The 118,629-nt window shown below is 58.4% G+C and overlaps 10 protein-coding genes and 1 non-coding gene across 27 annotated transcripts in view; 3 read left to right on the top strand and 8 right to left on the bottom strand.

The window, feature by feature from the left end:
• Positions 1-3,616: 3,616 nt before the first annotated feature.
• Positions 3,617-5,755, top strand: LAGE3 (L antigen family member 3). The gene is made up of 3 exons (XM_059158278.1): positions 3,617-3,870; positions 4,992-5,120; positions 5,409-5,755. Exons 1-3 carry the CDS (start codon positions 3,632-3,634, stop codon positions 5,521-5,523), a joined length of 483 nt encoding a protein of 160 aa, XP_059014261.1. The 5' UTR covers positions 3,617-3,631; the 3' UTR covers positions 5,524-5,755.
• Positions 5,756-10,926: 5,171 nt separating this feature from the next.
• On the bottom strand, positions 10,927-26,395 carry PLXNA3 (plexin A3). 4 transcript variants are annotated; one of them, XM_059157662.1, is made up of 33 exons: positions 26,033-26,395; positions 23,895-24,518; positions 23,057-23,596; positions 22,675-22,857; positions 21,620-21,748; positions 21,448-21,548; positions 20,983-21,154; positions 20,739-20,895; positions 20,560-20,659; positions 20,271-20,385; positions 19,913-20,113; positions 19,683-19,779; positions 19,335-19,525; positions 19,108-19,253; positions 18,909-19,029; positions 18,692-18,828; positions 18,413-18,583; positions 18,020-18,113; positions 17,673-17,912; positions 17,437-17,580; positions 17,123-17,357; positions 16,877-17,019; positions 16,536-16,792; positions 16,360-16,426; positions 16,101-16,247; positions 15,854-16,013; positions 15,594-15,697; positions 15,261-15,357; positions 14,804-14,994; positions 14,354-14,523; positions 13,564-13,776; positions 13,188-13,338; positions 10,927-12,067 (listed from the first exon to the last, which is right to left on the bottom strand). In XM_059157662.1, exons 2-33 carry the CDS (start codon positions 24,489-24,491, stop codon positions 11,972-11,974), a joined length of 5,667 nt encoding a protein of 1,888 aa, XP_059013645.1. In that variant the 5' UTR covers positions 24,492-24,518; positions 26,033-26,395; the 3' UTR covers positions 10,927-11,971. The 4 variants fall into 4 exon arrangements, with proteins under 4 accessions (XP_059013645.1, XP_059013649.1, XP_059013648.1 ...); XM_059157666.1 differs by having other exon boundaries at positions 21,031-21,154; XM_059157665.1 differs by having other exon boundaries at positions 20,983-21,106.
• Positions 26,396-37,204: 10,809 nt separating this feature from the next.
• On the bottom strand, positions 37,205-43,447 carry FAM50A (family with sequence similarity 50 member A). 2 transcript variants are annotated; one of them, XM_059156881.1, is made up of 13 exons: positions 43,205-43,440; positions 42,002-42,086; positions 41,802-41,901; positions 41,411-41,550; positions 39,434-39,510; positions 39,292-39,358; positions 39,110-39,171; positions 38,744-38,820; positions 38,424-38,478; positions 38,173-38,221; positions 38,002-38,072; positions 37,765-37,875; positions 37,205-37,673 (listed from the first exon to the last, which is right to left on the bottom strand). In XM_059156881.1, exons 1-13 carry the CDS (start codon positions 43,313-43,315, stop codon positions 37,665-37,667), a joined length of 1,014 nt encoding a protein of 337 aa, XP_059012864.1. In that variant the 5' UTR covers positions 43,316-43,440; the 3' UTR covers positions 37,205-37,664. The 2 variants fall into 2 exon arrangements, with proteins under 2 accessions (XP_059012864.1, XP_059012865.1); XM_059156882.1 differs by lacking the exons at positions 37,205-37,673; positions 37,765-37,875; positions 38,002-38,072 and having other exon boundaries at positions 38,184-38,296; positions 43,205-43,447.
• A 670-nt stretch (positions 43,448-44,117) lies between these two features.
• GDI1 (GDP dissociation inhibitor 1) lies at positions 44,118-50,195 on the bottom strand. The gene is made up of 11 exons (XM_059156880.1): positions 50,056-50,195; positions 48,698-48,805; positions 48,439-48,538; positions 48,166-48,300; positions 47,486-47,684; positions 47,083-47,214; positions 46,394-46,493; positions 45,803-45,974; positions 45,369-45,513; positions 45,187-45,241; positions 44,118-45,097 (listed from the first exon to the last, which is right to left on the bottom strand). The coding sequence occupies exons 1-11, from the start codon at positions 50,098-50,100 to the stop codon at positions 44,945-44,947; spliced, it is 1,344 nt and encodes a 447-aa protein (XP_059012863.1). The 5' UTR covers positions 50,101-50,195; the 3' UTR covers positions 44,118-44,944.
• Positions 50,196-50,778: 583 nt separating this feature from the next.
• Positions 50,779-58,559, bottom strand: ATP6AP1 (ATPase H+ transporting accessory protein 1). Its single transcript, XM_059156879.1, has 10 exons — positions 58,357-58,559; positions 57,972-58,098; positions 55,427-55,501; positions 54,949-55,142; positions 54,395-54,435; positions 53,514-53,599; positions 52,839-53,077; positions 52,185-52,232; positions 51,866-52,097; positions 50,779-51,639 (listed from the first exon to the last, which is right to left on the bottom strand). The coding sequence occupies exons 1-10, from the start codon at positions 58,497-58,499 to the stop codon at positions 51,430-51,432; spliced, it is 1,395 nt and encodes a 464-aa protein (XP_059012862.1). The 5' UTR covers positions 58,500-58,559; the 3' UTR covers positions 50,779-51,429.
• An 8,218-nt stretch (positions 58,560-66,777) lies between these two features.
• Positions 66,778-78,191, bottom strand: TAFAZZIN (tafazzin, phospholipid-lysophospholipid transacylase). 8 transcript variants are annotated; one of them, XM_059157611.1, is made up of 11 exons: positions 77,703-78,190; positions 77,406-77,534; positions 77,215-77,236; positions 75,994-76,079; positions 69,026-69,106; positions 68,914-68,955; positions 68,653-68,715; positions 68,433-68,485; positions 67,773-67,850; positions 67,527-67,624; positions 66,778-67,175 (listed from the first exon to the last, which is right to left on the bottom strand). In XM_059157611.1, exons 1-11 carry the CDS (start codon positions 77,809-77,811, stop codon positions 66,932-66,934), a joined length of 1,005 nt encoding a protein of 334 aa, XP_059013594.1. In that variant the 5' UTR covers positions 77,812-78,190; the 3' UTR covers positions 66,778-66,931. The 8 variants fall into 8 exon arrangements, with proteins under 8 accessions (XP_059013594.1, XP_059013592.1, XP_059013595.1 ...); XM_059157609.1 differs by lacking the exon at positions 77,215-77,236 and adding an exon at positions 76,325-76,370; XM_059157612.1 differs by lacking the exons at positions 67,773-67,850; positions 77,215-77,236 and adding an exon at positions 76,325-76,370.
• Positions 78,192-79,320: 1,129 nt separating this feature from the next.
• DNASE1L1 (deoxyribonuclease 1 like 1) lies at positions 79,321-85,686 on the top strand. 2 transcript variants are annotated; one of them, XM_059157294.1, is made up of 8 exons: positions 79,321-79,479; positions 82,695-82,907; positions 83,244-83,332; positions 83,416-83,502; positions 84,162-84,262; positions 84,407-84,519; positions 84,601-84,849; positions 84,932-85,686. In XM_059157294.1, exons 2-8 carry the CDS (start codon positions 82,776-82,778, stop codon positions 85,064-85,066), a joined length of 906 nt encoding a protein of 301 aa, XP_059013277.1. In that variant the 5' UTR covers positions 79,321-79,479; positions 82,695-82,775; the 3' UTR covers positions 85,067-85,686. The 2 variants fall into 2 exon arrangements, with proteins under 2 accessions (XP_059013277.1, XP_059013275.1); XM_059157292.1 differs by having other exon boundaries at positions 79,321-79,483.
• Positions 85,687-86,848: 1,162 nt separating this feature from the next.
• On the bottom strand, positions 86,849-89,629 carry RPL10 (ribosomal protein L10). 2 transcript variants are annotated; one of them, XM_059157295.1, is made up of 7 exons: positions 89,554-89,629; positions 89,404-89,449; positions 88,459-88,517; positions 88,254-88,361; positions 87,916-88,054; positions 87,151-87,313; positions 86,849-87,066 (listed from the first exon to the last, which is right to left on the bottom strand). In XM_059157295.1, the coding sequence occupies exons 2-7, from the start codon at positions 89,424-89,426 to the stop codon at positions 86,914-86,916; spliced, it is 645 nt and encodes a 214-aa protein (XP_059013278.1). In that variant the 5' UTR covers positions 89,427-89,449; positions 89,554-89,629; the 3' UTR covers positions 86,849-86,913. The 2 variants fall into 2 exon arrangements, with proteins under 2 accessions (XP_059013278.1, XP_059013279.1); XM_059157296.1 differs by lacking the exons at positions 86,849-87,066; positions 89,554-89,629 and having other exon boundaries at positions 87,194-87,302; positions 89,404-89,547.
• Positions 87,361-87,494, bottom strand: LOC131822391 (small nucleolar RNA SNORA70). Its single transcript, XR_009350252.1, has one exon. It is a non-coding gene; the product is annotated as a small nucleolar RNA SNORA70 (small nucleolar RNA).
• Positions 89,630-105,108: 15,479 nt separating the features above from the next.
• EMD (emerin) lies at positions 105,109-107,421 on the bottom strand. The gene is made up of 6 exons (XM_059157993.1): positions 107,213-107,421; positions 107,016-107,123; positions 106,774-106,851; positions 106,431-106,564; positions 105,925-105,971; positions 105,109-105,842 (listed from the first exon to the last, which is right to left on the bottom strand). Exons 1-6 carry the CDS (start codon positions 107,292-107,294, stop codon positions 105,509-105,511), a joined length of 783 nt encoding a protein of 260 aa, XP_059013976.1. The 5' UTR covers positions 107,295-107,421; the 3' UTR covers positions 105,109-105,508.
• Positions 107,422-113,295: 5,874 nt separating this feature from the next.
• Positions 113,296-118,629, top strand: part of FLNA (filamin A) — a 24,728-nt gene continuing 19,394 nt past the window's right edge. For 2 of the 4 annotated variants that reach the window (XM_059156523.1, XM_059156522.1), the window contains exons 1-3: positions 113,300-113,436; positions 115,907-116,037; positions 116,248-116,735. In XM_059156523.1, the coding sequence (XP_059012506.1) occupies positions 116,363-116,735 (373 nt within the window). In that variant the 5' untranslated portion in view covers positions 113,300-113,436; positions 115,907-116,037; positions 116,248-116,362. Of the gene's footprint in view, positions 113,437-115,906; positions 116,038-116,247; positions 116,736-118,629 lie in introns of all 4 variants that reach the window. The other 2 variants (XM_059156520.1, XM_059156521.1) reach the window with 2 other exon arrangements.

Raw genomic sequence — 118,629 nt, 5'->3', positions numbered from 1 at the left:
AAAGCCCGAAGGAGAAACAGCCACCCTTGCCCACCTCCAGGGCTCCTGGGGAACCACCCTGTCTGCGTGTCCCTCAGGGTGTTCACTCCTTCTCTCGCTCCATTGCTGGTTCTTTCCCCCCACACACCTTACCTCTTAATATGAGGAGCTCCAGGGCCCTGTACCCAGACCCCACTCCCCACCATCACTTCCCAAGGGAGTCTGTCCACCTTCATTCCCGTCTCTGTACTTCCCTCTTGGCCCTTTTTCCTGAGCTCCAGGCCACATCTCTAAGTGACTGAGACAGCTCCTGGCCCTCCTGTAGATGCCTCCTTCATTCCTTCCAGACACACTCCCAAAGCGCCCGCCATGTCCCAAAGGCTGGCAACGCTGGCACCAAAAGACACAGCTCCCTCCCTTGTGGCATTTACATCAGCCACTGAGCAAGCACATTTCTCCACAGCCTGCCTCAATGAATGCCAACAGCTCTCAGCCACACTTTTAACAACAGGAAGCAGGAGGACACCCGTGTCTCTCAAAACTCTCCCTTTTCGGAGTGCCTGGGTGGCTCAGGCGTTAAGTCTCTGCCTTTGGCTCAGGTCATGATCCCAGAGTCCTGGGATCCAGCCATGCATCAGGCTCCCTGCTCTGATGGAAGGCTTCTTCTCCCTCTCCCACTCCCCCTGCTTGTGTTACCTCTCGTGTGTCTCTTTCTCTGTCAAATAAATAAATAAATAAAACCTCTCCCTTTTCCATAGGGAATCAGGCAACAATATATATTTTAATTTCTTTACTTGTCAGAGAGAGAGGGTGAGAGGGAGCACAAGCAGGGGGAGCAGCAGGCAGAGAAGCAGACTCCCTGCCAAGCAAGGAGCCCGATGTGGGGCTCCATCCCAGGACCCTGGGATCATGACCAGAGCCAAAACAGAGGCTTAAGCCACTGAGCCACCCAGGCATCCCAAGCAACAATATTTTTGAAAGAATCCAGAGCACTTGCCTCGTAGAATGTTCCAGAATCTAGGTTCTCCCGATTGCTTCCTCATTAGATTCAGCAGGGAGTCTGCTTCTCTCTCTCTCCCTCTGCGCCTCGCCCTGCTCGTGCTTTCTCTAAAATAAATAAATAAATCTTTAAAAAGAAACTGAACAGAACAACAACAACAAAAACTTACCAGAGAGCTATATGAATGATATAAAAGTAAAGAAAACAAGATTATAATTTCAGATTATGATCAATGCAATGCAATTGACTGAAATAGACATATGTGAAGAATGTTGCCTGGGGGCAGTATGTTAGTTTGGTGACACAAAAGGCCTTTCCAAGGCGACATGGGAACCAAGATCCTCATGACAAGGAGCAGCCAACCATGGGAAGATTTGTACAGAGTCTTCCAAACATAAGAATAAATGCAAGAGCTAGGGTTAGGCCACCCCTGGTCAGGAGCAAAGAGAAGGCCCCAGGCTGCACAGAATGCAGGAGCCAACAGATGAGGACACAGAAGGACAAGCTGGGAGCTCAGGTCAGACAGAGTTGGGGTATTTTTGAAGATTTCTTTATTCATTTTTGAGAGGAGGGAGGGAGAGAGGGAGAGAATCAGAGAATCTCAAGCAAACTTCTTGCGGATCATGGAGCCCAGCACTGGGCTGGAACTCACAACCCTGAGGTCATGACCTGAGCTGAAACCAAGAGCTGGCCGCTCAACCGACTGAGCCCCCCAGGCGCCCCACACGTAGGAGCTTTTATTAGCTACATCAGGAGTTCAGATATAATTGCAAGGGCAATGGAAAATCATTTTATGATTCTAAACAGGGATGCGACATAATGTAACATATTAAGAATTAAGAGGTGATTCTGTTGCATGAACAAGCTGTAAAGGCACAAGTATAGTAGCAAACCAGTCAGGAAGCTATTGAACGAATTGGATGGATGGTGGTTCCCACTTGGCATTAGCAATGAAGAGGGAGTGAAGTGGTCTGATGTAGGGTCTGTTTTGAGAGGAGATGGAGCAGGATTTGATGCTCTAGTTCAGTTTTATGTCCTTCCTTATGATTACCAAGGACAGACACAGAAAACTAATACAGCATCCCAGGATGGATATCTCTTGTCTGATTAAAAAACTGCTTTTTGATTATGGGGGTGCCCGCAGGCTGGTTCGGTGGGTACAGCATGCGACTCTTGGTCTGGGGCACGTGAGTTTTTGGCCCAGGCTGGGTGTAGAGACGACGTACAAGAAAAAAAAATGAAAGAAACATGACGTAAGGTCTCCGCGGGCCTTTTGGGGGAAGAAGCCCCCCCAAGGAAGTCAGCCCCCCAAAGCCACCACCCAGAGATCATGGGTGTCTACACTTGGGGGTGTTGTGCAGGCTTCCTGGCATCTAGACCGGGCCGTGGGGACTTTTGCCGTTCTGCCTTCTGGTTGTTCGTCTAGGACACGAGCCCGGTTTTCCGCGGCCACTGCTTGAGTTCCGGGGCCCACCCCGTCGCTCCTCGTCCCTCTGGCAGGCTTGCCCTCGCACGGGGGCCACCGGGCCATCTTCCTGAAAATCGCATCTGATGCGCTCATCCCAGGGGCCGCCCCCTCGAAGGCCACTTCGGGTTGTCCACCTGTACCGGCGATGGGGCCGGGGCGCGGCTCAGGATCCGTCGTGGGCTCTGTCCCACCTCCCTTCCACGAATGGCTGCAAGGACGTCGAGCCGCACGTCCCCCCTGGGGACCCGAACCCCGGGAAGAGGCAGGGCGGGCAACAGGCCTCGAGTCCCGTGGCTTCACACGAGGTCTCGGGCAGGGGTGGGGGCTGCGATGGGGGTCGAGCTGAGGCACGACGGGACTGCGGAGGTGCGACGGGGTCACGTGTCACCCTAGGGGGCAGCGTTCCGTGAGGGAGTGCTCGCTGGCCACGCAGCCGGGAAGGCGGTCCCGGAAGCCACGGGCCGCGGGGTCGGCTTGGCGGGAAGCCAGCACGCTGCCGGCCGCCGCCCGAGGGAAGGGTCGTGTATGCGCAGGCGCGCCTGGCTCCCACGGAGCCCTGAGGGGCGGGGCTTCGCGAGAGAGCGCTCATTGGCCAGGCAGCCGTGGGGCGGGGTCTCCGGCAGCTCCCGGGGCAGCTGACCGGGACTGTGGGAGGCGAGTCTAGGGCCCAGCAGGCTCCGCGGGGCCGGGGCGGGTCGGTGGGGTTGGCCGGGGTGGGGGGCGATGGAGGCTGTTGGCGCAGGCGCTCCGGGCAGCCCGAGTCGCGTCGCCTACAAAGGCGCTGAGCTTTGCGAGGAAGCGCTCGCCGGCTCGGCAGCCATGGGTCCTCCCAGGGCCCGAGGGTGCAAGGGCCCACTGGGCGGGCAGCGACCACAGGCCCGGCGGCCTCCCTAGGAGCCCGTTGGCGCAGGTGCCCTGGGGACGCGTCGGGCTCTGAGACGCAGGGCTTGTGGAGAGAGCCGCGCTTTCCTGGCGGGCCCCCGCCGGGTCGGTTTGGCGGGAAGCGGCCACGCGCCCGGCACCCTTTTCCCCCCACGCCGCCCCGCCCCGCCCCGCCTCTCCCCGTCCCTCCCCTCCCCTCCCCGCCCTGAGACAGTGGCGTGCGCGCGGCGCGGAGGCGGGGCCTCGCGAGGGGCGGGGCGGCGGGAGCGGCGCCCGGAAGGCGGGGGCGGGGCGCGGCGGCCATGCAGGCGGCAGGCGCAGACGCAGGCGCGGGCGGCGGGGCGGGCGCTGCGGACCACGGCCCGGACGGCCAGGACCGTCGCGGTGGCCGGGGCGGCCCCGGCTTTCCCGGCGGCGCGGGCGAGGCCGCTGCTACCGCCGCCGGCAGGGCTCGGCCCGTCTCGCGCGCACGGCACGTCCCGGAGCCGGGCGGAGACGCCGCTGCCACGACTGGACGGCGGGAGACCCGAAGACACGGATTGTATCCTGCCCGAGCGGACGGCGGGGCCTGGGCCGGGGACTGGCTGTGGGCGCCAGGGCCCCTGAGGGACCGAAGGGTCGGGGCGGCCTGCGGGCGGACAGGGAGAGGGGCGGTGTTCACAGGGGGCTGGGGACGGCTAGGGCGGTCCGGCCAGGGCTGGTGGGACAGTGGTCACCGGGGGAGCGGCTGGAGGGTCTGGCCGAGGCTGGTGGGACAGTGGTGTGGGGGGGGGGTGGAGACTGTGGGAGTCCAGCCCGATTGCTGGTGTGGTAGTAGTCACCGGAGGAGCGGCTGCAGAGGTCTGGCCCAGGGCTGGTGGGACAGTAGTCACTGGGGGAGGCTGGGGGTTCAGGCCCGGGGCTGGTGGGACAGTAGTCAGCGGGGGCGCGGCTGGGGGTTCCGGCCCAGGGCTGGTGGGGCGGTGGTCCCCAGGGGAGCAGATGCGGGGGACCGGCCCAGGGCTGGTGGGACAGTGGTCCCTGGGGCAGGCTGGGTGGTCCGGCCCGGGGCTGGTGGGACAGTAGTCACAGGAGGTGGAGAGGCTGTGGGGGTCCAGCCTGATTGCTGGTGGGACAGGAGTCAGTGGGGAGCGGCTGCAGAGGGCTGGTGGGGCCGTGGCCACCGGGGGAGCGGCTGGGAGGGTCCAGCCCGGGCCGGTGGGACGGTGGTCACCCGGGGAGTGGCTGGGGGGGGGGCTGGGTCCCGCCCAGGGCTGCGGGGACACTGGTCACAGGAGATGTTGGGGAGGCTGGAGGAGTCCAGCCCGGGGTTGGTGGGTCAGTGGTCACCGAGGGGGTGGAGGAAGCTGGGGGGTTCTGGCCCGTGGCTGGGGGAGTGGGGGGCGGCAGAGAGATGCCAGCAGGGTGCCAATGGCCTGGCTTTAGAGGGACGGGTCGGGGAAGGAAGGAGGGAGAGCCGGGGATGGCCCGGTTGCGGGGGAGCGGGGGTGGGGGGCTATGGGCCTGGCTTGGCGTCTGGGGCCCGGGTGGCTGGGCGTGATTAGGTCGGGGAAGGAGGTGGGAGCTGTCTGGAAGGGGACTGGGCTCGTCAGGGGGGCCTGAGAAGGGCGGGGGGGCAGGCACAAAATCCTTTGGATGGTGCCTTAAGCTGGTCTCCTCCAGTGCCCTCTGCGTCCCTTTTCCATCCTGCTTGGAGGCGGAGATCGCCTGTGGGTCCCTGGCCCCAGATGCCGAGCCCCACAGAAAGGCTGTCGAGAAGCAGCTCACCGTGAGCGGCAGCGTCCTGGCCGTGTAAGTTCTGGAAGGGGGCCCGGTGGGAGCGGTAGCCGATAGCAGGCCCGGTCTCCACGGAAGGGGCACTCAGCTGGACACACAGAGACCCTCCATGAACGGTTACTTCCAGGGACAGGGGTGGCGGAGGCTGTCTCGGCCTGCACCTGCAGCCTGGCCTGGGGTACAGGGAAGTGCCTTCATTGGGATGTCGGGGTTGGTGGGCTGGATTTGGGGCGGGGGGCGGCAGAGCAAGGAAGGGGAGAAGCTTCCACCTCCAACTCGGTTGTCTTTTCTGCTCCCTTTCAGCCGCTGGAGAGCTGAGGATCCTCGCCTCCTGCGAATTTCCGTCCTCAACTTCCTGGACCACCTTTCCCTGGTGATGCGGACCATGCGGCGCTTTGGGCCCCCCATTTCCCGCTAAGCCTGGGCTGGGGAGAGGGGCTGAAGTCTATCGTGTCCCTCCCCGGGGACTGCGTCCTTCCCGGGACAGGGACTCCTGTCGTACCTGCTGCCCCTGTGTTAGGAGGGCCTAATCCTCTGAGGCTAACGGCCCCAGGGCACTCAGGGCCCCTTTGTTTTGTTTTGTTTTGTTTTGTTTTGTTTGCCGCTTAAACGGTCAGTCACTGCAGACCATTAAAGGGAGCTGAGCTGTGCGATTCTGTCTGGGTTTCTTTTCCGCCATGGCACCGCCTTCAGAGGGTCTTCCCTTTGTCCTCGGGGAAGCGGAGGGGAGGTTCTGGGATGGAGATAGGGAGGCGCGAGAGCGGACTGAAGACAGTGGAGGAAACGGGAGCACGCGGCTTCTGTCCTTCTCTGTCCTTCCCTGTCCTTTGCTGTCAGCGGCTCTCTCCGCTCGGTGGAATGTGTCCTTCGTTTTCTCCTTGTGTTTAGATGCTAAACGGAGAATAATGAAGAAGGGGTAATATTTTGCACGTTTCACATGTCCCCGCATGTTTTCCCCACCGAATGTGAACTTTTCCTCTCTGAAAACGCTGAGTGCATTCTCGAATGCATGCATGAAAGATGTGTTCTCATGTCATTACTGAACTTTTAAATTCTCTTCAGCTTTGCCAATGAGAGATGGTGAGTCAGTGGGACTCTGGCGTAAAATCTTTGTATGATGCTTCCTTAAGATACGTTAATAGAGGCAGAATTACTTGGTTAAATGTTTATTATTTTTTTCTATGTTTTTTAAGATTTTATTCGTCAGAGAGCACAAGCAGAGGGAGAATCAGGCTTCCCACTGAGCAAGGCAGCCCAATGCCGCGCTCCAGCCCAGAATCCTGGGATCATAACCTGAGCCACCCAGGCATGCATATTTACTGTTTTAAGATTTTATTTATTTATTTCGGAGTACAAGTGAGGGAGACAGACCAGGGGAGAGGGAAAGTGCCTAAATATTACTATTTTTCTAAAGATTCTTTTTTTTTTAATTAAAATAGAAAATTACTATTTTTATTAGTGAGAGAGAGGGGTTGGAGGAGGAGAGAGACAGAATCTCAAGCAGATTGCTGCTGAGTGTGGAGCCCAAATGCGCGGCTCAACCCCACAACCTTGAGACCATGACCTGAGCCAGAATCAAGAGTCAGACACTCAACTGACAGAGCCACCCAGGCGCCCTGCTATCCTGCTATTCTTTTTTATTTTTATTTTATTTTTTTTTTTTTAAAGATTTTATTTATTTATTTGACAGAGAGAAATCACAAGTAGATGGAGAGGCAGGCAGAGAGAGAGAGGGAAGCAGACTCCCTGCTGAGCAGAGAGCCCGATGCGGGCCTCGATCTCAGGACCCTGAGATCATGACCTGAGCCGAAGGCAGCGGCTTAACCCACTGAGCCACCCAGGCGCCCTCTTTTTTATTTTTTTAAAGATTTTATTTATTTATTTGACAGAGATCACAAGCAGGCAGAGAGAGAGTGGGAGGCAGGCTCCCTGTTGAGCAGAGAGCCTGATGCGGGGCTCGATCCCAGGATCCTGGGATCATGACCTGAGCCTAAGGCAGAGGCTTTAACCCACTGAGCCACCCAGGTGCCCCGCCCGGCTATTCTTTTTTTATTTATTTATTTATTTATTTATTTATTTGACAGACAGAGATTACAAGTAGGCAGAGAGGCAGGCAGAGAGAGGAAGGGAAGCAGGTTCTCTGCTGAGCAGAGAGCCCAATGCGGGGCTCGATCCCAGGACCCTGAAATTATGACCTGAGCCGTAGGCTGCGGCCCAACCCACTGAGCCACCCAGGCGCCCCCAGCTATTCTTTTGAAACTCTGACTCAAGACGGCAAAATTAGGGGCACCTGGGTGGCTCAGTTGGTTGAGCATCTGCATTTGGCTTAAGTCATGCTCCCCAAGTCCTGGGGTGGAGCCCTGCATAAGACTCCCTGCTCAGCGGGGAGCCTGCCTCTCCCTCTGCCCACTGCTCCCTCTGCTTTGTGCATACTCTCTGACAAATAAATGAAATCTTTAAAAAAAAAAAAAAAGTGTAAAATTCCTCTCCAGAAAATGCACCCTCCTGCCAGAATACAGGTTTTCCACCTTATCACCACTGGCTCTCTGGCCAAGTTTTTTAAAAATTACTCTGGGGACGCCTGTGTGGCTCAGTCAGTTAAACATCTGCCTTCCACTCAGGTCATGATCCTGAGGTTGTGGGATCGAGCCCTGCATCGGGACCCTGCTCAGCGGGGGTCTGCTTCTCTCTTTGCGTCTGCCCCTCCATCCTACCCCCTGCTCGTGCTCTCTCTCTCGCTCTTTCTCAAATAAATAAAATTTGTAAGAAAAAAATAGTTTGCATGAGAAGAGCAAGGAACCCAGAAACACTAGAATCAGAGCTTTGTGGCTGACAGGACTTAGCTCAGCGACGACAAGTGCTGGGACAATTGAGCTTTTCGGCCGAAGGAGTGCACTTTCTAGAAAACACCGCGTCCTGTACGCTTGCCCAGCCCAGGGGTTCCAGCAATCCTTTGGTGGATGTCGTGGGACTTTCTCCATAGGTGATCAGGTTTCCTCAGGATAAAGACAGTTTTACTTCTTCCTTTCCAATATAGATACCTTTTTGTGAAGAATTTCTCTCCTAGTTGTAGGTTGGACTTTCCCTGCTTCTCTGCGTGCCTGGTAGTTTTAGATTGGATGCCAGATATGATCTTCCTTGGGTGCTGTATATCTTTGTATTGCTGGACAGATCTGTGAGCTTTAGTCTGAGATGCTATTATGTGACCATGAACAGTTTTATCCTTTTCAGCTTACTTTGAAGATTTGTTCTATGCACCAGAACAACTCAATGTAGCGGTCAATTTTCCCCCATCACTACTGAGGCAAGACCCTCTGGGTGGCCAGTCTGATGCCTCCTGAATTGTGAGCTTTGCCTTCTTGGCTGGTAGGGACAGCTGTGACGTCCTGTCGTGCTCAAGCGCCAGACAAACTACCTTCCGTTCTTCAAATGGTCGTTACCCCAGCCTCGGGCAGTTCCCTCATGCACTGGCGATGGTCAGTGGTCTGCGGCTTACTCCAGCGGGACCCTCTGAGGATGTGCAGGCTTTCCTCCACCCACTGCTCCCCACATCCTTGGCCCTGCCAACTTGGGGTCCCCGGGCTTTCAGTCCCGCTTCCTAAACTAGGAGTATCCATTGGGCTTCACCAGGAACTTCCTCTGCCAACGATCACAGGGCGCATCTCTGACTTCTCCCCGCCCAGAGATCGCTGTTCTTCCTGCACCATACCTGCGTTCTTTATGGTGTGTGTTTCATCGAGTCTGTGTGGTTTGTGGGGCTCCTTCAATTAAAGCCCCCCAAATTGGGTTGTAACTCCGTCCTCCGTTAGTCCAGATGCAAGAACAGAAAATCTGCCATTGTGGCACATGGAGACTGCCTGTGCTGCGCGTGGGGGAAAGAGTGACGCTGCTTGGGTTGGGGGCGGGGGGTGGCGGTGGCAGGGGGACTGTAGTTGTGATGATGATGACAACGAGGACTTGCCTGACAGCAGGCGACAGCAGGGGTCGGTCTCTTGTCTTCCTTTTTAAAAATCTTTTAAAAAAATTTTTTTTAATTAAAAAAATTTTTTTTTAAGATTTTTTAATTTATTTATTTGACAGAGAGAAATCACAAGTAGATGGAGAGGCAGGCAGAGAGAGAGAGAGGGAAGCAGGCTCCTTGCATTATGGGATGCCTGGGTGGCTTAGTCAGTTGGGCAGCTGCCTTCCACTCAGGTCATGATCTCAGGGTCCGGGGATCAAGTCCCCGCATCGGGCTCTCTGCTCAGCAGGAGGCCTGCTTCTCTCTCCGCCTCTGTCTGCCGCTCTGCCTGCTTGTGTGCTCTATTGCTCTCTGACCAATAAATACATATCTTTTAAAAAAAGATTATATTTATTTTAGAGAAAGGGAATGTGCACACCAGCAGGGTGGAGGGAACAGAGACGGAGTGTCAAGCAGACTCAGCACTGAGCACAGAGCCCGACATGGGCTTCACCTCGGGACCCTGAGATCACAACCTAAGTTGAAACCAAGCATCAGACGCTCCCCGGACTGAGCCACCCAGGCGCCCCTTCAAAATCAGTTTTAAGACTTTATTGTTTGATACATGAGAAATTCGCTCTTACACCGCTGTCCACTCTGCATCCCCTATTCATTCTCCCAGAATGGTTCTATTCTAGTCACTCGTGGTTTCTTTCCCCAAAGGTTAAAAATTGACGCATTTAGTCTTGCATTGGCTTAGTTCCCATAACCTCACAGCGGTCATGTTCGAAAACCATCTTCCTTGGCCTCTCTCTTCCACCCGCCTGCACAGCAGACATCCAAGCACTTCCTTTCGTCTGGGCTTGAAGCCTTGTCCCAGATCAAGCAGCTTTCTCTTTACCCTTTACCTCCCCTTTTTGTTTGCTATGTTTGCAGTCAGGTTTAGTGAGGTCTAATTTCCATCCTGTAACCTCCTCCTCTTCAGGCGTACAGGTCTAGGAGTTTTAACAAATGCAGTTTTGTAACCACCACAGTCCACTGCATTGGCCCCACAGACGGACTGCTGAAGCTGCTGGGTGGCGCTGACACCCAAGGCAGATCACACAACTCTATCACCAACCCTCCCTGGGCTCCCCTCTGACTCAGAGACAAAGAGCCCTTTACAGTGGCCGACAGAGGGGGATGGGACCCAGGCCCCCCCATCTTCTCTGGCCTCTTCCGCTCCCCCCTCCACCTTGCTCCCTCTGGTCCAACCACACCGGCCTCCTCTCCTTTCTCAAACAGGCCAGGCCCACCCCTGCCTCAGGGCCCTTGCACAGGCTCTTTCAGGTCTGGAAATCTCTTCCCCTGGTGTTCCTGCCGGCTCACTCAAACTTCATTCCCTTCATCCCACTTCCTCGCCTCCTGCATGACTTTAACATGTGAGGGGGGGGCAGGCGGAGAAGAAGCAAGCAGGTGCTTCGGGCTGGAGGCAGTGGGGCAGTAAAGCACTGTCCGATATGGAGGAGTCTGGGGAGTTCTGCACAGAGGGGGACAAGAGCTACTGCTGGTTTCTCGGGTTCCCAGAGCCTGCTGCACTAAGACTAGAATGAGGGCAGGCAAGTGGGACAGAAGTGGGGACCCTGGGCATCCAGGCAGGAGCCCAGGGTAGCTGGGACTTGACTGGGGGCATGGAGGTGGGGAGAAGGGAACAGATTCAGACTGGACCTTGAAGGGAGAGCCACCAGGGCTGGCTGAGGATGGACATGGCCCTCGCCCTCCTCAGAGCCTCAGGACGCCGGCTCGAGTTAGCCCTCCCACCACCCACAGGCCGACAGCCTCCCCACCTGCTTCTTTGTGCACCGACCACCCACTTGCCCCCAGGACAAAGCCACACGAGACTCCATTTTCCCAACACTTAATTAGGAAAAGAATTCCATGAACAGCGACGACAGAAAGCTCATGCCCGAAAAGAGGAGAGAAGTGGGTTTGGGGGCCCAGGAGACGGGGCCAGAGCCCTCACCTCAGAGAAAGAAGAACCAAGGAGTAAGGCACGGCCGCCGTGACCAGGCCACGCCGGGCAGGCGCAGGACAGGGTGGCTGAGGGCAAGGGGTCTGGGGCAAGTGCGTACAGCACGGAGGACATGTGGCAGTAGTGCCGGGAGAAGGAGAGTTCCAGAGCCCCCAGGCCCGCCTCCAGCCTGGGCCCAGGCCCGCTTCTAGTTGTCCTGGTGCTGCCAGCGAGGCCAGGAGAAGGTCCCATCTGACTCTGGAGCTGCGTGGGAGGGGGATCTGTGGCTCAGCTGCAGGGAGAACCCTAGGCCCACCCCGTCACAGTCCATGGGTGGCGCTGGTGGGGGCGTCCCCTCCCTCTATCCCCGGCTGGCCCCCAAGTGCTGCTGGTGCTGAGATCCCCCCTCCCCCGCTTGGAATGGGCGGGGCCAGCCACAGCGCAGGGGGGAAGGTGCCCGAGGACAGGCCAGGGCTGCTGCTGTCACAGAGGAGCCAGGACGACTCAAGGACAGAAGGGGTGTGTGGGTGACAGCATCCCGGAGAAGGGACACATGGTTACAGATGGGGGTGGCGAGAGGGAGATAAATTAAATAAATAGGCTGTTAGGGGTATAAATAGCGAGGACGGCACGGACTGCCACAGCACAGGGGCAGGAGGGCTGGGGAGAGCGGGGCGGGGGGGGGGTGGACAAGAGGGTAGGGGGGTAGGGGGCGGGGGTATTGCTGCTGCCGGGGTCGGGGGCTTGGTCCTGTCACCCCTGCCCCCCCACAGGGCCCAGAGGAAGGCACTAATGAAGGGGGCACCCAGGTGTGCTGGGGGCATATTGGACCGGGGACCCCCCTCGCCCTGCCCCCATGCCCCCCCGGATCCAGGGCTCAGCCAGGAGGACAGCTCAGGACCGAGTCGCCCCGCCCCGCAACCGGTTCCGCCACCCTCAGCTGTTGCTGGACACGAGGCTGATGATCTGTTCCAGTTTTTGTCGTAACTTGTGCTTCCGACAGGAGGCATCTCGGTCCAGAGCGGTGAGAACCTGGGGGAGGGGGGTGTCCCCCCGGAGCGGGGCTGGCGAGGAGGGGCCAGTGCCCTCCGGCCAAAGCCCTCCTCCCCAGCTGGAGCTCTTCCCTCCCCGGCGCCTGGGCGCGCCCCGTCCTCTCTGGGGGACCCCCGGGCACGGGGAAGGAGGCACAACCCCTCCCCCGGCAACTCGGTGGGCAGCTTCTCCTGCGCCCCAGAGCCCCTCCTGCTGCAGAACCGGGCTCCCTGCTCTCGGGGGGGCCAGAGGGCAGCCCCTCCCGAGAGCGGCCCGGATGGCTGACCCCGAGCTCCCCAGCCCCTCGGCACACGCAACTCCCACGCCCACCCGAACCTCTCTCGGGCGGGTTTCCAGAAGGCGTCCTGTCCCTTGACCGGCCGCAGCCCCCGCGGAGCCCCTCGCTCCCTCCTCCCTGACCTCCCCCCTGCCCCGGTGCGCGCCTACGTGCGACCCTTCCCGAGCCGGGAGGTCACCCTGCACCTGCCCTCTCGGGGTCCCTCCCGGCCCTCTGGCCGCCCCCGCTGCAGTCTCCGTGGCTGCTCCCTCTCTCCTCCACCACCTCCGAGTGTCCCAGGGCCCCAGGGCTCGCTGCGCAGGCCGCTTCTCCCTCTACACGGGCTCTGGGCCGCCCTGGTGAGCTCGTGCAGGCTCCGGGCTTTCAGGGCCCGGTCCTGGCTGGAAGGTTCTCATTTCCAGTAATAATACATCCTCAGTCTCACATCTCTAATGTTTCCAGCCTCCTGAGGCTGCAGTCACAAAAACCATGGGCCCTATAAGGCTCTAGCCCTGCTCACCTTCTGGCCTCACCCCTCTGGGCACCCCCACATCCACCCATCCCTTCCCTGGACCTTTACTTTTGCCCAACCAGAACTTGACTCTCTGGCCGGTGGCTTCTCTCCTAGGTCCCTCAAACCCCAGCATCTGCGGAAAGCATCCCAGGTGCTGGCCTGGAGGCTGGCTAGGCGGGGCACTGTGAGCAATCTCAGGGGTGGCCTCTAGGCCCTCTCTGTCCCCTCCCACGCCCTGGAGCTCCCTTACCCTTACTGAGCCCCCCACTTTTGCCACCAAATGCATGTTCGGGGCCTAACAACTGGGCGCCTGTGGAACTGGCACACACCTCCTGGCGGTACTTGGTGACGTAGAAGTAGAGTTCGCTGAGCGCGCTCAAGATGTTGAAGTCACTGGCATGGAGACGCGACTGCTCCACCAAGTAGGCGTCCATGTCCTGGTCGCTAATGGACGCCATCTTCGCGATGTCCCGGTAGTACCTGTCGGAACCCTGAGTAGGTCACAGAAGCAGGTGCCGCCAAAACCCCTGACCTGGCTCTCAGGCCATTCTCCGGGCCTTCTTCCTAAAGCCGACAGGGCTGGGGAGAGGGTGGGGTGGCAAGCGGGCTCTCTGGGCTGCCCAGTCAAGCTCCCCTCCCACACAGCACACCCTCCCTCTCCCCAACCCGCCCCAGGCCCACCCAGCAGGGGGCTGCAGGGCCCACCTCTCCACCCAGCTTTTGTAGTTGGGGATGTCCTTGGCATAGAGCAGCTTGTTGGACGGGGAGTCCTTGCCCAGCCGGTGCTCGGACGTGGAGCACGAGTCCATAAAGGTCTGGGCCACCACGGATAGGCAGGCGTCCGTGATGCTGCTCTTGTGGATGTCGAACACGAACTGGGGGTTCTTGATTACGTTCACCCAGAAGCGCAGGGGCAGGCTAGGGAGAGGAGCAAGCGCCTGAGGCCCCCTCCCGCCAATGCTCCCCGGCCAGCCTGGGCATGGCCAGGGTGACATAGTGAGGTTGGCCGTCCCTTAACTCCCTGCCAGCCTTCTTGCAGAGAAAAACACAAGCCCATGGCCTTCCATCCTAACCCCATGGCCGGCATCCCCACCTCCCCTGCTGCCGCTGACAGCACCGTGGCCCCCCATCCTGCACCACCCCGTCTTGCCACCCCCCGTCTTTTAACAGCCTCCCTGCACAGCCCCCTGTCCAGCGGCAGTCCCCTGTCCTATGGCCCCCCATCCAGCACCCCCCAACACAACCCTCCGTCCTGCGGCCCCCCATTTGGTACCCTCCCCACACGGCCCCCCCATCCTGCGCCCCCACCCCATCCAGTGTCCTCCTCGCACTGCCCCCTGTCCTGCAGCCTCCCGTCCAGTGGCCCCCCTGTCTGGTGCCCTCCCCGTGCAGACCTCCATCTGGCAACCCCCCATCTGGCACCCTCCCGGCTCGGACCCCCGTCCTGCGACCCCCTGTCCGGCTCCTCCATGCGTGGCCCCCCATCTGGCGGTACCAGTTGCTCTTCCAGGTATGGCGCACGTCAGGGTCACTGATCTGGCGCTGGTCAGCCTGCTCGTCCAGGAAGTCGAACATGTACTTGATGGCCAGGGGCAGGGCCGATCCCCGGTGGGCCGTGCTGAATACCGTCTCAAAGAGGTCGTCCACAAACTTCTGCAGCGTGCCCTGCAGGGGCTCGGCAAGAGCACAGGCCATGACGGGGCCAGGCCGGGACAGCCCCGCTGTAGAACCAGGGCAGGGGACAGGGGCCTCACCCAAGACAGGCCCAGCCTCAACCTCTGGCTGGAAGTTCCTGAAGCAAAAGCCTGAGAAAGGCCCGCCGGATGCGACCAATCCCATGGCCTCCCCCCACCCCGCCCCAGGGCAGGCCAGGCCCACCACAGGGCCAAGGCCAGGCTACAAGTTGTCTGGGCTCAGGCCATGGTGGCTCCCAGCAGGCCTGCACCTTGGTGGCCAGCAGTCGCGTCAGGTAGATCTCCGAGACCATCTTGCTGCCGCGGTCCCCCTCCCGGTGGTCAGCGTGGTCATGGTTCTTCACCAGGTGCCACAGCTTGGTGCCAGTCTCCTGGTCGGGCGTGATCATGGGTGCCCGAGAACGGAGGCTGTCGGGGCTACTGGCCGTGCGCAGCAAGCTCTCTGGGGCCAAGGACAGGCATGCCCCTTAGGCCAGCGGTTCTTGCCCCGCTCTGTCCTGGGAGCCCAGCAAGTGAAGGGGCGGCCTGCCTGCTCCCACTGGCCCAGGCCCACGTCTAGGCTCCACGAAACTCAAGGCCTCCCAAGGTCAAGGCCTGGGGAGGCCACCAGAAGCAAGCCGGCCCTGCAGCGAGGGGGCCCCCCATGATGGCTGACATGGCGTCGAAGGGCACAGAGCCAGCAAAGGCTGCCACGCAGAAGGCACCTACCGTAGCGGCTGAGGGAGCGAGTAAAGGTGAAGGAGTTGGCCATGTTGTAGGCGGATACTTGTTTGGGCACCAGTGCCACCAAGGAACCATCTGTCACCTGGAAAGCCCGGAGACAGAGGCAGGTGGTACAGGAGGCTGAGGGGCCAAGGCCTCAGCCGCCACCCAACCTGACCCTGCAGGGCGCACGGGCAGAGGCACCTGAGCCTCCCTGCGCAGGGACCATGACCACAGGGGCAGGAGAAGGGAGGAGCCGGTGCCCTAGCTTCTGTGTCGTCAGGACGGGGCCATGGCTCCCAGGTGGCCCTGGGGATGAGCAGGCCCCCTGCCCCTCACCTGGTAGTGGGCCAGCGAGTTGACCCTCTTCCAGTCACACTCGATCTTGGTGGTGACATCTTCATCCTGGAGGATGATGCGGGCCATGCGGCCCTGACGCCATTCTGCAGGCCACAGACAGCCCTTGAGGTCCTGCCTGGGGTCCCCCCGGCCCTGCACCCACTCCCCTCCAAAGACAGAGCCCAAATGGGGGTGTGAATGCCAGCCGGTGTGACGCGGCCACAGGGTGGGGGCCAGGAAGAAAGGAAAGGGCCGCTTACCTAGGTCCATGTCCTCAGCTCTGGGGCGCTGGGAGTACGGGATGCCCTTGTACACGGTGTCTAGCAGCTTATCTTTGGCTTGGGTGATGCTGTCACAGTTGAGAACCTTCACTGGGACCTGAGTGCTGCCCTCGCTCTCCGGGAACAAGCAGTGCAGGGTCTGAGAGTGGGGGGCACCACGGGGTGGGTCCTGGGTGAGGCTCCTTCCCCTGTGCCTGGATCCCAGCCCACCTGGACCCCAGCTCACCAGCGTCTTGTAGTCAATCTGCTGCCGGATGAGCTTGTCCTCGCTCAGAGAGTAGCGGGCCTCGCCCGTGATGGCATCAATGGGGCCCTTCTCCATCTGCTGCTTGATGGCGCAGTAGAGCAGGAAAAGCGGCTCCCCGGCACACTCCTGCAGCCAGGGTCGGGCACCCGGCTCGCCACCTGCCTGCCAGCTAGTCGCCTCCCCCGTCCCTGCACCCCATCACCTCTGCCCGCCCCTGGCCCCATCCCCACAAGTGCACCTTCAGAAACTTGTGCAACAGGAACGTGAACCAGTTGGTAAGCATCTTCTCGGCCACCGACTCGGTCCTAGGGCATAAGGGGCACTGGGCCAGCAGGCAGAGAGCAGCCTGGACGGGGCCTGCTCTAGCAGGGGTGGGGGGCAGGCCGGGGGCGGGGCTGCCTCCCCTCCCAGTACCTGCGCAGCAGCAGCTTCGGGTGGTTCCTGCTCTCCAGGTTCTTCTCGATGAGGTCAGCCAGCAGCTGCTTGAGCAGCCCCGTGGCGTAATCCAGGCGGCTCTGCAGGACCACCATGGTGAGCGAGGCCACGGTGCCACGGTCGCGCATGGAGAAGCTACTCTGGGCCTCCAGCGTGTGAATGAAGGTGAGGACGAAGGCGCGGCTGTGCAGTAGCTGCCCGAAGAGGCGCAGGGCCTTCTCGACGTGCGGGGGTGTCTGAGAGGGACGGGGAGTCTCAGAGAGTGTGTGGGGGGGGTCCACTGAGGGGACAAGGAGTGGGCAGGCAGGGCGGGGACTCACATCCAGCTCCTTGAGCACTGGATGGGCCTCAATGCCCGGAAAGAGCACGCGCACGGCGTACGTCCGGTAGTCCAGGAACGGGATCTGCACGCCATCCATGTGGCTGGTCAGCTCGTTGATATCCGTCTGCAGCTCCGCGAAGGCTGGGAGGGGCAGGGAAGTGGAGTGAGCAAAGCAGGGGAGGGGCCCCCCTCCTCCCCGCCCCCCTCCCAGGCCCCCCCCCGCCACGCCCCCCGGCCCAGGCACCTTCCTTGCACTCCAGAGCCACGCGGGACTCCAGGTTGTCCATCTGCAGCTGAAGCCGCTTGAGCGTGCGGTCTGCGTCCTGGGTCTTGCGCTTGTAGGCCACCAGCACGGCAGTGATGGCCAGCAGCAAGAGCCCGCCGCCCGCCGCCAGGCCCACCATGGCCGGCAGGGTGAGCGCCCGCTCGGCCGTGATGTGCAGGGTACCCAGCCAGAACTCCAGGCCGCCCACCAGGACCTGCAGGGACCAGCGCGCCGTGAGCGCACCCCCACGCCCACCCCACGCGCCCCTGGAGGCCTCCCCTGTCCCCACCCACCATGACAGGTTGCCGGCCTGTCTGGCGCGGAGAGTCACATAGGAGCTGCGTGTCGGAGACAGTGAGCGCGCACGGCTGGCCCCCGATCAGCACCGTGTAGTTGAGGCGAGAGGTGCCCGCCGCTGCAGGGATCAGATTCTTGCCCTGTCGGCGTGGGGGGGGGGGGGTGACACGACAGGGTCGTGGCTGTGGTTCCCCACCTCCCCGCCTCTCCTGACCCTGTGCCCCACTCATACCTTCAACACTACGTGGGAGCCGGGTTTGACATCCAGGACGCCAGAGGGCCCGAGGGGCTCAAAGCTGGGGTCCGGGTAGTAAGTGAAGGAGGACCGATTGAGGGAGCGAGCCGTCTGCACATGGTCCAGCAAAAAGCCGAACTCATCGGGATGTTCTCCCTGGACCTGGGGTTGCGGCCGTCCCAAGAAGATGCCGGGGGCCTTACACAGCATGGCAGTGTCGTTGATCACCTGGCAAGTCTGTGGGGACAAGGGAGGGCAGCCCAGTGGCTAAGGCCACAGGGGGCAGGGGCGGGCGGGGTGGAGGCGGGGCGGGGCGGGGCGGGGCCACAGCGGCCGGCACTCACATTGGTGGTCTCGATGCCTCGGTACTTAGCCCGGACCCGGGGCTCCTGGACTGTCAGTAGGTGGGTCCCACTCACAGTGATGGCAGTGCTTCCACTGGGAGCGGTGGGGGGGGAGGGGCCTCAAGGTTAGGGTTAGGGTCCTCCCTCCCCCCACTACCCCCAGCCTGGCCCAGGACAGCTACCAAGGCTGCGGGGGAGCCGAGGGCCTCCTCTACCCAGGGCGCTGGGTGGATGGCAAGGAAAGGACTGGGCCCCCTCTGCCGGTGAGGGCTTGGGCTCCCAGGAGGTGTAACCTGATGCCCGAGACTCCGGCCACCAGGTAAGGCCCCAGAACAGCTCAGGGACACAATTCCTGACTGCCATCAATGCTCCTCATTTTTCCTAGGGTCTTACTTGATTATGCTCCAGGTGGGCTCAAGGCGAGTGACAGTGGGGTCCTGGGTGTAGGTGTAGAGGACTCCAGGGCTGGAGATGTTAGCACGGTCGATGGCCAGGGTGATGGGGGCCTGGCTGGGGCCCAGAGTGGACACGGGGGAGATGCACACGATGGCCTCGGCATCCCTCCTACATTGGCAAGCAGGGCGCTTAGGGCAGGTAGCTCAGGGCCAGGACCCACCCTGCCTTGTGTCCCCTACAAAATGCCCAGGCTGAAGCTGACAGGGCCCTGCCCACCTCACAAACTGGCACTCGCCATCTCTCACGGTCACAGTGACCCTGCTGCCGGCATCCAGAGAGCTCCCGGAGATGGTGAGCCGTGTGCCCCCAGAAGCGGGGCCCCGACTGGGACTCACGCGGTCAAACGCTGGTGTCTGTGGGAGAAGCACCCTTGAAGGGCAGCTGGGGGGGTACTCAGCAGGAGTGGGGGGTACGGGACAGGCATCTCACGCACCACGAAACTGTAGAGCTGCTCAGACTGCGTGCGAAAGTCAGCCGAGCAGTCACCCACGCAGAGCTCAGCGGGCCCGGGCGGCGGGCTGGGCACCAGTGACTCCTCCATCTCACACACGATCCTGGGGGTCCAAGAAGGTCAGGGCCAGCTGCAGAGGGCCCAGGGCTCAGGGCCCCGGTGCGCACGCAGCCGCACTCACCTCTCAGCGCTGATATACTCTGAGGGGATGGAGTTGCAGCGCACACCCGCAACCCGCAGGCCCACCTCTCGGTAGCTGAGGCCCAGGTTCTCGCCCACAATGGTGACCCGGGTGCCTCCCTCCTTGGGCCCCATGAGTGGGTGGATCTGCAGAACAGGAGGAGAGGGGACAGGGTGAGCCCAGATTGGCAGGTGCCCAACTGAAAGAAGAGGGCAGGGGGGACTGACCTGGGCAATGCGGGGGTGGCTGCAGCGGGTGCCCTTCTGGCTCGGGTGCATCCAGTTGGTCTTGGGGGCCGGGCAGTGGGCCCGCAGCTGGCACCTGTGCTCCGAGATGCACCAGCCACAGTTGAAGCGAGGGTCAGCCTTGAGGCAGAGGCCGCAGCTGGGCCGCTGCGCCCAGCACTTATACAGGAGAGCTGTGGGCAGAGGGCACTGCTGGAGAGCAGCCGTGCAGGGGCCCAGGGCTCGGAGGACCCCGATGAAGGGTCCCCCCACATACACACCATATGCAGCCCCAGCTCATAGCAACTGGGCCCCAGGAAGCGAGCTCACCAGCCCCATCCCACCCCTCACCTCGGAAGGTGGCAGGCTTGTCGATAGGAAAATCTCCATCCCAGACCACAGAGAAGTCCAGCTCCGTGTCACCATACTCGTCACCGTCATAAGAGTACTGGGAGAGAGGGAGCCGCGTTAGCCGCCCCCCCCCGGGGGGGGGGCTGGCCTTAGCCCCGCCCACCCCAAAGCCCACGCCCCACGCCACGCCACGCCCCCTCACTCCGCCTGGCCCTGGGTACCGCCCCCACCGAGGCATTCTGGCACTGCACGCTGCTGCTGTTGAAGCGCACGGCTGGCACCCGCTGCTGGCGCCCCTGCACCCGGACCACGCACTCGTAGTTCTTCTGGCCGGACTGTGGCTGCGGCAGGTTCTTGGCCCGCAGGGTAAGAGGCTGCATGACACCCACTGGGATCAAGAGGTCCCCGCTGGGCAGGATCTCAGGGCAGCCCTGAGGGGAGAACACCCGTCAGCCACACACACGCACGGGGTGGGGGGGTGGGGGGGACCCGGGGGGAGGCTCCGAGAGAAACCCGGAAGATCAAAGGCAGAAAGGTCAGAGAGCCCAGCCCCCTGGCACGCAACATCTCCCCCTGCCCCCGCCTCACCTCAGGGCTGTGGACCCTGCCCTCCTGGAAGGAGCACTCGTGGGGGTGACTGGTACACACGTGGCGGTACTTACACCAGTGGCAGGGGTAGGGGCTGCCCACGCAGGACACGCACCTGGTGGGGGAGAGGCTTAGGAAGTCCGAGGACCGGGCCTGCCCTCCTACCACTCTCCCCTAGGCCCGATGGGGAAACGGGAGGGAAGAGGGCCCGAGGGCCCGCCCGAAGCCCACAAAACCCAGCAAGGGATGAAGAGATGGGGGGACAGAGGTCAGAAAGGCCAGGACTCACGACTGGAGTGCGCTGCAGTTGTAGAAGACGAAGTCGACCCCGGCGAACTTGACCCCCGTCTCCCTGGACAGCAGCTGCAGCCGCACGGTGCGGGTAGCCCCTGCAGCGAGTCCAGAGGTGGCCGTGAGCAAGCCCGGGACGCAGAGTGCCCCCAGCCCCGAGAGCCCCAGCCCACTGACCATGCCCGCGGGTGAGAGCCCGGAGCTCCTGGAGGGAGGGCGAGGGGCACCGCAGCTCCCCCGAGGGCAGCGGGACGGCCTCGCTCTCTGTCACCTCCTCAAAGGCACAGCTCACGCCCACGCTGAGGTCTGGCACGTTGCGCATGGCCACAGTCAACTGCGGGAGGCAGAGGAGTCAGAGTGCGGCATGCGGCATGCGACCTCCCCACCGCCTCAGCCCACGCGCATCTGCCAGGCCACACACCTGCACCCCGGGGGAGGTCACTGAAACGTTGTTGGGCCGGACCCGCACCTGGACACACTTGCTCAGCTCCTCAGCAAAGCCGTGTGGGGCTGAGGCACCCGGACAAGCCCCTTCGCGGCAGCATCTGCGTGGGATCAGGCCAGAGCCTGTGATGCAGCCGCCCCAGAGGGCCCTGGCCAGGGAAGTCGTGGAGGTCTGGAGGGAAGAGGGGCCAGCTGGCCCAGCCCACAGTGCCAGGCAACAGTGTGCTCTGGCATCGTCCCCTGGGGTCCGAGAAGTGTCCCGGAGGATGGAGGTTCTGCTCATTAGTTGGATGAAATAGAAGGGGAAGGAGGAGGAGGCCACAAGGGCATGACCGGGAGAGACGGGCACGTGGGCAGCCCACAGGGGGTCTAGATGACTCCTCTCTGGAGCAGGGCCTCCCCAAAGCCACCCTCCCCACTGGCCCCCTGCGGCCACCCTCACCTGTGCTGCAGCACACACCAGCCACAGTGGGGGTCCCCTGAGCCAAGGCAGGCCGCACAGCTCCCATACTGCTCACAGGTCTCCACTGGGAGCTGGCTCACCTGGGGACAGCCGTGTCAGTACCTGCCCAGCCCCCCACCCTGCCGCCCACCGCCGCCCGCCGTGGGCCCACCTGCTTCTCACTCAGGAGGTAGATGTGCCGGTGATCAGGGCTGAAGAGCAGGTCCCGGAGTATGGGGCTGCCATCCACCACAGGCACTGTCTCGTAGAGGTGGGCGTACTGGGAGCCATCAACCCGGACCTGGGCCACGAGACAAGCCAGCTGGATGTCATAGCTGTGCCACATGCACCCAAGGCATCCTCTTATCAAGCTGCAGCCAGGGCCTGGAGGGGTTCGGCACTCAGCCTGCCCCCCAGCCCCTGCCCCCGGCCCCCATGGGCAGGGGAAGGAGGGTTCAAAGGCCATCCCTGGAGGCCACTGGGGGTGTCTCAGCCAGTCAAAAAGGCCTCCAAGAACTAGAGATGGAGAGATTCATGGTACCTAGGCCTGGGGGAGAGGGGAAGAGCTCAGGGTGGGGGAGGGCGTTTTGCAGGGTGACCTGTCCTGGAACAAGAAACTGACAATGCTTGGACTACTAAGCACTGTTCTGGAGACTTACTGAGAGGCACACCTGAGATGGGGAGCAGGGTGTGATTTGGGAATGATGCCTCCCCAGCGTGGTTTCAGAAGCACATGAGGGCCCAGGAGGGGGACAGACTGGGCTCTCTTTACGAATCTCCCCCACCCTGCCCCATGTTCCCAGCCCTCCTGGGGGCAGCACAGGGCCAGCCATCCTGACTCCTGTCCCTTCAGAGCACAGTGGAGCTCCCAGAGTCCATCTCCCCCTTTCCCATGACCCTCTGTCCCAGAATGGAAGCAGCCCCAGGGCCCATGAGGGGACAAGAGGGCACAGGCTCAGCGGGGACGGGGTGGGGGTGTCACAGTCACATTTCTTCCTCATTCATTCAGCAGAGGACTCAGCAACGATGGCTAGCAAGGAGGCCCCAGGATGGGCCTAGGCTGTGTTACACGAGCCAGCCCTTTAGGCCATGGCGGGCACTAGCATTGCAGAGGGTAGAATGTGACTGGGTTCCTGGGGCCCGGTCTGGGCAATCCGCCTCCCCTCCCTGGGCCCTGCCCTGTCCGGGGCCTCACGGCACATGTTCTGGCCCCGGCCCCCAGCCTACCTTCTTCAGACTGCCAGTGCGCGTGCCGATGAAGACCACGGAGTGCTGGCGGTAGGTGTAGGCAGCCACGCTGGCCATGCCATCGCTGCTGTCAGCCAACAGAGGCAGCCCCTCGATCACGTGCAGGCCCCCCAGGGGCTGGTTCAGCACCAGCCCACAGAAGTTTCCATTTATCTGCATGGGCTGGCGAAACAGGAGGGGTGCAGTGAGAGTCAGAGTTGGGGGACAGTGGCTGGGCGGAGGCCACATGACCCCATATTCTGGAAGGAAGCAGGAACTGGCATTGGCTCCCCACCAGCCAAGACCAACTGTGGGCCCTGGGACCCTGCGGGAAGTCAGAGGCGGCTAGAGCAGCGGCCCGGGGGGGGGGGGGGGCACTCACCGTATTGATGCAGGGCAGCTCCTTGTTGAGCAGCCAGGGCAGGGCCAGCGTGCCCTCCCCACGGTAGCAGGACTGGATGCGGCGCCGGATGTGGGCGTTGATGGTGCTGAGGGTGAAGAGGCAGAGCACAGTCTGCCGCGGGGGGCTGGCCCGGTTCTTCTGGCCCTGGGAGAAGACGGTGAAGAGCACGTCCTCATCAGGCGGCACACCCAGGGCCTGGGCCAGCAGCAGGCCGGGCTTGGCCAGGTGGGCGCTCTGCACCAGGCGGTACTCCACGCCTCGCCAGGAGCAGCCGATGGGGAACTCCACATACGAGTAGAACTCCGAGTCCCCGGCACACATGCGCACAATCTTGGACGTGAAGAACTTCTCGCCTGCCGCGTCCAGCAGCGTCTGCTGCGTGTCCAGCTGCAGCGTCAGGAAGTACACGAAGGAGGCGCTCACGAAGCCGTAGATGTAGTAGATGTCGAAGGCGGGGTACGAGGACAGCGTGTCTGAGGGGATCTTGATCTGCGAGGACACGAACTCGTCCTGGTATACCTGGGGAACAGGTGGAGGGGGCGGCGTGGGACAAGGCCCCCCGCCCCTGTGGTCCTGGGAGCCCCGGCCGCAAAGGCCACCGACTGCAGGGGAGAGGGGGGCAACGGCCTGCATCCTGGGCCCTCGCCCGTCCTCCCATCCCCACCAGCCGCTCGTCTCCTCCCGGGGTGGGCCAGGGGCGGCCCAGGGGGAAGGCAAGGAGGCCAGCGGTAGCCGATCTCGGGAGGGCCGAGCAGAGACACCGGGGCGCGAGCGCCCGGCACCGGCCTGAGAGGGCACGGGCAAGGGGCCCACCCACCAGACTGAACATGTCACTGCTGTCCTCGTCGCTGATGAGCTTGCGGGAGCTGAGGGTGGGGAAGTACTCGGACTTGCCGTCCACCGCGGTGCCCACGAACAGCTTGCTGGGCCCCTGGTCCTGCTCCACGATGACGCCAGCCATAGAGTCCGGCTCCTGAGCCCCCGACAGGTAGTGCTCCTTGCGGTGGTGGGGCTCGCCCAGCTTGAAGAGGTCGTCCAGGCGCAGGAACTGGCAGACGCCCTGCCACACGCTGCCGCAGGCCACCAGGCGGCGGGCCGCGTAGTCCACGAGCAGCAGCTTGTTCACGTTGTCCGCGGGCGCCAGGCGGTGCGCGCATGCGCGCATGCTGGGGGGCGGGTAACAGCGGGCATTGTCCTCCACCGGCCCCGTGACGTGGGCGCGCAGCTCGGTCAGGTTCGGAGCCAGCTTGAAGACGCGGTTCACCGCACCCACAAACACCTCCCCAGTCACCCGGTGCACCGCCAGGTGGGTGAGCGTAGTGTCCGTCACCAAGAAGGCAGGGAAGGTCCTGCTGCCACCCACGGCCCCCGCCACGGCAGGCAGGAACAGCAGGAGGAGGCCAACAGCAGGCATGGCTGGCAGCTGCACCCAGGGACAGGCCTGAGCAGGGAGAAGCAAGAGCAAATAAGAGGCCTTCCCCCCGCCCCCACCTGGCCCGGGGCTCGCACCCACCCGCAGACTGGAGTCCCAGATGGTGACCGTGGCCCGGTGCGAAGGGCCTCCACCAGGGCGCATGAGTGAGCAGCGAGCACAGGCGGGCTTGACGGCCATCAGTCACCCCCAGCCCCCGCTGGAAAGGAGCCAGGAGGCCTCCCCTCAACCAGGCCACACCCAAGGGGGCAGCAGAGCCAGAGGCTGGGAGAGGCAAGGCGGGAGGCCTTCCCAGAATGAGACGCCAAACACAGATCCTGGAGCTGAGGGTGGCGGGCCACAAAGAGCCTCCATAGGCAGGCCCCAGGCCACGGAGACAGCCCATGCCCAATTTGGGGGGAGGGGAAAGGCAGAGAGTGAACAATCACAAGTGTGTGTTTTGAGGTGGGTGGGAGGGCCACCTCCCCAGAGTGCCAGCGCCACCAGGAGGCCCAGGTCAGATGTCTGAGGCATCAAGGTCTGAGAACAGACCCAGCGACCTCACATCCCTGGTCCGGGCCCCAGCTGCCTCCTTGCCCTGAGGGCCTCCCTCAGCGGACTGTCCGGGAGCCTGCTGTCTGGCTACCCACAGCAACACAAAGCCGAGTTGTGCCTGTTCCCACAGCCACGCGCCCAGACAGACATAAGTCAGGCTCTGCTCAGGCACAGCCAGACAGATGGCCCAGGCAGCCCTGTGCAGCTCTCCCTCCAGATCCAGAGGTTAGTTGGGGAAGGGGAGGTGTAGGGGGGGCAGAAGGAGCCCTATGGAAAGGAAACAATGTCCCCCAATACAGCGAGGCCTTAGGGAGATAGGGTGGGGGCCATAGGGACAGAGCCCAGCTTGGCCAGGTCCTCGCCCCCAGGCCACACCCAACTTCTCTGCCAGCTCCGGGCAGCAAAGCCAGCAGAGCAGTCTCGTGGCAGCCAACGGGGCAGGGCTCAGCGCTACCCTCCCTGAGCCCAAGCCTGAAGTGGGACACAAAGTATCCAGGTTGGGGGAGGGGTGCAGGGAACCAAAGTAAGAGAGCATATAAGAGAGAAAAAGAAAAAAAAAAATGCATTTGCTAGAACAAGGAACAGGCCCTGCCTGAAACTGCCGACTTTCAGCTCAGACTGATCATCTATCTCTCTGGGGCTCTTTTGTCAGGTCTGCATCCTGGACCCCTAATGCAACAGCCAGAGAAGAAAGGGAGGCGGGAGAGAAGGGGGGGCACATCCCACCCTAACCTCCTCCACACCCCGCAGGAATACAGGCCTAGGAATGGAGACCTGGAAAGGCAGGACGTGCAACCCAAGCCCCCATCCCAACCTCCACCTGTAAGCGGGAGCCTCAAGCATCACAGGCACACCCAGCGGCTCTGCAAAGGGACAGCCCCTCCCAGAGATGCGCCTCCAGCGCCCCGCTCCCCGATGCCCCTCCCCGTGCTGCTGGCCTGGCTCGCCCTGCTCCCACCACGGGCACCCCTCGGCCGACCCACTAGTACCTAGTGGATGGAGGCGCCGCAGCAGTCCTTGGAGGGGTCGCTCCTCAGCCACAAAGGGTCCCCATAGGGCAGGGGAGCTGGGCTCAGACGGGCGGTCCTTGCTGGCGCTGGGCCCGCAGGACCAGTCAGGCCGGCGCCCGAGATGCGAGACAGAGGCAGGGCCTGACCCCTTCAACACCCAGCCGGCCGAGCCCTGGGCCGCTGAGCCGCTTGGCTCTGAGCGGGCGGCGGGAAATGGAGGCCACCTACCTACCTGTCCCTCCACCGCCGCTGGCTCCGGGTGGCCGCCTGCCAGCCACGTGGACGCGCACCCCGAGCCCCACACCGGCCCCACTCGCGCGCCCCCGCCGCCGCGCCCCGTGCGCGCCCCCGCCGCGCCCACACAGTGGGCAGGCCCGCGGCCGCCAGGGCCTTTTAAACCCGGACCGTACCACCGCGCCGGCCGGGGGCGCCCAGGGAGAGCCGGGCGGCCGGGCGCGCGGGCGGGAGCCGCTCCTGCTCCTGGGGCCGCGGGAAACCCTGCGCGCCACCCGGGACCCCAGGAACCGCCCGGGTCCCCGCACAGCGAGCGGACCCCCCCCCTCGCCCCGCACAATGGCCGCGTCCGCGAGACGCGCCTCTCCCCCACCTCCCCGCCCGCAGCCTCCTGCAACCCTGGGACCCGTGCGCGCCCGCGCCACACCCCCTCGGGCCCCGCGCGCCGCCGCCGCGCACAGACCCCGCCCCGCCCGGGCGCCCCGAGGCGCGTCCCGGGCCACCTGCTGCAGGTGCGCGGCCGCCCCCGTGTCCACCTGTCAGGCGCGCACCGGCGGAGGACGGTGCGGTCCTTACTCGGGACACCGTCGCCCCCGAGGACCATACCCCGGAGGGCGCGGCTAATACCAGGCAAGTGGCCAGCGCCGGGACCGGAGGCTGTCAGCCCTTTACACCTGACCCCTCAACCAGCCGACCCCAGCCACCCTGAATCTGGGGGCTTCATTCCCCTGCTTTCTGTTTCCTTTTTCTTTTTAGACAGCTTTATTGAGATAGAATGGATCTATCACATAAGTCACTCATTTAAAGTGTTAACACTTGGTGACTTGTACTATATTCACAAAGTTGTGCGACAATCTGCACTATCAAATTCCAGGACATTTTGTCACCCCCCAAAGGAAACCCCCATACTCCTAAAGCGTCATTCCCGCCCCCCATCCAGCCCCTGGTAACCACTAATCTACTTTCTGAATAGGGACACCTCATGTGAAAGGACTCATACAATATGCTTGTGTCTTTTGGGTCTGGGTTTTTTAACTTTACCATAATGTTTTCCAGGTTCATCCATGATGAACTTCCTCTCTTTTTAGGGCCAAATAATATTCCATTGCATGGATATATCACATTTTATTTATCAGTTGGTGGGCATCTAGGTTGTTTCTATCTTTTGGCAATTGTGAATAATGCTGTTAGGAATATTTGTGTGCAGGTGTTTATGGGAACACAATTTCATTTCCCTTCCACCTACGAGTGGGATTTCTAGGTCACATGGTAACTCTATTTTTAACATTTTGAGAAAAGGGGCCAAAGAGCTTTCCAAAGTAGCTGCACCATTTTTTAAATTCCCATCAGCAATGTATGAGGGTTCCAATTTCTCCACATTCTGGCCAACCCTTTTTTAAAAAGATTTTATTTATTTAACAGACAGACATCACAGGTAGGCAGAGAGGCAGGCAGAGAGAGAGGAAGGGAAGCAGGCTCCCTGCTGAGCAGAGAGCCCGATGCGGGGCTTGATCCCAGGACCCTGAGATCATGACCTGAGCCGAAGGCAGAGGCTTAACCAACTGAGCCACCCAGGTGCCCCTCATCAATTAATTTTTGATGAGGGAGCCATGACCATCCAGTGGGGAAAGAATAACCTCGTCAAGCAGAGGCAGCTGCAGAGGGAGAAGCAGGCTCCCCGCTGAGCAGGGAGCCCAATGTGGGACTCAATCCCAGGACCCCGGGACCCCGGGACCTGAGCCGAAGGCAGATGCTTCACTGACTGAGCCACTCAGGCACCCCCAGAGACCTGAATTTAAGAGTGAAAACTGTAAAACTCTTAGAACAAAGCATAGGAATAAATCTTCGTGACCTTGGAAGTTGTTTACAACTTAGATAGGACAACAAAACAAAAGCAACAAATGAAGGATAAGTTAGATGTCATCAAATTTTAAAACTTTGGGGCATTTAAGGACACTATCAAGAAAGTGAAGACAGATGGGGTGCCTGGGTGGCTCAGCCGTTAAGCAGCTGCCTGTGGCTTGGGTCATGATCCCAGGACCCTGGGATCGAGCTCTGCATCAGTCTCCCTGCTCAGTGGGAAGCCTGCTTCTCCCTCTCCCACTCCCCCTGTTTGTGTTCCCTCTCTCGCTGTGTTGCTCTTGGTCAAATAAATAAAATCTTTAAAAAAAAAAAAAAAAAGGTGAAGCGAGAACCCAGAGAATGAGAGAAAATATTTGCAGATCATAAGGGATTAATATCCAGAATATATAAGGAACTCCTACAACTTGACAACAACACAACAACACAACACAACAAAAACCCAACTGAAAAATGGGCAAAGAACAAAATAGACATATCCAATTGCTTTGTATGTCACAGATCTACAAAGGGCCAAGAAACTTATGAAAAGATGCTCAACATTGTTAGTCATCAGGAAAATGCGAATCAAAATGAGATATCATTTCACACCCGCTAGGATGGCTAGAAAGAAAAGATCAGTTAAGGGTTGGCCAGGGGGCATCTGGGTGGCTCAGCGGGTTAAAGCCTCTGCCTTCGGCTCGGGTCATGATCTCAGGGTCCTGGGATCGAGCCCCACATCGGGCTCTCTGCTCAGTGGGGAGCCTGCTTCCTCTCTCTCTCTCTCTGCCTGCCTCTCTGCCTACTTGTGATTTCTGTCTGTCAAATAAATAAATAAATAAAATCTTTTAAAAAATACATAATCTATATGTCTGTCTTTATGCTGATATCACACTGTCTTGATCACTATAGTTCTGTACTAAATTTTGAAACTGGGAACTGTTAATCCTCTTTGTTTTTTTTATTAAAAAGCCGGAGTCTCCAGCCTGCTTGCCTGCCCCCGCAACTGCATGAGCTAATTCCTCAAAATAGATCCTCTATGTGTGTGTCCTGCTATGTTTCTCTGAAGAACCCTGACTAAACAGATGTTTTCCTGTGTATTTGGATCTTCTTTAATTTCTTTCAATCACATTTTGTAGTTTTCAGTAGTTTTTGTAGTTTTCAGTGTACCAGCCTTGCACTTCTTTTGTTAGATTTATTCCTAAATGTTTTCTTCTTCCTGACGCTAATCGTAAATGGAATTCTTTTCTTAATTTCAGTATGGATTATTTATTGCTAGGTTATAGAAATACACTTGATTTTTGTCATGCTCTTTTGTCCTGCAACTTTGCTGAACTCGTTTGTTACCTCTAATAGGTTCTTAGGGGATGTGTTGGGATTTTGCAGATATGAGATGATGTCGTTTGAAAATATAGTTTTACTTCTTCCTTTCCACTCTAGATGCCTTTTATTTTCTTTTGTTGCCTAATCATCATGGCTAGACCCTTCAGTTAAATGTTCACTGGGAGTGGTGACATTCCTTTTCATTTTATAATTTGGAATTATTTCAGACTTACAGAAAAGTTGTAAGAACAGTTTGAAGAGCTGTCATGTGCTCTTGACCCTAATTTGCCCAGAGTTCATATTTTGCCCCATTTGCTTTTCTCGCTCATTAGCTCCCGCCCTCCCCCACCTCTCTCCTAGGTGTGTGTGTATACTGTATGCAACACTTACTTTACATAAAAAATAATATGTTTCTGAACTACAGCAAACTAAGTTGCATACAGCTCACCCCTTTACCCCGGGGTTTTTCATTCTGTATTTTGCCACAGTAAAATTACAATGTAACTCGCATACCTTCTTACACTGAAGCAGCAGAAACATCAGTGTTTCCTTTGATCCAGGACCCCATCTACGTTCCCACGTTGCATTTTCCCACGTTGCATTTAGTCATCACTTCTCTTTATTCCCCTTTAATCTGGAACATACCTCTGCTTTGCCTGGACATTTTTGAGGAGGGCAGGCCAGGCATTTGGTAGAATGTCCTTCAGTCTGGGTTTGTGTGGTGTTTTCTCATGATGAGATCCAGGCTGCGCGCTGTTGCGAGGAGAACCACGCTCTCTGCTCCAGGGGGCTGGGCCCTCTCCAGGCCTCTCTGCCTTGTCCCTGTAACGTTTGCTTGGAGCGCTTGGATAAGGTGGGGGACTGCTAGTCTCTCAAGTGGACAGTTAACTATTTGTCCCTCTGTCATAAAGACGTTTGTAGGGGAGGGGGTTACCAACTGGCTGGCTCAGTCAGTAGAGTGTGCAACTCTTGGTCTTGGGATTATGAGTTCAAGCCCCACGTTGGGTGTAAAGCTGACTTAGAAAAAAGAAGTCATTTGTAGGGGCACCTGAGTGGCTCAGTGGCTTAAGCTTCTGCCTTTGGCTCAGGTCATGATCTCAGGGTCCTGGGATCGAGCCCCACATTAGGCTCCCTGCCGAACAGGGAGTCTGCTTGTCCCTCTCTCTCTCTCTACCTGCCTCTCTGCCTCCTTCTGATCTATCTCTCTCTCTCTCTCAAATAAATAAATAAAAAATTTTAAAGGTTTTATTTATTCATGAGAGAGAGAGAAAGTATGAGCAGCAAGAGGAGTGGAAGGAGTAGCAGGCTCCCCCCTCTGAGCAAGGAGCCTGACGTGGGGCTTGATCCTGGGACCCTGGGATCATGACCTGAGCTGAAGGCAAAAGCTTAACCCACTGAGCCACCCAGGTGCCCCAATAAATAAAATATCTTAAAAAGAAAAAAAAAAAGTCATTTGTAGGAAGATTTTTTGAAACTAGGTGAATATTCTGTTCCTCATCAACATGTCATCAATCATTGGTAATTTTTGCCTGCGTCACTGGTTACTCTGATGCCTGCAAGAGGGATTTTCTTCCTCCACGATCCCTCCTCCATTTATCTGTCAGCATCCTGCGCTCGAGAAGAGCTCCTCTGTTTCTCTGTGAATTCACCAGCAGTGTGGACTGGCGGATCTTGACTTTATTCAATGAATTATAGTCTGTTATCGTTAGTTATCCATTTTGTGTCCACTTTGGTGCCTTCTTGAGGCTGGCTTCTGTGCTAGCCACGGCCCCATCATTCTTTAAGTAGCTTAGGACTTTTGGCTTCTTGTCCTTTCCTCCCCCTAATCCTTCCAAGGAGCCCTGGTTCCTTTAAGGAGAGTAACATTTAGAATCCAAGATATAGGGGTGATGTGTGCTCATTGCCACTGGGGCATTTTCAGCGGGCAGAGCGAGGAGGTCTCTCTGTCTCCCGCTCTCTGTATGTACGTATACATTTCTAATTATACTTGTGTTTATATACATACATGAATATGCACATACACACAAATATATACATGTATGTAAATCCGGAGGACATACTGATACTTCTCATTCCAATTCCACAGTACAAGTTCCTAGCCTTTTCCTGGTCTATACTGGGGTCCCTTCTCCATGAGTGGGAGAGACCCGCTCCCGGCATCATCATTTGCTGCATCTCCCACAGACAGCACTTTCCCAACAGCTGCGCTACAGCCCCAGGAATAACCTACTAAGGAGTCCAGGATTTACTTGCAGGATCCTGCTGTCTGCTGTCTTCCAGCTTAAGACTGAGGATGTAACGTACAATGCTGTATGTAAATTGTACATTCCCCTTTACGATGGTCATGTTATCCATTTGAAAAACTCTTGGGATCGTTTCTCTTTGCATTTAATTTTAGCTTTTCCCTCCATTCTCTTTTTATTCTTTGAGGATATAAAGTAGCAACATGTGTCCAGAAGTCAAAACTACACAAAAAGGAATATCCAGGGCAGGGGCGCCTGGGTGGTTCAGTCGTTAAGCCTCTGCCTTTGGCTCAGACCATGATCCCAGGGTCCTGGGATGCAGCCCTTCATCGGGCTCTCTGCTCGGCGGGAAGCCGCTTCTCCCTCTGCCACTCTCCTTGCTTGTGTTCCCTCTCTCGCTGTCTCTCTGTCTGCCAAATAAATAAATAAAATCTTTTTTTAAAAGGAAGAAGATACACCTGGGGATTGTCCCTCCTCCTGCGCCCCGACCACCTGGTTCGTTCCCTCTCTCCTGTAGGTAACCAATCCCATCAGTTGCCTCTGTTTTCTTTTTTCCCTTTAAAATGAGCTTTATTGGGGTACGATCTGCATTTTAACTGTACAGTTCGAGTGTAACAAATACATACCTCTGTGTAACCACCCTTGGGTCAAGATATAGACCTTCCCATCAGCCCAGAGGCCCCTCCAAGTTCCCTCTACAGCCAGTGGCTGCCACCCATTCCTGCGTGGCTAGTGTCATGGTCTCTGTCCCCATGATGATGGTGAACATCTCATATGCTTTTGTCATTCTTTTTTTTTAAGTATTTATTCGAGAGAAAGAGAGAAGGAGAGAGCAAGCCTGAGCAAGGGGAAGGGCAAAGGGAGAAGCAGACTTCCCACTGAGCAGGGAGCCTGCTGGCCCGCAGGCGCGGGGCTCGAACCCAGGACATCCCGAGATCATGACCCGAGCTGGAGGCAGAGGTTTAACCGACTGAACCACCCAGGTGCCCTGCTTTTACCATTCTTTTCTCTTTTTTTAAGATTTTATTTATTTGACAGAGAGAGATCACAAGCAGGCAGATAGAGGGGAAACAGGCTCCCAGCTGAGCAGAGGCAGATGCTCAACTGACTGAACCACCCAGGTACCCCCCCCCTTTGCCATTCTTTTTTTTTTTAAGATTTTATTTATTTATTTGAGAGAGAGAGAGAGAGACAGTGAGCGAGACCATGAGAGGGGAGAAGTTCAGAGGGAGAAGCAGACTCCCCGTGGAGCTGGGAGTCCGATGTGGGACTCGATCCCGGGACTCCAGGATCATGACCTGAGCCAAAGGCAGTTGCTTAACCAACTGCGCCACCCAGGTGCCCCGTGCCATTCTTACATCATCTTGTGTGACATATCTATTCAAATCTTGTGCCCATTTTGGAAAGGGTAAGATGTCTTTCTCATGTTTCTTGACTTGCAGGAGTTTATATACACTCTCCATATTCCAGAGACAAGCCCTTTGTCATAAGGTATTTCTGTTTTTGTCTCCAAGCCAGTGGCTTGTCTTTTTATTTTCATAGTAGCATCTTTCCAAGAGCAAAAGCTTACATTATTATGAAGTCCAATTTATTAATTTTTTTCCTTTTATGATTAATGATTTTTGTATCCTGCCCAAACTTTGCTTCGTGCAAGGTCACAAAGATTTTCTCCTGTGTTTTAATAGATGTTTTTTGTTTTCTCAATTTGGGCTTTTACTTTTCGATCTGTAAGCTGTCAAGTTCATTTCTCTGTATGGTCAAAACAAGGTGATTGTCCTGGGGCTGCCCAAAGAAGTACCACATACAGAGGGATTTAAAACAAGAGACATTTACTCCCCTCCCCACTCCCAGGCCAGAAGGCAGGAATCCAGGTGCGGGCAGGGCGGTCCTCCCCCTCCCAAGGCTCTGGGGGCTGATCTTTCCTTGAGTCTTCCAGTGGCTGCGGTGGCCAGAGTCCTTGCCCTGCCCTGGCTGGTGGGCGCCACTCCTCCTGCCACCACGGGCCCGCTGCCTCCTGCCAACGCGAGGGCCACCGCTGCATCTTACAAGGACACCAGTTGTCTCGGATTAGGGTCCATTCTCCTCCAGCACAACTCATCTTGATTCCGTCTGTAAAAACCCCGTCTCCAAACCAGGTCGCATTCGAGGGTCCTGGGGGAGAACCGCGACATTTCTTTCTGGGGACGCAAGTCAATCCCTGACAGCAGGGTTTAAGTGTACTTTTTCCCTGCAGATAACCGACTGCTCCAGCGTCGTCTCTTAACCTCCAATGCAAACATTTCTTCCCGGACCCTGATTCTGTGCCAGCCCCTATGCACCTGTCCTCGTGCTCATACTACGCAGCCTGGATTACTGTGGCTTCATAGTAGGTTTGGAAATCAGGTGTCTGACTTTGCTCTTCTTCTTTGAAACTGTTTTTGGATTTCTAGGTCCTTTGCATGTCTACACACTTTGAGGGTGAGCTGGTCAATTTTTACACAAAAAAGTAGGCTGGGGTTTTGGACAGGGATTGCACTGAATTCTAGATCACTGGGGAAGGGAGTCATCATGGTGCTTGATTCTAACATGGCCCAAGCTCCCCACATCTTGGCATATAGGCCTGCATGGCCCCCTCCTCACTGACATTACACGGCAGCACAGACCCAATACCCACGCCCCAATTCTACTGAGCCCGCCAGTCCATGAGCATGAAAGGTCGGTCTATCTACATAGCTCTTCAGTTGTACAATTTCATTTATGTGACATTCCCAAAAGACTCAAGTGCACATGACCGGAAACTAGATGAGTGGTTGTCAGGAGCTGGGGGGAGGAATTGAAGAGAGACCTTTGAGTGGGCACAGGGTCTCACTTTGAGGTGATGGGAAGGTTCTGGAACCAGATAGGGGTGACAGTCGCACAATACTGAACATAGTAAACACCACTTTGAAATGTACTTTTTTTAAACGGTTAGTGGTTATTTTTGTTATGTGAATTTGCCCTCAGTTGAAAATGTTTTTTGAAAATTCAGAAAGGAGCACCTGGGTAGCCCGGTCCAATAAGGATCTGACTTTTGATTTCAGCTCCGGTCATGATCTCAGGGTCCTGAATCTGACTGAGGATTCTCGCTCTCCTCTCCCTCTCACTCACTTTCTCTCTCTCTAGAATAAAAAATAAGTCTTTAGGGGTGCCTGGAGGGCTCAGTGGGTTAAAGCCTCTGCCTTCGGCTCGGGTCATGGTCTCAGGGTCCTGGGATCGATCAGTAGGGGGCCTGCTTCCATCTCATTCTGTGCCTGCCTCTCTGCCTACTTGTGATCTCTGTCTGTCAAATAAATAAATAAAATCTTTAAAGAAAAGAAAATAAAAGTACCTTTTTTAAAAAAGTCTTTAAAAATTAAGCAAAACCCTACATTGGGAGAACACATGTTCTCTCTCGGGTTGCATGTGTCCTGGGGGCGAGTGATGATGTCCTGGGCTTGGGGGCGGGGGGGTTGCAAAATGTCTGGAAAATTAATTCTGCTGCTTTAAAAGGAAAGAATAAGGAGGCCCTGCCTGCACAGATACAGGGAGACGCTTCTCTGCCTGAGGCACTGCGGGAACTGGGCAGGGAGGGCTGCCAGGGACAGGGTGTCTCCACCACCACCCGGGCTGCTGCCACCGGGGCTGCTGCCATGTGAACCAGGCGGAATCCTGGCTTCTGCAGAACCGGTCAAGGTAAACGAGAAAAGATCCAGCATCCACCCCTCCAGCTCACAGCCCTGGCCTTCCTCTCTGCCCTCCAGCGCCTTCCGCGGACCTGCCTGCGGCGTCTTCACACTCGCTGACCCTCTGGAGCACTCTACCCTCCATTTGGGGTTGTCGCTTGTCACCCTTGTCAGCCACCGCGCCGGGGCCTCAGAGAGGCCCGTCTGCACGTTGCTTGTTCGTGTGTCGTCTCCGTCTGCTGTTCACACCCACCCGCGTGCTTGCTCAGCCCCCACCGCACCCCCACAGCCCAGGAATGAGGCCTGGCGCAGCGCCGGCCCCACTGCTCCCCAGAAGTGTTGGTGACCGTTCGCCAAGTTCCGTGACTTCACGTGGTCCCCGAGTCTGACGGCTTCCCAGCTTCTGTCTGCAGCCTGCCCTCTGAGCTCCACATTTGTATGGGGCCAAAGTCCCGGGAAGAGGGTACCCGGCGCTAGCCCAGCCCGTCCCCACAGGAACTCTGGCTTGTGCCCACCAAACCTGAGGCCAGACACCCACCACCCCTACTTAGGCAAGGGGGCGCCTCTCTCAGCCCCCGCCCCCACCAAGGCTATGTCCCTTCACTGGCCTGGCTCGGAAGGAAGTGAGTCTCCTCCCCTTACAGTCCCCACACCCCTGCCCCTGGATCCTGACCCAACCCCCGTAGATTTACAGTGCTTCCGAGCCAGGTCCTTCCCTGCCAGGATCCAAGACCCGGCCTTATGGAGCTTGTTTTCCAGAAGCTATGGGGTCAAACGCAGTTCCCCTGGCAACCATTTCAACTGGGTAAGCCAGCTGAGAGGGGCTCCCTTTCCTTGAGAAGCATACTCTTCTGGTGCAGAAGGCCAGATGATCCCCTCTCCAGGGTTCCCAGTGCCAAACAAAAGGCCCCATTGAGGTCCTCAGACTTGTCCCCCACAACCAGGACCAGGGGTCAGGCTTGGCGACCCATTCCCTGCTGTGCCACGGAGGTGCTCATGTCCAGGCTCTCTGGGTCCCTCCTCCAAACGACACCAGATGGCTCTGCCCAGACACAGGGCCGGGAAGGCCGAGGGAGAGCTCCTGGTTGCCGGCCAGGATCACCCATGCTGCATCTGAAGGGGACACAGGGCTCTGCCCATGGGGGGAGGAGGGCACAGGAGCTTCCGTCCCTTGTGGGGTCCCCCACTGTTCCATCTGTTTGCCAAAGCGGGGGGCCAGACCCAGACCTGGGATGCTGTCATCCAGGGGCTGCCCATTCCCTCTGCTCTGGTTTAGGCGAGAGGAAGAATGGAAGCAGGGAGTAATCAGGTTGTCTTTCTTAGCCTTCTAGAATGGGACTTGCCTGCCTCAGCTTACCCGAAGGGAACTGGGGGATCTGGCTGCTAAAGCAAGGGTGGGGAGCAGGAGCACCAGCCCCAAGCTAGACCTCCCCCCTCGGAGCCATGACAACATGGGGCACCCGCAGCGGCCTTCCCGCGCAGGCACCGGGCAGACAGGCTGGGAAGGGCGCAGCTCCAGGAGGGCAAAGGTGGGTTTCCAGAGCTGTGGTATGGGTGCAGGGGGGCCGCGAGCCACAGGACAGCCGCATCCCCTATGGAATGGGCAGGAAGGAGACAGAAGAGGAGCCCAAAGGCCTGGGGGAAGGGAGGACCCCTCCCACTCACCACAGACAACCACGATGTCACATGGGTGTCCTGAAGAGAGTGGGTTGGCTCCAATGGCAGTGCCTGCCCAGGCCCCGGCGGGTTGCGAACAACCCCCTTAGGCAGACTCCCATGCTCCCGCCCCCAGCAGACAAACACGTGCTCTCTAGCCAGATACGAAGACCAGAAACAGTGCATGATTTCATTTATGTGGAACTTCCAGAATAGGCAAATCCATACAGACAGAAAGCAGACAAGGGGGTACCAGGGGCTGGGGGAGAGGCTGTGAATGGGCACGGGGTCTCCTTGGCGGGGGTACGACAGAAATGATCTGGACATAGACAGAGATGATGGTCGCACAACACTGTGAGTGAACTAAGTACCCCCCAATCAAATGATCAAAATGGTGAATTTTACCTCCATAAGCAATGTTTAAAACAACTCTGCCGTGCGCATTTATTTCTCATAAAAGTGACACCACCAGTGGCAGGGGTCGCCAGCTCCCTGCTCCCTTCCCTAGTCAGTCAGGTCAGGGCTGAGGAAGTGGGGAGGGGGTGGGGGGGCGCCTGGAGTCCTGGAGACCCCGGGAGGGGGCAGAGGACAGCTGGAGCTGGAGGAGCCATGGCGCTCAGCACCACGGTTCACCGTTCACCGGATCTGGGGTGAGAACAAGAGGACTGAGCGGGCTGAAGGCCGGCTGGCTCCCCTCCCCCAGCTCAAGGCCCCCTGTGGGGAGGGGGCTGCTCACCGTGTACTTGTCCCACTTCTTCTCGGGGTCGTAGGGCTCCCAGCGGCTGGCGGGAAAAATGTGCTTGTTCTTCTCGTACCAGCTCCGCAGCACCACCTTGCCTGCGTGGGACTGAGGGGGGCGCACGGACAGGGCCCTGTGGCTCTGGGCCGCCGGCGGGAGAGGGGGCGCCCCCCACCCCGAGCTCTCCTTTCTGCCACTGTTCCTCCCCCGCCCCGCGCCGCTGCAGCCCCGCACCTCATCCTTCTCCACGGTGGCATCACTGAGCAGCCGCACGTCATCGTGAACGTCAAAGTTAAAGAGCGGCCCTGCAGAGAACGCAGCCATCCGAGACCATCATGCGGCTGCTCCGGGGCTAGAGGGGCCGAGGGAGGCCTGGGGATCCCACGCGGAAGGGGGCGCACTTACCGCTCTTCCCTCGTGCCTTGGTGACAATGAAGTCGTAGAAGCTGTGGTGCTAGGAGCGGAGAGCGGAAAGCATGGCTAGAAACATCCATCTCAGCTGCTCCCGCCCACCTGCCCACAGGCCCTGCTGGATTGAGCCAATGACCCGGGCTGGGACGGGGGCCCCTCTCAAGAAGCCCCCAGACACTCCAAAGCCCCCCGACCCCACGCTGCCCGCCCCCACCCGGGGCCTCCGAGGAAGAGAAGAGCCTCACGTGGGGTATGATCAAGTCCTCCTTGATGTACATGAGCTGCTCCACCCCCGCCGACCTGCCGGATGCAGGCAGGGGCTGTGAGCTGGTGGCAGCGGCCACCCGAGTAGGGCCACGGAGCCAGAGCCGGAGCCAGGCAGTGAGCCAGGGACCAGCGCCCGCCGTCCTCCACCCCCACCTCGGCACCACTCTCTCAGGATCCCCGTGCCCAGCAGGCTGCCCTCCCACCAGGGGACCCGGCCACCCCTTAGTTCTCCAGAACCGGGGCCGGGAGGCCACAGTGCTCCTACCACCCGCGCTCAGCCCCACCCGCACACCCGCACCTGAGCTCGCTGAAGTCTTTGCGCAGGATCTCCAGTGCCTTCTGCAGGAACTGCTGCATTGTGTTGCCCTTTTTCATCTGCAGGAGCGGCCCAAACGCCACCATCCAGGAGAGCAAGCGGCAGGGGACAGAACGCGGCAGCCTGGGCAGGGGCCCTCAAGAAGGCAGTGGCCTGGAAGGCCCGGCCAAGGACCCTGGAGGCCCTGGCTCCCCCCGACGAGGGTCCAGGGCCGCTGGCCTGCCCCCTCCAGGGTCCTCAGGGACCACTCACAGGAAAAGGACCTGTGAAATTCTAGGGCCAGGCTTGAACGAGGGAGGCTGGGCCGCAGGAGCCTGGGAAGCAGGCTGCACGGCCCACACCGCCTACCTTCACCGTCCGCCGGTGCCCAGAGCCGTCCCAGTAACTGAAGGTGATTTCGATCTCCTCACCTGGGAAGCAGAATTGGCCCTTGGCCTCCGCCAGCTCCCGGGAGCTAGGGGCGCTGCCCCGAAGCCCCGCGGCAGCAGCAGGGCCGGCTCCCCATCACCATCCCGCTCAGCAGGCCTCACTCTTGATCTTCTCCTGCTTGGCCTCCCACTCCTGCCGCAGCTCTTCCCGGAGCCGGTTCTCCTCTTCCTGGGGAGGACACGGGTGAAGGAGGGAAGCCCCAGGCCACTAGGGGGGCCGAGTCAAGGGGCAGGCGGCTTTTACCTCGCGGTCTCGGTCAGGTAGGAAGCTGGTGTCCACATCAGGGTTCTTCCCCAGTTTCCTCTTCTTTGTGGTGACCTCTGCAGCAGAAGCAAACACGGGCGTCCGTGGCATCAGGGGCTTCCCAGAACCTCTGGCACCACCTGACAACACTAGGGAGCCCGAGCCTTGCCCACAGGCCCTGACGTCAGTCTCCACCACCAGCAGCTGGACAGAAGGTTGGGGACCAGGGGCTTGCCCCGTCAGCTGCGGCCTGAAGTGCCCCAGGGAACTTAGGGCATTAGGGCCAGCCTGTGCAGCACCAAAAGAAGCGAGCAAACCGAAGCCCCGGGTCCCACAGGGCCCACACTGGAGCCGTAGGGAGCAGGGAGAGGGAAAGGCCCGCTGCACTCGGGCCCGGCTCGCCCGCAGCTGGGACTCAACTTGGTCTCCACAGCGAGGACGTGAAAAACAAGCACGGTGGGTGTGTGGTGCCCGTGAGCACTGTCACCAGTCACGGAGGACCCCGGAGGGCTCGCATCTGCGGGGCGATAACCACTGACAGTCACCGAACTTGAGATGAAGCCTGAGTGACACTGAAGGCTCAGCAGCAGGAAGGCCGCACGCTGTGAGCCATTGCGGTGATGACATTATCACGCTGCAGGCTCGGGAGGCCCAGAATGCTTTAGCACAACCAGGAACATGTTTCTGAGCTTGCAGACCCCCTAAAAGGGTCTCACAGACCCCTAAGAGCCCTTTTGGAAAACTGGGGCCCTGACGGACAAGCATACACTCCAGCCTGCCGCGGCAGGGCCTGCCTGCCCATTACAATCACCCAGAGAATCCCACACTAGTGCCCCATCGCAGGGCCCACAAAACCGAACCACGGGGGTGGGGGGATGGAGGAAGCCCTCACAACCCACAGGGATGTTAATAGCCTTCCCCCAGGTCCCGATGCTGTCCCAAACAGTGGTCCCTGCCACACAGATGCACAGGTCGTGATGCTACCGTGTGTCCCTCCACACTTACTACTGATAAGTGCCACTGAGGTCCTCTCCGGTGCCTCACCGCTGCACAGGGAGCACACGAGACCCCAGGGGGCGCAGACTTTTCCTCCCGACCGTGCCAGCCACTCCCGTCCAGGCCAGGAGACTGGGCCTGTGGCCACACCGCACCCCGCCGTGCCCTGCTGTGCCCTGCCTCAGTTCCCTGCCACCACACTTTCCAAAGCAGCCCGGGCCCACCGTCCCAGACTCCCAGGCCTTCACGTGTCCCCTCCTGCCAGCTCGGCTTCCAGGCACACTCAGCGCTTGACTCTATCCATCTCTCCACAACCCCGAGTCCCTCGGGTTGCTCATGAAATTCTCCACATCCTAGGCCCATCTCAACCGTCCCCACCACTGGGCACTTACCCCAGTCCTGAGGTGGCCCCAGGCCCTTCAGCAGGGCACCTACGGACCTATGGGACTCCAAGGCCCTGCCCCTATCTGTCTGCCTCGGTGGAGGCACACGGGGGCCCCACACTGGTTTCCGCCTTGCTACCCAGCCTTCCCGAACAGCCCGACACCCCTCTGTCCCTTGGCGGAGACCTCTACTGTCCAATCAGTAGCCCCCGAATGTCTGTGGCTGCGTCAGTTTACCCTGAAATTGATCGAACAAAATCGACAATTTGGTGTCCTGCTCACATGAGCTGCGCGCTCGCTGGCCACCGAGCAGCACAGACACGAGCAGGCTCACGACCTCCGCGAGTCCATGCTTCGCGGCGCTTGGGAAGGGCAGCTCCCGAAGGCTCCTGGACGGGCGGCCGCCTCTTACACCAAGGACCTCAGGCCCCTGCCCAGAGCCGCGCGCATGCCTCTGCCCCTCCCCGACACAGCCCTGCAGACTCGGCCCTCGGAGCCGGCCCGACGCGCGAGCTGCAGGACCGCAAACCGAGCGGCCGTCGAGGCTGGTGGCGGGCGCGCTTCATGCCAGAGCCCGGGCCCTGCAAGCAGCCTTTACCTTCCCTCTCCAGCTCCTCCTCGTACGCCTCCTCCTCCTCGTCGCCCGCCTCCTCCTCTTCATCCAGGGTGAAGGACAGGCTGGAGATCTTGCGCTTGGCCTCCTGCTTGCGCTCCTTCTCTCGCAGCTTCTCCAGCTTCCTGCCGGGGCACAGGCGCCCTCAGGCCGCACGGCCCCACCCCGAGGCTCCTTCTCTGCCCCAGAGCCGTCCGCCTGTGCTCCGTGTGGGGCCTCCATGGCATGGGCCGGGGCTGGTTACCAGCCCGGGGCACCTCCCGCCCCTGGGCAGGCTTCCCTCTCGCCCCACCCTAGCCATGGAGGGGCAAAGGGCCCGGCCCGCCCCGAGCTGTGCCAGGAGGGGAGGCCCGTGGCCGGTGGGGCCGAAACCCACAGCTGCAGCTCCTTCGACTGCTCTTTCTTTGCCAGCTGCTTCTCCCTCTCCTTCACCAGGGCCTCCTGCTTGGCCTTCATGTCATTCAGGGTCACGAGACCTGGGAGGGGCGGCAAGACGAGCAAGGGTCAGGCACCACAGTCAGCAAGGCAGCAGGCGTCTGGGGCCAGGAGAGGGTGGCCCACACGAGGGTCACTCACCAACGGTGCTAGACTTGAGCTCCGCCTCCACGGCGTCGTAGTGAGCGGAGAACTTCTTGTCGATGTTCGATTTCATGATGTTCTCCTGTTGGGGCGCGAGGGGAGCGGTGAGGGCCAGCCGCCACCCCGCTGTGGAAGCGGGGGCCTGGGTTCTCGCCCCAGGTCTGCCTCTGGACTCACGGTGATGTGACCTCGGGGAAGATATTTCCTCTTTCCTTGGTTACTGGAAGGGTCCCCAGGGCTCTGGGGGGCACTTCCAGTGCTGAGGATGCTAAGTGGGGTGTGCTGTTGCGGCCCCTCCATGTCTCCTGCTGGGGACCAGAGCTCCCTCAGTGGCCTGGGGTCACAGGCTCCACCTCCCTTTGGTGTCTTTCCTACCCAGCCTTGAAGCTGAAGGTGGAGACCCAAGCCAGAGGTGACAGGAGCGAGTGAAGAGTGCCCCCGCTGAGCAATGTTGCTCCCTCATGAGACCTCACTGCATCCCAGCCCCGCCCCACTTGGTACCACACAGGTCCCTCTCTGGCTGGTGGCCTGTAAAGGAGGGGGCCAGCGGAAGAATGCAAGTCCACACTGCGACAGCATGGCTGGGCCACCAGGGGGAAGTAAGGTCGAGGCGGGCCTTGGCGTGCAGCTGCTTCCGTGCGCTGGCTTGCCCCAGTACCGAAGACAGCCTGCTCTTCAGACGAGTCTCCCCAAAAGGCCCAAGCAGAGGAACACTTGCTTCCTGAGAGCCCGCCGCCACCAGCCATCCACTAAAGCCCAGACGGTGAACCCTGCCTTGGGCCCGGGGCAAAGGGCTCTGTTATGAGGCTCAATAGCCAGTGGACTGGCCAGGGCCCATGGGACCTGACCTCCCTGGCATCCACTGGATCAGGGCGCAGGCCTCGTTCCCAGAGCCTGGGGGGCCAGGGCAAAGATGCAGTGTACAGGAGGGGAGCCCAAATGCCACCAACGCAACCCCTGACTACGGCTTCGCACTCCCGGAGGCTTGTCACAGGCTTAGCTCGTCTCAGCCTCCTGGGCACATTTTACAGATGAGCACACTGTCGCCGGACCGCTTGCGCCCGTCGCCAGAGGTGGGCGAGCAGGGGTCCCGCCACGGCTCGCCACCGGGGCTCTGCGTCCCGCGTGCCGCGGGTTTCGCGGGGAGGCCGGGGCGGCGGGTGGCGCGCGTGCTCCGAGTCGCCCTGGCCTGGCCCGCACCTCCGCGATCCGCTGCTTCATCTGCTCCATCTGCTCGCGCTGCTTCTCCCTCTTCTTCATCAGGTGCATGGCGCGGCCCGCTTCGCTCGCGGCGCCCTTGTATTGAGCCATGGCGGCGGCGGCGGCGGCGGCGGCGGCGGCGGCGGCGGCGGCGGCAACGGCGGTAACAGCGACAGCGGCCTGGTGGAGTCTCAACGGCGGCAAACGGCAGCAGCCGAGCAGTCAGCTGACGCCCGCGCGGTGACGTCGGGCACCAGGGAACGCGTGATCGCCTCGCCCCGCCCCGGCCCGCCCCCGCCCGGCCTCCCCGCCCCCGCCCGGCCCCGCCCGGCCTGCCCCGCCCCGCCGGCTCCGAAGGCTGGATGGGTCCCTGGCTTCCTTGGCTCCCCCATCAATTCCTCCACGTTAACCCCTGGCCCGAGACTGGCTCCCCAGTTCGCCTTCATCCTGCTGACCCCAAACCTGGGCCACCAAGACCCTCCACTTCCTTAATGTTGAGCCCAGCCTAAGGCCAGACCCACACCCCACTCCAGCGCCCCTGTGCCATGCTGGTTCCCACTCCTTCCTTTTGACTCCCCCACCCAAGACTGGCCATGAACCTGGGCCCGAGTGCCCTCTGCCTCCTCGACTTAGAGACAAGGACCCTGGCCCCTGCACTTCCACCCCCACCCTAGGCCAGACCCCCTTCCCCCTATTTCCCCACACTGACCCCAAGGGGTTACAGGTCAGCACTAATTTGCCTGCATGTGGCTCTTTGGTTCAGGAGCTAACTCCCTGATGAAGGCAGTCACCTTTCACACCTATCCGGAGTAGAGCTAAACCGAAGTCTGAAACTGATAGAATGGAACAGCCCAAGGAGCCGAGGCCCCACCCACTGCCCAGTTTTTGGGGAAATAAAACTGAAGATCTGGGCCCAGGTTTCAACACAGTTTTATTGGGAGGTTTTCTGTGAAATACACTAGAGATTGGGGGAAGGGGACACATTCACTTTGCAAGGTAAGGGTTTCCCACCACTAAGGGAAAGGTTGTGGGGTGGGGCAGGGCATACTGGGGTTTAGATCCATTTTCCCACCTCCTTCTGCTTTGCTCACATTTTTTTTTCTCAGCAAATGCCAGAGAACACAAACACAAAAACAAGAAACAAAAACCGTGGGATCAACCTCCAACCGGGCCACACCCAAGCCCTCTCCCCTCCCAGGCCTCACCAGAAGGCCGCTGGTGAGAGGCACAGTGCTCCCTTCTCAGATTGGGTGGGCCAAAGTTAATAAATTAGAATAAATTAACAAGGGGGGGGCAGGGGATGCAACTTTGTGCTGGGAGGGCCCCTTCTCTCCAACACACACAAGAGTTGGTGGGGGGAGGCAGGGGCATCTCCAAAGGCCACTACAGTAGGGGTAAGAGCAGTGGGGGCAGAAGTAAGCTTTTCCTCCATGTTCTTCCCAAACAGAGCAGAAGAATTAGGAGTGGAGGGGAAAGAGACACACACAAGGAAAAGAACCCTCTTTTCCCAGAATAAGGGAATGCTATCCAACCCCCTGTCTCCTGAACCGTCGCTAAGGTTAAGGATTTGGTCAGTGAATCAATGAGGTGGGTGACAGGAATGTAGAACGTGGTGGGGGAAGCAGAGAATGCCGGAAACCGGGGCGCCCAGCCACACCCATCTCCCCAGCCCTCAAGGAGAACAGACTTAGGTCAGGGGAGAGGGTACCAAGGGCTGGGGTGTGTGGGGGGGGTCGTCAATCACTGGTCAGCTTCTCCAAAGACGTCATTCTGTTTGCGCTTCATGTTCTCAAAGTCAAAAGCAGAGCCTGCCATGCGCTTGTAGATGTCTTTGATGTCATTGCAGGTCGTCTCAAAGTGTGTGGTGGCATCATAGGAGCAGGAACAGAACACCTGGAAACATCCAGAGCCCCGGGCCAGGGTGAGTCGGGCAGGGGCCCTGGATGGGCAACCAGGAGCCAGGGCCAAGAACGCCCACTTACCTGGCTCTCCGAGCCATCGTCGATGGGCTCATACAAGTCACTGATGGCCACGAACCTGAGGGGCAGACAAGCGGAGGGAAAGACCTCACGACAAGCCTTACTCAACCTGGTCTCCCCACCCCCTGCAGCTCCCTGGCTCCCTCCGCTCCCCTAGCCTCAGCCCCAGCCCTTCAGCCCCTCACTTCTGGTCAATGGGCTCCAGCAGCTCCAGGGCCGGCTCAACCTCCTTTTCCGGCTCCGCCGTCTCCACTGTGGTGCTGGCGATAGCGACGTACTTGCCCTGTGCAGCCACGTTGTGCGCATACGAGATCATGCACACATAGATGTCTGCCCACGAGAAAGCGCTCCGTTAACACGGGCCCAGAGGGTTCCTGGAAGCTCAGCTCAATTCGAGCCCACCTGCCCAGCCCTCCCCAGCCCCGCAGAGCAAGCACCACCCAAACCCACCCTCACAGAGTGGAGTCCTAGCTAGCCAGTTGCTAGGGCGCCAAGCCTGGCGACTGCTAGGCGGCTCCCTGCTCTTAGGAATCAAGCAGACAGCCCCCAGAATGATGGGGAGAGGCAGAGCCGCCCCACAGAGAACACAGTGGAAGAAGTCACATGGGACTCGACCTACCTGACTTCCTGTTAACTTGGTTCTGGGGGATGATGATTTGGCAGGAGTTGGCGTCATTGGTGTTCTTGATGGGGTGGCTGAGGATGCAGATGATGCGGATAACCTGGCCAGCCTTCCGCACTCGGTCCGGAATGTAGCTGGGGTCACAGATCAGCTGCTTGCAGCGGGCCACCTGTGAAGACACCAGAAGGCCTATCCAGACACTCCCCTCGGTGGTCGTGGGGCCGAGTCCATGCTGAGGGCTGGCACCACACTCCTCTGAGCAGTCACCACTGCCCCTCCTGTAACACACAGCTTCGCTCCGTACCTCGGGGAGGTGGGCCCCCATATGCAGGGCTGGGAAAACCCTTCTGCTGAGACACCGTGCCCAAGAGCACTCCCCGAACCCCTGACACAGCAAGTGGGCTGGAAATGCCTCTCACTGACAGAAATGGCTATGCGGGTTTCTTCTGCAGCTCTGACCCCCAGCCCAAGGCTCTTAGACCTGATTAGCAGCAGTCACAGCAGAGCCACAGTCACTGGGAAGGGGGCCTCTAAGAAGGCCAAAAGCGCCACCCAGGCCATCATGCTTGTGCTGTGCAGAAGGCTTACCTCTCCCTCCGACTTCACACCCACCACCTTGCCATTCTCCATGATGATGTCATCCACTGGTTTGTTCAGCATGTAAGTCCCTCCATAGATGGCACTCAATCTGCGGTGCGGAGAATGATGGTGTACTCCACTGCCCAGGGGGAAGCACGGCCTGGTGCCACCGCGCCCTCCCCCCACCAGCACTGGGGGGACAGAGAAGGCAGTCCTGGGCAGGCAGAGCTCAGGTGACCGGCAGTTCTTCCCTGCTCTGATCCTGCCACAGACTCAGGACTGAATCTGGAGTGTTCCTTCCTCTCTGGAGCTTCCACCTACAACATTCTGCAAAGGGCCAGTATGAGGGTGGCATAAAGGCACAGCTCCTCATGAGAATGGCCCGGGAACAGAACGAAGGTCTTTGGAGAAGCCCTCTGACTCGAGGTTCAAAGGCCCCAGGCCCAGCCCTGGAGCTGCCTGACTCGGGCTGGGAGCCAAGCCAGCCCTGCTGCAGGCCTGGTCCTTCCACCCTGCACTTCCAGCCCCTGCTGCAGCATACCGCCCCCCGCCCCGTCACCAAGGTGCAGTATGAAGTCAGTCAGACCAGGACGGGAAAGGACAATTGCTACTTGCTATGGAAATGCTCAAGGGTGCCATCTCCATTCTTGGCTTTGGTCCTACTCAGTACTGTCAACAGAAAAGAACCACGCCCTCACCTTGCAAAGCCCTGGGGCAGCTCACCAAGGCCGTAGAGTGGGTATAAGTAAGGACTCTTTCCATACCGAGCCAGAGACTCACTGTACAACTTGATGCGGTTGATGGTCTCGAGACAGGGCTGGTCCAGGTAGCTGGGGGGACAGCGTCAAGAGAAGAGGCTCCAGCAGCAGCACCCCCAGCCCACCCCCACCCAAGCACCAGGCCAGCCTTCCCACCACCCTCTATGGCCTGGGGAAGACTACGGGTCAAATAAATGCACAGAAAAAAACAAAAAAGGCCAAGGACGGGCATGTGGCTGAGTAGAAATATGCAGGGTGGGTCGAGGGGGAGGCACGAAGGAATGGGGGGGGGGCAGGGCGCAGGCCAGACGAGGGGCACTCTGCCATGCCAGCTTCCTCTCACTCATCAGTGCGGTAGAGTGCCAAGGCATGGCCAGTGAAGTCGATGACATCCTGGCCCAAGTCAAACTTCCGGTAGACGTCACGCATGCTGGTGCTCTGGGGGTCAACACCCTCGAAGGTCTTGGGGTCATTTTCATCAAAGTTTGCCACAAACACCAGGAACTTGCGGAAGCGCCGCTTCTCAAACATGCCCATCAGATCTGTGGAAGGTGTGAGAAGAACCTTCACAGCACAGAACACGAAGCTCTCCTTCCCACCAAGCCGACCAAGAAAGCAGATGCCCCAACTCTCAGCTGAGTTTTGTTGCTGTTGTGTCGCTGAGCACCGTGTAACCTTCAAATAACCATTTTGCTCCTCACGGCCTGTTTCCCACCAGTACAACCAGGGGACTGGACTGGACAAGCCTGGAGCACTGTCCCAGCTCCAACACTTGGGGCTGTTTCACACAGGTCAAGTGCGGCCCCTGTCAGAGGCTGAAGTCCCTTCAGAAAGAGCAAGCACCCATGCGTCCCCTCCCCAGCGCGTGGACTTCCCTCTGGGCACCCACTGTGAGGCTCAGGGCAACCGAGGGAGGACAGAGCAAAAGGGCCTGGGGTACTGCACAGGGAACGTGACCGTGGGCAAGGGGCACCCTGTTCTGCCCCTCGCCATGGTTCTCTGGCTCAGAGAACATGTACTCACTGGAAGCCAAGGCTTCAGTCTCAGTGGATGGCACTTTATAGATCTTTCCACCCTTGTAGACGAAGCTGCCTTCCACCACCTTAAAGTCCAGGTAGCGCGTCACCTCTGTATACAGCAGCATCTTCACCAGCTGCCCTGTGGGGTGGTGGTGGGGACAACATCAGCACAGCTCCCTAACGGAAGCTCCCTAGCTGGTACGGCTGCCCCTTTTCTGGAGCCTGACCCTCGTCTGGTCGCCCTAATCACCCCCCACACCTCTTTCATCTCTCTCACCATTGGCCATGAGGAATTTGGGGATCAGATCAACGTTCCAGTCTCGGCCCCTGCCCATCGCCTCAGGGGGCCCCTCCAGCAACTGAAAACGCTTATACAGCTGCAAGCAAGAGAAACAGAGAGAGAGCACTCAAGGACCACCCTCTCCCGCCCCTGCCCCCTTGCACCCCCTTTCCTCCTTCCCAGCAAACCTGGGGAGCCACCCTTGCCCCCTGTGGGAGAGGTTAATGGGAGATGGGCCCAGGCCCAGCAGCCTCACCTCCTCCAGCGGTGTGATGGAAGAGCTCTCGCCCCCATAGTAGGGGTTCCGGTCCATATGCAGCACTTTCTTGCCGTTCACAGACATGATGCCTGACAGGATACATTCCTGGGGAAGAGGGCAACATTCGCTGCACTCCCACCTCCCTGCCTCCCCACCAGCGGCCCAGATCTGTTCCCCACCGTAAACCTGAGAAGAAGAGAGCAAAGCTGGAGCCTCTGCTCCAAAGAAAGCTCCTTCCACCCCTGGCGGCCGCCTCGCCTAAGATCAGGGATGACAGCTTCGTCTGACCAGAGTCTTTTATAACTTTGCTGGGCAAAGGGCTGAACAACAGAAGACAAATAACGAAGTCGCTGAGAAAAAGAGTGTCCGCCAAACACAGGAATGTTCTTCAGGCAACCACCATGCCAAGACAGTCCTGTACCTACACAGGGCCTCGAGAAAAGGCAGGAAAGACACAATGCGCCGTAGAAGAGATAGACTGACAGTGAAGGGCACCAGAACGGGAAGTGAAGAAAGGCTGAGCTCCGCCAGCAATCTCAGGCCCCACCCTGGGCTGCTCTTTCCTCAAAGGACAGGAGCCTCTGACCCTGCGCCTGTGCAGCCAAGGGAGGGCCTTCTGCATCCCGACTGAAGAAGAGGACTCTCTCCAGGGGAGTGGTCCAACAGGCTTTGGGGAAGAGGAAGATAAACACCCTCACCAGTTACTGTCCGCAGGCCAAGGACAAAGGCTGCAAATACTACCCAGCCTGTAATCTCCATGGGAAACCATGGTGGGGTAGTGGGAATGTGCTCACTGGCCCCACTGCTGCTCCTTCTGGAACATTCCCTGGGTCCCCAGGCCCCATAAGAAGCCAGGAACACAGGATGAGGGCCCAACTGGGCAAGACACCCTTACCCAGGGTCCTTGTACTTCATCCCCACCAGAATTAGCGCAGGATGGGGGGGGGGGGGATGCAGGATGGGGAGGATGCTGCGTGCGGGAGATGGGTAGGGGCCGGGTGGGCGGGGTCAGGGGCGCGGAGAGGGGACCTCGGGTTGCCTTGGGGTGCGTCTTCGGACCCAATACGCCGGGGTGGGGGAGAGAACTGGGGGGTCGGCCCTGGAGAGTCGAGGGGGCGGCTAGGTAGCTGGCCGCTTCTCGGAGACGGGGCCGCGACCGTGAAGAAAAACCATGTCGCGGGCGGGGGAGGTGGGGGCGGCGTCGGGCACGGGGCTGTCTTTTTGGGAGACTCAAGCGCCGAGGGGGCAGCACCGAGGACTGCAGTGACGGGAAGATGGGGTCGGCGGCCGGGGGCGGCAGCGCCGCAGGGAGGAGGGGGCGATGCGGGGTCCCGAGCCAACGAGGCCGCACTTACGGTGAGACCGGTCCCCAGCACGATCACATCGTATTCCTCGTCCATGGTCAGGCCTAGCTGCCAGCGCGCGTCGCTCCTCCTCCTCCTTCACCACAGCAGCCGCCGCCGCTGCCGCCGCACTGAACCAAAGATGGCGGCGGCCGACGCCGCTTGACCCCTCCGCCTCGTCAAAGAGTCCCGGCCCCTCCCCGCGTCTCGCCGCACCAGCGGGGGCCACCGCCTCCCCGACTCGCCTCCCAGGAGGAGTGGCCCGGGCCCGGGTCCCAGCTCCAGCGCGGTTCCGCGGGCAGCGTCCCTCGCCGAGGGCCCTGAGTAGACTGGAGAGGGGCGGGGCGGGCGGGGCGGCCGGAGGCCAGTGCTGCGGCCCGCGAGGGATCCGTGCGCGGGAGCCGCGCGCGACCCGTCCGCCCCGCCCCCCAGGAGGCTGGGCGCGGCGGGCGCGCGCCGCTGCGGCAGCCGGGGGCGTTCCCCTCGGGGTGGGAAGCCGGCTATTGTCACGACGATCTCCCCACGCCCCCGGGACACTGGGCGCCCCGCTCTTCCCCCACCCCGCGCGCCGCAGCCCTTCCGTACCCTCGCCAGTTAGGGGCCCGTCTTGCTGAAGACCCTCCGGCCTTCCCTTTGGCCTGGCTGCGTTACAGCTACATCCGGGCAACTGTCCCCGCAACCCTGAGCCCAGCGCTTCCCCTCGCGCCCTGTGCAAAATGAGTGACAGGAGTCCTATGAGCATGGCAACCTGTCTTTATTAGGAAGGAAACCACTGAGAAACCCAGCCTCCTGCCAGGCACCTGGCAGTAATAGGCCAGAGAACCAATGATCACACCCAGGCCAGTTGCTGTGCAGGTCCCTTCCTTCTCACGCCACAGAGATAAACCCTAGTGTACTGCTCATTATTAGCACAACATCACCAAAAGACAATGACACCAGCCAAGCAGGACACTTAAATAGTACTTCCACAACCCCCAAACGCAGGGGACGTCCAGCTTCTACCTACTGCACGGAGCCCCATAAAGGCTGAGGTGGGGGCTTTTGCTACACAAAAGCACTATAAACAGCAAGGGGAGAAGACACAGAGATGAGAATACAGAAGGGGCAGGAGGGGGGCCCAGAACGCATGTCCTCTTCCCCCTGCAGCGACTGGGCCTGGAGGATCTGTCTCCTATCTACGAGGAATATGTACACCTTGTTGATAGAGGTGGGGGGTGGGAAGCCCCTCAGTGGGTTGAACAGGGAACAAGACAGGCTGAGGGGAAGTGGGGGTTCATGCTATAGTAGGGAGAGGGGAAGCCCTTCAGTCCAGTGTGCCTCGAGGTGGGAAAGCAACAACCTGGACGCCATCATGCCCGCAACCCCCCCCCCCCCACAGGAACAGGATCACACAATCTGGGTCAAAGAGATGGTGGGGCCCTTGTGGTCGTCGAAGCGGTCCATGGTCTTGAGACTAAGGATCATGTGCAAGCCGTAGGTGAAGATGAACAGCATGAACAGGGAGGTGAGCAACCCCATCCAGATGCCGGGGGAGAAGAAGCCCGCGCAGTCGCTGGCGTAGGAGAACTGCTCGCCCGTCACGTTGAACGCTTGGATCTGGGAGGGACACAAAGGAGCGTGTGGCCCACACACAGGGAGACCCAGTGAGTTCCCAAGGTGGCAGGCAGTCCACATGGGAGGGGGCACTGTGGGGACACGACTCTCAACTGCATTCCCATTCCCCATTCCCAAGCCCAGGCCCAGCCCCTGAGACGCTAACACTCCTCGGTTCTCTACTCCCTGCCTCCTGCCAGCTCCACCCCCGCCCTGCACCGTGTCCCACCTGGAAGTCCTGAAGAGTCAGCTGCCAGAGTGAGGGCTGCAAGCGGGCCACGAGGAGATGGCCGTTCTTGCTGAGGCTGCTGACATACTCGCAGTGAAAGGAGTAGACACTGGGCCCCGTGACCCGGGAGGCATTGAAGTAGGCCACGGAGCCATTGCTGTGGATTTCCAGGCGCTCCATGGTAAACCAGTGCCGGGCAGACACTGGGTAGAAGCGGTTGGCCAGAATGAACCTGAGGGAAGCCATGTGGGGTGTCAGGCAGCTGGGAAGGCCGGAGCCATGCCAGCCCGCCCACATGTCAACCAACCCTCGGACTCACCTGAATGTCACTGTGGTACCAAAGAGCTGTTCATAGGTCAGCGAGAGCCTGCAGGGCCGGAGTAAGAGGTGAGCTGTTGGGCTCTGGGAGGGCCCCTAGCACCTAGCAGCTGAGCAAGTTCCTCAGGTCTACGCTACCTAAGCTGCCCCAGGACCTCACAGCCACCTGAAGAGGCAGCGTCCCCACCTGACAAATGAGAAAACTGAGGTCCTATCCCATCTAGGTCGGAACCCAGCACCCAAACCCCCCCTGCAGCTAAGTGCGCCTTCCTCTGGTTGCCCTGAACCCGCCCCACTGCCCTCCTCTCAGCTCCCCGCCTTGGGGTTGCTGACATGCGCAGATTGGACTTCGGGGATAAAGGTGGTCTCTCTCACCAAGGGAGGCTACAGAAGCCCTTGAACTAACTCAGTCCTGGCAGACACCCTTGGCTGTCACCCTGAGGCTGTTCAGGGGTGGGGCGGGGGGAGTGTCAGGTTCCCCAGTGACTGGGAAGTGTTAACAACCAAAGGTCCAGGCAAGGACTAGAAGGCATGGAGAGGCAGAGATCTCAGCAGGCCCCATCCCAAGAGCCCTCCACCAGCCCCACCCCACAATTCCACCTGCTTCCCACAGTGACAACCCCCCAACACCTGCAGTGACAGGCACTTGCCTTACCTGGCATAGGAGTCATTCCAGAAGGAGCCAGTCAGGTTGAGCTCCTGGACCCCAAAGGTGAGGGAGGTCAGGTCCTCCCAGTGGTCCTTGTATGCCACCGAGAAGTTCTGGGCCCAGAACAGGATCCGAGGCGCAGTGTCATTGTAACTCACAGGGGGATGGACGGCAGCTGCCGCCGACTGTTTTTGCAGCAGCTGGCGACCTAGTCCCCCGGCCACCATGGCAACATCACGGGCCACCTGCGCAGACAACGCACAAGCCCTCTCTCAGTGGCCCTGAGGGCATGGCACAGAAGCAAGTGACCTGCCCTCCCTGTCCCCGCTGAGCACCCTCTCCAGCACCTGCAGTCCTGCTGCTCAACTCAGAGGCCCTTCGGCCAGGAAGAGCTTCCTGAAGAGCTCCTGAAGATGAACAGCATGAACAGGGAGGTGAGCTTCCTACGCCCCTGAGCTCTTCCTAGTGTCTCCAAATTAGAACCCTTGGACACAGTGTCCCAACACAGCAGCCCGTAAGGCCCACTAGGCCAGATGGAAAGCTGTAGCCTGGAAGGAGGAAACGGGACTTTCTGGTTCATCCTCGCCCCCCCCCCAGGCCCAGGGAACAAAGTGGCCCCCTAAGGCCCTCTGCTCAGAGCCACACTCCCTCCAGGGCCCTGCCGAAAGGGACACGACATACCCTCGAAGGGCGCACCGCTGTGAGGGCTGCTGTGTACGGGACGTCTTCGGACTTGAGCGTGCTCAACACCTGTCCGATGACCTCATCTGAGGAGCAACGGGGAGAGGCCAGACCCAGGTCACGCGCGGCTCCTCACACGAACACCCCGACGCCAGCCAACAGATGGCAGCCCCGAGGCTGGGCCGTGCCATGTGCCCCATTAGTGGCCTCTCTTGATGGTGTTCAGTGGGATCACCTCGCTGAGGCAGGGACCACCGGTGTCTGCGGCGGAAGTCTCCCACGCCTGGCACCTGCCATGTCCTCTGCGGTGGGCCACTGAGCCCTTCACAGCTAGCTCCATCAACCTTCACCAGTGTTTTCGTTTCCATCAAGGGTCCTTAACAGCAGGTACGTCTTACCCCAGCCACCCCCGCCTCCCCGGGGACACCTGCGGCCTCAGGAGTTGGCTCCCTAAGGCCAAGCCCTAACTACATTAAATGAGAAAAGACACAGGGATCTAGAAAACTCCAAATTCACTTATAGGTTTTCAATGACCCTTCCACGGGGAAAGGCTGTCCTTTTTATAGCAGAAAAGAAGTCCTCAGCTCTGATTTTGAAACGGTGCTGGTCTATTAAACCCCAAATGCTAAGCTTTGCGCTGCCAGCATGGAGACTGACTCCGTACATTCTGCCATGGAAGGCCCCCAGGCGTGCCAACACCCTGCCCAGCTAAAGAGGGGTGAGGCCCGGGGGTCCGCATCTTTCTGCTCAGCTGCCAGTTGTTCTGAGAGGCCGGAGGGACACCCTGGAAACGCAGAGTGACTCAGGAGCTCTGAGGCAGCTCTCTGAGGCCAAGGACTCAATGAGGTTGGAAAATATGTGCCCTCCCCGGCCTCACTCACCATTGCCCGTGAGAACTTCCCTCGGCGCCATGAGACCTGAACTATGGGAGAGAGGCAGAGCATTAGAGCCCCTGCCAACGCAGACAGCTCCCCGCCGCCTGGGGACACCTCCCCTCCACTCCAGGCCGCCATCCTTCCCTACCAGCCCCATCCAATAGCACGCTCGAGACGGGGGCTCTGGAAGCCACGCTCACTCCTCCCTCTGCACCTCTGCCGACTCCACGACCCTGCCCTTGCCCCTTCTGCCCCAGCTTCACAGTCACACTCAAGGCCCCGCCAGCTGCTCTGTGAACGCGTCCCGGCTGGAGGAGTGAGCCCCCAACCAGCGGGGTCCACGCCTGTCTCATCTCTGGAGCCCAACAGGCCTCACTGAGGGCCAGACATGAAGTCCTGCGTCACCGCTGACCAGAGGCCCTTCCCGCCTCTTCCGGACACACGAAGCACCTTCTGCTGTGGCTTCAAGGTACTGAACAGGAGCAGGGCTGTCTCGAGCTGGGCTGTGCCACCACAGCCAGGCACCTCGACACAGTCCAGGCTCCGAGGCCGGGACGTACCCGGATGTGTAGGGCAGGCGGATCAGCAGCAAGGCCGGGAGGCTGGCGTTGAGCTTCAGCTCCCGCAGCGCGGCCAGGTCCACGTGCAGCGGGCTGGCCCCGAGCTTCTCCTGCAGGTACGTGCTCAGAGTGCTGGCCGCGTACCAGTCAACAGCAGGAAGCACCAGAGAGGAAGGGGCCAGGTCCAGGGCATTCTGGGGGCCAGGGAGAGGCAGAAGGATGAGTTAGCAAGGGAGTAGTGGGCCTGGGCCGGCCCCCAAACCTCTCTGGTGGCCCCATCTGGCAAGGGACACCCACACCCACACGCCGGGGATCTTATTCGAGGTCAAAAAACACCCCAGATTCCTGGCCCGGGAAACCTCAGGCCTTTCTGCCCCCAAAGCCAGTACCTCCGTTTCCTAAGGGGACAGTATTTACTGTGTTGGGGGAGGGAGTGCAGGACAGCCCCCGTGGTCCTTGGCTGTGAAAGGACTCTCACCTCCAGGTTTGAAAAGGCGCTGTCCTGCTTGTTTCCAAACACGCCACCATAGGCTGTGAAGTCCTCAATGCTCAGCTAGGGGGAAGCAGAGAAGACGCCTCAGAGGGTGGGGCCGGGGCCCAGGCAGGGCAGACACCCTCCCCGCACTTTTGCAGGGACAGCAAAATCTCATTTACAATCACAAAGGGTCAAGTTAAAAGAGTGAACAAAGGCCTGTTTGGGGGTAGGCAGTGGAGGAATGGAAGGTTCTCTTTTTTCCTTCCCGCACCCTCCTGGTAGGGTGAGAAAACATGGCAGGTGGTCACGGGGCTGGGAGGAAGTCCGCGGGCAGCTGACTTGTGGTAACGTTAGGATTAGATGAGGAACTGGGCTGGGAACTGGGAAGCTGGGGGAGGGGCTGGGGGCAGTGAGGAACAGTCACTGGGCTCCCCCTCACGTCCCATCCCCTGGGCAGCAGTCAGAGAAAGAGAACGCGCTCGCCGGTTCCAGCGGCTAGCACCGCCCACGTCCGGGCCGGACAGGACCCTTTTTAAAAGAGGGCAAGAGGTTCCTTCCTTGCCTGGGTTTGGTAGAAGAGGGGAGAAAGGTGAAGGTGTTGGATATGCTGAAGAAGGCACTGAAGTCTTCCACATGCTCCGGAGCACAGCAGCTGACCGCATTCCTTCCCCTCCATAACCTAGAGCTGTCCTCCGGCTCCAGCTCCCCACCCCAACTCCCGGCCGCCTCCAGCTTGTCCCAGTTAGGCCCAGAGGCAATCTTAATCAGTCTCCCTCTGCTCGTTGTGTTTAGTATACACACTTGCCCAGCCTCCTCTCCCCTCTAGACAGGAATCCTAACCCTATGTGGCTGCCTGAGCCCTCATTCTGAAAGCCCACAAATCACCACCGTGTCCTCTCCGTAGTCCTTGCTCAAAACTGCCCAAAGCTTCCTGCCACATTTAGGCTGCAAGCACCTTTCCCCCACTTCACCCCCTGGCTACCTGGCTAACCACCTCCCACCCCCTTCTCTCCCTTAGCGCCCTCCAGCCACGGCAGCTCCTTGCCCAGGGCCTTTCTACCTACTATTCGCTCTGCCGGGAACCCTCCTCCACTCATACCTACGTGGCTCTGTCCCAGATATCCCTCCACGGTGACCTTTGACTGATCACCCTATCTTTATTTTTAAGATTTTATTTAATTATTTGATAGAGATCACAAGTAGGCAGAGAGGCAGGCAGAGAGGGGGGCGGGGAAGCTGGCTTCCCGCTAAGCAGAGAGCCCAATGCGGGACTTGATCCCAGGACCCTGGGACTACGACCCGAGCCGAAGGCAGAGAGGCCCCAGCCCACTGAGCCACCCAGGTGCCCCTGATCACTATATCTTAAACAGCATCGCCAATCGTTCTGTTCCCTTGGCCTGCTTTCTTCTTTGAGAACTGTAGCACTGACATTGTATCATACACCGACTTAGCATTTACTTGCTGCCCTCACAAGAATGTCAGGTTCCTCTGGGCAAGGACCTGGATTATTCTGCTCACTGCTATGTCCCCAACATTTGACACCTAGTACCCAGTGGGAAGTCCGTATCTGGCAAACGAATGAATGGATGGATGCCATAAGGAAACCCCAGATAGATGTTTTACAAGGGTTAAAAGAACTGCTCAGTCTCTGGTATCTTCGTTTTCCAGATGAGGAACCTGCATTCACAGATTATCTCACATGTCCAAAGGCTGGGAAGTAGTAGAATGAAAACTGAGTTCCAGTCTAATGACATGATTTCCCACCTCTTGGAAGGAGTACAGGCCAGTATAACCATCACTATCTGCCCACAGACCAATGGAGCAAGACCACAAGGGGAACAAGCCACACAGGCCACCACCAAGGAAGGAATAAGCAGAGGCTCGATAACCTCCTGAATGCCCTAGAATCTCCTCCTGGGCCATATGCCTGCTTTGGAGGCAGAGGAGCATGGCAGGGAAACTATAACCCGGAGCACAAGTCGGGTGTGTGTGTGTGTGTGTGTGACAGACTCAGGCTGGAACCATAAACCACGGAACAGCAGCCAATGGTCGCACCTCTACCAGCCCTGTTCCTTGGCAGTAAAACCAAGATAATGACATCAGCTTAGCACTGTGCCTATGAAACACTCAATAAATGATCATGTTTCGATTATCTCTATTATGATCATTAAAGTTAGAATCACAACTCTGTCACCCATCAGCTGTGTGACCCTAAGCAAGTCATTTACCATCCTTGGACATAAGTCTTCCCATCTATAAAGAGGGTTGATAATCCCCACCACGAGGGGAGCTCAGATAAGTGCTCAGTACTCAGTAGGCATCTGGCCTCTGACACCCCCCAGCTATCACCCAATCAAGTCAGTGCCATTTCAAGGGCCGCAGCGTTTCCACTGAAACATCTCTTGCAGTCCTTCCCTAGAGAGGAGTCACACGTCCCTACAGTTGGGACAAGGTCACTGAAGCTTCCTTTGGGGAATGGGCCTCAGTGTCCTGGGAGGAGGGGCCTTCTTCCTGATGACTGAGGGAAAGAGGGTTGCGGCGGGCGCACCTTGTCCTGCAGGAACAGCAGCACATTCCGAGGGCCCAGCTCCAGGGCGGGGTCTAAGTAGGTAGACAGCTGCAAGTCGCTGGTGATGTGGCCCTCGTGGGTGTTGGCCGCAGGACCCCACAAGTCCCTGGCAGGGGACAGAAGAGGTGCTGTCAAGTGGGGGCACATGGCTTGGGATCTGAAGCTCATGGGCTCCCATCGTGTTGTGTGGGGCCCCGAGTCCTGACCCCGCTGGCTCACTATGGGCGCCGAGGAAGGGACAGTTCCCCTCTGCCCGCTTCGGCTGCCGCTCGTTGAGGACAGCCCTGGAGCCGGGAGAGGGCAGCTCAGCCGCCGCGGCGCGCAGCGCAGCCAGCCCCGGCCCGACCCGGCCCGCCACGCTCACCGGTCACTCGACCACAGCACCAGCGGCACCTGCTGCTCCGCCGCCGCCACCGCCATCAGCAACAGTGGCAGCCACCGCATTTGCCAGAGTGCTGGGGCCTGCCGCGTCCCCGCCTGCGCCCGAACCGCTGCCGTCGCCGCCATCACAGCCTCGGCCTCCACCTCCACGGCCGCCGCTGCCACCGCAGATCAGGTGACAGTCGCCTCCGCCCGAGCCCCGCCCCACACCACCATTGGCTCGAGCGCAGGCCTGCTCGCCAGATCAGCAGATGACTGGGCAAAGCTCACGCCACTCACGGCCGCTCCTTTTCACGGATTGGCTGTACGTGTCTCCAGGCGCGCGCGCTCCAAGTAGGAAAGGCGGTAGGGCGGAGCTCCGCTGGCCCCCAGCGCGCGCCCCCTTCCCACCGGCTGGGCACGGGAGTGGGGCGGGGCTGGGGCGGTTCTGCTCCCTCGGTCCCCCACACGCCCGGCTTCGTGTCTCCCCGCTTTAATCTTCCTTCCGCTTAAAATTGCAGGGGTGGTTTTTTTTTTTTTTTTTTCCTATAGATGGACTCTCCCTGAGACAGGTGAGGAGGGAAGAGGACCCAGGCTAACGCCCAGAGGAAGGTCCAGCACTGAAACTGGGCAGGGAGGAGAAGGGTCCAAAAGAGAGATCAGAGAAGGATCTTCAAGGAGGACGGGAAGAGCATCAAGAGAGGGAGGAAGGGAGAAGCGTGGTTTCAAGGACACCACAATTAACCATGTCAGGGTCAGCTGCTGCCAGGAAGCAGGTAAGATGAGGACAGAAGACTTTCTTGGACTTAGCAGCAACTGGAGATTTTGGCAAGAGCGATGTCAGTAGGAGGAAGGAGACATCCTTGTAGACTGTATGTTCTCGGTGTGCTTTAAAGAGAGGAAAGACACAGTGACAGCTATAGTCAGAAGGTGGGAGACACCACCTCAGATGAATTGGAAGACTATTATCTTTTTCTGTGCCATTTTTGATTTCTCAGAATGGTGACTATTAGAAACAAACAAACAAAAAGCTAGTAACTATAATCCAAGATTGAACTCGCATTAAGGATATGTGCACTGACTGATTTAGGAGGAAGTGAACTGACGCCTGCAACTTAGTTTGAAATGCACCAAAAATAAAACGGAGGGAAGTGTGAGTACAAAGATAGGTTTGCAGTAAAGCAATAATAGTAAAATGTTCGTGGCAGAACCTAGGCGACGGATCTATGGGTTGGTACTGTAAGCTTTTTTTTGACCTTGCTATATGTACTGGATTTAATGGTGACCCCCTGAAATTCATTATCCATCCAGAACTTGGAAATGTGACCTTATTTAGAAATAGGATCTTCGCAGATGTAATCAAGACCAGATCATGCTGGATTCAGGTGGGCCCTAAACCCCATAACTGGTGTCCTTATAAGAAGAGGAAGGTTTGGGCACCAGGAAGAAGGCCATGTGACAATGGAAACAGACTTTTTTTTAAAAGATTATTTATTTATTCACTTGACAGAGAGATCACAGGTAGGCAGAGAGGCAGGCAGAGACAGAAGGGGAAGCAAGCTCCCCGCTGAGCAGAAAGCCCGATGCGGGACTTGATCCCAGGACCCTGAGATCATGACCTGAGCCAAAGGCAGAGGCTTAACCCACTGAGCCACCCAGGCGCCCCTGGAAACAGACTTTTGCAGCAGCCAGGCAAGGAATCGCTGGCCCTGCCAGCAGCTGGAAGAGGCAGAAAGGATTCTTCTCGAGAGCTTTCAGAGGGAGCGTGCACCCTCCCATACCTTGATTTTGGACTTCTAGCCCCCAGAACCTGGAAAGAAGAGATTTCTGTTACAACAGCCCAAGGAAACTGATAACACTGGATGTTTGACATTTTTCTTAAGAAAAATATAGAAAGACGGGTGCCTAGGTGGCTCAGTGGATTGAATCCTCTGCCTTCAGCTCAGTTCATGATCTCAGGGCCCTGGGATCAAGCCCCGCATCAGGCTCTCTGCTCAGCGGGGAACCTCTTCCCCCTGTCTCTCTCTGCCTATTTGTGATCTGTCTGTCAAATAAATAAATTAAATCTTTTAAAAAATATATAGAAAGAAAAAAGTTTGATAATGCCCATTGTCGGTAAGGGTGTTAGGAAGTAGAGTCTCCCCTACACAGTGGTAAGAGAATCTGTTGGTAGAACATTTAGGGGGGATAATTTGGCAGCATCTAACAAACGGGAAAATGCATCTGACCACTAACCAAGCAATTTCCCTTTGAGGGATCCATTCAACAGAAATATTCAGCTGAGTGGGGCACCGGAGTGGTTCAGTCATTAGGCGACTGCCTTTGGCTCAGGTCATGATCCTGGAGTCCCAGGATGGAGTCCCACACTGGACTCCCAGCTTCATGGGGAGTCTGCTTCTCCCTCTGACCTTCCCCCCTCTCATGGTCTCTCTCTCTCTCTCTCTCTCTCTCTCAAATAAATAAATAAAATCTTTAAAATAAAAAGAAAGAGGGGCACCGGGGTGGCTCAGTGGGTTAAAGCCTCTGCCTTCTGCTCGGGTCATGAGATCAGGGTCCTGGGATCAAGCCCCACATCGGGCTCTCTGCTTGGCAGGGAGCCTGCTTCCTCCTTTTTCTGCCTGCCTCTCTGCCTACTTGTGATCTCTGTCAAATAAATAAATAAAATCTTTAAAAATAAATAAATTAAATAAAATAAAAAGAAAGAGTCAGCTGAGCGCCAGACCCACCATTTGTACTTGCAGGAAGTTGGGCGGCCATGACTGGACACCGGGACATTACGTCCAGCCACTGTGGCCACCGCCCCTGCGCCATGACTGGACACCGGGACACTACGTCCAGCCACTGTGGCCACCGCCCCTGCGCCTTAGACACCGGGACATTTGGAACTCAAGCCAGGAGGCTGCTGAAGCAAAGCACCACACCCAGGGCCGTGCCTGTGCTTAGCGAATTCAGTTTGCCTGTGGCGCTCCAGAAGCCGCGCGGGAAGGCTGCGCAGGAGGGCTGGATGCTGAGCCCCTCACGGCATGCACCATGACTGCTGCCCAGCCCCGAGGCTGACAGCTCCCTGATTGCCTCTGTTTGTCTGAGAACCTGCTTCAAAGAGATTGTGCCTGTGGTGGTCACAAATGTGGCTCAGACTAGGACAGGGGCAGTTCTGCCTGGGGAGAAGAGGTGGGCTTGACAGGACGTGGTTGAGGAAAACAGTGTCCAGACGTGGCTCTTGGGTCTCTCTGAGTTGGGGATTGAGAGATAGTCAGTTGGTGACAGTTATAGTTGGGGTGTTGTGGGGCCCCCAAGTGGCAATGTCCAGGCCAGAGGCAGGGAAAGGTTTGCACTGGAGCTTATTCTAGTCCCAGAAGCCCCAGAGGGGTTTGAAGTCCTGGTGCCATGATCGGGTCATTATTTTAAAGGGCTGATCTGGCTGTGGGAAGGCAGAGCAGGCTGGAGGGGATAAGAATGCTAGGAGAGACCACAGGAGGCTGTCGCCTCTCTGGGAGAGAGATGACAGGAGCCTGGCCAGAATCATGGAGGGGCAGAGAGAGAAGGCTAGAGAAACCAGAGGCTGGTGCCTTGCTGGTCTGGGACCAACCTAGGTGGAACTGGGGATTACCCACGACCAGGTGGTATGAAGGCCGGGTGGCGGCAGGGACCCGGAGAAGGTGGAGCCAGAGCTGGGGCAGCGCAGGGAGGGAAAGGGAGGGAGCAGCCCTGGGCTTGCGCCCTCATTCAGTCACTCACCAAAGTCCTGGAGAGCCTGCCTGGGCTGGTGCCCCATGGGGAAAGAAACGAGGACCCTAAATGGCATCCTAGTGTAGGCAAAGTCCCCCAGGCCCCGGACAGACCCAGCAAGGCACACGTTTTGGGAGGAAAGTTCTGTGATAGTGCCGCACGAAGGAGGAGAAGAGATCGAGGCCAGGGATGGACGTCCTGGGGACCAGGAGAAGGTGACAGAGTGACAAGAGGAGCCAGTGGCCACGGGCAAACTGAAGAACGCAAAAGCACAGTTTAAATCAAGTTGAAAGGCAAAGGCTTTCTCTCAAGTGTGATCTTGCTGGCCAGCAGTCTCGCCGAAATGCTTTCATCCTTAGTGGGGAAACCGTGGCTGCTTTTATTCCTCTCTGAGCTGTCAGCAGTCCTTGGAGTGGTGACTCTCCAAGCTTCCTAAAGCACTTGCTATGGGCCAGGCGCTGGGTCAGACTTGGACCCCCCTACCCAGAGTTCACAGTCTGATCTGGGGAGATACGGGGCAGTAAGTCACGACACGGGGTGATGGATGTTGGAAAGCAGGAGAGACGGGGCCGCAAGTCATCGCAAGCCTGAATCTGACACTTGCCATTCTCCGGTTTTTCTTAGAGGGTCGACCATGTCTGTATGTGCCCACAAACAGTCTAGGGCTTCGTCTTCTTGTATTTGAGCTTGACGGAATGGCGCCATCCCGTCTGCAGTCCTGCGCGGGGGCACAGATAGCTTTGTCCCACTGCGGCACCGTCCAGTGTGCCCGCCGGCCACAGCTGCGGGCTGCTTTCTCTTGCGGGCCGGCGCAGGGCTGCTTCCTGCTGTTCCCAGTCTTTCTGCCGTGAGGTCCTTGGTGACCTACGAATGCAAGGTGTGCAGGTGCCTGGTAGACAGCACCGTTGTCCACAATTATTCGGGCTCCTTCTTCCCTTAAGAGCCATCCTCCTTGCCCATCGCCAGGCAGGAGAGGACGTGGAAGGGCCAGATTTAAGGAAGCCCCCAGCACAGCGATGACCCGGGGACCAGAAGACCGCCATGGCCACTGTGGGAGCCTTTTGACCCCCTGGAAATGAGCCAGTCGGCGGCCCTGGAACACTGCTGCCCAAACCTCGAGCCATGTGCTGAGTTCGCTGTGAGAATGAGAGGAAGGGGGCTGCCACCTCACTCCCGAATTCCCAGTCACCCCCAGTGCGACCCCCCAGCAGGATGGAAGCCACAGCCAGAGCCCACTCGCCCAGACCTCGGCACAGGGCTTCGCAGGCTCTCCTCCCCCGCACACTGCCCACTTGCCTCAGCTGGCCGGATCCACAGGCTGACCGAAAAGGTGGAAAAGGGCACAAGACAAAGATATACAGTGCAATGACTTACCAAAGCAAACGCTCCCTTGGCATCATCCAGTTCAAGAATTCAAATTCTCAGTCCTCGCTGATCGCCTCCTTCTCACGTCCCCCAAAGTGACCGTGAACCTAACCTCAGTGATCAGCACTTCAGGTCTTATGATTTTACCAACTGCATTAATTTGTTGCAGCTGTTTGAACAAAATAACACAGACTGGGTCGTTATCAACAGCAGAAATTTAAAAAATAATAATAAAAAAGAAAAAAATTACTTGCTCACAGCTCTGGAGGCTGGAAGTCCAAGATCAGGGTGCCATGAGGCAGGGCGAGGGCCCGGGTGCAGGTTGCAGACCCTGCATTGTATCCTCGCAGTGGCGGGGGGCAGGGGCAGAGCTCTCCAGGGCCTGTCAGGAGGCGCTAATCCCAGTGATGACAGCTCCAGGTTTCAACACGGGAATCTGGTGGCAGTTGGGGGCGGACACCAACATTCAGACGCTGGTACCCATTAAGTATACGTCTCTGAATGTGATGGCAATATCCCCTAGATAAATATTCTGCCGGCCATTGAGCCATATCGTTGGCGAAGGACATTTGAGTGGTCTCCCACTTTGCTTAGTATGGCCGACGTTGCTGCCAAAGATCGTGGATACGTCCTGTGGTGTGAATTACTAGGTGGGGACTTTCCAGGTCCTAGGGTATATGTGCTATGTGCTGGGTTGGATAATGTCCCAGGAAATTCATGCCCACCTGGACCCTCAGAACGTGACCTTATTCGGAAATAGGCTCTTGGCAAATGTAATTAGCTATGATGAGGTCATGCTGCATTCTTTTTTTTTTTTTTTTTTAATTTTTTTTAAAGATTTTATTTATTTATTTGTAAGAGAGAGAGAGAGTGAGAGCAAGCACAGGCAGACAGAGTGGAAGGCAGAGTCAGAGGGAGAAGCAGGCTCCCTGCGGAGCAAGGAGCCCGATGTGGGACTCGATCCCAGGATGCTGGGATCATGACCTGAGCCGAAGGCAGCTGCTTAACCAACTGAGCCACCCAGGCGTCCCGCATTCTTTTTTTTTTTTTTTTTTTTTTTTATTTGACAGAGAGAGATATCACAAGCAGGCAGAGAGGCAGGCAGAGAGAGATGAAGGGAAGCAGGCCCCCCGCTGAGCAGAGAGCCCCATGCGGGACTTGATCCCAGGACCCCGAGATCATGACCCGAGCCAAAGGCAGTGGCCCAACCCACTGAGCCATCCAGGCGCCCCGGTCATGCTGCATTCTTTAGAACGAGCCCCAATCTGTATTTATTTACTTTTATTTTTTAATTTTATTTATTTATTTGTCAGAGAGGGATCACAAGTAGGCAGAGAGGCAGGCAGAAGGAGAGAGAGGAAAGCAAGCTCCCTGCTGAGCAGAGAACCCAATGCAGGGCTCGATCCCAGGACCCTGAGACCAGGACCCAAGCCAAAGGCAGAGGCCTAACACACTGAGCAACCCAGGTGCCCCTATTTTAATTTTTTTTAAGATTTATTTATTAGAGAGCGTGTGGGGCGGGGTGGGGGCAGAGGGACAGAGGGGGAGAGAGCTTCTAGCAGACTCTGCGCTGAGCACAAAGCCTGACATGGGGCTCGACCCCAGCACCCTGGGATCACGACCTGAGCTGAAGGTGGACACTTCCCTGACTGAGCCCCCCGGCCACTCCTAATCTATATATTCAATAGCTCAGTTCCGGAGAACTGACATCTTTGTTATTCTCATGAGCTTGGGATCTTTATTGACTCAGGTCTTCTTTAATGTCTTTCAGTGTCTTTCCTCATATAGGGCACCCGGGTGGCTCAACTGGTAAGAATTCAACTCTTGATTTCAGCTCAGGTCATGATCTCAGGGTCGTGAGATTGAGCCCCAAGTCAGGCTCCACCCACAGCGAGGGGATTCTCTCTCTCTCCCTCTCTCTCTCTCTGCCCCTTCCCCCTTGCATTCACACACAGACACTCTCTCTGTCTCTCTCTCTCTCTCTCTCAAAATAAACTAAAATAAAGCTAGGGAAAAAGAGGGGCGCCTGGGTGGCTCAGTGGATTAAAGCCTCTGCCTTCAGCTCAGGTCATGATCTTGGGGTCCTGGGATCGAGCCCCACATCGGGCTCTCTGCTCAGCGGGGAGCCTGCTTCCTTCTCTCTCTCTGCCTGCCTCTTTGCCTACTTGTGATGTCTCTCTCTCTGTCAAATAGATAAATAAAATCTTTAGAAAAAAAAGACCATGGAGGGGCGCCTGGGTGGCTCAGTGGGTTAAGCCGCTGCCTTCAGCTCGGGTCATGATCTCAGGGTCCTGGGATCGAGCCCCGCATCGGGCTCTCTGCTCGGCAGGGAGCCTGCTTCCTCCTCTCTCTCTGCCTGCCTCTCTGCCTACTTGTGATCTCTGTCAAATAAATGAATAAAATCTTTAAAAAAAAAAAAAAAAAGACCATGGAGAGTAATAAAAATGTGGAGCTTTGTGCAGGTTGGGGCTTCATCTCCTCATGTCTGGTGATCTTTGTGTTCTTCTGGGGGCATCTTAACTCATGGGTGGACTGGAGACCTAGGTGGAGCTCACTTCACTCTAGAGGACTTGCTTCTGCTTCCACCAGGAGCACCACCCGCCCCGCCTGTGCTCCTATCAAGGGCCTCAAGCTCAGCCAAGGAGGCCCCCCTCATCTTGCATCACAGCGTGTGCTGCTCACAGTGGCTTGCTGGGCCCTCTGGAGACATCGTCCCTCCCCGGAACCAGCTCGGGGAGGACGGAATTGCTCTCTGCTTCTCCCTGCCTTGCTGGATTTGGGTTTTGAATCAAGTCCGTTGGGCTCGCTCTGCCTCCTTTGCAAAATAAGATTAATGCGTACCTTTGCTAGTTCGTTATGGGCATTACAGATAATGACTGAGGTTTTCTGTTTTCTTTTCCAAGTAGGCTCCAAGCCCAGCATGGAGCCCAACACAGGGCTTGAACTCACAACCCTGAGATCAAGACCGGAACTGAGATCAAGAGTTTCAGGGACGCCTGTGTGGCTCTGTTGGTGAAGTGTCTGCCTTCAGCTCAGGTGATAATCCCAGAGTCCTGGGATTGAGCCCCACATTGGGCTCCCGGCTCCACGGGGAGTCTGCTTCTCCCTCTCCTTCTGCCTGTCGCTCCCCATGTGTGCACGTGTGTGCTCGCATGCTGTCAAATAAATAAAATCTTAAAAAGGTTGGATACAACCGAGCCACCCAGACACCCCGATAATGACTGAAGTTTACAGTGAGAGCTTGGTGTGCTCAAGGGCCCTTGTTGCTCCACAGGTCCAGCCTTCCTGTCCAGCAGCCACCTCACAACCCGACCCGTGAAGAAGCCAGAGGTAAAACACAACACAGATGCTTTATTGGTTACAAAACATGAAAACCCAGGTCCCATGGGACTCAAGCAATACCAGGGAGGTGGAAGACAGAGCAGCTGGTGGGCCCGGGCACACAGGCAAGGGACAGGGTCTCAGCCCCTTGCCACAGGCTCCGTTCAGTGGGGCTCCGCTTCTGGCAAAAGGCAGCTCATCCGCCTGCAGCCCAGGGCTGGGCCCTGCCCAAGGACCCCACGCCTGTGCAAAGTGCGGGCAGAAGGAAGACGAGGCTGGCGGCCGTCTCTGAGGAGGTGGTCAGTGGCTCCCAGATCGGGGCAGGTGGGAGAAGACCAAAGTTCCGGCCTGGCCACCTGCCCCCCCTCAAGTCCCCTCCGTCCTGATGCCAGCGCTGGAAGGGGACACCTGGAGGCAAGAGAGGAGCCCCGCCCAAGTTTCTCCTTGCTTTCCTGCCCAAGTGGGAGGAGCAGCTGAAATGCTTCCTTCCACTGAAGCGGCTCAGAGCAGGGGGAATGCTCACTGATGAGGACAGGACACCTGCCAGGGCTTATGCACACATCTGTTTAAAAAAATGTATGTGACCTCAAAACACCAGTCTGTCCCCCAGGTGAGCTCTGTGCCATGCAAGGACCCAAAGACAGCACTGAGAGCAGGCAGCTGGGTCCCAGATCGGAGCTGCCTCTTTCCTGGGCCTGGGGGCCAGAGGGAGCAGGCGGGGGACAGGAACTGGCAGGCTTGTGGCAGGCTGACGTCTACCTCCCGGGCTGTAGGTGCTTGTGCAGCTGCTCCGCCTGGGTCTTCAGGTGCTGAAATTCTTCCTGAATGAAGTCGGTCAGAGCTTTGCGCATCTCCACCTGAGGAGAAGGACAGGGGCTCGCCTGCGGGCCTTTGGCAGTTTGGCCCGGGGTCCTGGGAGGCCGTGGGTGCCGGGAGAGGCCACGCCAGTCACAGGGTAGCCCAGGGCAGCGGGTGGAGGAGGCACCGGGGAGAAAGGCAACTCACAGCCGACTTGTTTTCGGCCCGGAGCCGTTCGAGCACAGGCAGAGCACTGAAGGGCTTCCCTATCAGCACCGTGATTTTCTGCAGGGAGAGCAGCCACCAGCGCGTGACAGAAACAAGCTGTGGCCCAACCACCCAAGAGAGCCAGAAGCTAAGTCCTGCCCCTAACTTGCTGCATGCTCCCTCATGGCCACGCTCCCTCTTTAAAACAAGGTTGTGTGTGGGGGTGGGGAGGGGGCGCCTGGGTGGCTCAGTGGGTTAAAGCCTCTGCCTTCGGCTCAGGTCATGATCCCAGGGTCTTGGAATCGAGTTCCACATCGGGCTCCCTGTTCAGCGGGGAGCCTGCTTCTCCCTCTCCCACTCCCCCTGCTTGTGTTCCTGCTCTCGCTTGCTCTCTGCCAAATCAAATCTTCTAAAAAATAAAATAAAACAAGGTGGTCAGGCTGAGAGACATTCAAGTCCTGCTTAGACCCCAGGGCTCCCCCGACCCGGCCTGGTCCCTCTTGCTCTCCTTCTACCGGCCTCGATGCCAGGAAGTCCCTCTCTCTCTGTTCCACTCGGTCCCCCTGCTGCAGCTGAATCTGGCCTCAGTGGTGCTAAGTGGGAGACAAGAGGCAGATGGCAGGCAAGACAGACAGACGAAGGCCCGCAGCCCGTACCCACCTGTCCAAAGCGGGGGAAGTAGGGCGGGCTGTTAGGGAGGACATCGTTCATTCCTGCGGCACAATGGACAGAGGCCTTGGGAACAAAGGAAGCCCCAGCCCCCTCCACCCCGGGGTTCCTCTCCCTGCCACCCAGTGGAACTCTCCCCAAACCTAGGGAAGCCGCCCCCTTCCCTGCGCTCACCCCCAGGCTGCAGCCTCGGCTCAAGAGGGATGCTCACCGACATGCCACAGTGGCAGGATGACGGGGTTGAGATGACACTCAGCAATCAGGCGTCCGATTCCTGCCCCGGGGAGAGGCAGAAACGTTGGCACAAGCCAATGTCGGTGCCAGTCTACGGCAAAGCCACCGCTGCCCACCTCCAATTAAGACCAACTGCCCTGGTCTGGCTCCTCTGCAAGGAGAGCCCTTGTGCCGGCGCTGTCCCCGGCCCCGGCACCACCCACACACCCATCCCAGGCCGCCGGGCAGCAGCACCTACCCCACTTAAAGCGCAGGAACTCGGAGCTCATATTCACCTTCCCTGTTGAGAGACAGGACAGGGGTGAGGCTGGGAAGCTGGGTGTGTGCGCAACCCCGCCAGCGCCACTGACCTTCTGGGAAGATGTGCACCCAGTCCCCGTGGTTGAGCTTATCCAGAATGAAGTCCATTCCCTTCTGGTAGACGCCATCTCCTGCCGGGAAAAGGCCACGCCATCGGTCACCATTCTGCCGGGGCGCCATCGGTCACCATTCTGCCGGGGCGCCCTCCTTGCTCTGGCAGCTCAAGGACTCCATCATCCCCACCACACCAGCCATGCGGACACCCTCCGATCCCTGTCCCTGGGGACTCAGCCACGGTTGCCCTGGGGCCCACGACAGCAGTTGTTCAATGGTAACCTCTAACCCTCCAAGTACCTCTCATGGACAAGGAAGCATCACTGTCTCCAACCGCCTCCAACTGAACTTCCAATCTGGCAACTCCTCCAGTGGCCTCCAAGCCCACCTTCTGCCTTCCTGTCCCCCGCAGCCCCGCCCGCTGCTCCGCGGACACCCTCGCAGACCAGCCCGCCAGCTCCGCTCCCTGCCCGCTAAGCCCCCCATCAGCTCCTGCAGCCTTCCCCTTGGGGTACACCACCCCTGGGGCAAGCCTACTGTCTGCCACTCCTGGCCCTGAGGGCATCGCAGGAGTGAACCAAGTCTGCACAGCCTTTCCTGCCTCTGGGCTGGGCCAGTCGCCACAGCCACTCTCCACAGGCCTCCCAGCCCCGCCTGAGCCCTCAGCCTCCACCATCCCTCCCTCCCGGCTGACCCCTTCGCCCCTCACGGGGCTCCCCGAGAAACTAGACTCTCGTTATTGAAGCCTCTTGGGAAAGGGAGAACGTCGATGCGACATGTGGTGTCACTGAGAGCCGGGAAAAAGTCAAACTCGCTAGGCTGAAAAAATGGGGGTTTAAGTGCCCCCAAGGCTAACAACACCCACCGTGGAGACACCTGGAGACCCTGACACTGAGCCCCGGGGGCCTGGCAGTGAGCAACAGCGCAGATACAGGTGCCCAACGCTATGCGCTGGCCCTCAGCTGGGAGCCCAGTGGGGACGCGCTGTGACCCCGCGGCCAGAACCTCTACCTTGGACAATGACGGGCGGCCTCATCAAGGAGGGAGAGACACACCATAAAGACAAGGAGACAGACACTGGGGCTATCTCAAGTCAGTGCACAGTAAATGAGCTTTTAACCTGTTCTCTGCAAGGCCGAGTGTTTAGAAGGTGCTAGAGAGCCATCCAGGATGCTCGACTCAAGCCAGCCCAGTGGGAATCTGGCCCAGCAGCTCCCACAGGGGCTGGAATTGAGGAGCAGCTGGTCCTGGTGGCTTCTCAGGGCGTCGGGAGAGCAGGGCTTCCCCTCCGCAGCACAGCTTTCCCTGGTAGGAGGGGGCTTCGGTGCGCCACGTCCATCTCCACCAAACCTCACTGGTGCGACAGCACCATCCGACTTGAAACGCAAATCATGCTAAACTACAAGGCTCCTCAAGCCAGAGGTTCTAAGAAGGAAATGCAGAGCTGCACGTGCCTACTTCAAGAAACATGAAAAACCTTGATCTAACCTCACACCCAGAAGAACTAGAAAAAGAACAAAACCCAAAGTTAGTAGAAGGAGGAAATAATAATTACATCAGAGTGGAAATAAATGAAATAGACTAAAAAAATATCAATGGAACCAAGAGCTGGGTCTTTGAAAAGATAAAATTGATAAACCTCTAGCTAAACTCAGCAAGAAAAGAGGAGAACGAACGACCGGTACCACAGATCCACCAAGGACCACAAGAGTAGCATGAAAAATTACACAACAAAAAGCTGGACAACCTGAAAGAGAGAAACACACTCAACACGGAATCGGGAAGAAACAGAAAAGCAGAACAGACCAACTACTAGTGAATGATGATCTGAATTGGTCATCAAAAAACTCCTGATAGGGGCACCCGGGTGGCTCAGTGGGTTAAAGCCTCTGCCTTCAGCTCACTCATGATCCCAGGGTCCTGGGATCGAGCCCCGCATCGGGCTCTCTGCTCAGGGGGAGCCTGCTTACTCCTCTCTCTGCCTCCCTCTCTGCCTACTTGTGATCTCTGCCTGTCAAATAAATAAATAAAACAAAACAAAACCTTCCGACAAACAAACCAGATGGCTTCACAGGTGAATTCTGCCAAACATTTAAAGAGATAATATTTATTCTTCTCAAACTATTCCAAAAAATGGAAGAGGAAGGAAGGGTTCCAAATATGTTCTGTGAGGCCAGCATCAGCTTGATACCAAAACCAAAGACATTACAAAAAAAGAGGACAGGACTACAGGACAATAGCCCTATGAACACAGATGCATAAACCCTCAACGACATATTAGCAAACTGAATCCAACAACACGTTAGAAGGATCATTCACCACTGTGGAAGGATGGTTCAGTATCTGTGAATCGATGCTAGAGAGCCCGCTAACAAAACGAAGGGTGACAATCATACAATCATAATAGATGCAGAAAAAGCATTTTTTTAAACGATTTTATTTATTTATTTATTTGACAGACAGAGGTCACAAGTAGGCAGAGAGGCAGGCAGAGAGAGAGGAGGAGGCAGGCTCCCCACTGAGCAGAGAGCCTGATGTGGGGCTCGATCCCAGGACCCTGAGATCATGACCTGAGCCGAAGGCAGAGGCCCAGGCGCCCCAGAAAAAGCATTTTTTAAAAAGATTGTATTTATTTATGACAGAGAGAGACACAGCAAGAGAGGGAGCACAAGCAGCGGCAGTGGGACAAGGAGAAGCAGGAAGTCCGATGCAGGGCTCGATCCCAGGACCCTGGGATCATGACCTGAGCCGAAGGCAGAAGGCAGATGCTTAACGACTGAGCTACCCAGGCACCCCCAGAAAAAGCATTTTGACAAAATTCAACATCTGTTCATGATAAAAAATTCTCAACAAAATGGGTTTACTTTTTTTCTATTTTTTTAAAGATTTTATTTATTTATTTGACAGAGAGAGAGAGAAAGAGCACACAAGCGAGGGAACGGCAGAGGGGGAGGGAGAAGCAGGCTCTCTGCTGAGCAGGGAGTCCGATGTGGGGCTTGATCCCAGGACCCTGGGATCATGACCTAAGCTGAAGGCAGATGCTTAACTGACTGAGCCACCCAGGCACCCCTACAAAGAGGGTTTAGAGAGAACATAACTCAACATAATAAAGGCCACCTATGACAGACCACAGCTGACATCATGCTCAATGCAGAAAAACTGAGATTTTCTTCTAAGGTTAGGAATAAGACAAGGATGTCCACTCTTGCCGTTTTTATTCAACATTGTACTACAAATCCTAGCCTCGGCGATCAGACCAGAAAAAGAAATGAGGGGTGTCTAGGTGGCTCAGTGGGTTAAGCCTCTGCCTTCAGCTCAGGTCATGGTCTCAGCATCCTGGGATCCAGCCCCACATCAGGCTCTCTGCTCCATGGGGAGTATTGCTTCTCCTTCTCCCTTGCCCTCTTGCTTTCCCTCACTCTTTCAAATAAATAGTCTTTTTAAAAAAAAGAAAAGAAAAAGAAATAAGAGGCATCCATTTTGATGAGGAAGGAGCTAAGCTATCTCTATTTGTAGATGACATGATACCATGCACAGAAAACTCTAAAGACTTCACCAAAAAGTTATTAGAAGTAATAAATGAATTTAATAAAATTTCAGGATACAAAATTATTATGTAGATGGGGCACCTGGGTGGCTCAGTTGGTTAAGTATCTGCCTTCAGCTCAGGTCATGATCTCAAGGTCCTGGGATGGAGCCCCGCATCGGGCTCCCTGCTCAGCGGGGAGTCTGCCTCTCCCTCTCCCTCTGCCTATGCCCCTGCTCGTCCTCTCTCACTCAAATAAATACTTTCTTTAAAAAAGATACATGCAGCCCTGTGTTTACTGCAGCTTCACAGTAGCCAAGATAGGGAACCAAGCCATGTATCCGCCAATACATGAATGAAGAAAGATGTGGTGTACACAGATACACACACAGAAAATTCCTGAGTCTTAAAAAAGGATGAAACTTAGGGGCGCCTGGCTGGCTCAGTTGGTAGAGCATGCAACTCTTGATCTCAGGGTTATGAGTTCAAGCCCCACACTGGGCATGGAGCCTACTTAAAAAAAACACAAACACACAAATGAATGAATGATTGAATAAGGGGTTTCTGGGTAGCTCAGTCAGTTCAGTGTCTGTCTTCAGTTCAGGTCAGGATCCTGGGGTCCTAAGATCGAGCCTCGCATCTTCGTGCTCCTTGCTCTGTGGGAAGCTTGCTCCTCCCTCTCCCACTCCCTGTGTTTGTGTTCTCTCTCTTGCTGTCTCTCTCTCTCTCTTCTGTCAAACAAATAAAATCTTTAAAAAAAAAAAAAAAAGAATCTACCTTTGGCTCGGGTCATGATCCCAGAGTCCTGGGATCGAGCCCAACATCAGGCTCTCTGCTCAGTGGGGAACCTGCTTCTCCCTCTGCCTCTGTGATCTCTCTCTGTCTCTCAAATAAATACTTGAAATCTTTTTTTTAAAAAAGAGAAATTTTAAATAAATAAAGGGAAAAAATACTACTACCATGATTTTGGCACAACACATGAGTATCTAGCTTCTGCTAATGCTACTTCTGCTTGTCCAAGATCACTTTGATACTTCGTATCATCAAGCCTGTACTTGGGGGGGAAATGGAGTATTTTCGAACACAGAAGCCCAAGTAAGCCAGATACTTCCTTTACTTTAACACAATCTGTTAGATCTTTGCTCCACATCACATATGTTTGAAAAATAGCTTGTCCCTCTCCACTTTCTCTCCCTGAAGGTGCTGAGAATTAAGAATTTTAAAATTTATTTATTTATTTATTTGTCAGAGAGAGAGAGAGAGAGAGCACAAGCAGGAGGAGCAGCAGGAAGAGGGAGGAGCAGGCTCGCCACTGAGCAGGGAGCCTGATGTGGGGCTCCATCCCAGGACCCTGGGATCATGACCTGAGCCCAAGGCAGACACCTAACTAATGGAGCCACCCAGGCGCCCCCAGTTTTCTGGTTTTAACCATACAGTAAAACTTAGATGCAGAGCAAAAAGCAGAACAAGACAAGAAGTTGACGTGGAGGGCGCCTGGGTGGCTCATTCGGAAAAGCATGTGACTCCTGATCTCAGGGTCATGTGTTTGACACCCCATTAAAAAAATAAATCAACTTAAAAATTAAATACATACAACTTAAGAAAAAAGACGTGGACACAGAAAGCCTGTGTGTGAGGTCGCAGAAGGGAGGACCTGAGATCAGGCACCTGAGCAGAGTTCCCATCACAGGATGCCACGGGCACTAGCCGCAACACTCGTAGCTTCTGCTCAGGTTTTGGGGAAATGAAGCAGCCTTCAAACGCAGCAAGAAGTGAAAGCACTCAAAGCTGCTGTCTCCAAAGAGCAGATGTGAGGATCTGAGTGCTGCAGCTTTTCATTAAAAGCCCTTCATTTTCTTGAGGTTACTTTACTGCGTTTCCCCAGCAGAAGTAAGAAACTCTCCCTCGACCTCTGACACCCTTTGGTTACCGCCTCCTCCCTCTTCCTCTTCCTGGCGGCCCTTCTGGGAGGGGTGGACACCCCTGCTATCCCCACCCCCTCCTGGCCCTGGCAGCTCCTGTGGCTGTCACTTCACAGCAATGGCTTCTCCAGGGTCCCTGGAGGCTTCTCCAGTGCCAAGGGGCCCTGCTTTGCCACTGCTTCCTGCTGCCCTGGTGGCCTGTGTCTCTGTTCCCGCTCCAAGCTGCCGTCCTAGCGCCTGCTGGCCATCCGCTCTCCCTCGCTGCCATCTTTCCTCTACTTCTGCAACTCTGTTCGTCGCTGAGTCCCTGCTACACGCCCGAGCGCTCTTCGGAGCTCCCGAACTGCACATCCCACTGCCTCTGGGACCGCTGCCCTCCTCGGGCGACAGGCTCCTCCAGGGAAACATGCGCAGAACGCAACAGCCCTCCCTTTCAACCCCCACACTGCCGGCCGTCCCCTCCTCTCAGTGGCTCAGTGTCATCAGACGTCACCTAGCGTCGTCTTCAAGCTATCTTTTCCTTACCCCTTCCCCCACTCAGTCTGTCAACACGTCCTGTCTACTCTGCCTCCAGCTGTCCGCAGCGGCCTCCAGAGACGCAGCTACGATGGTCTGCTGCTGCCGGAATGACCCAGTGAGCCCCTACCTGGGCTCTCGGCCTCCACCGAGCTCTGCTCCCCCTCCCCCGACAAGCCATGCTGCGGCAGGGATGGTTTCTCTCTCTGAACCACAGAAGGAAGCACATCACTGCCCTGATGACAGAATAGAGTCCAAAATTCCTAACACGATTGTTCCAGAACCTTCACATTTGGCTGGCCTGCAACCTACACTTTCTACATTTATCGCTTACCTTTTCAGGGCCTGGCATGTGCTTCCTGTGTCTCGAATGCCTTTCCTTTCATACTCTGCCTAGAAAATATTGTCCTTTCCCAGTCAAAAGAGCAACCTGGATTCAAATCCTGGCTTTGCCACCTCCCGCCCCATGACCCTGGACCAGTGGATTAATTCCTCCAAACCCTTTTATCTGGAGAATGGGGATCAAAACGGCCCTCACCTCCTGAGGCCCTCAGTGTCACACCCTCACCCCGCAAGCCTGTTTTCCAAAACGCTGCAGCTTCCAGCACATGCCACCACCGCCACAGACCCATGACGCCACCCTCCCATGGCTGAGTCTCTTAGCTGCGGACAATGCCTCCTTGGCTTCTAATGCCACAGTCCAGGTTCACACAGCCCTCAGGCAGTCCCGGGAAATGCATACTCTCCACAAGGCCCTCACTCCTCCAGCAGCCAGTACCACCTCTGCAGCCACGCAGTGCAACTGGGAGTCACACTAGCAGCGCAGTGGCTGCTGGCCCCCTCTGTGCCCAGGCTGTCCCACCAGGGTCCCTCCACTCCCAGGACTGCTCAAGCAAAAGCACTGACCACCAGTCCCCACTCCGAAGAAAAGAAGAGAAGGCTGCAGAAGTGCCTCCCTGCATTCACTCGCCCATGAGCCCCTCTTGGAGGACCAGCTCACCTCGGCACACGGGCACACACTTGCCCAAGCTGAAGAAGCGGGAGTGCAGCTCTCTGGTGAAGCAGATGTCTGCGGCCGCAGGGGTCCTGAAGTAGGGACAGATGCAGTCATCCCTGCCTCCCCTGCACCCTAATTCCCTGCCCTCCCCCAACATGATGCCTGACATCGTCGGCAGTGTGGAAAGGAGGCACAGGAGAGCCTGCGGAACCCCACCCCGTGCCCTGCCTGTGCTGCTGGATGCCGCCTCCTGGGCAGAGCAGGAGGAGGGCAAATCTGGGCAGAGACGGGTGAGGCCTGCCAGGCCCACTGCGAGGGGCCCATTCCTCCTCACCAACGCATCAACTTCAGGTTCCAGATGTGGCGGAGTTTCAGGATCCCTAGAGAAGGAAAGGCTTCATGCCCCAGCTTGCCTTGTCCCCAGGGAACAGCTTTTCCTGTCACCCAGTTTCAGGGAATGAGGAACAGAGGCAGCAGCACTACCATTTCCCTATGGCTGAAAGCAGCATCTTTCAGTCCCTGGAGCTGGAACCTACGTTGCCCTGGCTCCTCCCTCTTTCCCACCCTCACCCATTCACCCATACCTTATTAGTCGCCACATCTGGCCTGCCTACCCCCACCCCGTATCTTTTGCCACTTCCTCTTGTTCTACACCTGCCCCTCCACTGTTGCTGCCACCACATTAGTCTAGGTTACTGAGTGGCTCTAAAAGGTCCCTCCTGGTCCCCCGGTGTCTGCCTATGGCACTCTACAGGCCCTTCTATGCCCAGTGGCCAGGGTGAGCTCTGAAAGGCTCTGATTTGACTGACTAGATTCCCATGAGCTCTACAAAAGTCTAACCTCCCGAATTCATCAGTAAAAGCTCTGGGTACCCCTCTACCCAGCCATCTGGGTTACTGGAGCCAAGCAGCTCCCTGTGAAGTCAGCAGAGCAGGAACTTCTAGGTGGCAAAGTGGGCTCCCAAATGAGGCTGGTTAAAGGATACACATTCGGCCTGGGGCAAACCTGGAGGCGGGACATGGGTCTCCCAGCCTCTAGCCCACACCTTCGTTGACAAGATACCCTATGGTTCTTGGATTTGTTTTAATACTTTGTGGGACCTTCCACAGTTTAGAGAATGGAGGGTTCCACAGGCCTGATGCGACAAAGTAAAGCAGCCATCAGACTTTGCCCTGCAGCTGCTTCCTCACTTCCTCGGTCCCTCCAAATTTCTGAAGCCCTTACCAAGTCATTTTCTGAGAGGACACTGAAGGGACCACCAATCATATTTTCATCGTCGGCGCAGGACACGCAGGAACAGAAGTGCCAGGGATATGTACAGAGCCCAGTGAGAAGTGAGTTGGTTCTGCTTTTATGTGGCCCCCTCCCGGATTCTCGCCATGCCTCCCTACGCCCAGAACCCTGGTGCCAGGTACCCCAGAGGTGAGGGTCATCCATGCAGGACTGGTGATTGGAGACAGTGATGAGGGGCGTGGCTGGGCCTCGGTTCTCGATGAGCTCGTACAGCACCTCTTTGTTGTGGACGGTGAGGTGGTTCATGTACTCTGGAGGGAGAGACGAACTGTGGGGAGAGGTCTTGGCCTCATTCTCCCTGGGTCCCAGGGCTCCCCCCAGCCAAACTGGCCCCTACCCACGCCCACAACCCCAAACCCCAATTCTGGCTGGGCGTGGAGAGCCGTGGCCTACTCTGCCTCGGCTTTGGGCCCACTCACTGGTCCAGAAGCAGCTGTAGGTGCCCACCAGGCCCATGACGACGCTGCTGGCCAGAGTCCAGGTGAACCGCGGCACAGCGGGGAACGGCCATTTCACAGGCAGGGGCATCTCCCCCGCCCCCACCGAGCTGCCCCGCTCCCCACTCCCCAGGCGGCCCGGCGCTTCCCCTGCCACGGGGCAGCCTGTGGGGGGCCGCTCTAGGTCTGTGTCTCCGGCCGCTGGAGAACTGGGTCTCTGACGGGCCCGCGCCACACGGGCTCCACGCGGCAGGGGACTCGACCAAGGTCACCTCGCAGGTCAGGCCAGGGCCGGGCCGGCCCCCGCTCTCTCGCCACAGACGAGCCGCTACTGGGGTCAGGAGCCAGGGGTCGCAGTGAGAAGCGAACGGGCCCGGCGGTGGCAGCCAGGAGCCCCGCGCCCCCGCCCGAAACCGAGCCTGCGACGGCGGCCGGCTCTCCGCTGCCTGTCGTAAAAGGCTATCAGGCCGCTTGACGGCAGCGGGGGCGGGCCCTGGGTCCGTGTGGCCCCGCCCCGCCGCGCCGCGCCGAGCACGTTCCCAGCGGCGGGGGCTGCGCGGCCGGAGGTGTCCGGAGCTAACCGGGCTCCGCAGCGCAATGACTGGACACCGCTAAAGGCCGGAGTTCACGGCACTTTTACTTTAGTTCTTCTTCCCCTTTATTTTCATTGAGGCAGGATTCATATAACGGAATTAACCGTTTTGTAATATTTTGTAGCATTTTATACTGTATGCCATGTTTTATGTATGTAACCTGTTATGTGTTACATTATGTAGTTTCACGTAATTAACTGCACACAATTTTGCAGTTACGATATTACAGCTTTGTACAATATGTGTATATATATGTAACATGTAATGTGTGACGTATATGTAGCAACATATGCCAAATAATAAAGATACCATGTATAATATAGTATTTCCTGTCGTTCAGCACATTTCCAGTATTCTCAGCCACCACTTCTACTCCCAGGAGAAAGCCTTGTATCCGCTAAGCTGCCTTCTCCTCCTCTCCCCTCTTCTTTTATTTAAATAATCTCTACCCCCAACGTGGGGCTTGAACTCAGGACCCTGAATTCAAGGGTCACATGCCCTACTGACTGGGCCCCTGGAAACATTTTCTAAAAAAACAATAAAAAGGTGCTTCAAAAATAAATCTGGGCGCCTGGCTGGCTCGCTTGGTGTCTCCAGAGAGCGGAGTGTGCAGCCACGCTGGCAAGCGCCCTGGGGACACGGAGAAGAGGCTCTTGTCCTCGGGGGTCCCCAGGCTCGCGACAAGTCTCCCCCGACATCGGGCACAAGCTCTGGCTCTCGTGTGTTTCCTACCAGGTGCCGCCTAGAGGCAGCCCGTGTGGGGGACTGAGGGCTGGGCCTGGGAGAGCACAGCTCCCGGTTTGCATTTGCGCGCTGGCTCCGCACCCCCCCCACCCGCGCCCTTGGCACAGGGACCCCACTCATTATAGGAACGCTGAGGCTCGATCTCTATGACTCACAGGGCTGTCATCCGCCCACAGCTCCAGGCCTCCAGCAGGAGCCTGCTTCCACGTGGGTCAGAGAAGGTGGAGTCCGGCCGTCGGCCCCGCGGGGCCCAGCCCCAGCGCCAGGAAGGGTGGGGCGACCGGCCTGGCCGGAGGGGTGGGTCGGGAAGAGTCCCTTCCTCTTTTCTTCCCTAAGGTTCCTGCCCAGACCGCCGCGGCGACTCCGTAGACGTGTTGCGATCTGCTTACAGCTGCGGCAGGCGTGGATACGAGCTGGTCTGAGTAGGTATGGGAGCCCTCTGAGCAGAGGGAGGGAGGAAGTTGCCCCCTGCGTGGGGAGAAGGGAGAAAGGGGAAGGGAACCCCTGGGGGCCAAGACTTAGCTTGGGAGCCTGGGCCTGGGCTGGGTTTTGGGCTGAGGCCAGAAACAGTCACTATGGTTCTTCTTGCCCTTGGCCCTTGTGCGGGCCCCTGACCCCAGAGCCTTCTAGCCTTCTCTTGACAGCCCGGAGCTGCTCAGATGTCCACATACATCCCAGAATAGTAACCAGGGCAGGGCACCCAAGCCAGCATGAGTGACAGAGCAGGTGGCCCAGGAGAGACAGACATTGAGCCCAGCCAGGAGTATGAAAGAGACTAGATGACAAAGAAGGGAGAACAGGGAAGAGAGGGCAAGGAAGACAGAGGAAGGCAGAGCGGGAGGTGACAAAACGTTACCTGGGATGCAGTGGGAAGTTACTCAAATAAGAGGGCTCAAAGGGGTGCCCCGGTGTTGCAGTCAGTTAATTGTCCTCCTCCTGGTTTCGGCTCAGATCATCATCTCAGGGTCATGAAATGGGGCCCTGCATGGGGCTCTGTGCTCAGTGTGCAGCCTGCTCTGGGTTCTCTCTCTCCCCCTCTCCCTCCTGCTCATTCTCGCTCTCTCCCTCCCTCCCTCCCTTCCTCCCTCAAATAAATTAAAATCGTTGGGGCACCTGGGTGGCTCAGTCATTAAGTGTCTGCCTTCATCTCAGGTCATGATCCCAGGGTCCTGGGATCGAGCCCCGCATTGGGCTCCCTGCGTGGCAGGAAGCCTGCTTCTCTTTCTCCCACTACGCCTGCTTGGGTGCCCTCTCTCGCTGGGTCTCTCTCTGTCAATTAATAAATAAAATATTTCAAATAAATAAATCTTTAAAAAAAATAAGAGGGCTGAAAGCTGTGAGTAGAAGGCAGTGGGGGAAGGGACAGAAGCAGAGAAGGAATATGGTTTATTTTGCCAAAACCAACAGTTCCAGCCGCGGAGACACCCAGCCAGCTCACCGCCTCACCTCACAGCCCCTTACTAGGTGTGTCTTGCCTGATAGCGCCTCCTGTGAGCCAGTTGGAGCTAGATTGGAGCTGAGCACAGAAGTCCCTTTGCTTCCCCCGCCCTCGCCCCTGAGTGGTCCTAAAGTAACTCCCTTTAGTCCATTATAATACTAAAGTCTCCTGTAGGTGGAGTTTTCCAGCATTTTTTGAACGTACGTTGTTTGCACTAACTTGCTGACTTGCTAGGCCTGCACAATTGAACCCAAACTGCCTATGTAATGTAAGCTCCCTGCCCTCACCCCTAACCCACTGGATAAAAGCTTCCTCTGTTAAAGTCCTGGGGAGATAGCGCTCCATCCCCGTCTCCTTACTCGTACCAAGAACTAAAAACCTCTTAGCTTTTATTTTATTTATTCTTGTAATTTTATTTATTTGACACAGAGAGACACAGCGAGAGAAGGAACACAAGCAGGGGGAGTGGGAGAGGGAGCAGCAGGCTTCCTGCTGAGCAGGGAGCCCAACGTGAGGCCCTGGGATCATGACCTGAGCTGAAGGCAGACACTTAATGACTGAGCCGCCCAGGCGCCCCGAAAACCCTCTTACCTTTTAACCCTTCCTTGGGTTGTGTTCAAGTTGGTGCACCCCAGGGGGTGAACACCTTGAGTGTGGTTACAGAGGTGACAGAGAAAAGCAGGCAGACAGAAATAGAGGGACTTACGTTGCTTAAATGAGAATGACACAGATAGGAATCAAGCAAGGGGCTGAACCCAAATGACAGGACAAAGTTTGAGTGCATCTGAAACCAAGGTAAACCAAGAGACGCTCAAAAAGCAGGGGGCTTTAGCAGGTAGGTTGAACAAGATGGGCTGTCTGGGGAGGGCAGGGCCGTGGGAAAGGCGCCCATCCCCCTCTGCAGTGGGTGATTTGGTCTGGCTGAGATGATTTTCGGTGCATACTCCCTTGAACCCAGTAATTCTGCTGCTGGGAGTTTGTCTTAAAGATAGTATCTCCCAAGCAGAGAGATACGTGTTGCTAATGGTGGTGAAAAGTTGGAATTTACTGTGACGTTGAACTCTTGTGACCTCTTGGTGGGAATGGAACAAAGGAGTTAGCCCCTGTGGAAGATGGTCTGGTGGCTCCCCAGAAAAGTGTGACCCAGCAATTTCACTTTTGGGTGTACACACGAAAGGATCCGCAGCAGGAACTGGAAGAGATCTTGGCACACTCAGGTTCGCAAGCTGTGTGATTGACAGCGGCCAGGGCTGGACACGAGCCAATTGTCCATGAACGGCGGAGTAGGTCAGTTCAGTTGGGTTTATCCATACTCTTCAGCCTTAAAAAGGACAGAAATTCTGACACATGCTACAACCTAGATGAAGCTTGATGACTTGCTTAGTGCAATCAGCCAGTCACAAACACACGTAACGTAGGACTTCTCTCCTGCAAGGTGCTGAGAGTAGTCAGATTCATGGAGACACAAAGTGGGATGGTGGGCGCCAGGGGCTGGGGGAAGGAGGATAGAGGACGAGTGTCTAATGGGGACAGAGTTTCACTTTGGGAAGCTGGAAAAATTCTGGCGATGGATGGCAGTGTGAATGTACAAAACAGTGTGGATGTACTTAATGCCACTCAACTCCGCATTTAAAAATGGTTAAGATGGTGAAAAAAAAAAAAGTCAAGATGGTAAATTCTATGCTATGTGTATTTTAGCACAATTAAGAAGAATGAAGTCGAGGGGCACTTGGCGGGCTCAGTCCGTGGAGCATGAGACTCTAGACCTCGGGGTTGTGAGTTCAAGCCCCACATTGGATATAGAGATTACTTAAAAATTAAATCTTCGAAATTTGAGAGAGATGGAGAGACTCAGAGACAGAGCATGAACAGGGGGACGAGGCAGAGGGAGAAGGAGAAGCAGGCTCCCCACTGAGGAGGGGGCCCACCAGTGTGGGATTGATCCCAGAACCCAGGATCGTGGCCTGAGTCGAAATCACGAGTCATACGCCCAACTGACTACGCCACCCAGGCACCCCACTTAAAATCGTTAAAAAAAAAAAAAAAAGTGAAGTCGAGCCCTGCGTGCTGGTGTTGGAAGGTGTCCATGGGGAGAAAGGCAGGCGGTCTGTGATGCTGGCTGTTCTGGGAGGTCCGTTCTGGGAGGCCGGTTCTGGGAAGCTGGTGCTGGCTCGGTCCCACACTGCCATGTCCTTTCAGAAGCAGAACAGAGCCCAGCTGGAAGCGTGCCCTGGAACGGCCTGGATTCCTCCAGAGGGTCCCAGCAGCCCCCACACAGCCATGCACTACCCAGCCATGTTCCTGCTTCTCCTGCCTGGGGGCGCTGAGGCCTTTCGCATCTGTGCCTTCAATGGCCAGCGGCTGACACTTTCCAAGGCGGCCAGAGAACATGTGATGGACACCTTCGTTCGGGTAGGTTCATCACTGAAGGAAAGCTGTGCCCACGACCCAAAGCCCCTGCCCTGCCTGACCAGGGGCATTTCCCAGAGGAGAGGGGACATCAGGAGACGTGGGTAAGGAGATGGGGAGCACATTCCCTGTCATTGGCCTCCGTTTCCTCTGTACTATGGGTGTAGTGTGGTTGGGGCAGCACTCGGTCTTCTCCCAGGTCCTTGCTGGTCCCAGTGCTCTCCGTGGGCCTCAGCCAGAGAGCCGCATCACTCTTGGCTGCACCAGTGCTAATTCCCCAGGGAGCCCGTCTTCCTCCTGAGGTCGCTGGCACTGACCAGCCCTCTTGCTGTCTGGCAGATCCTGGCTCGCTGCGACATCATGGTGCTGCAGGAGGTAGTGGACGCTTCTGGCAGTGCTATCTCTCTCCTGCTCCGAGAACTCAATCGGTGAGGAAGGCTCTGGGGGGCTAATCTGGGGGGCCTCCCCAGCACCTCAGGGGCCCTGACCCTGGGTTTCCCTATCCCGGCAGATTTGATGGCTCTGGGTTCTACAGCGTCTTGAGCAGCCCCTCGCTGGGGCGCAGCACATACATGGAGAAGTACGTGTACGTGTACCGGTAAGCACAGACGGAGCCGGGCCGGGCTTGGCACCACGCCCAGTGCCAGGAGCCTCCATCGTCCCAGCAGCTCCAGGTGCCTTCCTGCCGCGGTGGCCGTCACCTTCTCGTTGCACTTTTTCTCCTCAGTGGTTTTATTTTGGGCTCAGACTCTCCTCCGGCCTAGCCAGCTGTGATGGCCACGTGTCCGTACGGCAGGGGGACTTCATTATCCATGTGCAGACGTGGGGCCGCTCTGCCTCTCGCCTGTGGAAACCAGCGCAGGGGCTCAGGGCAAGGCTGGCCTTCTCTTTGGGAGTGAACCAGACGAAGCTTCTGGGAAGAGACTCAACAATGGGGGCTCATTGAGGACCTTGGGCAGACCCAGTTTCCAGAGACAGCCCTAAGTCTGTAGGACAGCCTGGGCTGGGGGAACCCTCTGGGTTCGGGATGGAGAGGGCAAGGGGCGTGTTCAGGTGACGATGAAATCATCTGTCTAGAATTCACTTCCGTGTTATGTGAAGTGTATCTCAATGAAAAACAAGTTCTAGAAAAGCAGCTAGGAAGGCTGCAGTCAGGTGAAATAGGGCTGGTCGTGGAGGGCCCCTAGCTCTGAGTCCTGGCTCTGAGCTAAATATCACTGATGTGGGGCCACTGCTTCTCATGCCTCGGTCCCCCAGGTCACACAAGACACAAGTCCTGGATTCCTACGTGTATGAGGACACGGATGATCTCTTTGCCCGGGAGCCCTTTGTGGCCCAGTTCACTTTTCCCAGCAAGGGTAGGAAGGGAAGAAGGGCAGCCCGCTGCCTGGGAGCAGGAAGGAGGGGCTGGCTGGCGGGCCCCAGGGCGTGGTTGCTGGGAAGAGGTTGGGCGGGGAGTGCCCAGGAGCAGGTGGGAGCCCCTGGTCCCTGGGGCTTTGCAGTCCTTCCCAGCCTGGTGCTGGTTCCGCTGCACACCACTCCGAAAGCCGTGGAGAAGGAGCTGAACGCCCTGTACGACGTGTTTCTGGATGTCTCCCAGCGCTGGCAGAGCCAGGTAAGGTTGGGACGATCGCACGGGGGACGGCGGTGGGGGGGTGGGGGTGCTGGGTGGTCTGACTCCTGCCCCCCTCTCCAGGACATGATCTTGCTCGGGGACTTCAACGCTGACTGTGCCTCACTGCCCAAAAAGCGCCTGGGGGAGCTGGTGCTACGGACGCAGGCAGGCTTCCAGTGGGTGATCGGCGACGAGGAGGACACCACGGTGCGGGCCAGCACCCGCTGCGCTTACGACCGCGTGGTGCTGCATGGGGGGCGCTGTCAGAGCCTGCTGCGCTCCGCGGCTGCCTTTAACTTCCCCAGGAGCTTTGGCCTCACCGAGGAGGAGGTAAAGGGGAGAGGCCACAACGGGCCCACCGGAAAGTGCCTCGGCCCCAACGCTGAGGCTCTGTCCTGCTGCCTTCCCCCAGGCCCTCAACATCAGCGACCACTACCCTGTGGAAGTAGAGCTGAACCGGGCGGCACCCGGGGTCCCGCCTCTTGGCCTGGCCGCCCTATTGCTGCTGCTGCTGCTCCTGCTCCCCCGCCTGGGCCTGGTGGCCTGAAGCAGCCCTGAGCCTGCCGCCCGCAGATGTGAGGACCGCGCTGCCTTGGGGACTCGGATCCTGCTCACTCCCCCGTGTGTGCTCCCGAGAGACTCCTCCATCTGATCGTAGCTCCACCCCACCACAATGCAACCCTTGGCCTTCTGCCTTCTCTTCCGCTTGGCTTCTGTTCTTTGGTTGGGCCCCTGCCCGCCATTAGAATGTGGGAGGTGGCAGGCCCTGAGGCTAGACGCATGCCACTCTGCCCCCAGCTAGTGTCAGGGGTGGGGACAGAACAGGCTCCAGGGCTGGGGGAGGAGACGGGGTGTGGGGGGTGGCGCTCAGGTGATTTGCGCTCAACTGCAGAGCTCAGAGAAGGGAATCATAATAGGTTGGAAAATTTTATTAGATAACCAAAAGGAAACACTGCTGCAAACAAAAAGCTAAATTGCGGGGCTATTACATAGTCGAGCAGATGTGCCAAGAGGACGTTTTTATTACACGCAGGATCCCTATCAATCAGTATTAAAATTGCGGCAGACACAGGGATCGATAAGCAGTTTACACGCACACACGCACAGTAACTAGCAAACAAAGTATTTACAGTCGTTGACTCCAATAAATAAAAACAGTTGCAAACAGCCCAGCTGTCTGCTGTCAAGCCCAAGTTCACAACCACGGTGCAGCCCAACCTCACCCCATCCGGAGTAGTCGGTCCACACTGGCTGCATGCCCACAAGGCGAGGTTCGGGCTGGTAACCAAGGCTAGGGGGCAAACAGTAGAGGCCCCGCCCATGAGGACCTAGGTGCTCGTGCAGGTGAAGACTACCAGATACTTCACAAAATGTTAACAATGATCCTGTTTTGGGTATTGGTATCATAGAACCCTTCCTTCCCCAGATTTATTTTCCAGCTCAGTAAATCCAGCTAGGACATCAGGGCCATTTAAACACAAATTTTTATGGTTTAGAACCATCTCAAGGTCAAGAGTAAAGGGAAATTTTCAACCTTATGAATGGCTGTTAAAGGATTAAAAAAGGCTGGTGGACTCTCAATGGCCAGAGACTCCCAGCAGCACACCACAGGCCAGCCCAGAGAAGCAGCAGTGGGGCTGGGCAGCCACTACGGGCCTCTGGAAGCCATCTCTTTAGAACCCCCTTCTGGGTGGGGAGCCACAGGGCATCAGGCCTAGTAGAGATCCCTCCGGCTTATTTCTGCTGCCCCAGGGTGCTGAAGCGAATGCTCCTCTTGGAACTCTGGCCTAAAACTCAAGTGCCAAACAGCACAAAGAACACCCAGACCAAGGGGAGCCGCACACTATTTGCCAAGGTCATCTTACAGGCCATTTCAGGTAGTCTGGGGGAGCTTGAGCTCAGGATGCAGTCAAGGTCTTGTAGACAGAAAGGATGGCCAAAGCTGCCTTACAACTTTTAACACAAAACTACTTAAGGACTAACAGGAAGACCCATCTTCTAGACAGCTGGTTCAAACATGGCCAGAACCATGCCTGGTCTTCACTTCTCCCCATTTCTGATCACATTGCTGGTCTGGGAACCTCATCAAGGAGAGCTTCCACAGCAGCCACTTTAAGGCAGCACTCAGTGCCTAGGGACTCATCAGAGTGGAGTTGTAAAGGGAAATCTCGAACTGACAACTTCTCATCTAGGCAGGTCTAACTCAACATCCTAGACAACTGAGAAGATGCCAATCCTGGCCAACTTAGCAGCCTTCTTCTCAAAGGACTGTGACTTCAGAGTTTCCAAAAAGCCCCCCCCCCCCCCGCACCATGAATCCAGATGCACAGACAGACAGGAAGTTGGATTTATTGGTGGGCATGAATATGACGGGAAGGGGTAGTGCTAAGGTTCTCATGAGTGCAGAGCCCTCCATTTGTCCAAGGGACCACGGTTAGGGATGTATTTGACCCCACAGCCATCTGGGATAAGCCGCTTTTCAGCCACCATGTCTTCAAATTCATCCGCATTGAACTTAGTAAAGCCCCACTTCTTGGAGATGTGGATCTAGGGAGAGATGAAAAGAATGTCATCATAACATCTGGACAGTGAGACAAGCAAAGAAAGAATGGTGCTTTCAGCACAACTCACCTTCTGGCGGCCAGGGAACTTGAACTTGGCCCTGCGTAGGGCCTCAATCACATGCTCCTTGTTCTGCAGCTTGGTACGGATGGACATGATGACTTGGCCAATGTGGACCCTGGCTACTGTGCCCTGGGGCTTTCCAAAGGCACCCCGCATACCTGTCTGCAGCCTAAATTGGAGATAGCCATGAGGTCAGACCCCAGCATCCACCAAAAGGGCTGTCTCCAAGGTCCCTTAGGGCAACCCATACAATCAACAGGCTGCATACACTACCGAGGAGGCTACTGTTTGCAGCCATGGCACACTGGGCCCCCACAGACAAAGAGCACAGTCGGCTTAATTGGCTGCAGAGAACAGAAAACCCCAAAACTGACTAACCAGTCCCTATGAGGTGGCACTGGGCTCATCCGAAAGACTGAACTGTGACTCCTTCAGTTACCTGCCTTCTGGCAGATGGCTGTCAGCAAGATTAAAGCTACTCCCTCAGAAGCACCTCCCTCCACCAGTCAGTCAACAAGAGGCAAACTGAGTCACCATGCCTCTTATGCTCGTTCCCTCAAGTCAATTATTCTGTGCAGTGGTAGGAGGGAGAAACAGTCCATTAAAATGCACCCGGTAACATGTAACCTGGTTTTATTACAGGTGGTTGAGTTTGGTTGTTCGAGGCCCATTTCTTTACTCTGATTAAGAAAAAAAAAAAAAATCAAGCCAAACAAGGACCTCAACTATGGCCATACACCTGTAAAGGCAGAGACCCAGGACCCAGCTCACCTGTCCGCTCCAGCACAGGACAACATCTTGTTGATGCGGATGACATGGAAGGGATGGAGCCGCACTCGGATGTGAAAACCATCTTTGCCACAGCTTTTCACCATGTATTTGTTGGCACAAATACGAGCAGCCTCCAGGGCTAGGTTGGCGATGGGGGGGGGGGAGGCAGCACAGTGAGACAGGACAGCCCTGAAGCAGTTACCGTAACCCTCCCTGGCTCTCACAGCACATCTGTAGCGGCCATGTTGACAAAGGCTGCTCGTTGCGTACTCAGGACTAACTGATAAAGCCCAGGCAGTAAGAACGGACAGAGTGATTAGGAAGGCGCCCTGCCTCACCTTCAGAGGAGAGCTGCTCGTATTCATCGGACACCATGTGGCCGCACAGTGGGAACTCATCTACTTTTGCCTTCTTCCGCCCCAGGTCAAAGATGCGAATCTTGGCATCTGAAAAGAACTTGTTAAGTGTGTGGGAGTGGGTGCCATAGGCACCTCAGTCAGTGGAGCCAAACCAGTTTAGTTTGGGCGCTTTCCCACTACTTACCAGGGACACCTCTGCAGAAGCGAGATTTTGGATACGGCTTGTTCTTGCAATACCGGTAACTGCGGGGAGGGGGGGGGGGAACCCAAGTTTACAGTTCACAACTAAACCCAACAAAACTATGGGGGGCTCCCTTAAACTAAGACAAAAGGAGGACAGGGAATGGAGAGGACAACAATGTGTCAATTTCCAGCTGTCTCCATCCCTGGTGGTTTTAAGCAAGATATGGTCAAAGTAAGGTGGTGAGATGTTAGAAAACACCCATGCTAATAACATAAAAGCAAAACAATCTCGCTTGATCCCTTATTATGGTTTCATACTTCGCATAAAGTCAACATGTCCAAAAGGGCTTTTTCAGTTTAAAAAAAAAATTATGTCTCACTTCAAGGCACTGCCAACTCGCTGATTAGTAATTCAGTTCATGCCGTCCACCGACTTTTGGGCACGTGGCACTAAATCCGCCTCCGAACCACGTGTGAAGAGATCCTGACGCCCCCTGCAGGGCACACGAGGCGGCTGAGCTCGCTTTTTGGGGCGGCCCTTGGCGTCCGAAAAGGCACGGGCATGTCGCCCAGAAATAAGACCAGGATAGTACACAAAGGCCCTGGAAGGGTATCGAGCCTAAAAACGTGGCGAATTTCCAAGACAGGAGGGAAGCGAGGCGGACGTCGCTCCCAGCCCGAAAAGTGGTGGAACGGATGTAGTCCAGGGTAGTAAATCTCCCACCCCGAACAAAACAGAAGCAGATCTAAAAGGCAACATCAACTTTTAAAGAAACAGTATAACCAAAGAACCCAAGCGACCCGGAAGATATTGGGAAAAACGTGGAGTCTGTTCCCAGTACAGGAAAGGTGCACTAGAGGCCCCACCCCACAGTTGGTTTTAGAGGCGAAATACGGATCTCCCTCCTTTTTCACAGCTGCTAAATTTCACGGATTCGGGACTCACCACCGGGCAGGGCGGCGGCCCATGGCGACACCAGGATCTTCAGTGGCTGCAACGAAACAGATAAAGTCGGACAGAAGACGAGGGCAGGCCTCAAACTAGGCCAGAAAATCAGCAAGGGCAACGCACGGGCCTAGAACCTCAGCTACTCACCGCGCCGAAGAAAAAGAGGCGCTCTCACGCCTGCGCATGCCTTATATAGGCCGACTATCTTCACGCGTAGGTACCATAGAGTCCTGGACAGGACGGGTGGACGCTCTGTCACACTTCCTAGACCATAGACGCAGCACCGTTCTGCGCCTGCGTGCAGGCGTGGCTTCCGCACACACTCAGAACCGGGCACAGCAGGGTGTTAGCATACGGGCAGCCGGTTGGCCAATCTGGCGTCGCCACATCGGCACGAGAAACCAGCTTCCGGCTGGCCATCTTGGGTGTAGAACTCCCGCCGAGACTTTGCCATCACAAAAACACATATATTCCTGGAATTGAAAGAAGTAAAGTACCCTAGAGTGGGGCTTACGGCGGCTGCGTACGTGTTCCTGGAGGTCACGAGGCTGAGACCTGGCCTCCGAGCCTCCCTCTGGGCTCCAGGACTCCACGGCACACGCCATGCTGGAGTCTCGGTCCGAGTTCCTTTGTCGGCGGAGTGGCTGGCTTACCCCGCCCACGTCTCCCCCGCCCTAACCGAAGAGTCCGGACCTGCGTTGCCGGGAACTTCACGCACAGCCTCCGGTCAATGGAGACACGGGGCGGGGCTGCGCCTTCTCGCGAGAGAAGAGCCAGGGAGAAGCCTCCCCCATGATCCGGGGCCCGAGAGACCCCGTGTGCGGCTTAGCTCCAGCCCCGCCCACCCTGAGCCGGCTGAGAAAACAGACAGTAGGCTCTGAAGCTTGACTTGGACTGGGAGGACGACGAGTCCAACCAACATGGCAAAGGAACACGACATGTCATTCCTTCTCTGGCTGCGCCCCAGTCCTGGGCTCTGAGAGCGGGCTTCCTGGGCGCTTCTGGGCGCTTCCACCCTCCCAGGGCCCATATTACACAATCTCTTCCCCTCCCACTACGTGCCAGCGCCCAGAGTGTGTGCCTCTGAAATGGTTCGCAATAAAGCGCCCGCCCCCACAACAATAGTATCTCGAAAGGTGAGCAGAATTATCGCTTGAGTTACCAGCAATCTCAATAACCGCCAGAAGTGTCCACACTTCTGGAGGTGGGGTCAGGAGAAAAGTAACAAAGTCTTTCCTCTGTCACTTGATACCTGTGGCCTCTGCCAAGGAGGGAATCCTGCTCAAACACACCTGATCTCCAGGACAATCTGTCACTTGAGTAAATGCCTGCAGATCCCTTTGTAGTTTCCACTTACACTGATGGTGCAGGGTGCTATCCAGGGCACCCAGCGCCCCAGCCATCGAGGGACTCTAGTTCTGGAAAGTGGGTGAGAGTCTGTGACTCCACTGGAGCAACTAAAGTCAGGTTATTTTGTTCTGCTACCTAGAGCATTTAGAGTTATATATATATCAAGCATGCTATAGCCTCTGCCTGCTTATCACATTCATGGTTATCTTTTGTTGTTGTTGTTGTTACTGTTTTTTAAAGTAAGCGCCAAACCCAGCATGGGGCTTGAACTCTCAACCCAGGGATCAAGAATCTCATGCGTGCGGCGCCTAGGTGGCTCAGTGGGTTAAAGCCTCTGCCTTCACCTCAGGTCATGATCTCAGTCAGGGTCCTGGGATCGGGCCCCACATTGGCTCTCTGCTCCGCAGGGAGCCTGCTTCCTCCTCTCTCTCTCTGCCTGCCTCTCTGCCTACTTGTGATCTCTGTCTGTCAAACAAATGAATAAAATCTTAAAAAAAAAAAAAAAAAAAGAATCTCATGCTTTACTGACTGAGCAGACCAGTTGCTCCCAAGGCTTTCTTTTCAGAGAGTTTCAAAAATGCAGGTGTTCCCAATTTAAGGTTCTCACAAAGCTTCATGAAAAAGAGCCACTTCTGGCCATCCCATGAAACATAGGGATGGGGTGATCAGATCCACTGTAATGAATGTACCCTCAAATTCCTCTCTGCCCAATACTTTATGCCCCCCCAACATTTTGTATTCCCTTGTCTACCTCACAGCAAAATTGTCCTGGCATTAAAACCCATCAAATGAGACATCGCTGAGTCCAAGTTTCAGTCGACCTACAAAGTGTAATGCTAGGTTTCACACCAGCAAACGTGCTACTGTAACTTCCACCAAGAATATCTCAATTAGGGACTTCAGCACCATTGAGTGTCTCAGCTTACCTCACTCTGACAGCCTGAGAATCATCCCCATAATGCTCGAATAGGATTCATTTGTCAGATACAAGTTAAATCTGGGGATTTGTAATGACGTGTGCTATATTTCCTCATGGCTCACACTTTGTGCCAAGGCAACACAAGGGATTGCACAGATCTCAAACACAATATGAGTTCCTTTCAAAGATCATAACCCAGATGGCTCAATGACACATTATCTACCAAAGAAAGGTCAGGCCTTTAGATACAGGGAAGGAGCTATTTCGAACTACAATTGACGTTCCAAGGGACTGATGTCACCCCATTGTCAGCTTCAGCTGAGGCCCACCAGAGGCCCCAGTTTCAGGCGTGGCGGTCCCACTCCTCCGACCACCGCCTTATCTCTCACAGGAGAAACACGACCTGGGAACTCCGCTGACCTTGGGATTCTGTAACCCCCACAACTAAATGTTGTTTGATTTTCGGCCCTGCCCACCCTGGCAGGCAGAGGCACTAAGGGAATTTGTATAGGGCCCTCGTGAAAGTTCTCTGGTTGTCATACGGGTGGCGTGAGCCGAGCCCAGAGGGAAGGAACCCGGACTCGAACTCGTCCTTCCTTCTCGGCGCGTTCTCAGGTGCACTGGGGGATCGTCGCGCACCCCCATCTACATGAACGTCCTCGCCACCGCAGTGGCCGCTGGGGTTCCCCGCATCGCTTGCTGCCGGGGTTGGCCCTTCATCCCGGTGAGCCGCAGGTGAGGGCCTGGCGACCCACAAGGCCCCTGCCAGCCACGGGGGCCTCACGTCCCGCTTCCCACTGGCCGGGAGGGAGCCCCGCACTGCGGCCCGAGGGCTGACCAGACCGGCCCCCACATTCCGGCCCGGCAGTCTGTCTTCCCGGACCCCTCCCCGTCCGGATCCTGCACCCGTCGGGCATGAGTCAGGCTACGGGAAACAGACAGGGTTTCCCAACAGAGGGGACCGACTGGGAGGCGTCGGTCACTCAGGGACTGGACGACTGGAGTCACAGAGGTAATGCGGGAGGAAGCTGCCGCCCCCAGAACAGGGGCACAGGGGGAAGAAGAGGTTGGCGTCCGGGGAGCCTAGAAGCCAGGATGGGGGCGCCTTGAAGAGCCAGAGCCTGGAGCCCTGAGGAGGGGCTGCTGCAGTTTCCCAGGGAAGGAGGAGCCCCACCACCCAGCAAGAGGGGAACCCGGGCAGGAGGTCATTTCAGAGGCTCCGGCTTCTGGGTCACTAACCCCTTCCTCAGCGGCACCCGTCTGGGGTTCAACCCATCTGTTGGGACTTTTATTTCAATGACGGTGTTTCTTCTACTTTTAAAGTTCTTTTTCAGGGACGCCTGGGTGGCTCAGTCGGTGGGGCGGCTGCCTTCGGCTGGGGTTGGGATCCCGGCGTCCTGGGATCAAGCCCCTCATTGGGCTCCAGCCCCCGCATTGGGCTCCAGCCCCCGCATGGGCTCCAGCCCCCGCATGGGCTCCTTGTTCGGCAGGGAGCCTGCTTCTCCCTCTGCCTCCGCCGGCCGCTCTGTCTGCCTGTGCTTGCTCGCGCTCTCTCTCTGACAAATCAATCAATCAATCATCTTTTTTTTTTTTTTTTTTAAAGAAAGGCTCTCTTTCAAATCTGCCTGGACACTTTTCTTGTTTTTATGTTTTTACTATTATTTTTTAAAGGTTGTATTGATTACTTGAGAGAGAGGGAGGGAGAGAAAGCACGAGGCCGGAGGGTCAGAGGGAAAAGCAGACTCCCCGCTGAGCCTGGAGTCCCAGTGGGGGACTCCATCCCGGTCCGGGGACTCGATCCCAGGATTCCGGGATCATGACCTGAGCTGAAGGCAGGCGCCCAACCACCTGAGCCGCCCAGACACCCCCAGAGCGCTGGTTTCAGGCGGGATCTCCGTTCCGCTCTCTCACTTCCCGAAAGCCCTTCCTCCCAGCACCCAGGAAACCCAACCCGGCAGCTCCCCGACACAGCCCCGGCCCGTCCCTGAGTCCCTGATCCCTCCTCTGTTCTCATGGGCTCTGCTTCCTCCGGGATTTCTCTTGCTTACCTGTGGGCCACCTATGCATCTCAACAGCGTTAACTAATTTTCTCATTATGGATTCCCTCGTCTTTCTCTCCAACTGGCCTGGCATCCCTGGGTGGCAGCAGCAGGGGGCCGAATGGCACCGCCCCGCCCACCCCGGCCCAGGCTTGGCTGATTGGCACCGAGCCTGTGGCCAGCTGTCCAGGACCCCGGGGATTGGACCAGCGGGTCCACCTGCCAGGCTCGGGCGAGGAGGAGTTGGCAACGGGGACTCATAAATTCTGCCCTGAGTCTCCGCACTGTCCTCACGCTTGGCAGGAGGCCTTTGTGCCCAAGACACGCAACCCAGAAATGAGCAACTGAGACTTGAATACATTTGGTTATCTAGAAATGTGCAACGTCGGGGCGCCTGGCCAGCTCGGCTGGTAGGGCGTGTGGCTCTTGATCTCGGGCCGCCAGTCCCAGGCCCACGTTGGGTGTAGAGGTCGCTTAAAAACGAAACCTGTTTTATTTTTGTTGTTGTTGTTTGTTTGTTTGTTTTTTAAAGATTTTATTTATTTATTTGACAGAGAGAGATCACGAGTAGGCAGAGAGGCAGGCAGAGAGAGAGAGAGAGGAGGAAGCAGGCTCCTGCTGAGCAGAGAGCCTGATGCGGGACTTGATCCCAGGACGCCGAGATCATGACCTGAGCCGAAGGCAGCGGCTTAACCCACTGAGCCACCCAGGCGACCTGTTGTTTGTTTTTTAAAGATGTTATTTATTTATTTGTCAGAGGGAGTGAGCACAGGCAGACAGAGTGGCAGGCAGAGGCAGAGGGAGAAGCAGGCTCCCTGCTGAGCAAGGAGCCCGATGTGGGACTCGATCCCAGGATCCCGGGATCATGACCTGAGCCGAAGGCAGCCGCTCAACGAACTGAGCCACCCAGGCGTCCCAAAAATAAAACCTGTTTTTAAAAAATGGGCAGCTTCTTGACAGCCCAAACCAACAAGCCTAGTCTTTCAAGGCCAAAGCCACGCGGAGGGAAAATATTCGCGACATCCATAGCAACGAACGGACAGCCCTAGCGGAGGAGGAGCGCGCCTCTTTGCGGGAAGCGGTCACTTTGTGTCTGGCAGTGCGTTGAACGCCGGTAGGTCTCCATCAGGCGGTTCCACTTCCAGGTGGTTATAACCTAGAGGGAGACTGGCGCCGGTTCACAGCAGGCTGTTGCGGCGCCAAGATGCAGTGCGGAGAGCGAGCGAGGACAGGCCAGAGTCCCGGCAGCCGGGGATCCGTTCCGGAAAGCACGGTGCGTCTGTGCTCTCCGATGCCGTGCGGCCGGAGAAGGCACGTACACATTTGTCTACTGACATGGCCGGTTTTCCAAGACGTGTTGCTACGGAAAAGAAGTGGAAAAGGAAACACAGTGGAATCAACGTGTAGTGTGTAAAATCGAATAAGGACGTTGGAGATTGCAGCAGCAGAATACAGTGAGAAGAGAGAGACAATTGTTAACAATGTGGCTCAAACTAATGTCGCTTTGGAAACATTTTCAATCACGTGCTGTACAAACATGCAGGGTGGTCAGGGAAAATGGTCCAGCCGCCCTGGAAGGCGATTCCGCAGGTCCTTTCAGAGCGAAGCACCCTCCCGAAGCGCCCGGCGGGCTCAGTCGGGAGAGTGTGGGACTCTGCACCTCGGGATCGTGGGTCTGAGCCCCGCACTGGGTGTAGACGCTTCGGCGCCCGTCTGCACGGGACCCAGCGACCGTACCCGTGGGCACTTATGCCAAAGAGACAGAAACTTGGGATCCCACGAACACCTGTGTGCGAGTGGTCGTAGCAGGTGTGTCCGTGGAGGCCTGAAACGGGGAACAAGCCAGGTGTCCCTCGGCAGGTGAACGCTTGAGCCTGACCGGTGGATCCACACGGAGGACCGGAGCCAGCGGCAGGAAGGAGGAGCTAACTGTGGATTCATGCAGCGGCCTGCGCGGATCGCCAGGGCATTACGGGGGGGGGGGGGCGAGGAGGACCCCACCGCAGGCTCCCCACCCCGGCCGCGCACCGCATGGTTCCGTGTACCTAGCAGTGTCCACATGACGGAATTCTAGACAAGAATACAACGCTGGGGACCGTAACGGGGGCCGTGGGTTGGGAGGAGAGGCGAGGAGGCTGTGCTCACGTCAGGTCAACAGGAGGGGTCCTGTCACGTGAATCTCCACGCGCGAGGCAGTCACGTGAATCTCCACGCGCGAGGAACCTGCAGAGCCAGCGCGCCTGCGCACACACATGGACGCAACTCACACGGCGCGGCTCTCAGATGGCACCAAGGCCGCTTGGCGGTGTGCGATGGCAGGAGGCGTGCAACCTGCCAACCCTCGGGGAACTGCGGCAGGCATCCTGGGGTCTCTCACGTCCCCGCGCGTCACTTCTTCAAGATACAAGCTCAGGGGCGCCTGGGGGGCTCGGAGGGCTAAGCTTCTGCCTTCGGCTCAAGTCAGGATCTCAGGGTCCTGGGATCGGGCTCTCAGCTCAGCGGGGAGCCTGCTTCTCTCTCTCTGCCTGCCTCTCTGCCTACTTGTGACTTCTCTGTCAAATAAATAAATAAAATCTTTTTTAAAAAATCAATTTATACGGTGCATGGGTGGCTCAGAGGGTTAAGCCTCTGCCTTCCGCTCGGGTCACGATCCCAGGATCGAGCCCCGCATCGGGCTCTCTGCTCAGCGGGGAGCCTGCTTCCCACCCCCCCACCCCGCCCCCGCCTGCCTCTCTGCCTACTTGTGATCTCGGTCTGTCAAATAATTAAATAAAATCCTTTAAAAAAAAAAAAAAAGATACAAGCTCACACCAAAAGCACGCAAGCAGGGCTCCGCGTGGACAGGCAGGAGGACGTGCGCGGCTCTGCACAGAAAGCCCCTACCGTCCTTCCCCCGACCCCGGCCTCCCGCCCCTGGGGATGGCCGTCCAGCTGTCGGGCAGTTCCCAGGGCCCGACCGCGAGGAAGGCAGCGGTGGGAGCTGAGCCCCGCCGGGCGCGCAGGCGAACGGCCTGTATGGATTGGGCAGACGAAGTGTCCGTCAGGCCGCAGGGGCTGGGGTTCGTCGGGGACCTGGGGGGCGGGCCCCGTCAGGAGCCGAGCTTCCTCATTGACTAAGCCAGCCGGAAAAGGGGCGGGAAGCCGGCGCCGCGCCTCCTGAGGGGCGGAGCTTCCTGTGGGCGCGCCAAGGGATGAGAGAAGACGGAGCCGGGGGTGGCCGGGGCGGGGCCCAACAGGCCTGGACGACGCCCAAGCCTTCTCGACACCGCCCTCCGCCCCCCCGCCCCTCCGGGTCCTGGAGGCCCCGTTTCCCGAGACCTGGGGGGGCCTACTCATTCTTCCGCGGGGAGGCGGAGGAGGAGCCTCTATGGAGTGCAGGCCCCGGGCGGCCGTGGGGCGCGGGAATGGGGAAAGCGCGGCTCCGCGGGCTTCTCTCCCGCTGCGCCCTGCAGGGCGCCCCCCGCCCAGCGCTGTCCTGAGAGTGTCTGGCCCCTAGGCCGCCACGGCCAGTGTACTGGGGACCCCAGGGTCCTAGTGAGGAGGGAGGGGGCGGGGGGAGGAGGAAGGGGGGCGACTATCCCCCGCTCCCCCCCAACCCCGCCCCGGGATGACAGAGCGCCCTGTCACTCCGTCTCCAACCCCTCCCAGTCCTGGCCTTTGAGAGCTGCCCTGCTGTCCGCTCCTGGGCACTTCCACCCTCCCAGGGCCCAGACTGTGGTCCTGCCTCCCCCAACATCCACTCCCCCGCCCCCCCGCCCCCCCCCCCCGCTCCTTGCGAGCCCCGCGCACTGTGTTCCAGGGCCCCTGAGCGTGTCTGTGTCAGGGACGGTTCGCTGTCAAACATAGATCCCAAGATCCCAGCACCCCACCCCACCCGCACACACAGGCCTAGTATCCAGGAAAACGTGGGCAGAGCTGGGGCCTCTACCCGGGAAGGTGGTGTTCGTCAGAGGTCTCTGTCCACTCTTCTGGGCGTGCGGACAGCAGAAAAGTAACAAAGTCTTTCCACGTCACTCGTCCGGTGTGGCCCCCCTGGGAGGGAAAGCCGCTCCAGCACACCCGTGCTCCAGGACCACCCGTGGTGGGGACCATCGGCGGTGCCTGCGGGCCTCTCACCTGGGGGGGTCAGTCAAGGTGAGCCCGGCCGACCAAGCTGGAGCTCGCGGCTTCTCTCAGAGCGAGCGGGCGCGACCAGGTGGTTCTCACGCTGGAGGGCTGCACAGGGACAATCACCCTGGGGGTTTGTTCAAACTCGGGTCACTGGGCCCCACCCCAGAGTCTCTGATCTGCCAGATCTGAGGTGGGGCCAGAGAAAGGGTGCCTCTGACAAGCTCCTGGCTGCCTCGGCTGCTGCTGCCTCTGCTGCTGCTGCCTCTGCGGGTCTGAGACAAGCCCACCCCCCCACCCCCCGCCTCACCTCTACCCTACCCCACCCCCACCCCCACCCCACCCACCGCCCGGCCCTCCCGGTGGTGAGAAGCCGTGCTCTGGAGGCCCGAGACTCCTAGGGGTGTGCGTGCCTGCCCTCCCTGGGGCTGGCTCCTTTGCAGGGTCCCCACGGGTCTGGCAAATGTCAGGAGGGTGCTAGCCCTCGAGGGACCAGGGACTGCCCTCAAGTGGCAGTCACCCTTTCCTGCCTAGGTGGTGTGGAGGGCACCGTCCACAGCCCAGGCACGGGAAGAGCGTCAGCTTTGTCCAGGTGCTCGGGAATTCCCAGACTGGGGCTCGTGACGTGTGGACGCGTGGGAGAGAGGAGGGGCGATGAGCCCCGGGGCTGGGAGTGGGGATGGACAGAACTCTCTGATGAGGCAGAGGAAAGACCCAAACGCTGGGCTCGGGGATGGGAAAGGAACATGGGCCCTGAGATCCAGAATGAGGATTTGGGTGGCGGGCGGGGGAGAGTGGCGGGGGACTTGGAGACCACACGGGGGGGCTCTCCGCCCGAAAACGGCCCTGACCGTTGTCTGGTCTGTGCATGCGGTCGGCCCTTGAGCTGGTGGGAGGCCGCTGCCTCTCTTCACCCAGGGGCTCTCCCAGCTCCTCGGTGAAGCTGCCCAGACCCGCTCAATGCCCAGCACCACTGCCCGCCCACCTAGGCCGGTCTTGCTGGTTGGTGTTTGCTTGGCAACGTGGTGGCCTCTTGTCTAGTTGGAGCCGCAGGTGAAGTGCGAGGCCAGTCACTGGCCACCGTGTGTCCCCAGAAGGAGCAACCCTGGGACCCCAGCACCTGAGCGTGTCCTGGCCGTGAGACTATGTGGAGGAGCTTCTGGCTTTGGTTCTCCCGCTCGCCTCCTCCACGTCCTGCAGCCGCTGGCTCGTCAGGCTTTTCCCCCGTGGACTGCTTCAGGCCTTGTTCATGGGACGAGCCCTGAGTCACACCTTGCTGCTGTTTCTTTCCCCCACCGTGTCACTTGTCCCCTGACTTTGTAGTTTGGGGCGTGTGTTTGGTCAGGCAGACAGTTTTGGGTTTTGTGTCATCGGACTTTCCAGGCTTTTCCTTGTTTTTTTTTTTTTTTTTTAAGTCGCTTTATTTGCGAGAGGAGCACGCATGCACGCCCCTGTGGGGAGGGGCGGGGGGGGGGCGAGGGAGAGAGTGGATCGTCAAGCAGACCCCTCCCCGCAGGGGCTCCATCCCAGGACCCTGAGATCAGAACCTGAGCCGAAACCGAGAGTCGCCAGTGGGATGCTCAACCGACAGAGCCTCCCCAGGCGCCCCGGCTTTTCCGTCTTTGCAGGGTTGCGAACAGAACCCGCGGAAAGCCCCAGAAAGCAAGCAGGATACGTGGCAGAGCTGCTGTGGGGCCCCGCAGAACCCAAGGAGCGTGCGCACTGCCCTTTGCTCGGGGTTGCTGCGGGCAACCAGCCCCGGAGGCAGTCGGGGGGGCTCGGGGGCAGGAAGGGCTTTCCCATCCCAGAATCCCAGCAGCCCTGTCAGCACCCCCGCCCAGGCCCGGGAGCTGGGAGGCCCCCACCCAGGCCCCACCCAGGCAGGAGGCTCCAGACCTTCTCCGCTGGGCCCAGTGGCTCCTACTGCCCCGCCGCCCCCAGTCCTCCCTGCCTTCCCCAGGGGCAGGGGCAGCTTGCCCTGCTTGAGGCACGTGGGGGGTCACCTCTCTGCACGCAGGCGCAGTCCCTGCTCTTCTCCGCACTCCCCTCTCCTCCCCTGTGCTCCAGCCTCCACGGAGCAGCTGGCAAGCAGGTCGGGGCGGGGAGCGGAGAGGAGAGGGGCAGGCCCCTCTGCGGGGGTGCAGGCCCACAGGCCCCTCTTCCTCCCCGACGGACAGTGCCAGGTAGCCCCGTGTGCGTGCTGGGCTCTGCTGGCTCAGGGGGTGGCAGGTGCCAGGTGGCCTGTGGCGGGATGGGCGGTGGAGGCGCGGCGGTCGGTCTGGCCAAGGAGCTCCGGCTGTGGCCTCGGGAGCCCAAGGGCGTCTCCTTTCCCCGGAGAAGGGAGAAGCGCCCGCCCCATCCTTCCTGGCCGGGACTCAGAGATGACTTCCCGGTGACGACAGGCTCGGACTCGCTCGGGTAGCTCCAAATTTGTCACACAGGTTCTGGGGGCGGCGCTCTGCCCGTTGGCTGTCGCCGCTGGCCGGTGCCGGGGAGGGCCCTTGGTGGCAGCTCCTGGCACCGTCTCGGGCCGCCCTGTGCTTTTTGGACCCGGGGACAGTGGGTCTCGGGGGAGCCTGGCTCTGTGTCTCCCCGGAGCAGAAGCCGAGAGACTGGGGCGTGGCCTGCCGGGCCTTGGCTCGGCGGGGACTGTGGGGTCGTGGGGTCGTGGTTCCTGGGGCCATCCCTCCGCCGGGGTGTTGGGCCGTGTGGTCCTGGAGATGGCTCCCCTGGAGACACGCAGACCCGGGGGAGCCCCACACTCCCGGCGACACGTGACCAGTGCCTTCACCAGTCCCCTGGCCTGCGCCTGAGCTGAGCCACCCTCCTGTCCCTCGGCCCTGGGCAGGAGGAACAACCAGGAGGGCCCGGCTTCCCTGTAGCCTTCCCTCTGGGGCCCCGCGCCCAGGAGGGCTCCCGAGGGCCCCACGGGTGCCGAGTCTCCCCTGCCCCAGCTGTGCAGGGGCTCCTCCTAGTGGCCGCTCTGCAGGTGGGCGCCCTCGCTGGCCGCGGATCCTGTCCCTGCCCACCTGCCCCCGCCCCAGCTTCGCTGCCCAAACCAGGCCCTCACCCTCTCTGACCGGCCTGTCCTCAGCAGATGTGCCCACCCGAGGACAGCCCCCAACCCCACCCACTGTGCCGTGCTTTCCTCAGCCCTCCTGCCCTGCCCGTGGCCTCAGGCAGGGCCGGCTCGGGGACCCCTGGGAAGACAGCCCCCCGCCCCCGAGGGGTGGAGGTGGCCAAGCCAGCCCCTGAGCAGCGGGACAGCGGGACGGCCTGCCCCCCCGCCCCCGCTGGGTAGTGCCGTCCCCTGGATGTCCTACCTTCCCTGGGAGGAGGGGACCCGGCTCTCTGCGGGGAGCCTGTCTGAGGTTGGGATGGATGGGCCTGCGGGAGTGGGAGCAGGAGCCGGAGGAGGCCCGTCCAGAGCTGCAGAGTGCTGCTCGCACCTGGGGTCCCTGTGGTGGCACCTGTCACCCTGCGTGCTCGCGGACCCTGTCTTAGCGGCCACCCCATCCTCCTTCCTCTGGCTCCGTCGGGATCCTGGGGCTGGGAGCTGCCCTGAAGCACCTTGGCCCTATGTCCTGGAGGGAGGTGAGGCCCCCCCATGCCGGGTAGCCCCCTCGGGAACCCCACAGTTCCCCAGACTAACGTTGCCCTTGTTGAAGTGCTGGGACTCCCTTCCTGTGTCGCTGAGTGGCAGCCCACCCACCCTGAAGGGCCAGTGCTCCCCTTTGCTCCCCCCCAGTCCCCTTCCAGCCTCCTGTTGGGCGGGGCGGGGCAGCGACAGGCCACAGTGAGGGTCAGGAGCAGAGGTGAGGCTGGGCCAGGTGTGGAGGCTGGCTGGGGGGGGGGGCGGCGGGGGGGAACACCCGCGGGGATGCTCAGGGGACACGCAGGGGACAGGACCTGCAGGGCAGGGGGCTGCTCCAGACTAGGGTGACCAGCGGTCCCCTCCCTAGAGTTAGCGGGGGAGATGGGGCCAGCCTGGGGAGGGCGTGCGGCCGGGACCGCTCTTCTGCTCCCAGCGCCTGTTGGCAAACAGGCGTGGGGCCTGGGGGGCCCGAGGCTGCACCAACCCCTGCGGTTCTCGGCGGGTCCCCGGGCCTTCACAACCTGGGTGGGAGCCCGGCCGAGGGCCTGGACCTTGCACCTCTCCCTGTCTCCTCCTAGCATCCGGGCTGGAGGGCAGGGCGCTGGCGGCGGGGGTCCGGGGTGTCCTCCGGGAGTTTTCTCTGTCCCAGGCCCGTTTGCCCCCAGCAGGAGGGAGTCCCGGGACTCCTTTTCCTGGTGCCATCGGCCTGTCCTACCCTGGGGCCCTTTGCAGGGATGGCGTCCCAGTCTTGCTACCCTCCCGCCCCCCTCCCCGCCCGTGCCCCCTCCCGCGCGGGGCTCAGGCTCAGGCCTCGTCTGGCCTGTAGTCTCTGTCCGGCACGGACCCCAAGGGCTTGTTCTCCCCCAGGCTGGCATCCTCTGCCCTTGCTGCCCGACGTGTTTCCCAGCTGCCTGGGCACGATGTGGTGTCTGGGGACGGACAGGGGCTCCTGGTTGGGTTGGCTCGGCTCAGCAATGGAGCTGTGCTTCCGTGGGGGCCCTGGCCAGCGTGCCCGGTAGAAGTGGCGCGGCCGGACTTTATTCACCTGTGTCCCGCGGGCCTCCAGTGGGACGGCCTCTCTCGGGGACTGGCCACTGGGAGCCTAGGGTAGCAGACCAGACCCAGGTTCAGGAGCAGTGTGGACCCAGTGGCTCTCTCCTCTGTCCTTAAGGCCTTCCGCAGCCCTAGGCCGTGTACCTCTGGAGTTTTTGCAGGCTCCCTGCTTGGTGCCAGGCCTCAGCGGCCCTGACTTATTTTCTCTAGCTCCCGCTGCTCGATCCTGTGCAGCAAGGGTTCAAGGCAGGTACACCACTGGACCTGCCCTGTAGGGACCTCCTCTTCCTCTGGGAACAGCAGGGGCCACAGCTGGAGAGCCAGTGTCGGAGCACAGCTGCCAGCTCTACCCTTCGAAGAGTCTGTGGGGCACTTGTCTCAGCCTCCTTGTCCTGGGTGGTGCCGCTCTGGCAGCTCAAGCCTGCACACCTGGTGCCCCACCTTGGGCTGCTGGGGCCTCTGCCCACGGATCCACTGTCCCATGAACCAAGGACAGGTATTGCCCCCCTGCTGTGCCCCTGGGCCCCTCAGAACCCTTGGTGGGGACCGAGGGGAAGGAGGTTGCCCTGAGCCCTTGAGAGTATGAGAACTGGACTGCCGCTGTCCTGGTGGGGCAACTCCAGAGCCCTGGGTTGCTCTGGGGAAGGGGGCCGTGGGAGCTTTCAGACAGCGAGTCCCAGTGTCATGGAAAGCACTAAGTAGAGACCTTGACGCCTGGCTATTCACTGCTTTTGGATCGGGGCACATGGACACAAATGGAGGTTGTTGTCCTTGGGGAATAAATGAATGGAAAGGGGGAGACTGTGTCACATGGGTGGGACTATTCCCTGTGTTCTTTCGTGCCAGAAACCACAGTGGTGCCAAGTACGCCTCGCTCCCCCTTTCCTGCAACAGACAGAGGCGTGTAGAGGGCTGTCCCAGCCACAAGGCACCGTCTCTCTCCCTTTGGGACGCCCGAGCTCAGCTCCCTTTCCTCACGCTCTGTCCCAGCTACTCCAGACCGTCATGTCAACCTTGCCCTTGGGTCCAGGAGGCTCCGCTTGCCTTTCCGCCCAGATCCATGGCCTGCCCAGTAACGGAGTGCGGGGCAGTTGCGTTCCCAGGCAGGGTTAGTCCCTCCTCTCCACACACTTGACTTGGGACTAGCTGGTGAAAGGAGCTGCGTCACCGTGCCTCTCTGAGCTCCTGGTGCACTGGTGACCTGACGCAAGCCCATGGAGCTGACCGTCAGGCCCCTCTGTCATCGGTGAGGAAGCATGTTGTGTCCATGCCCACTGCCCACGACAGAGCATTCAGGTCTCTGCCTGCGGCCTGGCATGGCTCGGAGCAGCAGTAGGGAGCCTGAGGAAGTTCAAGCCGAAGGGGACCGCGCCCTGGGGAAGGAGCCGGGCAGGGCGGGAGTGACTTGCAGCAAGCAAGGGAGGCTGAAACTGTGGGGATAGGGAGAAAATTAGAAGCAATTCATTTCTTTCATTTTTTTTCTGTGTATTCTAAACGCAGGCATTACTCTTAGGAAAACACACACACACAAGGGCAAAAGACTAGTGTGCAAGAAAAAGAAAGAAATGACCAGGTGCCAGGGCTAGATGGGGTTCCAGTTCCATCCTTGCCCCAAGCTCACCGTGTAGCCATAAACAGGAGCCCACACGTGCTGTGGGCTGTGCCAGCGAGGCTGGCTGTGGCCAAGTCCTACTGCCTGAACAAGGAGCTGGCGAAAGGCAAGGAAGTGATATCAGGGCCCCACCTGTCGGGGAAGGCCTTGTGGAGCCTCTGCTTCCCACCTGAGTGCTGGGAGTGGGGTCCAGCTCCTCTGCTTTCCCACCCTCTGCTGGCAGGACTGAGCCAGTATGTGTGGCCTCACGTGGCATGCTACCCTGGGTTTCCTTAGCACTCACTTTTTAAAAATGTACATAGACTTTTCAGGTTATGAAATACTCCCTCCCCCACAGAAGACCTGGAGATAAGCAATAATACTGCCAGGTGAGGGCCTGGATTAGACCCAAAAGCAGTGCAGCATTTCTCCCACGGCATTAAACAAGCAGCTTTCCAGGAGAAACCCACTGGCTACACGCCTTATTTCCTTCCCAGCCCCCCCACCTGTGGACACCGATAGGCAGGTTATCTGCTGTTCCCCATTAAAACAGCCATAGTCAGGGATGCCTGGGTGGCTCAGTGGGTTAAAGCCTCTGCCAGGGTCCTGGGACTGAGTCCCACATCGGGCTCTCTGCTCAGCGGGGAGCCTATTTCCTCCTCCCTCTCTCTGCCTGCCTCTCTGCCTGCTTGTGATCTCTGTCTGTCCTCTGTCTGTCAAATAAATAAAATCTTAAAAAAACAAAAAACAAAACCAGCCGTAGCCAGCATTGTGCATACAGTCTTGCCTGATTCCCAAGTGGGCTCTCCACATCCCGTGGAGACACAGTTCTTTGCCTAAGTAGTTACAGCAGCTTTGGATGCCAAGTGAGGGAGTGAACCCTACAAGCAAAGCACAAACATGTCCGTGGATAAGATGTGATCCCTACCCCAAACCCAAAGGAAAAAGGGAGAACCAACAAAGCCAGATGTTGATCCTGGAGACCCCAAGGCCTGGAGGCCCCCAGTCCAGGGAGCCTGATCCCTATCCAGCAGAAAGAGCCCACACATTAAAAATAAATGGTCTTTTTATTGTGTGTCCACGAAAACAAAGTCAGGGTGGCCTTGATTAATCCCCCCAACAAGGTGACAACAGACAAGAGGCATGCAATGACAACAACCATGTTCTCCTCTCCAGGAGAAGGGTCTCGCCCTCCTAGGCCCTAAGGGTCAGAGGCAAGCAGGACCAGGAGACTCCAGAGGAAAGCCTGCCCGGGCCCACCATGCCACGGAGGGCCTGGGCACGCTGCCTCCCTGGAAGAACAAGGCAGGGGGAGCAAGTACTGACCTGGGCCAAGCCCAGCACTCCCAAGCTAGAACACACAGAAAAGCCCCACCCCCTCCCCCAGCAAACACGACTAAGGCAGTCAGCCAGGACTTCTGAGAACAGCTGGCCATGAAGCCAGACCCTCAGGGCTCCGTCCAGAAGGGGTTGCCATCCTCGGCCTGTATGGAGTAGTAAACAAAGAGCAGGAAGGCAGCAAAAACCAAGAACAGGAGCAGCTGGCCCCAGAGCGGGACCTGGCGGTCCTGGCCCAGACCAGCCCCTGGAGCCTGCTTTTCTGGCCGGATCGCACGACGGGTGAGCCATGAGGTGGGGGAGGATGAAGATGAGGATATGGGAGAGGTGGAAGAGCACGTGGGATAATAGGACAGGCCCAGGGAGCTTCTGGAGACGTTGGAAACAGGGCGGTAGTGCACGATGTTGTGGTAGGCGCTGTCCCGGCCATAGGCAGGGCGTTCCCTTAGGCAAAGAGGAGAGCAGATGAGCCAGGAGGCCCTGGGCCCAGAATAAGCCCCGGTGCCTGGCCCTCCCTGCTACTCACCTATCCTTGCTTTCCTCTTCAGAAGAGAAAAAACTGTCATCGCGCACCTACAGATAAGAATCAGGGAGAGGGGACTGGCCGGCAGGGTCAGTGTGGCCTGTCCTATCCCTCAGTCCGAACTTCCCCAGCCGCCTTATTCCGACCATCGCTTAGAGGCCCAGGCCACGTTCCCTCCAAAACTCCTCTCAGTTCACAGCCTCATGTCTGTAGAGCTTTGTCACTTGCTCAATGACTGTCCTCGCTGCCTGCACCTTGCTTTGTGCCCCAGGATTCTGAGAAAGCTCTCAAACCTCCATCCCAGATCAGGATGCAAGGCACATCCCACATGTTCCAGCCTTAAGAGCCCCGACAGCCCCTTGGAGGAGAGCCGTGACTGGGAAGTGTCTGCTCACCCCACTTCTCTGGAGGCACAGGACCTACCATTTGCACCCAGTGGCCCCCTTGTTTTGTCCAAACCCAGCTGTGAGCCCCATGGGTTGTACCTGACTCCTCTACAGTCAGCTCACCTGGTGATGAAAGGTGTCTGTATCTGCAAGTGAACTGGAGGGCTGGCGGAATCCCTTGGAGGTGCCCACAGGCTCAGGCTCCCCGTATGTCCTGGTGGTCAAGTAACTCTCCTCATAGTAGTCATCACCATAGCCTTAGGGAGCAAAGGGGACAGCAGTGCTCCCACTTGGCCCAACGGCCCTAATCTGAATCCCATTTGGGGGCCTGCAGCACGGTTTCTCCCTTGTAGGGTTGCTGAGGATGATGGGGATTGAGATCTCAGATTCTCCCTGACACCAGGGTCCCTGAGGCAGTGGAATAAAGGTGGCAGGGTGTGCCCACCCCACCCCAGCTCACTCTTACCCTTGCTCTGGTAAAGTAAGGCGTCTTCCTTCTTAGGCAGATCGTACATATCCGAGTCGACGGACGCTGAATCTAAGTCTGAATGGGGTGGGGGGAGGACCATTTGCCCCCATGGCTCCCCTCCCTTTTCCCCGTGCCCTCCCAGTCAGCGCCCCGGCCACACCCTCCAGACCCCGTCCTCCCCGTCGCCCAAACCCTGTCCCCGTGGGCGGCCAGGTGGAGCGCTGGGGCGGGGGCCTCACCCGAGAACCGATAGGAGAAAGAGGATGCGGACGAGTTCGGGGGCGAGAGCCTCCGCCTCTGGGTCTCATACTCGAAGATCTTCTTTTCGTAGAGCTTGCGAGTGGAACCTGGCCAGACACGGGACGCGAGGCGGTCAGGGCCGCAGGCCGCGAACCCAGGGGTAGCGCGGGGAGGGGGCCCGCCCGCCGCCGCGTACCCACGACAGGCCCGTGCGGGATGTTGTACTGGCGCAGCACGGCGGCCAGCTCGGCGTCCGACAGCACCGCGTAGTCGTCCATGGCGGGCGGCGGGCGGCGGGCGGCGGGGGCCTGGGGGTGGCCCGGGCCTGGCGACACGAGCCGAGCTCACGGCTACCTCAGAGCGCGGCGAGGGCAGCGCGAGCGGCTCGGGAGCGGCAGCACTCGCGTCACGCCTGCGTCACGCTCGCGTCACGGCCGCGGACCCTGCGGCCTGCGCGCGCGGCGCGGGGCGGGGCCAGGCCTCGAGGAACCGTCGCGGCAACCGGGCCAGTCGCGGGAGCAGGCGGGGCGGGCCTGAGAAAGCCCACGCGTCACAGACGGGCGGAACGAGCCCGGGGCATAGAGAGGGGCAGGGCGAGCGCGGAAGGCAAAACTGCGCAGGCCCGACGGGCGGTGGAGCGGGCGGGGCACCGCCCGCGGGAAGGGGGCGGGGTCGGGGGCCCGAGAGACGTCAGCTGCTGGCGCGTTTGGGCGGGGCTTGAGGGAGTAGCGCGGCCTGCGTGGGAGGGGACAGAGCGTGGGCTCGCCGGGGCGTAGGAACGGGGCGGGGTCAGCGACCGAGGCGTCACCGACTGGCGCGTCCCGGTCGGAAGACAGATGCTGGGGGCCCTAAGCAACTCGAACCGGCAGAAACCGGTCAGGACAGGAAAGCGGCGCAGGACTGACGCGCTGGGCGTGGCTCGCGCTCCCTGACTCACGAGGGCTCCACCTCGTCCCCGCAGCCCCCGCAGTTCCCGCCCCCTCCCCGCCCCGGACTCACGCGCCTGGGCTTCCCCCGGCCGCACCCTGGGCGGCCGACCCGGACACAGCCCGAAAGGGCCCGGTCCCAAGAGCGGGCTCGTGGAGAGGCGTGGGTCCCAGGCCAGGCGCCGCTGCGAGCGCTTTGCGCGCGTGCCCCACGCCGGGGAAGCGGCCGCCTCAGACCCTGGTGCCAGGCCTGCCTTCCCGCTCGACGCGGCCCTGGCCTGCGCACCTGCGCCTGGCCGGTCCCCACCACCTCCCTCCCTCCTCTCTCCGTCCCGTCCCGGAGGAAATGGGGCACTGGGCCAGAAGGCCGCCGGCTCTCCAGGAGCAAGCGGCCTTGCAAGGGACTGCGCGTGCCAGTAGGCACTGGCCCAGGGCCGAGGGAGGCGTGCAGATGGCGAGTGTACGCCTCACCCACCGTGCCATCCACCTGGGACGCTGGGGGTTTCCTCTCCGGTTGGAATGGGAGTGGGCCCCCAATGGCCCCAGGAGGAAGCCTGGCAGGGGGCGGGGGACAGGAGGAGCCTTCCAGACCCAGAGGGCCGGCCCAGGAGGTCCAGTAAGGCTCAGCAGGCCCTGAGTACTTGGGTCTCGGTGGGCTTCAGGACCCGTGGCACTGCAGAGGGGGCCCCCAAGGACAGGGGTCGAGGGTACCGGTGTGGGTGAGCCATGGGAAGGTTGCCAAGGCCTGCTGAAGGGCCCAGACTATCATAAGGAATTCGTGAGGGCCTTGGACAGGAAAGAGCTGTTTCTGGGGAGATTGGAAAGGAGGTGACATTCATATTCTAAATGAAGTGACTCATGGAGTGTGGGTCCAGCTGAAACGACCCTCCTTGGGCAGGCCCAGAACTGGGAGCATAAGGAGAGGAGGTGCTCTCTCTGATACCAGATGACAGTTGGTGACAGGGAGAAGAGAGGAGAGGTCTCTGGTCCAACCCAGTCTGGTTGGTCCAGCTGGTGAGGGTCACAGACAAGTTATCTGTGGGTCATGGGGTGGAGAAGAGGTAGCCACACAGGGGGTGGTGAGATGTGAACTTGATGTGATTGCAAAGACCCTCAGAAGAGTTATGGCTGGCCAGGCTCTAGACTCTAGGGGAAGTGGGCTCTGTCTCCCTAAATAGGAGGAGGTGTGTGAGTCTCCAGCCAACCGTGTGGTGGAGAAAGGGGGACAGCTCCAGCCACGGTGGGGGCTGCTGCTTCTCTTTCAGAACAGAGAAGGACATGGCATTTGGGCTCTGGGCGCTTAGAGGCGGTCTCATGGAATTTGGAGTTTTGGCAAAATCAGATTCCCCAGCACCTCTCCAAGCCTTCTTCTGCAGTGCTGGCCCCTGTCCCAGAGGCTCAGTCCTCCCCCATACCACCCCTCCCCATAGGGATCCAAGCCGTTTCCTTATGAGGTCAAGGAATTCTAGGTCTGCCTTCTCCCCAAGGAACACCCCCTCCTCCGGCACCTGCCTCAGCACTCTGCCTTTTAGGCCCCACCCATTGCCCCACTATGGGGGTCCTACCAAGGATGGCACCAGGACACTGAGCTGTGATGGTCCCCTGTGCCCACCCCGTGGACACCTGTAGCCCAAGCCAAGCCCGCAGCAGTACAGATCTGTTCCAGACCCCCCAAAACCAGGCACACCCTAGGCTGTGGGAGCTAAGAGGCACTCTGTGCCAGCCACCCCCATTACATAGAGGAGGAATTGGGGGCTTAGAGAGGGAGACTTGCTAAGGACCTCTAGGGCAGCAATTCAATCACAGACATTCCCACAGCTAGATTTTAGGTCTCAGGGCAATGTGGCCCATTGGGGTTTCTGAGTCCTCAGGGGCTGTTGGGGGATATCTTTGGCCTTCAGCAGAGTCTTTCTGGGAAGGTTGTGCATAGGTAAATAGGAGGAATTTTTCTGGAACCGCAGCCAGGGTGAGAAGGACAAGGAAGCCACTATTCCAAGTCAAGAATAAGACGACAGTTTCTCAGGGCACCTGGGTGGCTCAGTCAGTTAAGTGTCTGGCGTTGGCTCAGGTCATGGTCCCAGAGTCCTGGGATGGACCCCCAAGTTGGGCTCCCTGTTCAGTGGGGAGTCTGCTTCTCCCTTTCCCTCTGCCCCTCTCCCTGTTCGTGTGCTCACTCTCTCAAATAAGTAAATAAAATCTTAAGAGGAGGACGGTTTCGCTCTTAAGGATGTGATGGGAACGGCTTCTCAGCAGTGCGTTGTGTAACCTGCAGTTCCAGAGGATTGGAAGTTATAAGGAAAGATATCGACATGAATACATTTCTCAGCATCCACGTCCAAGGAGAAGATTGTTCACTGAACTATTAACATTTTCTTTAAGATCAGAATGTTCTTAATACTGGGGCGCCTGGGTGGCTCAGTGGGTTAAGCTGCTGCCTTCGGCTCAGGTCATGATCTCGGGGTCCTGGGATCGAGTCCTGCATCGGGCTCTCTGCTCAGCGGGAAGCCTGCTTCCTCCTCTCTCTCTGCCTGCCTCTCTGTCTACGGTGATCTCTCTCTGTCAAATAAATAAAATCTTTAAAAAAAAAGAATGTTCTTAATACTTTAGTTTGAAAAAACTTAACTTTTCGGCACATCTTGGTGGCTCATGGACTCTTGATTTTGGCTCCGGTCATGTGCAGGGTTGTGGGATTGAGGCTTTAATTGGGCTCCATGCTCAATGGGGAGTCTGCTTGAAGATTCTCCCTCTCCCTCTGGCCGCTGGCCACCCCCTCCCCCAGTCATGCTCTCTCTCAAATAAAAAATAAATCTTAAAAAAACCCAAAAAACTTTACAGGCACCTGGGCGACTCAGTTGGATAAGTGTCTGCCTTCAGCTCAGGTCATGATTCTGGGGTCCTGGGATCGAGCCCCACATCAGGCTCCCTGCTGAGCAGGGAGCCTGCTTCTCCCTCTGCTTCTGTCCCTCCCCCCACTCATGTGCATGCGTGTGCTCGTGTGCATTCTCTCTCTCTCAAATAGAATCTTTAAAAGTAAATTTAGAAATGTTTAAAAACTTAACTTTTCAAGAATGTTAAAGATCCTTTGGGTTTATCTGGTGATATTCAAGTGCTTTGAAACATTGCTCAGGGAGTAAAAAAAGCCACAAGATCGTGACTATTGCGAAAATTAATATGTGGAAAATTGTCAGAACCAATGTAAAACAGTGAATGGTTAGCCAACTGAAAGTCTCTTAGAGAATGCCTTGTGTCCTAGTTCTAGAACACATTGGTTCATTTTGGTACTACTAGCATGGCCAGGTGGAGATTCAGCTTGTCCTGGTGGCAAGAATGGAGCTGATTTTGGTGGTTTTCTAGAACCTTCAACACAAGGAGAAAAGGTCTGTGATTTAGTTTGATCTTCAGAGAACAGTGGATGCTGCACAGACCTTTGCTTCCCCTAAGCCCGGAAGAAGTAGAGACCAAGAGCTGCCTGTCTTTCTGGGTTGTGTATAGAGGGGAAACGGGGAGGTAGTGGGAAAATGATTCAGATGGAGGTGGGGCTCCCAGGATCCAGCCATGTGGCCGTCGTCTCCTTCGTGACTCCCACCCATGGCAATGGCTCCCATTGTACTGTCTGTGGTAGGGTGGCTTTCCGTCCTTGAAGGACAGCTTCGGCCACGAGCTCTAGCTCTGCTTCCTCCTGGGCCTGAATGCATGCTGCCTGTCTGTGTTCCTCTGTCAAGTGACAAGAAGCCACTGCCCTCCCCAGCAACGTGTGTGTGTGCGTGTGTGTGTGTGTGTGTGTGTGTGTGGCGGGGGGAGTCCCACCAGAGGGAGCAGCAAGAGACCCCTCCATGGGTTGGCGATCCCACTGTGGGTCAAGATGGAAAGGTCATTGCCAGTAGAACTTGCAAAGGCAACAGTGAATGCAAGGCCTGGAGGATGGTCGTCCGCTTCCCTCCACTGTAGATGGCCTGACTCATACAGCTGGTAGGATGGACATCTTCCTCCCTCCCTCCCTCTTTTCTTTTCCTCTTGTCCTTTTTATTTTTTGCAGATTTATTTATTTGAGAGAGAGAGAGCGTGGGCACCTGTAGGGGTGGGGCAGGGGAGAGAGAATCCCAAGCAGACTCCCCGCTGAACACAGAGCCCGACGCAGGGCTGGATCCCAGGACCCTGAAATCATGACCTGAGCCAAATGGTCCATTGATCAACGGACAGCTACTCTGGCGCCCCTCTTTTTCTCTTTTAATGAAGTAGAATAAATTTTATTTTTAGATCTTATTTCTTGATTTGAGAGAGAGAGAGAGAGAGAGCGCACAGCGGGAGAGGGAGAAGCAGGCTCCTCTCTGAGCAAGGAGTCCGTGGGGCTGGATCCCAGGATCCTGAGATCATGCCTTGAACCGAAGGCAGACGCTTAAGTCCCTGAGCTGCCCAGGTGCCCTAGTGAAACAGAGTAGAATAAAAAAAATATCGGAGTGCTTTTTGGGTAGTAAGAAAAAGTTGCATTTTGTAAAATGTTTCTTTCTGCTATTTGTGTGGATCTATGCGTGCCTGCACCAGCGTTCTCCCAGTGGCAAGGACACCCTACGGGCTCAGGAAAGAAAATGTATTTCATTGGGGGTTGTGGGCAAAATGTTACCATGGCACTGCTTTCTGCGACCTTCCCCAAGGAAATGACATTTGAGCTGAATCTGAAGCCACCATGAAACAGGCCTGGAGAAGAGGAAGAGGGAGCCTGGCAGTGCCAGGGCGTGACCATGCCCACTCAGTGCACCAGTCCTCGGCTCTTCTCGGCGGCACCCCTCTGCGCACTCCCAGACTTCGTGCCTGCACCCGGTGGTGCTCCTGAGAGTTCCGCACCCAGCGGAGGCCAAATCGGCGGTAGCCTGGATGCTGGCTCTTCACCGGGCTCGGGTCCCTGCCCCACTGTGGCCTTGCGGGTGGGAGAAGCTCAGTGAACGCCTGCACCGGCCCGCTGGCCGCCCCCCGCCCTCCCAGAGGGCAGAACCCAACTTGCCCGGCCAGCTCAGGCTTGGGGCACTCGCTGGGGCCCCGCGACGGGGTGGGGGAGGGGCGGCTCCCCGGAGGGACTGGCCCTTCCCGCTCAGCTGAGATGTGGGCCCCGTGGACCCTGCGGGATCTTGAGGCGAGCACCCCCACCCCCAGGCAGACCTCGCCGGGCGCTGAGCTCATCGGGGGTGGGGGTTGGCGGCGTCGCCGGGCAGCCCAGGCGCTTGAGCTCACGGCGCGCCCCCCCCACCCCCGCCGGCTCCAGGGCGATTTTACCAATTAAGGCTTTCTCGCCGGGCCGGGCGCGGGGCGGGCGCGGGGCGGGAGCGGGGCGGGCGCGGGGCGGGGGTGCGGCCAAAAAGAAGGCGGGCAGCGGCGGCCCATTCGCGTGGAGGCGCGCGGCGCTCAGCGGACGCCAGCGGAACCCCGAGGCGCCGGGCGCGGGCGCCGAGGCGAATCCGGCGCCACCCCCGCAGTCGTGGGCCGCCCGCAGGGACAGCAGGTGAGGCCTCCGCGCGAGACGGTCACGGGCAGCTTGCGGACCGGGAACCGGGGTGACGAAGGAGGGCGGAGAGGCGCCAAGAACGCAGGCGCCGGCGCGTAACCGCGCCCAGGCCAGGCGCCGCTGGGATTCCTGAGCTTGGGATGCGGTACCCAGGGGCTGCCTCCCCTAAAACTAGGGAACACCCGGGAAGGTGTATCTATGCCCAGGGTTGTGGGAACCCTCGGCCATAGGGATCCCTCAGAGAGACGGTGTCTTGAGTGTTTGGCAGGACATAGGCTAAGTGGGTGCCACTTAGTGAGCTAGCCACTGCAGTATTGTCTGGGGAAGAAGGGCCCCCGACAGCAGGTCATTGTGTGGGCTGAGAGTGAGTGGCCACCTGGAGGGAGGACAATCCACAGCCAGTATGGCCCCTGGGAAGGCAACAGTGGCTTCCTCGCTGGCACCAGCTGCCTTGGGCACAGGGGAGCTGGTTCAGGCGCTGCCGCGCTCCGTGGGGGCTGGGACAGGGGTGTGGCCAGGCACCGAAGGCAGGGGCTCCTCCTATGGGCCAGATTCCCTGGCTGGGCCCTGTCCCAGGTTGGCTCCCAGCTGGATGTTCACCACCAGCCAGGATGTGAGCAGCAACATCCCCAGATTCCCTTGCCAGCTGGGTCCCGGAAAAGTAGGTGAAGTCCACTGGCAGGTCCATCTGCATGTGCTCCAAGCCACATGGTCAAGGTGGGAGCTCAGGAAATGACTGTCCCCGCCTGCTGCTCCTGGTCTTGCCCTTCCAGACCAGGTCTCTTCTCACCCACCGTGCCATTCTGCAGCTTTCTTCACCAGCCGAAGCGCCCCTGTAGGAGGGCCTGGCCTGGGGTCTGAGGGCCCCGGGGTGGGCTGGGGGGCGGGGTGTGTCTAACATCCAAGAAAAGAATCTACTCCAAATAAGGGAAAATATGAAAGAGCTGGATTTTGGTTTCCAAGGACTGCCCGATCTGGGGGCTTTGGGATGGGGCGCCATCTGGTGGTGATACTATGTTTCCTGGGGACAAAAATCCTCTACACCCACTTACCTTGTCTCCCCCAAATAGGGAAAGCCTAGCACTGGAAGCCAGGATAACCAGCTTCTGTCCCCTTTTCTGCTGGGGCTGACTACTGATCGGTTACTCTGACTCAGTTTCCCTGGTCTTTGAAGATTATGGAGTGAACACAGATGACCCAGTCGATGGCACTTAGTGAAAAGAAAATCAGTTCTTACCGTAATTCTGTCCTTGGGAACTTTTCAAGTGTGGAAAAAGCAATGGGGTGACAGTAAGCTGGAGGGCAGGGTGATGCGGACACCCAGGCCCACTGCAGAGTGAGCCATATTTGGGCATGACGCGTTGGCTGACCAGTGCCTCCTCTCCCACTGCTCTCTATCCGATGACTTACTACTAATCTGACATTCGATCTAACGAGCAAGTAGAAGGAGGAGAGTCATGCCTTCCTCGAAAGGCATGAAGAAGGGAACATCCTGCTGGGGGGCGGGTACATAGGACTGGGAGGAATGAGTCCACTTGGGATGAACCCCTGGTAGGCTGACTTCTCTTGACTGAAGAGGGTGGCAGTGAGCGTCCCCAACAGGCCTCTTGCCTCTCCGTGCCTTTGCTGGTCTGTCTCTCCACAGCACCCTCCTCACCGTCTCCAGAGTTATTTACCAGAGCTGATTTTGAGTGAATAGCTTTGCCGTTGCCCTTACAGCTTCCCATGGCTCACCCACACCGGTACCCGGACCCCTGTCCTTGGGGGGCCCCCTCTGCAGTGCCACGGGTCCTGAAGCCCACCGAAACCCAAGTACTCAGGGCCTGCTGAGCCTTACTGGACCTCCTGGGCCGGCCCTCTGGGTCTGGAAGGCTCCTCCTGTCCCCCGCCCCCTGCCAGGCTTCCTCCTGGGGCCATTGGGGGCCCACTCCCATTCCAACCGGAGAGGAAACCCCCAGCGTCCCAGGTGGATGGCACGGTGGGTGAGGCGTACACTCGCCATCTGCACGCCTCCCTCGGCCCTGGGCCAGTGCCTACTGGCACGCGCAGTCCCTTGCAAGGCCGCTTGCTCCTGGAGAGCCGGCGGCCTTCTGGCCCAGTGCCCCATTTCCTCCGGGACGGGACGGAGAGAGGAGGGAGGGAGGTGGTGGGGACCGGCCAGGCGCAGGTGCGCAGGCCAGGGCCGCGTCGAGCGGGAAGGCAGGCCTGGCACCAGGGTCTGAGGCGGCCGCTTCCCCGGCGTGGGGCACGCGCGCAAAGCGCTCGCAGCGGCGCCTGGCCTGGGACCCACGCCTCTCCACGAGCCCGCTCTTGGGACCGGGCCCTTTCGGGCTGTGTCCGGGTCGGCCGCCCAGGGTGCGGCCGGGGGAAGCCCAGGCGCGTGAGTCCGGGGCGGGGAGGAGGCGGGGGCTGCGGGCACTGGGCGGAGCCCACGTGACCAGGAACAACACCCCGCACTCCTCCACAGGGGCCTAGGAGGAGGAAAGTCCCTTGTATGGCGTGCGTGCCGGAGGCCAAGTGGTCCAACGCCAGACGCGGCTAAGCCTTTTCTTGCTGCAGCGTTTCCTGCAGTGGCGGTGCAAGGCCACGGGGACTAGGGTGCGCCTTAACCCATTCAGGGTCCAACCACCCAGCCCGGAGTGTCGGAGTTGGGTCCGAACTGCCAGGACTGGGGGCCGGAGGAGGCATTCCGACGGGCGGGGCGGGGCGGGTGCGGCCCGAAGCCCCACCCCACAACCCCGCCCACTGTGGCTCCACCCCCTGAACCCGCCCCCCCGCCCGCATTTAAAGGGCTCGTTCTCTCCGCAGCACAATCTCCGCTGTCTGCCTCACCCTCTGCGTGCGGAGGTGCCTGCAACTTTAATTAAGGGGCCGTCCCCTCGCCTAGGCTTCAGCACCGCCCCTCAGCTCCTCGCGCCTCAAAATGAGTAGCTCCCACTCCCGGGCGGGCCAGAGCGCGGCAGGCGCGGCTCCGGGCAGCGGTGCTGACACGCGAGACGCCGAGATGCCAGCCACCGAGAAGGACCTGGCAGAGGACGCACCGTGGAAGAAGATCCAACAGAATACGTTCACGCGCTGGTGCAACGAGCACCTGAAGTGCGTGAGCAAGCGCATCGCCAATCTGCAGACAGACCTGAGCGATGGGCTGCGGCTCATCGCGCTGCTGGAGGTGCTCAGCCAGAAGAAGATGCACCGCAAGCACAACCAGAGGCCCACCTTCCGCCAGATGCAGCTCGAGAACGTGTCCGTGGCGCTCGAATTCCTGGACCGCGAGAGCATCAAGCTTGTGTCTATCGGTGAGGGCACGGGTCGCTCCCGTGGCACGGGAAGGTCGAGGTTGAGGGCGGGGGCTCCACGCGTCCTCCTTTCTCTCCTGGGCCAACCCCTCCTAGCTAGCCCCCCCTAGCCCCGGCGCTGCCCCCCGGGGCCCCCGGGCTCCAACACACAGGCCTCGAGAACAAAGGCGCGCTGGCAGGCTGGTCGGGCGTGCAGACCGCTACGCGCCCCCGCCCGCCGTACCCTGGCTGGCCCGCGCCCAGGCTGAGCTCACATCCTCCGCAGGCCGCGCCCCCGCCACTGCACCCGCGGTGGGAGAGGGCCTGCGGAAGGCGGGCACTGGCCGTAGGGCTTTGGCCCTGCGCCCGGTGCCCCATCCCTGAGGAGGGGGAGTCCCGAGCTCTCCAGCCCCCACTCTCTTCAGCAGTCTGGGAAGGGCCCTCTAACCTTCAGGCGCTCCTGTGGTTCTCACACAGGGTGTTGGAGCTTGTGAGTCCCATTGTCTAGGGCGCTTGGCTTTTTTTGGCTCTGGGAGATGAGTCCTAACATTGCAGATGGCTCCAACCCCCCAGTTTAGATCTCCCCTCGGGAAACTTGGGGCCAGAGAGGACCAGAGCTAGCAAAAGGGCGCTGAAGGGAACTGGTTTGTAGTCCACTCAAACACCAAGTCACCATTGAGCTTGGGCCAAACTCTTGCTTCCACTTAGGACTTGCTTTTCCGCATCTAGAGCACACGAGCTTCTTGGGAGGTACTCCAGCATGCATTGGGCTCGTGGCCAACCCAGGGTCGTGTCACTGGGCTGGTGAGGCTGCATTGACTGGACCTTCTGCGACATCCTGGGGTCTTCTCAGGGTGGGGGCCATTCAGGGACTTGCACCAGAACTGGTGACTCCAGGGCGGAAGGAGGAGAGCTTTCTTTTCTTTACCGTTCTTCCAGTTGTCCTTAAGGTCTTGAGCCTTGTTGAGCCAGAGAGTCTGAGGGACACAGGATTCAGGTGCCCCCAGCCACTCAGCGGGCAGGTCTCCAGGGCCCCACCTCTTTCTCTGGAATGCCAGTCGGGGCTGAGGCCCACCCCTCAGTCCCAGCCTCAGTCTAGCCAAGCTGAGTCATCTCTGAGTCTTGGGTGGGGGGGGCAACCGGATGTGGGGAGGCAGGCCACACCCCAGCTGTCTGGGGGGGGGGGGTCTCCTCCTCCCTCCTCCCTTCTTCTCCTCTAGTGAGCTGGCTGGAGCAGGCCTAGTTCCCAGAGCTTTGCCATATAAGGCAAAAAAATGTTGGAAAGCAGCAGTGATTAGGGGAGGGAGGGGGCAGGCTAGCCCCGGGGCTGGGGAAACGGGGTGGGATGGGGCGGGGCCATGCTGTCTCCCAACCGTGGGCCCCGGTTGTCTGCCCTCCCTCTTTGGTGAGGGGGATGAGGAGGGTTTAGGTTGGCCTCCTATGGACCAGGGGGAGGGCCCAGCCCAACCCACTAAAGCTGATGCGCCTGGCCTTCTGTGTCCCACGTTCCCTCAGGAGTCTGGACGGGATGGGGGGCGCTACTAGGAAGCTCTGGCTGGTCCTGTGCTCTTGGTCTTCTCTGAAACTTCCAGTCACCCCTAGCCTGAAGCCCCTTCTCCACCAGCCCCGCCTACTCTTTGGGGCCATACTTGAGGCAGTAGAGGCAGTAGTGGCAAACCCGGGACCGACCTCAGTCTGGGAGCAGGGAGGCTGCTGTGAGCAGCGCAGCCGGTGCTCGAGGTCCTGCCTGCCGGGTTCGGAGGCTGCCCACCACTGACGCTTTCGGTGGTGTCCGTCCCCTTCCTTCCACCCTCAAGCTGACTCATCAGACAAGTGTTTTCTCTTGATGTTTTTGGGGGTGCAGGACTCGTGTCCCTCGGAAAGCCCTCCCCCTTTCAGGGCCCCACCCTTAGGA

The sequence above is a fragment of the Mustela lutreola genome, chromosome X, assembly GCF_030435805.1.
Source record: "Mustela lutreola isolate mMusLut2 chromosome X, mMusLut2.pri, whole genome shotgun sequence".
Classification (NCBI taxonomy): domain Eukaryota; kingdom Metazoa; phylum Chordata; class Mammalia; order Carnivora; family Mustelidae; genus Mustela; species Mustela lutreola.
Note: the sequence above shows the minus strand (reverse complement) of the source record. Positions and strands in the feature narration are given on the sequence as shown.

Coding starts and splice junctions, on each gene's coding strand:
- GDI1 (XM_059156880.1), bottom strand. CDS start 50,100: ATGGACGAGGAATACGATGTGATCGTGCTGGGGACCGGTCTCACC. Junction 48,301..48,438: donor CAAATTCCTCATGGCCAATG/GTGAGAGAGATG, acceptor ACCACCCCACAG/GGCAGCTGGTGAAGATGCTG. Junction 45,242..45,368: donor CTGGAGCCCATTGACCAGAA/GTGAGGGGCTGA, acceptor TCTGCCCCTCAG/GTTCGTGGCCATCAGTGACT.
- RPL10 (XM_059157295.1), bottom strand. CDS start 89,426: ATGGGCCGCCGCCCTGCCCGGTG. Junction 88,362..88,458: donor CTTCTGCAGAGGTGTCCCTG/GTAAGTAGTGGG, acceptor AGTTCTTTTCAG/ATGCCAAGATTCGCATCTTT. Junction 87,314..87,915: donor TCCTGTGCTGGAGCGGACAG/GTGAGCTGGGTC, acceptor TCTCCAATTTAG/GCTGCAGACAGGTATGCGGG.
- DNASE1L1 (XM_059157294.1), top strand. CDS start 82,776: ATGCACTACCCAGCCATGTTCCTGCTTCTCCTGCCTGGGGGCGCTGAG. Junction 82,908..83,243: donor TGATGGACACCTTCGTTCGG/GTAGGTTCATCA, acceptor GCTGTCTGGCAG/ATCCTGGCTCGCTGCGACAT. Junction 84,520..84,600: donor CCCAGCGCTGGCAGAGCCAG/GTAAGGTTGGGA, acceptor CCCCCTCTCCAG/GACATGATCTTGCTCGGGGA.
- TAFAZZIN (XM_059157609.1), bottom strand. CDS start 77,811: ATGCCCCTGCCTGTGAAATGGCCGTTCCCCGCTGTGCCGCGGTTCACC. Junction 68,956..69,025: donor GGTGCACATCTTCCCAGAAG/GTCAGTGGCGCT, acceptor GTCTCTCAACAG/GGAAGGTGAATATGAGCTCC. Junction 67,625..67,772: donor GGGCCGAAAACAAGTCGGCT/GTGAGTTGCCTT, acceptor CCTTCTCCTCAG/GTGGAGATGCGCAAAGCTCT.
- EMD (XM_059157993.1), bottom strand. CDS start 107,294: ATGGACGACTACGCGGTGCTGTCGGACGCCGAGCTGGCCGCCGTGCTG. Junction 106,852..107,015: donor TTTCTCCTATCGGTTCTCGG/GTGAGGCCCCCG, acceptor CACCCCATTCAG/ACTTAGATTCAGCGTCCGTC. Junction 105,843..105,924: donor GAAGAGGAAAGCAAGGATAG/GTGAGTAGCAGG, acceptor TCTTTGCCTAAG/GGAACGCCCTGCCTATGGCC.
- ATP6AP1 (XM_059156879.1), bottom strand. CDS start 58,499: ATGGCGGCGACGGCAGCGGTTCGGGCGCAGGCGGGGACGCGGCAGGCC. Junction 53,600..54,394: donor GGAAGTTCTCACGGGCAATG/GTGAGTGAGGCC, acceptor GTTGCTCCTCAG/ATGAGGTCATCGGACAGGTG. Junction 51,640..51,865: donor TGACTCTTCAGGACTTCCAG/GTGGGACACGGT, acceptor TGTCCCTCCCAG/ATCCAAGCGTTCAACGTGAC.
- PLXNA3 (XM_059157662.1), bottom strand. CDS start 24,491: ATGCCTGCTGTTGGCCTCCTCCTGCTGTTCCTGCCTGCCGTGGCGGGG. Junction 17,581..17,672: donor GCTCCCACGTAGTGTTGAAG/GTATGAGTGGGG, acceptor CCACGCCGACAG/GGCAAGAATCTGATCCCTGC. Junction 17,020..17,122: donor GGCTCTGGAGTGCAAGGAAG/GTGCCTGGGCCG, acceptor TGCCCCTCCCAG/CCTTCGCGGAGCTGCAGACG.
- LAGE3 (XM_059158278.1), top strand. CDS start 3,632: ATGCAGGCGGCAGGCGCAGACGCAGGCGCGGGCGGCGGGGCGGGCGCT. Junction 3,871..4,991: donor GAGACCCGAAGACACGGATT/GTATCCTGCCCG, acceptor GGTCTCCTCCAG/TGCCCTCTGCGTCCCTTTTC. Junction 5,121..5,408: donor AGCGGCAGCGTCCTGGCCGT/GTAAGTTCTGGA, acceptor GCTCCCTTTCAG/CCGCTGGAGAGCTGAGGATC.
- FAM50A (XM_059156881.1), bottom strand. CDS start 43,315: ATGGCTCAATACAAGGGCGCCGCGAGCGAAGCGGGCCGCGCCATGCAC. Junction 42,087..43,204: donor TGAAGCAGCGGATCGCGGAG/GTGCGGGCCAGG, acceptor GCGCCCCAACAG/GAGAACATCATGAAATCGAA. Junction 39,359..39,433: donor TACCTGACCGAGACCGCGAG/GTAAAAGCCGCC, acceptor TGTCCTCCCCAG/GAAGAGGAGAACCGGCTCCG.